General features: G+C 43.6%; 1 protein-coding gene and 1 non-coding gene across 3 annotated transcripts; both read left to right on the top strand.

The window, feature by feature from the left end:
- Positions 1–51,350: 51,350 nt before the first annotated feature.
- Positions 51,351–131,470, top strand: ACSS2 (acyl-CoA synthetase short chain family member 2). 2 transcript variants are annotated; one of them, XM_088480698.1, is made up of 19 exons: positions 51,351–52,604; positions 57,368–57,563; positions 76,109–76,200; positions 77,311–77,414; positions 82,356–82,428; positions 95,010–95,085; positions 100,149–100,263; positions 116,109–116,147; positions 119,000–119,137; positions 119,355–119,525; positions 119,675–119,808; positions 120,274–120,406; positions 120,876–120,932; positions 121,871–121,951; positions 126,586–126,694; positions 127,563–127,631; positions 127,793–127,969; positions 128,111–128,185; positions 129,072–131,470. In XM_088480698.1, exons 1-19 carry the CDS (start codon positions 52,493–52,495, stop codon positions 129,197–129,199), a joined length of 2,079 nt encoding a protein of 692 aa, XP_088336824.1. In that variant the 5' UTR covers positions 51,351–52,492; the 3' UTR covers positions 129,200–131,470. The 2 variants fall into 2 exon arrangements, with proteins under 2 accessions (XP_088336824.1, XP_088336825.1); XM_088480699.1 differs by lacking the exon at positions 116,109–116,147.
- On the top strand, positions 86,327–86,508 carry LOC148514986 (U2 spliceosomal RNA). The gene has a single exon (XR_015879452.1). It is a non-coding gene; the product is annotated as a U2 spliceosomal RNA (small nuclear RNA).
- Positions 131,471–144,179: the final 12,709 nt, after the last annotated feature.

Here is a 144,179-nt window from a genome sequence, read left to right as displayed (position 1 = left end):
CAGGTACATACACGGATCTCCCTGCCGCTGATATTTGTTGCATATACACTACAAGCAGCGCTCTTTCTATACCTTCAGTTGGTAATCTACACTACTGGCTCCAGGCTTGTGCACGGCTGTTCTGATGGTCAAATCCTGCTGCAGGAGCAGCTTCACCAGCGCTCTCCTACATCTAGAGCTGGTGAGTTTATACTGCATAATTATTGTGTATCATCAATACAGCCATTGGATTCACACCTGGATAACAGTGGTACAATGGGATCGGTACTCCTTTATCATCGTACAGGACAAATCAGATTTGCCATGGACCTTCCTCATGAGGCCATGCCCCTTTTTCAGCATGCATCTTATGTGTCTATTTCAAAAATGGGGGCGTCACTGCTCTTTCTGGCACAGGGCACCAAAAAGTCTAGTTATGGCTGTGGGTCTGACATATCTTGGGGGTATGTTTTGGGTCATTAACTTGCTGTAGGATGAATCTTTCACCAACTAGGTGTGGACCAAAGGATATTGCAAGGCACTGCAAAATGCAGTAGTAGCCCTTTCGGTTTAGGTTGCCCATCACACTGTCCAAGTCACGGACTTCCCGTGTTTAAGGATTGTTTAACTATTAAAAGCCCTGAGTGCTGAACCTAAGATTTAATATTTTGATTAATTGGTCCAGGCTTTAGTAGTTCCTTGGCGGTGCTACATGGCCCAGGCAAGCCTTTTTCATTGCTGCAGAACAACGGTTACCTTTTAACCCTTGTTCCCTGACAGAGGTCTCTTCTTTTTATACAGTAGCTCTGAAATGTTCATGATTTTTCAGGTTATGCTAATCTGGTTTTCTTTTTAATCTCTAGAAGTTTACCGCTTACCTTTATACCATTTCAGGTTATTCACTTTACTTGAATTGCTTACATTTCAATAGAATCTGGAAAAATGTGTTCTAAAACTTTTCACTGGCAGTGTACTGTGATGTGTGCAGTAGAACATCATGGTCTCACAATGTGCTGAATGGAATTCTCCCCTTAAGGGGAGACTGAGGACCTTATTCAGAGCCACTCGCTCTGAATGAGGGCATTTTTTTTGCTTGTGCGAGCGGCCAGGAGACCGTTGCAATAATCGCGACCATCGGGCTTGCGACGAGACCCTGGGGTAGGGTCCAGGTGCCGCAAGCCCGAGTGGACTTCCTGCTCTAATAGAGCAGGAAGTCCACTACTGACATCACTAGTGATGTCAGTAACCCCTCCTACAAACGCCAGGCGCTCCTAAGAGAACGCCTGCGTTGGTTCGGCCACCCCCCTTACCAACCCACAAAACGGGGCGAGCTGTCAATCAACATCGTCCGCCGCCCCGTCTTGTTGCGAGCCCCATAGCGAATGAACTTCAAGCGGCTCTGAATCGGGCCCTGAGTTAGTTGGAACGTTCCGTCGGAATCTCAATGCTATATATACTGTAGTGAGCTTTTCTTACAGAGGAGCAAGCAAAAATGAGCAAGGTTGTCTTTCGATAATTACCCCCAGCTTGATCAGACATACAACTTTGGGCTCACTTAAACCTACCTTTTATATGCAGGGCTGTCAAAAGTGCCCAGGTGCCCAGGTCCTGGGGGGATGTGGGCAAATCCTGGGTGGTCACATTTCTTTCTACAAAAAAAAAGTTAAAAAATACTATGTGTGGCGCTTCCACGAGCACTACAGGGGGGTGGCAGAAGTGCTTCAAGGGACACTGAGATCTGCAAAAGGGGCAGTGTGTGGCATAGAGGTGGGTACCTGACTGGTAGCTCACAGTGCATCCTCTCATCTGGGTCTCTTACATGTCGCATAATGATGTGATGTGATACATCCTGGGCCAATCAGGTTCCTGGGGAATGGGCCGAGCTGCCGCAGAGTGAGACAATGAATATCCCTCTCAGCAGCTGACCCGGGTACTCGCCGGGCCCCTCCAACAAGCCCAGGCCAGGGTAAGCAGTACACGCTCTCCTCTCTCTCTTGGCGCCCCAGCTTATATAGATCAAGCCCACACTACATATTGCATTGTTATTAGACCCTGGATGCACCTAGGACCATGGGCGTCAGAAACGGCTCGCCCCCCCCACCCAAAAATAATAAATTTCAAAGGAATAGCAGCCACCGACTGTCAGGGCTGGGCAGCTTTATAGTAATAGGCTGCACAGCCCCTGCACCACATGGAGGAGGAGGTGTAATGTGCAGTCTTTAAGTTAAAACACCGCACATTACACCACCTCCTCTGTGTGGTGTAGGAGGGATTGTGCAGCCTATTACTATAAAGCACATCTTCTGACAGTCCGTGGCCGCCGCTTAGGTAAGATGGAGGGGCGGAGGATGGGAGGGGGCGGTGCCAGAACAATTTTATGTTGCCCCCCCAACAGAAAATCGTTCCAACGCCCCTGCCTAGGACATAAGTCAATTTAGTGATCACTGTTTATTGGTCAGTTCTCGTGCTAACTGAAAACAGAGCTTTTGCAATGTTAACATGTCCAGTCTTCTTTTTATACCTGTTTGACTGGTTTACTCTCTGGAACTTCCCCAAGCTGTTAATAATTTATGCATTCGCAACAAATATGATTTCATACATTTATTTCACCCAATAAAATAAGTCAATTAAACTTGCCAAGGCTTCTGTCTGCTTTGTTTTACTGTCATTTTCTTTAGATAAGCAACTATGGGCCTGATTCAGCATGGATTGCAACTGCGTAATCGCATGCAATGAATCTGCGAAAATATGCTAATGTCTGCCACCGCTCAGCCAACATAGAGACATCCACTACTGCCTTCTCACATTCGTAATACATCGCAGTCAAGTGTACAAATCGGTAACCTCTGAGAACATCGGCCCCTCATGCACTATTCTAGCAGGTCTAACCTTCAGGGCCGGATTATAGGGAGGGCGACAGGGGCGGTCGTCCTGGGTCCCCCATACATAGGGGGCCCAAACAGTGTTATCTGCCCCAATCCCCAAGATGAACTGTTTTTTTTTTTCTTTTTTAATCGGAACCGCCTGCTGCGGCCCGCGTTTAAGCCCCACCCCTGATATTTGGCTCCGCCCCTTCTGCTGCTGGCCAATATGCCTTGTTTCCCTGCCTCTGAACCAGTAAGTAATGTACATACTGTATGTATATGTGTACTGTGTCTATGTGTGTGTGGGTATGTATGTATGTGTGTGTGTATATATATATATATATATATATATATATATATATATATATACACAGTCAGGTCCATAAATATTGGGACATTGACAGAATTTTCAGATTTTGACCTCTATTCACCACCACAATGGTTATGAAATGAAACAAACAAGATGTGCTTTAACTGCAGACTTTCAGATTTCATTTGAGGGTAATTACATCTTTTTAAGGGGCCAAAAGTAATGGGACTATCAACTCAAAAGCTATTTCATGGACAGGTGTGGGCTATTCCCTCGTTATTTCATTATCAATTAAGCAGGTAAAAGGTCTGGAGTTGATTCTAGGTGTGACATTTGCATTTGGAATCAGTTGCTGTCAACTCTCAATATGAGATCCAAAGAGCTGTCACTATCAGTGAAGCAAGCCATCATTAGGCTGAAAAATCAAAACAAACCCATCAGAGAGATAGCAAAAACATTAGGTGTGGCCAAATCAACAATGTTTGGAACATTCTTAAAAAGAAAAAACGCACCAGAGTGCTCAGCAACACCAAAAGACCCGGATGACCACGGGAAACAACTGTGGTGGATGACGAAATAATTATTTCCCTGGTGAAGAAAAACCGCTTCACATCAGTTGGCCAAATCAAGAACACTCTCCAGGAGGTAGATGTATATAAAGTCAACAATCAAGAGAAGACTTCACAAGAGTGAATATAGAGGGTTCACCACAAGATACAAACCATTGGTGAGCCACAAAAACAGGAAGACCAGATTAGAGTTTGCCAAACAACATCTAAAAAAGCCATTACAGTTCTGGAACAACATCCTATGGACAGATGAGACAAAGATCAACTTGTACCAGAGTGATGGGAAGAGAAGAGTACGGAGAAGGAAAGGAACTGCTCATGATCCAAAACATACCACCTCATAAGTGAAGCATGGTGGTGGCAGTGTCATGGCGTGGGCATGTATGGCTGCCAATGGAACTGGTTACCTTGTATTTATTGATGATGTGACTGCTGACAAAAGCAGCAGAATGAATTCTGAAGTGTTTCGGGCAATATTATATGCTCATATTCAGTCAAATGCTTCAGAACTCATTGGACGGTGCTTCACAGTGCAGATGGACAATGACCCGAAGCATACTGCAAAAGCAACCAAAGAGTTTTTTAAGGCTAAAAAGTGGAATGTTATGCAATGGCCAAGTCAATCCCCTGACCTGAATCCGATTGAGCATGCATTTCACTTGATGAAGACAAAACTGAAGGGAAAATGCCCCAAGAACAAGCAGGAACTGAAGACATTTGCAGTAGAGGCCTGGCAGAGCATCACCAGGGATGAAACCCAGCGTCTGGTGATGTCTATGCGTTCCAGACTTTAGGCTGTAATTGCCTGCAAAGGATTTGCAACAAAGTATTAAAAAGTAAAAGTTAGATTTAAGATTGTTTAGTTTGTCCCATTACTTTTGGCCCCTTAAAAAGTGGGAGGCACATATAGAAACTGTGGTAATTCCTACACCGTTCACCTGATTTGGATGTAATTACCCTCAAATTAAATCTGAAAGTCTGCAGTTAAATCACATCTTGTTTGTTTCATTTCAAAGCCATTGTGGTGGTGAATAGAGGCCAAAATATGAAAATTCTGTCAATGTCCCAATATTTATGGACCTGACTGTATGTATGTATGTATGTATATATATATATATATATATATATATATATATAAATGTGTGTCTCTCTCTCTCTCTCTATATATATATATATATATATATATATATTGTATAAATGTGTGTTATATATATAGGCCCCCACACGTTTGTTGCCCAGGGGCCCCCACAGACCTTAATCTGGCCCTGCTAACTATACACAGAAAGTCTTGTTGCACACAGTGAGTACACGAGCTGCTTATGCAATCGCAGTGGCTAATTTATGCACGCCCATGCAACGGCGTTCAAACGGACAGGCACACCTGTGTTTCTCCAACCACTCCCCCGTCACCACCCCCAAATGCTCATGGCCTGTCACTCACTCTGAGATGGATTCCACAGTGCGTCTGTAATTACAGTGCGATCGCAGCGCACGGGCAGTACATATGCATGCACAGTATGCAACAATCGATCGATCTGCGTACACAGTTGCAATTGCGATCCATGCTGAATCAGGCCTTATGATCAGGGCAAACATAAAAATTGAAATTTTATATATACTCTATATATAGAGTCTGGTGATGTCTATGTGTTCCAGACTTCAGGCTGTAATTGCCTGCAAAGGATTTGCAACAAAGTATTAAAAAGTGAAAGATAGATTTAGGATTGTTTAGTTTGTCCCATTACGTTTTGACCCCTTAAAAAGTGGGAGGCACATGTAGAAACCTTTGTAATTCCTACACCGTTCACCTGATTTGGATGTAATTACCCTCAAATTAAATCTGAAAGTCTGCAGGTAAAGCACATCTTGTTTGTTTCATTTCAAAGCCATTGTGGTGGTGAATAGAGGCCAAAATATTAAAATGCTGTCAATGTGATGCTGTCAATGTCCCAATATTTATGCACCTGACTGTATATATATATATATATATAATATACTGTATACAATGCTGTATGTACATGACTATCTAAAGGTATGATAGGGAAATATATATTATGGGCCTGATTCAGCAGTCGGTGATTCACGCAAGTACACTGCTGAATGCAGTCAGGTTATCGGGAATCTGCGAGTGTGCAGAATGAGTCCTTTTAAGACGTACGCAAGCCCGTGAATGCCTCTGCCTGATTGACAGGCAGAGGCATTTAAGGGGCGGTGCGGGGACGTATGCAGTCTGCTGGGCTCGCAAGCCGGCCAGCATGAGTAAGGTCTCATACACCTCCTGCTGCATTTGCATTATTGCAAGGATCGCAGTTGCAAAGCTGCCCGCGTGCAGCTTTGCAATTGCGATCCTTGCTGAATCAGGCCCTATATGTGTTAGTGTTAAATGTTATTTTGTAGTAGATCTGAGTTGGTGTAACCAATACAGTGTGTAATGCTAGGCACATGCCTGAATGATTTCACTCGCGATCCAGCTGACTTTGCAGTTTTAGAGCAATTAATTGATCTTGAGAAAATCCAATTTTGAGTGTACACACAAGTGATTCATTATTCCAATCAAAACGATTATCTGTTGTAAGATCATCACAAATGCATCCCTCCCAACTGTACCGATTTCAGTGAGACAGTTCCACTTTTCGGATGCTGTCACACCTGCGAGCTGCAGTGTCCCACGGCCATTGGCATGGTTGGTAGGAGCAATTCATCACTGAATAGATGCTCCTAAGTGTGGGGAGGAGAGCTGGAGGCAGTCCAGCCACTTGTGGGCATGCCTCCTGAGTGACGAAAACGGGATGTACCGTGAGCCCATGCTGCTCCTCTGAAACCATGCCCACTTTTCGGGCACACCACAGTAGTGCACGCATGGTCCCAAATTGAGAAGTACAGTTGTTGGGAGGCTATGCAAAGGTGATGTTTTTAAATGAACTATCATCAGAAATGTTGAAACATTTGATTGGAAATTCATACACACTACAAAATGCATGATATTGGCTCATTGGTTTGCAGGGGTTGTGTATGATATGTTGAATATGGTCATAATGTCGACGATGACTATGCAAATAGTGATGAAATGTTAGAATATCGACATTGACTGACTGTGACTTCCGGGTCCTGGTGTTCATGTTCTGGGTCAGACCTCCGATCCTCTGGCATTTGGGTGAGTATTTCTCCTCTAACCCTAATCCCTACCCCTAACCCACCCTCTAGTATGTAACCCAACCCCCTCCCCCAACAACCTAACCCTAACCTCCCCCCATGCTGCCTAACTCTAAACCGCCTAACCTTTCCACCCGCAGCCTAACCCTAGTGTTGACATTCAGATAATGTCGACATTCACCTGTCGACATTCTGAGAATATGGACATATTGGCTGGCAACATTTTAACAGTGTTGACATTTTAACAATGTCGAAATCAAAACTGTCAACATTATGAATGCTGGCATTATTATTGTCGACCTTTTGACTACATCCACTTTTGGAAAGAAGTTGTGCAGCAGGTCAGATCCAATAATCCAATCCGACTGGTTTTGGAACGATAATCGTCCCTGAGAGCTGCATACACACTCTAACATTATCAGACTGAGCAGCAGAAAATGGGCTGATTGCCATGATTATTGCATAGTGTGTACCTAGTCTTAGATAGGAACTTCTCAGCCTGTCTTTTGTAATTTATTGGGACTACTTCAGAGTTGGGAGAAAGGGACCTGGTGTCACAGATGATCAGGCCAGGTCCCATTTTTATTTTTTTAATATCCTGCTGAGGCTCTAAATCATTTTGGTCTGGGACAGCTGTGTGGCCCCAGCACTGCTGTGCATCCCCTGGAACCAGCTACCAATCAGCAGCTATCTCCCATACTCTTATCACCCCTCACCTCTGCACTGCACTGGTTTCTATGTGACCATGCCCCCATTTCATTATGCACACTGTGAAGTGTAAATTGTAACACACCTACCACTGAGGTAAGTGCTGCCCATCAATGCCTTCCTCATGCCTGTTTATTTACACCTACCACACTTATGTGGTAATGGAATCATCTCCATGTGGACATCAGTAAAGCAAAGCAGTAAAGTCTGATGACCCCCATGGTGCCTCAAGTGGGGAGTACTGAGGGTCAGGGCCAGATTATGCATGAGACATTACAGGTGGCTGTTTAGAGCCTAGTGGGATTTAGGAGGCCCCCTGCCACCTGTCACCATCATGTACTAAAGCCTGTTTGGTGCTTGTTATTTAAGGCACAATCATAAGCAGAGGAGAGATGGGTGCGGCAGCAAGTGGGGGGAGGTGGGTTTGCGTCAGGAGTGAGCCTCGGGGAGGAGGTGCTACACATACACATGGAACTACAGAGACAGCCTTAGTGTTGTCCCATGAGGCATCAGAGGAGCATGTGCTGAATTCTGATTGGAGGAGCTCAGCACATGCTCCTCTGACACCTAGACCTACTGTAGGGATGTTTGACAATGAGAAAATAATAAATTGCTTTTTACAAGGTGCACTAGAAACCAGGGGCATAACTAGACCTAGGGGGGCCCCATAGCAAAATTTTAATGAGCCCTTCTAGGTTCCCCCCTCCCCCTCTGCATATTTTATTAAGAAAGTTCAGTCATGGTGGAGAAACCCATGTGGCATGGGTGGTGCTGGATGTAACATTTTCTACTGCTGAGATAAACTATGATAGGAAATCTTAAACATTATTGCTTATTGTTGAATAGACCCGTTTTGGTTTTTTTATGGATTAGCCTGCTGTGTAATGGTTTGCTTTAGATTCTGTTGATGAATGATGAGCGGTTTGGTCTCAAAGAAACCCACATGAACCAAATTTAGGGGTATAGAGTAGCAGATGCGTCACTAGAGTTGGTGTCACCTGGTGCTGTAACTCATGGTATCGCCAGGGCCGTAGAAAGCCGGTCTGGGTGAAGGGGGCAGGGCCTATATGCGACAGCCCAGCACATAGCAGAGGGAGAGGTGAGCAGCATCGGACTCGGGCCACCGCCGGGCCCCTCCAGCATCCCGTGCCCATGTAATTAGTACTCGCTCCCCCTTCCCTCTTGGTGCCCCCCCAACTACCAAAAAAAAATAATAATCAAATAATCAAATACAGGGACAAAAGTAGGATTATTATAAGGGGGTTTACACACACATGTATGTCTGTAAGCGAGTGTATATGTATATATATATATATATATATATATATACACACACAGTCAGGTGCATAAATATTGGGACATTGACAGAATTTTCATATTTTGGCCTCTATTCACCACCACAATGGCTTTGATTTGAAACAAACAAGATGTGCTTTAACTGCAGACTTTCAGATTTAATATGAGGGTAATTACATCCAAATTAGGTGAACGGTGTAGGAATTACAACGGTTTCTATATGTGCCTTACACTTTTCAATGGGCCAAAAGTAATGGGACAAACTAAACAATCCTAAAGCTAACTTTCACTTTTTAATACTTTGTTGCAAATCCTTTGCAGGCAATTACAGCCTGAAGTCTGGAACGCATAGACATCACCAGACGCTGAGTTTCATCCCTGGTGATGCTCTGCAAGGTCTCTACTGCAAATGTTTTCAGTTCCTGCTTGTTCTTGGGGCATTTTCCCTTCAGTTTTGTCTTCATCAAGTGAAATGCATGCTCAATTGGATTCAGGTTGGGGGATTGACTTGACCATTGCATAACATTCCACTTTTTAGCCTTAAAAAACTCTTTGGTTGCTTTTGCAGTATGCTTCGGGTCATTGTCCATCTGCACTGTGAAGCGCCGTCCAATGAGTTCTGAAGCATTTGACTGAATATGAGCATATGATATTGCCCGAAACACTTCAGAATTAATTCTGCTGCTTTTGTCAGCAGTCACATCATCAATAAATACAAGGGAACCAGTTCCATTGGCGGCCATACATGCTTACGCCATGACACTACCACCACCATGCCTCACTGATGAGGTGGTATGTTTTGGATCATGAGCAGTTCCTTTCCTTCTCCATACTTCTCTTCCCATCACTCTGGTACAAGGTGATCTTTGTCTCATCTGTCCATAGGATGTTGTTCCAGAACTGTAATCTCTTTTTTAGATGTTGTTTGGCAAACTCTAATCTGGTCTTCCTGTTTTTGAGGCTCACCAATGGTTTACATCTTGTGGTGAACCCTCTATATTCACTCTTGTGCAGTCTTCTCTTGATTGTTGACTTTGACACATATACACCTACCTCCTGGAGAGTGTTCTTGATTTGGCCAACTGTTGTGAAGGGGTTTTTCTTCACCAGGGAAATAATTCTTCTGTCGTCCACCACAGTTGTTTTCCGTGGTCTTTCGGTGTTGCTGAGCTCTCCGGTGCCTTCTTTCTTCTTAAGAATGTTTCCAAACAGTTGATTTGGCCACACCTAATGTTTTTGCTATCTCTCTGATGGGTTTGTTTTGATTTTTCAGCCTAATGATGGCTTGCTTCACTGATAGTGATAGCTCTTAAGACTGTTAAGGGCCAGCCTCTGTGCTTTCGACAGATTATCAAAATGAACGGATTTGTTTTTTAATGTGTTTTTAATTTTATTACTTTAATTTGGGGATTTTTTTCAATAGTTGTTTGTTTTTTCTTTCTGACATTGTCCTTTGGTCATTATAGTGTTTAATTTTTGTTTAATTTTTTCGTGGTATAATACAATTTTGCTGTGGGTCCTAAATCCATCAGAGCCAATATGCTTTGTCCCTGACATGAATTGCTAACGTTTTTCACCAGCTGGAGGGTTAGTTATATGCAGAATTCGTGTGCTGAACTTAGCACAGTCATTACAGTCCGTTTTTGATGAGATCAGCTAGTGTTGCTGATCAGCTGGAGGTTTGTTTACACATGTGACCAGACTAAGACATTTCCTGGTTCAGCTGGTATTGTTTCCCCTGTGGAACGCATGGGCTATACAGGTGACACGCATAGTTGTGGGCGCCATTTTGTTTTTCAAATTTTTTTTTTTTCAACAGTCGTTTTAAGTGTTATGCCTTTAAGATATATGGCTCACACTTTCTCAGGAGCCAATCGCTATGCTATCTATACTTAGTGTTATTTCAGAGTGGTAATCTTTAACCTATATGTGATTTTAGCATTTACCATGAGTTTATTGGTGGGTGGAGCTATAGGACCTGCAGCAGGTATATCAGAGGCAAGGGACAGTGGTTACTCAGTATGCTTTGTGGTGTTGTTCTGTTCACACTGGCTTGGATTGTCCTGATGACGGTCCCTGTGAGGATCGAAACGTCGACAATATGGTGATGTTTTTAAAGATGATTCTATTAAAGATGTGATTTTATCTTCATTTTCTACCTGGTGAGTGCCTTTTTTCTATTTTTGTATTTTTGGATTCTGCTGGATCTCTAAGGAGCACCGCCTATATATATATATATATATATATATATATATATATATATATATATTAGGGGTGTGCACCGGCCACTTTTCGTGTTTTGTGTTTTGGTTTTGGATCTGGATCTTTCTTCGTGTTTTGGATCTGGATTGGTTTTGCCAAAACCACCCTTCCGTGTTTTGGGTTCTGGGTTTTGTGTTTTGGATCTGTATTTTTTTTTAAAAAAAGCATAAAAACAGCTAAAATCACAGAATTTGTAGGTTTTTCTGCTCCTATGCTATTATTAACCTCAATAACCTTAATTTCCACTCATTTCCAGTCTATTCTGAACACCTCACAATAGTGTTTTTATGTCCAAAACGTTGCACCGAGGTAGCTGGATGACTATGCTAAGCGACACGAGTGGGCGGCACAAACACGTGACCCATCTAGGCGTGAAACTGCAGTGGCAGACAGGATGGCAGTTTGAAAAACTAGGCCCCAAACTGTACATAATGCAAAGAAAAAAAAGAGGTGCAAGATGGAATTGTCCTTGGGCCCTCCCACCCACCCTTATGTTGTATAAACAGGACATGCACACTTTAACAAACCAATCATTTCAGCGCCAGGGTCTGCCACACAACTGTGGCTGAAATGATTGGTTCGTTTGGGCCCCCACAAAACAAGCTGGCAATTAATGTGTCCCTGCACAAACTGGCTCTATGGAGGCAAGATGTCATCCTCATCCTCCTCATCCACCGATTCCTCACCCTCTTCAGTGTGTACATCCTCATCCTCACAAAGTATTAACTCGTCCCCACTTGAATCCACCACCACAGGTCCCTCTGTACCTTCTGGAGGCTGGTCTCCCTGGAAGAGCTGATAATTCATTTTGATGAACATCATCTTCTCCACATTCTGTGGAAGCAACCTCCTACGCCTTTCGCTGACAAGGTTCCCGGCTGCACTAAACACTCTTTCGGAGTACACACTGGAGGGGGGGCAACTCAGGTAAAATAGAGCCAGTTTGTACAGGGGCCTCCAAATTGCCTCTTTTTCCTGCCAGTACAGGTATGGACTGTCTGCCATGCCTACTTGGATGCTGTCACCGATGTAATCCTCCACCATTCTGTCAATGGTGACAGTATCATATGCAGTGACAGTAGACATGTCAGAAATTGTTGCCAGGTCCTTCAGTCCGGACCAGATGTCCAAACTTGGTCCTGCCTGCCCTGCATCACCGCCAGCGGGTTGCTTAGGATACCTAAGTTTTTTCCTGGCAGCCCCAGTTGCAGGAGAAAATGAAGAAGGAGCCGTTGACGTGTCACGTTCCGCTTCAGCTGACAGTGTGTTCACCAGCAGGTCTTTGCACCTCTGCAGGCTTGTGTCGGCCGGAAAGAGAGACACCACATAGGCTTTAAACCTAGGATCGAGCACGGTGGCCAAAACGTAGTGGTCTGATTTCAACAGATTGACCACCCTGGAATCCTGGCAAAGCGAATGAAGGGCTTCATCCACAAGTCCCACATGCCGAGCGGAATCGCTCCGTCTTAGCTCCTCCTTCACTTTCTCCAGCTGCTTCTGCAAAAGCCTGATGAGGGGAATGACCTGACTCAAGCTGGCAGTGTCTGAACTGACTTCACGTGTGGCAAGTTCGAAGGGCTGGAGAACCTTGCACAACACGGAAATCATTCTCCACTGCGCTTGAGTCAGGTGCATACCCCCTCCTTTGCCTATGTCATAGGTGGATGTATAGGCTTGTATGGCCTTTTGCTGCTCCTCCATCCTCTGAAGCATATAGAGGGTTGAGTTCCACCGCGTCACAACCTCTTGCTTCAGGTGATGGCGGGGCAGGTTCAAGAGTGTTTGCTGGCGCTCCAGTCTTCGGCACGCAGTCGCTGAATGGCGAAAGTGGCCAGAAATTTTTCGGGCCACCCAAAGCGTCTCCTGCACGCCCCTGTCGCTTTTCAGAAAATTCTGCACCACCAAGTTTATTGTGTGAGCAAAACATGGGACGTGCTGGAATTTGCCCAGATGTAATGCCCGCACAATATTGGTGGCGTTGTCAGATATCACAAATCCCCAGGAGAGTCTAAGTGGGGTAAGCCACTGGGCGATGATTTCCCTCAGTTTCTCTAAGAGGTTGTCGGCGGTGTGCCTCTTACTGAAACCGGTGATACACAGCGTAGCCTGCCTTGTAACGAGCTGGCATTTCTGAGATGCTGCTACTGGTGACGCTGCTGCTGTTGCTGCGTAAGGTGATACATCTACCCAGTGGGCTGTCACAGTCATATAGTCCTTAGTCTGCCCTGTTCCACTTGTCCACATGTCCGTGGTTAAGTGGACATTGTGTACAACGGCATTTTTCAGGACACTGAGGACACTTTTTCTGACGTTTCTGTACAGTCTCGGTATCGCCTGCCTAGTGAAGTGGAATCTAGACGGGATTTGGAACCGGGGACACACTACCTCCATCAATTGTCTAAATCCCACTGCACTAATGGCGGATACCGGACGCACGTCTAACACCAACATAGCAGTCAAGGCCTCAGTTATACGTTTTGCTTCAGGATGACTGCTGTCGTACTTCATCCTCCTCGCTAAGGACTGTTGGAGGGTCAATTGTTTAGTAAAAGTAGTGGTGTTCCTACTTCCTCTCTGGGATGATGAACGACTCCCAGCAGCAGCAACAGCAGCAGCGGCAGCAGTAGGCGTAGCAATGCAGGATCCTCCGGAGGAATCCCGGATAGGAGAGTCAGTCATGCCAGTGACATGGCCTGCAGGACTACTTCCGATCCTAACTAAGGAGGAAATTGACGAGGAGGGAGTTGACGGTGTGGTTTGCAGGCGCTTGGATACAACAGGACAACGGGATTTAGGTGTCCCTGGACTGCTTACGGTCTTAGCCAAAGTTTCTGAACTTGACAGTAACTTTTTATGAACGCGCTGCAGGTGCCGTATAAGGGAGGATGTTCCTAGGTGGTTGACGTCCCTACCCCTACTTATTTCACCTTTACATATGGTACATATGGCAAGACAGTTGTTGTCCGGATTTGGATAGAAATATTGCCAGACCAAAGAGGTGGAATGTTTGGTCTTCTGCCCAGGCATGACCGTGATGGGCTTTTTCATCCCACGGACAACAACTGTCTCCCCCGGAGCCTGATTTAAACAAACCACATCACCATCAGAATCCTCCTCGCCAACTTCCTCCTCAGCGCCAGCTACACCAGTATCCTCATCCTGTTGTACTTCAACAGTGACATCTTCAATTTGCATATCAGCAAGTGGACTGTGGGTGCTCCTTTCAGCACTTGCAGGGGGCGTGCAAATGGTGGAAAGAGCCACCTCTTCCCGTCCAGTGCTGGGAAGGTCAGGCATCGCAACCACCACCACACTTGGACTCTCCTTGGGGATTTGTGATATCTTCTTAGAAAGCACAGTTCTTCGCTGTGCTTTTGCCAGCTTAACTCTTTTGATTTTTTTAGTGGGAGGAGGGCTTCCATCGTCATGTGAAGCTGAACCACTAGTCATGAACATACTAGGGATCGACCTTAGCCGTTCCTTGCCACTCCGTGTCGTAAATGGCATATTGGCAAGTTTACGTTTCTCTTCAGCTGATTTAAATGTCTTTTTCAAGGTCATTTTCCTGAACTTTGCCATTTGGGATTGTATGTGCCCTCTACTATGACATTGGGCATCGGCCTTGGCAGACGACGTTGATGGCATGTTATCGTCTATGTCATGACTAGTGGCAGCAGCTTCAGCACTAGGAGGAAGTGGTTCTTGATCTTTCTCTATTTTATTTTTATCGGAGAAAGTTTGGTCCTCCATTTATGTTATATCGATTTGATATATACGTGCGGCTAAACACAGAAAATATTTTTTTTTTGGGTTTGGACTGGAGTGTACTTTGTGGGTTACAGCACCCTTTAACGGTCAAGCCAGCCGGCCCTTTACTTATGACACAGGCGCACGCTTGGCACTACTTTGTTGATGCACGTGCGGCTACTGCGCACACAATTCACAAACACAGAAAATAATTTTTTTTTGGTTTGGACTGGAGTGTATTTTCGGGGGTTACAGCACCCTTAACGGTCAAGCCAGCCGGCCCTTTACTTATGACACAGGCGCACGCTTGGCACTACTTTGTTGATGCACGTGCGGCTACTGCGCACACAATTCACAAACACAGAAAATAATTTTTTTTTGGTTTGGACTGGAGTGTACTTTCGGGGGTTACAGCACCCTTTAACGGTCAAGCCAGCCGGCCCTTTACTTATGACACAGGCGCACGCTTGGCACTACTTTGTTGATGCACGTGCGGCTACTGCGCACACAATTCACAAACACAGAAAATAATTTTTTTTTTGGTTTGGACTGGAGTGTACTTTCGGGGGTTACAGCACCCTTAACGGTCAAGCCAGCCGGCCCTTTACTTATGACACAGGCGCACGCTTGGCACTACTTTGTTGATGCACGTGCGGCTACTGCGCACACAATTCACAAACACAGAAAATAATTTTTTTTTTGGTTTGGACTGGAGTGTACTTTCGGGGGTTACAGCACCCTTTAACGGTCAAGCCAGCCGGCCCTTTACTTATGACACAGGCGCACGCTTGGCACTACTTTGTTGATGCACGTGCGGCTACTGCGCACACAATTCACAAACACAGAAAATAATTTTTTTTTTGGTTTGGACTGGAGTGTACTTTGGGGGTTACAGCACCCTTTAACGGTCAAGCCAGCCGGCCCTTTACTTATGACACAGGCGCACGCTTGGCACTACTTTGTTGATGCACGTGCGGCTACTGCGCACACAATTCACAAACACAGATAATAATTTTTTTTTTGGTTTGGACTGGAGTGTACTTTCGGGGGTTACAGCACCCTTAACGGTCAAGCCAGCCGGCCCTTTACTTATGACACAGGTGCACGCTTGGCACTACTTTGTTGATGCACGTGCGGCTACTGCGCACACAATTCACAAACACAGAAAATAATTTTTTTTTTGGTTTGGACTGGAGTGTACTTTCGGGGGTTACAGCACCCTTAACGGTCAAGCCAGCCGGCCCTTTACTTATGACACAGGCGCACGCTTGGCACTACTTTGTTGATGCACGTGCGGCTACTGCGCACACAATTCACAAACACAGAAAATAATTTTTTTTTGGTTTGGACTGGAGTGTACTTTCGGGGGTTACAGCACCCTTAACGGTCAAGCCAGCCGGCCCTTTACTTATGACACAGGCGCACGCTTGGCACTACTTTGTTGATGCACGTGCGGCTACTGCGCACACAATTCACAAACACAGAAAATATATTATATTTTTAGCACTTGGGGGGAGCACCCCTGATGGACAGAGCACCCCCTGGACAACACTACAGCACCTCTTTAGGACTGGGACACTGCACAGGACTTTGGAGTGGACACAGCCCCTATGGAGAACTGACTGCACAACACAGTCCAGCCAGCCCCTATGGACTTTGAAGTAGTGGACACAGCCCCTATTAACAACAGCAGCACAGCACAACACAGCCAGCCCCTATGGACTTTGAAGTAGTGGACAACAGCAGCACTACACTACACTACACTACACAGCCCTAACTCCCACCCTCCCTCTTCACTGTCCACAGCCGAGTGAGAAAATGGCGCCGACGTGGGTACCTTATATAGGATCCAAAACCCGCGAGACTCGGAAGGCGGGAAGATGACGTTTTGCCTCGATTTCAGAATCCGAGTCAGGCGGGAAAAGTCGAGCCTGACTCGGATCGGACTCGGATCGGGGGGGCTCGGGGGGGTTCGGATTTCAGAAATCCGAACCCGCTCACCCCTAATATATTTATATATATATATATATATATATGTGACTTATATTTGAAGCTTTGAGTGCGGACTTACGATATTATATATATATATACATACACACATGCATATAGATATACACATATATGCACACATACCTTACACACACACACAAACACATATATATATATATATATACACAGATATATCACTCATATATTACAAACAAACTTACCTTGCAGCAAGTCTGATGAAGACAGGACCTGGAAGGCTGGCACCACCATGTAATTAGGCCCCTCTCCCTCACGACAAAATGCTGTGATTCGTGGGTCAATCGAGAGGGGACGGGGCCACCTGACGTCATTCTAATGGAATCGTGTCATATTGGCTCCACCTCCTTCATATTGACCCGCAAATCGCTGCAATTTGCCAAGAGGGGGGCGGGACTTAAGAACATGGTTCTGCCCTGCACTCCAGTCTGTCAGAGGGGGTTTTGTGGGCGTGTGTATGCAGCTTTTGGTGTCACCCCCTTGGAGGGTGACAGCCGGTGCGACCCGCACCCCACTAGTGATGCCACTGCAGAGTAGCACTGAGTCATGACTCAAATCTATGCACCAAAATCAGACCTTGTCACAAGGCAAAACATCTTTTTTATGGAAATCTCAGATATCACTTGTTTTCAATCACATAATCCAAACCCAACATGAAGCAGAATATACATAATTTTCCCATAATTCTCTGTGCTCTTGGTTTTTTTTACAACATATAAGGGCACTCTGTGGATGCTCGTCTGCTATTTGACACTTGTAGGCAAAGGACCGCTGTCAGTAAATACAGGTGTCCATGGGCTCGCTGCTCTGCAACTCTGACACTTGTGCTGGAGGTAACATCATTTTAAACACCACAATCTGCAGTAATCTTTGTTTCCTCTTCAGAGACAGGACTCCATCCTATACACCAGTCAGTGGGTTGCACCAGCATTCTTTGCTGCATTGTCTCTAGCTACAGTAGAGTATAACCTGTTACCTTGCTAACCAGACCTGTCTTTAAGTTATAATAATTATAATAAACTTGAAGTTGATACTAGTGACTGTGAGAGGCAGGCTTTCTGCTAGTTTCTAATATTTTCCAGCTTGCTGGAAAATAATCTTACTTATATATTGTTTGCACTACTAATAGCTTGCAGTGCAAAGAACCATTGTATTAAATAAAGGTTTGTATTTAACTACTTATTTTTATTTGTTAGTGAACTAAACTTTACCAAAGAAAAAAATACATCAATTTTCAACACTCTTAAAAGCATCTCTAAACAATGATCTTGTTGTTCTTATATTATGTGCAGAGTTATATTACAGTTTACCTAGGAATCTGCATTCATTTGATAATTACAACTAATAATACTTGACTGAAATCCAGACACCTATATATAGCGTATTTATTTTATCAATATGCAAAGGACCATTATTGTCCTAATATATTTATTTGCATTATTTCTGAGCCATTTAGGCATCTGTTCCATAAGGAAACCTTCACTTTGGTTACATATTGCAACTTTTGTTTTGCTCTATATCTAGGTACTGTTCCACTTTGTGTCAATCATACAGAAATCTATTATTACAAAGATATATTTAGAAACATAGTGGATTATTTTTTAAGCATTCTATCAGAATCATGTTAAAGGCCATAATAACCAACCTGATATTTAGATAATTTATGTGTATGTAATTGTCACTATGGACACTTAATAGGAACTGACATATATAGTTGTGAGCTGTGCTTAGCACTGGGTTTTGAAACACAATTTCAAAATTGTTTTCATTTGGATTTTTAACGCATTAGTTACAATATATGTAATAACAGAGGTAATCACTATAATTGATATACAAGCAAAGAAATATTAGTAATACAAAGATTACTTAAATTACAATTGAGTGACATCCTCTCATGGTAGAAGAGTGAGAGGAGGAGAAAAATAAGAGAAGGGAAGAAAAAGAAGGAAAAGGAAAAAAAAAGGGGGGAGCCCACTACCCTCTACATAAACCAAGCTGTATAGAAGGGTCAGATTGACATATTCTGATTTCATACCATAATGCTGCACAAAAACAACTGTGAATTTGTATCTAGGGGTCTGAGCGCCCCTGGCAAGCTAAGGGACAGCACCCCCCCGCTCGCTTGCATTTTCCCCTACCACACAATAGGGCGGGTCGGCTTAAGAATGAACTCTGACTCCTCCCATCTCTACTTATGACTCCTCCTACTTCCAATCCTGACCCCTCCCATTGTATTGTTATTGGTATAGTTTATATTTAATCAATTTTTTTGTCCTCACTTATATGTATAGTTAATTTTTTGTTGTTGAGAAAGATAACTGGCTGCGGTGCCCTCCTAGGATGACGGCCCGTCCAAGTATATGGAGAAGAACAAGGCGGCACTCAGCAGACTTTCAAGGTAAGTAAAAATCCTTTAATCCAACGTTTCGTATATGTATCCCTGAAGACGGTGGTTAACCCCGAAACGTCAGATTAAAGGATTTAGTCTGCTGAGTGCCGCCTTGTTTCCCTCTCCCTCTCCCCTCCCCTGTCTTTTTTCTGTAGCTGGAGGTGGGGCTTGGTTCTATTCTGACAGGACAGCCAGGGGCAAGGGCATGATTTTCAGGGAGGGGGGAGGGGGGGTTGCAAATATATATATATATATATATATATATATATGACATACAAGCATACACACATAACATATTTACAAACACACACTAACACAGCATACATAGACACATATCATACACACGACATACTTACAAACACACACACAGCATACATACATACACAACAAGCTTACAAACACACACACATAACACACACATGACATGCTTACAAACACACACACATAACATACACACATGACATGCTTACAAACACACACAGCATACATACACACATGACATACTTACAAACACACACACAGCATACAAACACACACAGCATACATACACACACATAACATACACACGACATACTTACAAACACACAGCATACAAACACACACCCCACCCAGCCAACACTAACAAGAGACTGACCTGTTAACCTCTCAGTGCTGTGCCGCGCCGAACAGCTCCTCGATCCCTTGCACTGGGAGATAAGTCACCTCATGACGTCTCAAGCCAGTGCTTCACAGTGCACCATGCGGGAGCTGAGGGAGGCAGAGCTCACAGGCTCACAACAGGGCTGTGGATAGATCCCCTTCCGTAGATGTACCTACTGAAGGGGATCTATACACAACCCTCACAGTCACAGCAGTCAGGACAGCCGGGTGCGCCGCTGATATACACCACAGCGGGCACCCAGCAAACAAAAATTGCAGCAGCGGCCGGGTCAGCATTCTCCGCTCAGTGTGGCCACCCTACCTACCTATCCTTTGCAACGGGTGCCCAGCACACCATACCTGTCTGTCCACAGCAGAGCGCATGTATTGCTATGGTGGAACTGCCGGGTGGCGCCACCTGGCGGCCGGCGCTCCTGGCCAGTGCCATCCTGGCCAAAGTATAGATACGCCCCTGGGTCTGAGTGCAACTGCATAATTATATATTTCCATATCTGGGAAATTAATTCCACCTTCTAGTCTATTTCACGGCAACAATTGTAGACTGAGTTGAGGTCTCTTTTTTTTCAAAATAAATTACTTAAAGGCAGCATCAATTTGTTTAATATCTGTTCTGGTAAGAACTACTGGCAGAACCTGCAAGGGGTATAGCAACTGTGGAAAAGTAGTCATTTTGATTTGTTCTATTTAAATAGGACAATTGTTAGTGTTGCCAACCATCCAAGTCCTTAAGAGCTGTATCTATGACATGTTTAACATTAATAGCATATAGATTATAAACATTTTTAGGAAGACAACGCCTTAAAAAGGGAATATCCGTTTCTGCCCATTTCATATTACCTAAATCCAAACTATTCTTATTAAGAGGGGTATTTAAGGCCTTAACAATCTCTATGCTGATGATACTCATATATACATTCCCACGACCTCTCTCCTTCTCTCTTCAATCATATCTCCAACTGTCTCCCTGCTATCTCTTCCTGGATGTCCCAGCGATTTCTTAAACTTAATATGTCTAAGACTGGGCTGATCATTTTAACACCCTCTTATATAACCGCACTTCCCACCATTTCTTTATCAATTGATGGCACAACTATCTCCTCTAGCCCCAAAGTGAGCTGTCTTTGAGTTATCCTGGACTCCTTCCTCTCCTTCAAACCACATATCCGGAATCTCTCGCAGTCTTGTCGTTTCCATCTTAAAAATATTTCCAAGATTAGACCCTTTCTCACCCAGGATGCCCCTAAAACCCTCATACACTTACTGGTCATCTCCAGATTGGACTACTGTAACCTCCTCCTATCTGGCCTCCCCAACTCCCTTCTCTCTCCTCTCCAGTCTGTCCTCAATGCTGCTGCTCGACTCATCTTCCTCTCCAAACACTCTGCATCTGCCTCCCCTCTCCTACAAGCCCTCCACTGGCTCCCCTTTCCTTCCAGAACCAAATTCAAGGTTCTCACACTCACTTACAAAGCCCTCACCCACTCCTCTCCCATTTACATCTCTGACCTCATCTCCCTTCACTCTCCTGTACGCCGTCTTCATTCAACAAATGCACAAAGCCTCTCATGCCAACTGATTACTTCCTCCCACTCCTGCCTCCAAGATTTTGCCCGCGCTGCTCCCCGACCTTTGGAACTCTCTCCCTCTTCCCATCAGACTCTCCACTTCTTTACAATCCTTCAACCAGGCTCTAAAGACCCACTACTTCATCAAAGCCTTCAAGCTCTCATCTTAACTTGCTGCTACATGCTCCTTTCTACCTGTCTACCTGATCTGTGTCACACCTAGGGGCGCTGAGAGCGGGGGGAGCGGGTACAAATTACCCGGGCTTTCTAGAGGGGCCCGGCGGAGGCCCAGGTCCGGTACTGCTCCCCCTGTCTTTCATCACAGCAGCCCAGCACACGCTGCTGTGTGCTGGGCTGCACTGAGAGACTGCTCGCGGCTGCTATGAAGCAGCCACAGCAGTCTCCTATGCCTGTGGGGGGAGCGATCGCACCCCCCACTGGTTATGCGCCGGGTTTGGAGCGCCTCCCTCGCCAGCGCACAGCCCGGTGCTGCAAAACTTTTTTTTTCTCGAAGGGGGTGTGGCCACACCTCCCGCGATTAGGCCCCACCCCCTTTACCTAGGCCCGCCACGGCTCTCGGCGAGCCTGGTCACAAATGTTCGTCTGCCCCTCCCCTTTAGAATGTACGGTCTTACGAGCAGGGCCCTCTACCCTCTTGTGCTTCTCCTTACTTTACTTTCATCTACATCTTACTCCGCACTAGGGCACCTAACACTTGGTTACTTTGCTCTGTTGCTTATCTGGGTGTTATGGTTGCTAATGTAGCAATGTCCTTATCCTGCATGGTATTGTAAGTCGTTGGTCACCTATTTGTTTATGTACTTTGTAAGGTGCTGCAGGACACTTGTGGTGCTATATAAATGATAATAATTTAGAATAGTTTATGATAAAACACGAGATCCTGTAAAAATCATCTAATTTAGAAAGAAGGGGAGATAAACTAAGTTGCTGATTGTCAATAATAATAAGAAGGTCATCGGCAAAAGCTGAGACTTTGACATCTGTAGAACCAAAATAAATACCTGTAAAAATGGACCAGGATTGCAGAACAATAATAAGGGGTCTCAGGCCATATTAAACAACAAAGTGGATGTAACCATAAGTTTAATAAGTTAATTTCTACATGCCAAAGTACCATGCAGTATTTTGTTCATGTTTATTTTTAGAGAATGGCCAACTGGTAGGTCAAACAGTACCTAGGTACCAGTGGTGAGCTCATTTGAGACAGTTAGTAATAGAAGTACCTTATATGGTGTGAGCCAACCCCATGAATGTGGTCAGCAAAAAGAATGGTATATGAAGGGTTGACTGACAAAGGGTGAAAGAAAGGAAATACATCAGAAGGAAGAATGGGGGGTTCGTGTAAGGCATTGGAATGACCTGAACCTGTGCTTAGATGTCTGCAAGTGTGACCATCCATTACCGATATGAAACAGACCTCCCATAAATGAAGATATGAAGGACATGTGTGACCACATATAAGTTGAGCATTGCTGCACCAATAGACTGTATTTCTACCTCTGTTTTGTTCTTTGATAATAAACTGCTGCTTGTTTATATAACCTTATAAATCTGGTTATGGATATCTTTATTCAATTACGTGATATTTCTTCACCGATATCCATATGTTATAAACATCCCACTGGGAACAGGGCACAATGGACATCCTTGTCTATTTTCCTCTAAACATTTGAATAGAGCCACCTAGAAGACCATTTATTAGTAATTTCATATGAGGGGAATTATTGAAATATTTAATGATATAAATATAAGAGGAGCCAAATCCCGCAATTGTAATACTGCATATAAGTGAGGCCACAAGATTTTATCAAATGCCTTTTCAGCGTCTAGGCTTAGTAACATATTAGAAGAATGGATGGAAGAAGAATATAAAGCTTCCACCGCTAGGTGAGCATTACGAATTATATGTCTTCCATGGGTAAACCCAGATCGATGTGGAGATAAAAAAGAAGGGAGTATAGTCTGTAGAGGTGTGGCAAAAATTTTAGACAAAAATTTATTATCTTGATTGAGAAGAGTAATGGGTTTGTAAGAGGTAATAGACTCTGACTCTTTATTAGGTTTCAATAACAAAATTGTATGTGTCATTAAACGTAGGATATTGAAGGGTCCCTTCTTGAATCTGTTTAAAAAAATGTGTGAGAGAAGGGATCAAGTCATCCTTCAATATTTTATAATTCCCATTGAACCCATCAGGGCCTGGTGATTTGTTAAGACGCAAACTATCACTGGCAAACCTAACATCCTCCTCTGTTATATCACTATTAAGAAATTCCCTCTGCTGGGTTGACAAATTGGGCAGATTCGCCTCTCTGAGAAAGGAGTTACACAATACTTGATCTATAGGAGAGTCCATGTAAAGCGATGTAAAATATGAATGAAAAATTAAAGTTATACCAGCAGGTGCAGTGACAGCAGTATTCGTATCAGGATCAAGCAATTTTGTTATGAACTGCTTTTTCTGCTGTAGTTTAATCATATAGGCCAAAACCTTGCCAGACCTGCCACCCCAACGATAATAAGTGTTTTTGGTATAGTCTAGTCCAGAGGTTCCCAAAGTCCGCCATTACAGTCAACATTTTAAGGCTATCCAATGTTGAGCACAGGTGACTTAATTAGTACCTCAGTCAATTTGATTTAACCATCTGGACTCAAGCATGGATATCCTTAAAACCTGAACTGTAATGGCAGACTTTGAGAACCTCTGGTCTAGTCTAAGCTGGGCTTCTTTCAAAAGAAAGGTTTCTAAAATCTGCTTATGATGAAGATAAATGTTCTTGTTATCCACAGTTTAAAATCTAAGGTAGTGACTGTAAGCCTCCTTTAAACAACTTTGAAGAGAATGCAGATCCGCTCTGCGGGTATGATTACGTTTAGCTACAGTATATATCAGATCACATGACCCCTCATCACCACCTTTGAGGCCTCCTAAAAAAGGACTGGGTCATCCCAATGTGCCAGATTATGGTCTACATATTCTCTCCATTTATTCTTCAGATATGTCTGAAAGTCATCATTTTGAGATAGAAACGAAGGGAAGCACCAAAGGTTGGATGTGTACCAAGGATCAGTTTGAGATCAATCAAAAAGTGCAGGCATAGTAAGAAATAATGACAGTCTATCACAGTATTATGGACCCACTGAAACAAGGAGTTGGCTACTAGAAGATAATCAATTCTTGTAAACCCAGGAATTAAACGAGAAGTCCCTACAAGAAGGATTATGCATTTTCCATGGATCAACTATATCATGATGTGAACACACAAAGTCTATTCCATTCATACGGTAGTAGAAGAATTGGCCGAGTGATCTAAACAAGGTTCATGAAGACAATTAAAATCTCCTCCAATTATCAAATTAGGCATATCTTATTTCATCAGACGATTATTTTTTTTTTCTAAAAGGCTAAATTTGTAGCGTTAGGGGCATAAATATTATGGATAGTAAATTTCTTGCCATGAACTGAAAGATGAACCAAGAAAAAACGACCCTCTTTATCTGACTCCACATTATCTATAGTATATTGAAGATGTTTGCTAAATAAAATAGCCACTCCACATTTCTTTTCTCAAAAGAAGCCAAAGCACATTCCTGGATCCATGCACCTTCTTAATGTAGCTTGGGGCCCTGCAACCATTGCGTTTCCTGCAATAAAACTATATCAGGGGCTAATTGCTTAAGATATGACAAGACTCAATGTTTAATTGCAGAATTCAGCCCAGCCACATGCCACAATAAAAATCTATTGGAGGTGGAAGCTACCTGGGAGACTAAATTTGAGAGCTTAGGATGGGCTATCATCCAATTTCAATTCTAGAAAACAAAAAGGGATAAAAAATATCCACTAAATTAATGCCCATCCCATCCCAGCAAGTAAGATAGGCTTCACTGTAACAAAAAGGGACTTTCAACTGCAGTGAGAAAGGAAGAAAGGGCCACAGGCGATCCAGATGGAATAGGAAATGGGATAGGAAAAAGAGATATACAAAAAGAAACAAATACAAGGCATGAACAAGATAAACTGCCCAAAGGCAGTACCAGGCTGTATCAGGAGTGGCCAAAATGGAGTTTTCAAGCCATTTCGATGTTCAGTGCTCTTAGTCGGTTTTGCATTATATACAGATTGTGACAAAGTCCAGTATATGTCAACATGCTTTAGAATGCTAGCTAGTTAGCTATTACAAATGTTTAGTTATGTGTCCAGACATACTTAATCCAAAATAAACATTGTGCTATCTTTAGCTAATCCAAAATACACATCATAAAAATTGTTATCCCAATATCCATAATTGAGGTAACAGTGCCCCCTACTGTCTATTAATATTTATGTATATTTCTAAAAATGACCGTTATACCAGCCTATATAAGCTGTAATTTGTCAGTTAAGAATGAACCTTATTCCTGGAACAACACTGACTGCAGAAGTGATAAGACATCCAGTCTCTAGATGCTGAGAGAAGGGCTTCAGGATTTGCTGATGTGGTTGCGCTATCTACTGAATTAATCAACATACACTTTTATATTCATATTGTTTGTTTTAAGTATCAGTTCTGGGAATCCACCCATCTGGGATCCTTTAGTCTGAACCCACCTGAAACATTTGGCGAGCCAGCCAGGAGATCCCATTTGAACCCCAAAAAAGTGCTATATACTGTATTGTGTAACAACATGTTTAAACGATTATCCAGTAAGAAAAAGAGGGCAAGTTTTCCTTCATGGCTGACTAGATCCGGACCCTGGGCTGACATAATGGAAACTGCCTGTAAATACATGCAACCAATCAGAACTGTAACACCTTTAGAAGATTTAACAAATGTTGATTTAAGTATGTATTCTGAAAATGAGTTGAGCTGCAGCTGCAATTCTAAATCTCGCTGCACAGGCTGTCAGTGAGCTGGTCTCACAGATGCAAGAAATGACAGTAGAGCGAGATTCCTTAAGGGAACAGAATGCTGTACTGAGGACTTGTGTACGGTCCCAAAAACACTGTACCAGTGAATTGCAGCCTCAGTTTGAACAATATGTGGTAAACAGAATGAACCATAAGAAACGGCAAGGTAGAAAAATCAGACATGATGCTGCACAAATACGTACACGGATTACTGCTCAGAATTGGGAACATGTCACAACTCTAGGGAAATCGACCCCCTGTGATGGAACAGGCTCCACTGGCTGGGATACTGGCAGCAGGAACTGAGGAGGTCTAAGATATGTCATCCTCATAGGATGGCACCAGGCTTAGGTAATCGGAACACAGGATAAGTAGATGAAGGCAGACTGTAGTGAAGCAGGGACTAGGAACACGATGATAAAAGTAAAACATGGAACTTTATTCGATCACAAGTTGATAGATTTTATTAGTAGGAAATCCGAACCTCATGCAGAGGAGCATAAGCAAAACTAAGAGCTGTATCTGGAAGGACGAGGAAAGGAGTTCTTGAAGCTTGGTAATAATTGAAGGCTTCACGCTGATAAGCTGGGTTGAGCCCAGGTCACTGATAGTCAGAATCCTTAGAACAAACTACTGAGTAGGACTCATTGAAAAGTAATAAAAGTTCTTGAGTAGAATGCTGAGCAGTGCTCAGTAAACAATGGCTTAGGAGCTTGCTTGAGTGTACTGAGCCGAACTCAGTGTAACATGATAGCAACAGTTCTCCAGATCAAGAACAAAGGTTGATCCAACAGGAGCCAAAAACGGAACTAGCGGAGATGTTGGACAGACCCTGACAGAGTCCAGGAAGGGTTTATATACCCAGTGTCTGTTGCTGGTTGGATAATTACTCACAGCTGACCCTAGAGCAGAGCAGGATTGGCCGATGCGGAATCAGGTGACCAAGCCAAGATGGCTGCGCCCATGGTGTGGAGAAGCCAGGCTGGACACAGTGGAGCAGCATCATACCATGCAGACATCAGGTGAATGGAGTGTGGCCAGTGGGTAGCAATGGGGCTGAGCAATAACCTTCCCATCAGTGCTAGAAAGCTCCATACGGCGGATGCCGCTTACAACTGCGGGGAGGACGGACACGCAGAACAGTAAGCCAGGACTTGGTCAGCCAGAGTGCTACTGTCCAGACCCTCCACTGTGACCCTACAGCCTGGTTCCTGACAGTGACTTGTGACATGCATGTGTTTTGCCTTGTTCTGGTACGCTGGATTGCTACTAAGCAAGCAGTCTACTAAGACAGAAGTGTCTCAAAGGGAACGTGGAGAAGGAGAATTTAATTTGATTATTGAAGAGAATTAACTAAAGGACATTGGGACTTTGGTGGACATTATCCATCCCTGTATGGTACAATATTTATTAGGTTGCTATTTTTGTTCTTTTCCTGGAACTATTTGTATTTTAGTATTGGTGATACTATTTGGAAACTGCTGCTCCTGTCATTGTGCACAATAGGGATCACACTATTGTTGGTTCCTGACAGTACCCCCCATTTTTGGGGTGGCCTCCGGACACCCATTGATCTTCTAAGGAATTTCAAATGGAAGTTTCGCACCAATCTAGGAGCATGAACATCCGACGCCCTTGACCCAGATCTTTCTTCTGGGCCGTACCCTCTCCAGTCGATAAGATACTGCAGGTGCCCTCGATGCCAATGAGAATCCACTATCCTCTCTTCAAACTCAACCCCCATGAGAAGTCTGCACTGGTAGGGTTTTGGGTAACTTGATATGGAAGCAATTGAGTATCAATGGCTTGAGCAAAGAGTCATGAAAGGAGTTTGGAATACGTAGGTTGGGAGGAAGTTGCAATATACAAGCCACAGGATTAATGACTTGTTTGATTCGAAAGGGTCTGATGTCCCGGGGAGCAAATTTCATAGTGGGCAATTTGAGTCTTAAATTCTTTGTAAATAACCAGACACAATCTCCAGGAGAGAACTTGGGCACAGCAGAGCGTTTCCTGTCAGCGAACACTTTATAATTATGTGAAGCTTTTCTTAGAGACTGATGAACTTGTTTCTAAATTTGTGACAAATGTTGAAGAGCAGCATTAGCAGCAGGAACCTCCACTATCGGAGAAGACTGAAATTCTGGACTGCATGGATGCAATTCGTAGTTGGCGAAGAAAGGAATTTCTCATGTAGCTGAGTGGTAGTGGAAGTTGTGAGCAAATTCCGCCCATGGCAAAAGGTCTGCCCAGTTGTCCTGGGATGAGGACAAATAGATTCTGAGAAATATCTCTAAGTCTTGATTGATTCTCTCCCTTTGGCCATTAGACTGAGGATGGTACACAGATGAAAAATGCATTTTTTTCTGCATAGCTGAACAGGGGGCTCTACAAAACCGGGCTACAAATTTAACCCCCCCCCCCAATCAGATACTATCTCTTGAGGAAGTCCATGCATGCAAAAGATCTCTTGTATAAAAATCTGTGCCAGTTTGACAGCCGAAGGTAGTCGTGATAAAAGAAACAAAATGGGCCATTTTGGTGAAACGATCTACTACAACCCAGATAACTGTAAAACCTTTGGACTCAGGAAGAGCTGAAATGAAATCCATCAAAAGATGGGACCAAGATCTGACAGGAATTGACAAAAGATGAAGAAGGCCTGCAAGAGATTGCCATGGAGACTTATGGTGTACAAACTTGGAAGAGGAACATATGAATTCTTGTACATCTTTCTTCATGGAAAGCCACCAGTAACTGCGTTGAAGAAAATAATAAGTCTTACAAACAGAAAAAAAGACAATAGTGTGCCCAGGATAATAACTTGTTCCACGAATCTGATGCGACAAAGGTTTTACCTTGAGGAGGGCTTGGAGATGTAGAAGTAATGGCAAAAGCCAGAGGATTGAGGATTAGGTACTTCTGCATAGACGTTTGTTCATCCTCTTTTGACATTGATCTGGAAAGAGCATCAGCTTTACAATTCAAAAATCCAGGTTGATACTTGAGAACAAACTCGAAACGAGAAAAAAAGAGAGCCCAGCGGGCCTGACAAGGGTTCAAGCAATGAGCGAACTTCAAATACAAAAGATTTTTGTGATCAGTATAAATGGTTATGGGATGTCTTACTCCTTCTAATAAATATCGCCATTCCTCCAGAGCCAGTTTGATGGCTAATAGTTCCTGATCCCCAATGCAATAGTTTTTCTCGGCCTGAGAAAACTTACAGGAAAAGAAACCACAGGACGTGAGTCTCCCATCGGAGGATGTCTGCGACAAGACTGCTCCCACTCCGTGAGCCGATGCATCTACCTCCAGCACGAATGGTTTTTCCAGATCAGGTTGCAATAGAATAGGTGCAGAAGAGAAGGCTTGCTTAAAGGTGTGGAAGGCAGAGAGGGCTTCCGGAGACCAATCAGCAGGATTGGCTCCTTTCCTGGTCATAGCTGAGATGGGTGCCACAATGGTAGAAAATGACTTGATGAATTTTCTGTAATAATTTGAGAAGCCTAGAAAACTTTGGATAGCTTTCAAAGACGTAGGTAGAACCCACTCTTGAATGGCCTTGAATTTTTCAGGATCCATGTGTAATTCAGAGCCAGAGATCACATATCCAAGAAAAGATATAATAGGAACTTCAAAGACACATTTTGATATTTTCCCATAAAGCTGATTAGCACGTAAATGGAGCAAGACTTGTTGGCGAATGCTGTTGAGATCACGTGAAAAAATAAGAATATCATCCAGGTAAACTATGACGTATCGATACAGGATGTCACGGAAAATTTCATTCACAAATTCCTGAAACAGTGCCGGAGCATTACATAGGCCGAAGAGCATCACGAGATTTTCATAATGCCCGTCACGCATATTAAACGCGGTTTTCCACTCATCCCCTTCTCTGATTCTGATTAAATTAAAAAACGCCTCTAAGATCCAGTTTGGTGCAGATGTTTGCTCCTCTAACCCTATCAAAGAGCTCGGTGATAAGAGGCAATGGGTACTTGTTCTTGTAGGTTATATCATTTAAGCCCCGAAAATCTATACAAGGGCGGAGTCCACGGTCTATTTTTCTTTACAAAAAAAAACCCGCACCGGCAGGGGACGAGGATGGTCGAATGAATCCTTTCTGTAGATTTTCTTGTATATATTCATAGACTGAGTTTCATGAATAGAAAGGGGGTAAATGCGACCCCTGGAAGGGACTTTTACAGGTATTAGATCAATTGGGCAGTCCCAAGGACAATGGGGCGGAAGCTGGTCAGTTGCCTGCTCAGAAAAGACATCGGCAAATTCTTGCTATAGTTGAGGAAGTGTATTCAAGGAATGGGTCTTGGTGTCCGCGAGTCGAACCACCTGAGATAAGTAATGTTGTTGACAATAGGTACTCCAAGAAAGAATCTGAGCATTAACCCAATCAATATGGGGATTACATCGATGTAGCCATGGCAATCCCAGGAAAATTTCATGAGTAATAGCTGGAACCACCAAAAACTCTACTTGTTCTTCATGTAAAACTCCGGTCTTCACCTTGAGAGCTTTAGGAACATGAGTGACTGTTCCATTTTCTATTAGAGTTCCATTTACAACAGTGAGGGTAACAGGACGAGGCAAGAGGAATATTGGAACAGCTAGTTGTTGCACTATTGATGAGGAAATAAAATTACCAAATGCACCAGAATCGATTAAAGCGGAGAACTCTCGATACTGTGAGTCAACACCTTCTATAAGAACAGAAATGAGACAATCTTGATTTGGGGAAGATGCGGCAAGAACTCCTAGTCTGACTTCCCCTTTGCAGACTGGGCTCGTCCGTTTCCCAGTTTCAAAGGACATTTATTCAAGAAGTGCTCCAAGGACGCACAATAATAACATTAATTTTGTTGTCTTCTACGCTGTTTTTCCTCCTCCGTCAACTTTGAATGATTAATTTGTTTAGGTTCGTCGCCTACCGACTGGGTGATGCGAGGCTGTGGTTAGAGGATGAGTACTATAACAGTTACTGCGATTCTTCTCAATACCACGTTCACGCATCCAAAGATCAATCTTGATGCTAAGAGAGATTAGATCATCCAAGTTCTCTGGAAAATCCTGTGTGACTAATTCGTCCTTGAGTTTATCCGAGAGGCCATTCCAAAAGGTGGCTTTCAAGGCTTCATTATTCCACTGCAATTCGGCTGCCACAATTTCTAATTGGACAACATATTGTCCTACTGGACCAGAGCCTTGTTTCAACCGTAGAATGTCGACAGAAGCCGCAACCGACCTGCCCGGTTCATCAGATTCTCTTGAAAGACCAGATACATTTTTGATAATTGGAAACCACCGTATCATTCCTCTCCCACAGTGGGCACACCCAGTACAACGCTGAACCAGCCAAGAGAGAGATGATATATGCCAATTAAGCTCTGGGAGATGGGAAAGTCTGTGGGAGAAGTTCAAAGTGGACCTCACATTGATTGAGAAACCCATGACAATTCTTGGGGTTACCGTAAAAATGACTAGGAGTTGGGAGACGTAATTGAGATTCAGAAGACTTTATAAGGCTTGCCACAGTGACCGTGGAAGTCATAATTGCTGGCAATGGAACAACTTGAAGATGATCCAGACGAGTAGAAAGATCCTGCAGACATTGAAGCACTTGAGTCTGAGTATTCTCCTGTGTCTTTAGCTTGGCCGCCAGGTTTTGCAAGACTTGAGCCCCAGAAACCTGATCCTGTTCAGAACTCATCTGGTCTGTGCAAACTGTCATGACTCTAGGGAAATTGACCCCCTGTGATGGAACAGGCTCTGCTGGCTGGGATACTGACAGCAGGAACTGAGGAGGTCTAAGATATGTCATCCTCATAGGATGGCACCAGGCTTAGGTAATCGGAACACAAGATAAGTGGACAAAGGCATACTGTAGTGAAGCAGGGACTAGGAACATGATGATAAAAGTAAAACGCGGAACTTTATTTGATCTCAAGTTGATAGAAGATTTTTAGTAATAACAAGTCCGAACCTGATACAGAGGAGCATAAGCAAAACTAAGAGCTGTATCCGGAAGGACGAGGAAAGGAGTTCTTGAAGCTTGGTATTAACTGAAGGCTTCACGCTGATACGCTGGGTTGAGCCCAGGTCACTGATCGTCAGAATCCTTAGAACAAACTACTGAGTAGGACTCAGTGAAAACTAATAAAAGTTCTTGAGTAGAGTGCTGAGTTGTGCTCAGTAAATAATGGCTTAGGAGCTTGCTTGAGTGTACTGAGCCAAGCTCAGTGTAACACGATAGCAACAGTTCTCCAGGTCAGGAATAAACGTTGATCCAACAGGAGCCAAACACGGAACTATAGAAGACGTTGCACAGACACTAACTGAGAGTCCAGGAAGGGTTTATATACCCAATGTCTGTTGCTGGTTGACAATTACTCACAGCTTACCCCAAAGCAAGATTGGTCAATGTGGAATCAGGTGACCAAGCCAACATGGCTGCGCCCATGGTCTGGAGAAGCCAGTGTGGACACAGTGGAGCAGTGCTGGCTGGAGAGACAGAAGGAGTGCTGGCTGGAGAGACAGAAGGAACTGGCTGAAGCTGGAGAGACAGAAGGGGTGCTGGCTGAAGAGACAGAAGGGGTGCTGGCTGGAGAGACAGAAGGGATGCTGTCTGGAGAGACAGAAGGGGACTGGCTGAAGCTGGAGATACTGTGGGGCTGGAGGAAATTTCTGATGGCATCCCTGGTAAGCAAAACCCATGGCTAATTGAATTCAGGCCTTGCTGAACTGTAAATGTAGTGTAAAAATAAAGCTGCTGTGTACTTGTGGTCCACATGAAAAAGAAGCCAGAATTTCTCCTGTATGCAGAAAAACATACTGTAATTGCACCGCTTCAACATGGTTTCTCCAGAGGCAGAGTTGCTCCTTTTTTTGTTGTTGCTTTGCTCCCAACTCTGAATTATCCCCATTATCTGTCTACCAACATCAATAACTACATTAATTTAAAATAGAAGTATGAAGCTATAGAATTTGAAAAGCACATAGCCAGGGCACTACTACAAATGACTAAAATAAAATCAATACAGAATTCTATTTTTAGGATGGTTTTCATTTTGTTAATGGCTCAAGGTAATAAATACTTTTAGACAACCTTCAACTAAAAGGGAACTGTTTTAATGCAAACAAGAATGAGTAATTCATTACTGCTGGAACAAATTCATTATGTGCCTGTGTCCTTTTCAGTAACAAGATTAGGAGGACAATATAATGTTTTAGCTCAGGGACATTTTTAAGTATTGGGTATATGCACAATATATTAAAGTAAGCCTGTGGTAAAAAAATATATATATATCTACAGTATATTTCTGTAACTTTATTTAACTTCATAACGTTGATTGACAAACAGGCATGATGACAACATAAGCAGATAAGGTACCATTAGGTTTATTTTCTAAGCCTTGGATGAACATAAAGTGAACTGAGATAAAGTACCAACCAATCAGCTCCTGTCATCTCACAAGCTGTGTTTGAAAAATGACAGGAGCTGGTTGGCTGGTACTTTATCTCCATCCAAGGCTTAGTAAATAGACCCCCTATATGGGTCTCAAGTACTGATTTCTTCTATGTAGACCATTTATTTTTATCATTTGTTGTTTTTAAGTTATTTTAAATCTGATTTATATAACCTAATGTATAATGTGTATGATATGTATATATCAAAACATTTAAGAGTTCAATTTCTAATATACAGTATAATATAATTTACAATCTGGAACTTCCCTCTTAAATGTTGTGCTTGCACATAGAATGGTGATACGAAGAGGCAGAATGAAATGGGAAAGGGATTAAATAGAATTGAGAGGAACACCCCCAAAACTTTGAAAGGGCATAGTGCAGAGGTTTTCAAACTCGGTCCGCAAGGCACCCTAACAGCCCAGGTTTTAAGGATATCCATGGTTGAGCACAGTTGACTTAAGTAGTACCTCAGTCAATTTGATTAACCACCTGTACTCAACCATGAACATCTCTAACACATGAACTGTTAAGTTGCATACACACGGTACGATATCTATGAACAATATGAATGATAACTATATAATTCAATGATATATCATTCATATCATTCATTTTTATGCAGTGAATGACCAACGATGTGCGTTCCTGCATGAACGATAACGATATCTATGATTGTCCGTACATGTAGGCCAACTTGCACGATATTGTCAACTTTGGCTGTTCAGAGATGTGGCAGGATGACTTCACTGAACGATATCTTTCAAGTCGTTGATGGTACAAATCGTACCGTGTACATGCAGCTTAAGGGTGCCTTGAGGACCGCGTTTGGGAACCTCTGGTGTAGTATATCCCAACTGAGAGTCTCACGGAGGCAACATAATATAGCCATCTGTTTGTAATAGAGATGCAGACAAAGGTAAAGGTTAACACCATATTTGTTTGGAAATATTAGAATCTACAAATCTGCTTCTGAAAATTGAACAAGTGCATATAATATCCATTTTGTTTTGTACTAGGTGACCTGTTCTCTTTATTATCTTAGTATTCATTTTGAAGTTTAAAATTGTAAGTACTCCCACTCATGTGTGGTTGAGTTTGTACAGTTACTATTGAGATGAGTATTATTCTGCAGGTGTACTGCTGGCATCACCAGGGGTGTGCAGAGTGCATCGGCTGTCACCATCCGAGGGGGGTGACACCAAAATGCTGGCTCCAACTCACTGACCAGGAGCCAGGCGCTGCACTGTGATGTTATTGTGCAGTGCCCGGCTACCAGTCACTGAGGATTAGCTGGCAGTGCTGAAAGACTCTGGGGGCAGCCTAGCATCTCCGAAAGTGATGAAAACCAGGGGGGGGGCGGGCGGGTGCCACAGGCCCATTTTCGGGGCAGGTGTCACCATCCTTGACAACTTTCTTTTTGTTATACTTTAAGTCTTTGTACTCACCATGTATAATGCTTCAGTGAACATTTTATTATGTTGTGATTAAGTACTCAATGAAACAAAATGTAGTATTTTGTAATAGTCTAATTCAGTGGTTCTCTATCCTCAGGACCCCACACAGTTCACGTTTTCTAGGTCACCCAGCAGGTGCACAGGTGTACTCATTACTCACTGACAGGGGTGTATCTAGGGATCCGAGCACCCCTGGTAAGGTAATGGACTGGTGCCCCACTCCCCCCATAATTTCATGAAATGCCCCCAGTAGCGGCCACCCCCCCATAAAGTGCCCCCAGTAGCGGCCACCCTCTATACGGTGCCCCCTAGTAGCCACACTCCCCCCCTGTGCTGTGCCAGAAAAGAAGACACACACACAGAAAAAGAAAAAAAAAGCAACTTACCTGATCCCTGCTCCTGCTGACGTCCGACGCTGTCCACTCCTCCGGGCTCACTCTTGCTCTGCACTATGGGATGGGAGAGACGTCATGACCTCTCTCCCATCACCTGCTGTGGGGGGAGCCGGAAGACGAAGCTCATGAGTGAGCTCCAGCCAGCTCCCTCCGTGGACGCAGCAGCCAATGAGAGTCTGTCTGACTCTCATTGGCTGGCTGCTATAACAAACACACAGCCGCCGCTGATGGCTATGTGTGTTTGTTACTGTGTAGGGCAGACCGGTCTCACTGTGGTCTGCCCTACACTTGTGGGGCCTGGGGGACTAGCAGGGCTAGTTCAAGCCCCTGGGGTAGTCCACCCATTGGCTGCTGATGGCACTGACGGACAGTGACCCCCCTTTGGCCGGCGCCCCTGGCGAGGGCCATCCTGGCCAATGGGTAGATACGCCCCAGCTCACTGACACAGTTTAAAAAATCCACAGGTGGAGATAATTATTTCACTTGTGATTCTGTGAGGAGACCTGGAAAACATGCACTGATTGGGGTCCTGAGGGCCCAGTTTGAGAACCTGTGGTCTAATTGACTTGTATGCAGTAATAGTAGTAAGAGATTTTCAGTTGGCTGTTATAAGGGCTTTTGCCATATTTCAGTTTTGTATAGGCTGGGTTCACATGTAAAGATTTTCTGTCCAACCATCCAACTAGTTGATTGGTTGGAATGAAAATCTGGTAACGTATGGGAGTAACTGATGATCAGCAATTTGCTCCTAAATGCCAGAAAATAGATGAAAATGGTCGTTCAGACAAGTTTGTTAAATGTTTGATCTAAACAATTTGTTCAAACAGTTTTTGTCCATTTTCCGGTGTTTGGGAGCAAATTGCTCATTGTCATTTGCTTTCATACCTTACCAGATTTTAATTCCAATCAAACAACTAGTTGGATGGTTGGACAGAAAATCTTTACGTGTGTACCCAACTTTAAGCTGCATACACACGGTACGATCTTTCAAAGATATCTTTCAAGAGATCTTTGAAAGATATCCTTCAGTGAAGTCATCCTGCCTCATATCTGAACAGATAAAGTTGACAATATCACCCAAGTTGGGCTGCATGTACGGACGATCATAGATATCGTTATCGTTCATGCGGGAACATGCATCGTTGGTCGTTCACTGCATAAAAATTAATGATATGTCATTGAAAGATATTGTTATCATTCATAGATATCGTACCATGTGTATGCACCTTTAGTTAATTTTCTTCCCGGTTCAGGTGTGAATAAATCTTAATTGCCCTCATTAGTAGTGCCCCTTATGCAATGTCCATAGTAGTAGTGCCCCTTATGCAATGCCCACTGTAGCAGTGCCCCTTATGCAATGACCCCAGTAGCGGTGCCCCTTATGCAATGCCCCCTGTAGCAGTGCCCCTTATGCAATGCCCCCTGTAGCAGTGCCCCTGTAGCAGTGCCGCCTGTAGTAGTGCTCCTTATGCAGTGCCCTCAGTAGTTGTGCCCCTTATGCAGTGCCCCCAGTAGTAGTGCCCCTTATGCAGTGCCCCCTGTAATAGTGCCCCTTATGCAGTGCCCCCAGTAGTGCCCCTTATACAGGGCCCCAGTAGTGCCCTTATGCAGTACCCCCTGTAATAGTGCCCCTTATGCAGTGCCCCTTATACAGTGCCCCAGTAGTGCCCTTATACAGTATCCCCAGTAGTGCCCCTTATACAGTGCTCCCAGTAGAAGTGCCCTTACACATAAAACACACAGACAGAACACAAAATTATACTTACCCGAATCTCTGCTCCTGCGTCCACCGCCGTCTGCTCCTCCCATCCTGCTCGGCACTATGGGAGAGATGTCATGACGTATCTCCCTTCACCCACTGTGGGAATCTGGAAGGTGGAGCTCATGAGTAAGCTCAAGACCGGCGCCAGCCCTGGGTGCAGCAGCCAATAAGAGTCTAACTCTAATTGGCTGCCAAAACAAACACACCGCCACCGGGTAGTACACTCACTGTCAGTATTATTATTAAAACACCTGCAGTGTACTTTTCTTCCCCCAGGGGCACGTCTCTCCCCAGATTTAATGCTCATTGGTTGGGAATTACCTGGGCTTCTGTTGGAAGGAGTGCTTTCCTCCGCTACCTCCTCCCACTACCCTGACAAGGTAGGCTGCCTCAGCGGTCACTATGACCAGGCAAAGTCAGTTAGATAGGCCTGACCTCTGATATGAACTACTGTGCATGTGCGGTGTCTCCGCGTGTCTTTACTCCCTGGCATCCCATGGGGACATTAGGACCCAGGATACTTACTGCATACAGAGCCACAAATACTAAACAGCAAGTACACTGTATCACCACCATAAGTGTATCTATTGGAATCACGTCGGCACACTACAATGCCCAACAACACACTAAGCTCCAGGCTTCTATTACTTATATATTCTGCATATGACAGTTGTACGTGGGCTATCCCTGTGTCATGTGCTACTTCTTGTTCTACCTGATTCAATAAATCTAAGAGCTTGTTAAGCTGTAGCTGTACTATGCGTGGACTAACTGCCACTACCAACAACTGCATTACATAATTAACACCACATGTGCCTTGGCCAAAATGCAGTATACCCTGGTTTAACTTTCTGTCTGGAGGACTGCTACTTCAAGTGTGTCCGCTCGCATTTCATATTGATAGCTCCATTAACCCTAACATGTTGTGTTGCCCAGTAACCAATGACCGCTTACTCTGCTAATAGTTTCACCTGGGCCTGTGATAGTTCCTGCATTGCTAGAAACAGAACCTGTTCTTGTTCCTGTTTCTCATTGTTGACTCAGTTTTGTTTTGGATTCTGTTGGTCTCTCTTGTCCTGACCTTGGACAGTTTTTTCACTATGGGGGAAAATTATCAAATTGTGGAGAGCGATAAAGTACCAACTAATCGGCTTCTAAATGTCATTTTTATAACACAATCGGTAAAATGACAGAAGCTGATTGGTTGGTACTTTATATCTCTTCACAATTTAATCAATATCCCCCTATGTCTCTTGTCTGCTGCCAGCCCTGAAATATGTCTCTTGTCTGCTGCCAGCCCTGAAATTTTATTCTACCATTTAAGACTAATTGCTGCCACCCCTGAACCTGGATAATGTATTTATTATAGCCGGACTGATGTATATCTTATATGCCTCCGAAACTACCCTGTCATTATTGGATAGTATCGTAAACAGTTGAGTGCATGCACTGTTCAATTTGTAGGCTTGGCTCATTTGGAGAATGATGAGCAGTTGTGTACAGGTATAGAACAGCTTGGACGTGTCATTACACAATGTTAAACAGCTGATGGCAGACGTGGGTCATCTTGAATGTGATATTACAGGATGGTAAGCATCAGGGTGCAGCGTGGATCAACTGGTATCTGTTGTTACAGGATGGTAACAACAGTGGCTGTGTACTGGTGTGGGTCAGTTAGGTTATGTTATTACAGGATGGTAAGCAGCTAAGTACAGGTGTGGGTAACCTGGGACCTGTGGTTACAGGATGGTAAGCATAAGCAGCTCTGTACAGGTTTTGCCCAGATGGGACCTGTCATTATATAATGGTAAGCAGTTCAGTGTAGGAGTGGGTCAGTTTTCATCTGTCCTTACAGAACTGTAAGCTTGCTCAGCTTGGTCTGCTGGTATGTATTGTACTGTAGCTTAAGATGCATCTCAACTGGAGTAATAAACATAGAGATACTGGAATCAGTGATAAATGCTCCTTCATCCTGTAGTTTAATAAAAGTTTATTAAAATATTTTATTTATTACTTCTCTTTATAAGATTTGATGATTACATTCTTCATCATGTATCTTTTCCCCCTTGTCCTGTATTGTCTTCTTTTCGGAGTTATTTTATCTTAAAATCAGTACTTTGTAATCGATATATTGTAACACTGATCAATGTTTTATTTAACATGTACTACCACTTTTTCTTCAATAAAAATTTATTGAATTAAAAATATATATTTTATGTAAATTACATGTGGTTTGCATCATTTTCAGTTAATAAATCTATATCTTTATTTTGGGAAGGGTACGAATATAATAGCCACATCCTTTGAAATAGTAAAATACAACTAATTGAATCCACCTAGAAAAAGATTAAATAAATCAAGTCGGTTTTTCATAAAATGATGCATAGACATCAGTTTCTACATAATTTTATGTATTCCGGCTATGTAACAACAGCCTAATGCAGGAGATTTCACATAGTTAACTGCAAGATATCCTTAGTACATAATGGGAATAATCATGTAAAAAATGAGTATCCCCACTGTGCTGTAAAATGAAAAAGATTGCGGAACTTCTGCGATTTTTAGCACATATGCCCTTTAATTTGCATGCCTCTAGTCACTGGTAAAACAAAATATGCTATGCCCATTTAGAGTTATCGAAAAACAGGTAAAGAGTGCAAATTTGCACCTATACAACCCGTGTTGCAATGTAAGAAGGACAATAGCATTGTTATTTAATCTATACAGGAAATGACTTCCTGCATTTAAACAAGCCCGAGTACTGTCCTCTGTACTAGGTAAGAGTCTGAGAACTTGAAGGGATCCATGCTGCTCCCGTGAGGACTCCTTACAATTATTTCACCATACAAACAGGGCCGGTGCAAAGTTTCTCAGCACCCTGGGCAAATCTTCTGCCTAATGTCTCCCCCTCCAATACCCATTTTCCAGATCCTCAGGTGAAAGTGTGAAGGTAGTGTCTTAGATGTAAAAAAACACAATGTGCAACATTTGAGGGGACCCCTAGGAGACATATATATATGAGGGTCTCAGGCAGCACTAACCCCCAGGCAGGTTGTAGTGTAGGAGGGACACAGGTAGAAGATATATGTATATATGGATCTGGGAATATATAGGGCTAGTTCTAGACTTTGTGGAGCTCATGACGAAAGCTCCCTTTGCCCCCCCCCAATAAAAACCATGCAAATATCAGAGCACGCTCCTGAAAAGGGTGTGTGGCTTTGTGACAAGCCCCCTGTTCATCACTCTAGGGCGCATGCCCAGCAGTAAGTGGATGCGATGCTGTAGTGTGCTACTACTCCATCTTCTCCCGCCCGCTCCCAGAATGCCATGCGCGATGACGTCATGCCTGGCACCACCGGCATTCTGGGAGGGATTGGGAACAGCAACACAGTTTCTGAATGTGGCACCACCAGAGTTGGTACGTTATGCAACACAGAGCCCATTCACATTATACCACACAATAGTACTCCTTATACACATTATGCCAGATTGTAGTTGTGCCCCTTATAACACAATATACCATGCAGTAATGCACCTTACACATTATGCTACGAAGTAATGCCCCTTACACACTATGCCACACAGTAATGCCTCTTACACATTATGCCACACAGTAATGCCCTTTATAATACATTATGACACACACAATAATGCCCCATACACATTATGTCACACACAGTTATGGCCCTTACACATTAGGCCACACTGTAATGCCCTTTACACATTATGCCACACTATAATGCCCCCTCTGCCCCCCAGCAACTCACCCCCCACCCTACCCCTTCAGCGACTCACCTCCTTTTTTGTCCCTCCAGGCTCAGGCTGCAGACTGCTCCTACAGGCCACTCAAGGTCCCAGAATGCCAGACGCTGCCGCAATGACGTCACTCAGTGTGTCGCCCAGGCATTCTGGAAGACAGTGGGAGGGAACCACTGGGAGGGAGGGAGGCGGTGGTCATCATGGTGCCGCCGGATTGATATCTCAGTTTGCGGCACCACGGTGGGCAAGAGCGGGCACCACAGTCTAATTAGACAGCGCTGCACCCTCAGGCCGCAGTGCCCTAGGCAATAGCCCTGTTTGCCCACCCCTAAAACTGCCACTGAGTATATATAGAGATGGAGGTATATGTGTGTATATACACTATATAGACAAAAGTTATTGGACACCCCCAAGCAAGCAAAAAGCATACCATGCATACCATTGCACACAAGTCCCAAATGGCTACTAATGTGGTGGTTTCGACAAGAACACTTCGTAGGGAGGCCCATGCACTTGCAGTAATATGGAAACAATGCATGTTTTTATCAGGACGACAATACCACTTCAGAGCGACGCTGGACTGGTATACAGACAATTCGGTAACCGGGATGGACTGGCCAGCTCAGAGTCCAGATCTTAACACCATTGAGAACCTCTGGGATGAATTGGAGTGACGGGTGCATTCTAGGCCATCTCAATTTTCTTCAGTGTCATAGTTGGTCACTGTACCTAAGGCGGAATGGCAAAACACATACCGCCTGCTGTTGTTCAGGAACTTGTGGACAGTTTGCCAAGAAGGGTGTCTGTAGTAATCACTGCACGCAGGCCCGGCGACAGGGGGGGGACTAGGGGCATAGCCGTACCGGGCGCCAAGATTCTAGCATAAAACTCAGTGTGTACCACTTCCTGCAAGGAGAAGCATCTCTGCAGAAGACGTAGATGAAAGGTAAGATCTCTCCCTCTCTCCCTCTCTCCCTCTCTCTCCCTCCTGTGTTTAATGAAAACTTGACCCACCCATCCTCCTGCTTTTATATGCAATTATAATTTTTTTACATATATTGTGAGAGGGGAGGAAGGGGTGCTTGCAGCATCTACAGAAGTCGGGAAGGGGCGCTTGCAGCTTCTATAGAGAGAAGGTAGAGGCAGTTGCAGCATCTATAGTGAGAAGGAAGGGACACTTTTACCTTTACCATATCACCCTCTGTTTCTCCCAATTACCCTCTGTTTGTCACCCTTTCCCTGTCATCTAATGGTTCTCCCCATCACCCTATAGGTGCATACACACGGAACGATGGAACTGGGGATGGGGGGCCCATAAAAAAAAGTGTGTACAGGGCCCCATGAGTTCTGTTGCCAGCCCTGACTGCACGTGGTGGATCTATAAAGTACTGACGTCAATAAAATCTCAACAGAACAATGGTGATTCGCTAATGTAGCCACTAAATATTATACTTTATAGTTCCTGAAACGACAGAAAAGAATGATTGAAGATACCACCTATATGGTATTATTAACCTCTATAATAATAATAATAAAAATGTATCGGTACATAAGATAACAGTCACACTTATAAAAAACATATTTATCAAGTATAAATCACATATGAAGCTGTCTAAAACAGACTTTATAAAGTATAATGTGCTTACACGGCTTCCAGGTTCCGGCTCAAGACTCTACTTGCTTACAAACTCAGCCTATTTGATAAAGCCCCCATATTGGAGGGAAATGCATCAGTGAACTGACCTGTCAGTGACCTATTGCATCAGTATTGTTGTTATACTACTGGTGCCTGGATTTGGTGCCATGTAAGCAAATAGAACGAGTGTTGAGCCGGGACCTGGAAGCCGTGTAAGCGCACATGCACGGAGCGGCTGTGATTCAGAACAGCTCTGAGTTCATTCATTGGATTTCTTCCATTTTCCAGCTGCACACGAGAAACACTGACCGGACCCCACAACTGACCAGGAGTGCTCACCGCCAGCATACATTACAGGAGGCATGTCCTTCCCACGGAATCGGTATGTAATGCCGCTTGTTGGGTTGCTTCCTGTCACAATACCGACAGCAGCATCCCGATAGTTGGTATCCCGACAGGGGTCAAGTAAGTATACTTACCCCCCCCAACCCTCCCTTCTTGTAGCCTAACCCTAACCCTCCCAACCCCGCACCCTAACTCTCCCCGTTAGTTCCTGAACCTAAGTCCCCCTCCTTTATGCCTAAACCTAACCCTCCCCCCTTAGCGCTTAAACCTAACCACCCCCAGTGGTGCCTGACCCTAACCCTCCCCCCTAGGGGTGCCTAACCTTAACCCCTCCCAAAAAAACCTAACGGTAATAATAATAAAAATGTATCAGTACATAAGATAACACACAACTGACTAGAAGTGCCCACCGCCAGCGTACATTACAGGAGGCGTGTCCTTCCCATGGAATCGGTATGCAATGCCAGCTATCGGGATGCCTCCTGTCACAATACCGACAGCAGCATCCCGATAGTAGGTATCCCGACAGGGGTCGGGTAAGTATACTTAGCCTCCCCCCCTTCCCACACTGCGGAATTTAAATGGGACTCTGCAACTAGTGTACTGATGTGGTGAGAGACTGTTGTCATAGTGTACATATACACAGACAACGGCATTGCATATATTTAATAACGGATCTTAATTTATAAAAATTTGCTATTGAAAAAGGACTATTCCAGGCATTAAATAATCCAGTTATTCATGATTATTGGAGGCATTATATTCTATGTAGCCTTTTTTTTTTTAGACCACTGCACATGTCATTTATACTTGATAAATGTGCTTTTTATAAGTGTGACTGTCATCTTATGTACCGATACATTTTTATTATTCCAAAGGTTAATAATACCATATAGGTGGTGTCTTGAATCATTCTTTTCTGCCGTTTCAGGAACTATAAAGTATAATACTTAGTGGCTACATTAGTGCATCACCATTGTTCTGATGTGGTTTTTTTTTTATCGGTGGGCTAACACAGGCTCACTGGGTGAGTTGTTGCTACAATTATTTACAACTAGTGATTTATTGATTAGCACCTGGTTTTTTGGTCTCGTAAATAAAATCTTATTGATCTATTTGTCGTCAGTGTACAATTACTTTTAACTACAGAATGTATATATAGTCCTACCAGAGTGGTGTAAGAGACGAAACACGTTGAGGAAGTGGGGACCTCTGTCAGCTGATGCTGTGACTCTTTTAGATAAGCCTGTTTTGAACTCTCAATGTAATTATGCATTTATTTGTGTGTTTCCATTGTAAGTCCTAATAAATTGTGTCTGATAATACACTGAGATAATACACTTCTCTCCTATATACATATTAATGAGCTTGGATCAAGAGCTGGACCTAAAAAATCAAAAAAAGGGAGATACAGAGATTTTAGGGATCATATACTACATGTTTGTCTTCTAGTATACCACGGTACGCATACTAAGTGTTCATGGTGCGTGTATAAAATCAAAAAGCATATTACACTGAGTCGCTTGTTTTTCACCTTTTGTATTGCATATATATATATATATATATATATATATATATATATACATTGTATATTATATTATATATACAGTCAGGTCCATAAATATTGGGACATTGACAGAATTTTCATATTTTGGCCTCTATTCACCACCACAATGGCTTTGAAATGAAACAAACAAGATGTGATTTAACTGCAGACTTTCAGATTTAATTTGAGGGTAATTACATCCAAATCAGGTGAACGGTGTAGGAATTACAACAGTTTCTATATATGCCTCCCACTTTTTAAGGGGCCAAAAGTAATGGGACAAACTAAACAATCCTAAATCTAACTTTCACTTTTTAATACTTTGTTGCAAATCCTTTGCAGGCAATTACAGCCTGAAGTCTGGAACGCATTGACATCACTAGACGCTGGGTTTCATCCCTGGTGATGCTCTGCTAGGCCTCTACTGCAAATGTCTTCAGTTCCTGCTTGTTCTTGGGGCATTTTCCCTTCAGTTTTGTCTTCATCAAGTGAAATGCATGCTCAATCGGATTCAGGTCAGGGGATTGACTTGGCCATTGCATAACATTCCACTTTTTAGCCTTAAAAAACTCTTTGGTTGCTTTTGCAGTATGCTTCGGGTCATTGTCCATCTGCACTGTGAAGCGCCGTCCAATGAGTTCTGAAGCATTTGACTGAATATGAGCATATAATATTGCCCGAAACACTTCAGAATTCATTCTGCTGCTTTTGTCAGCAGCCACATCATCAATAAATACAAGGGAACCAGTTCCATTGGCAGCCATACATGCTCACGCCATGACACGACCACCACCATGCTTCACTGATGAGGTGGTATGTTTTGGATCATGAGCAGTTCCTTTCCTTCTCCGTACTCTTCTCTTCCCATCACTCTGGTACAAGTTGATCTTTGTCTCATCTGTCCAAAGGATGTTGTTTCAGAACTGTAATGGCTTTTATAGATGTTGTTTAATCTCTAATCTGGTCTTCCTATTTTTGTGGCTCACCAATGGTTTGCATCTTGTGGTGAACCCTCTATATTCACTCTTGTGAAGTCTTCTCTTGATTGTTGACTTTGACACATATACATCTACCTCCTGGAGAGTGTTCTTGATTTGGCCAACTGTTAATTCTTCTGTCATCCACCACAGTTGTTTTCCGTGGTCTTCCGGGTCTTTTGGTTTTGCTGAGCTCTCCGGTGTGTACTTTCTTTATAAGAATGTTCCAAACAATTGATTTGGCCACACCTAATGTTTTTGCTATCTCTCTGATGGGTTTGTTTTGATTTTTCAGCCTAATGATGGCTTGCTTCACTGATAGTGACAGTTCTTTGGATCTCATCTTGAGAGTCGCCATCAACTGTTTCCAAATGCAAATGTCACACCTAGAATCAACTCCAGACCTTTTACCTGCTTAATTGATAATGAAATAACGAGGGAATAGCCCACACCTGTCCATAGCTTCTGAGTTGATAGTCCCATTACTTTTGGCCCCTTAAAAAGTGAGAGGCACATATTGAAACCGTTGTAATTCCTACACCGTTCACCCGATTTGGATGTAATTACCCTCAAATTAAATCTGAAAGTCTGCAGTTAAAGCACATCTTGTTTGTTTCATTTCAAAACCATTGTGGTGGTGAATAGAGGCCAAAATCTGAAAATTCTGTCAATGTCCCAATATTTATGGACCTGACTGTATATATATATAAAGAGAAAGAGAGAGCTTTCACCCCGGAGGAAGCAGACACAGGTACCCCCAGGCAGGCTGGCAGCGGGCCCCCTCCTCTGGCACCACAAAGTGAAAGGGAGCTGCTTCGCCCTGCGTCCAGCACAGCAGCACGGAGTTGAGGTGGACTTTGATGGAGCCGCATAGGCTCTATAAGGCAGGTAGGGCGGCAGTCCAGCACCAGGCAGTGGGTGCAGTCCTTCCTGAGGAGACAGCACAGGCGGCAGCTGTCAGCGATCAACCCGGTGTACACTGCCCCTCTGGGATTTCCACAGCTTTCGCTTATATTCTCCCGTTGTACCCTCTCAGCACCTGTGACCCCGCCGGGTCTTTCCAATAAGTATGCAGTGCACCCCCATCTTGGTGCCAGTGGCCCAGGTAGCCTCAGTGGGCTGCCCCCTCAGGTCTCGGGGCCCTTAGGCAGCTATACAAATATATGCAAAGACACTGTGAAGTAACTGAGATACAAAGATGCATGTAGCCAACCATTTCAGCTATATTTACAGGCTTCTTCCATAACTGGATTCTAAATGCCAAATCAATAATGTTTGAGTGACTGGAGCTGTTATGGTAATTGACTTGAGATAGATAATTTTCTAAAACGCTCCGAGGGGAATTTAGCCAGTGGTATATCTTTATAAAGATTGCTGTCAAACATCTTCTGAGGCTAGCTGTAGTTAACTATCTGTGGGTTTGAGGGTAATCCTGCTTTAATGTAAAGCTAATACCTACTCATGGTATGTAGTCATTATGTTGATCTTCAGAATGTCAACGCCAGAATGTTGCCATGGTCTGAATGTTAACATTCAGGATGTTGACAAGGTTGAAACGTTGAGAAGGAACATTCACAATATCGACATGGCCAGATGGTCGACATTGTGAGTGTTGACGGTCACAATATCGACAGTACAGGTTTAGGGTTCAGCTGTGATAAGGGTTAGAGCTCTAACCTAGAAAAACGCTATGTAAACATATACATTGGCGACATGCCATTTAAATGCAAATAAGTCACATTTGGCACATTCAGTAAACATGTCACGATGGGCATTATAATGCTTCGAGGTTTACCAAGACGTTACCTGAGTAGAAACTGCAGCTTAGCAGCAAAGTGTTCCTAAAAAATATTTTCAAATGTTGTATGTCTTTTCACCTAGTCAATAATTAGCCAGCAGCAGGCAATTCATTTTTTATTTGTTCGAAAACATCTCCAGGAGTGCAAATATTTCTTTTCTAAAAAACAGTGGTAGCCTTGTCCTAAACTAACTCGCAGCAAGGCAGGATATAAACAGCATTGCAAAATGCAGAATAATACAAGGATTGCTGAATTTTGAGGAATAATTTTTACACATGAAATGGCTGAAGCCCATAAGTTTTGTGCTACCCAACCTTAATTGCTCCCCCATTGGAACTAAATGTGCATACTCTCTGTACATAGGTCCAGCTCGAGGGGTGTTTGACCAGTGTGGTCGAACAGGGACGCCACTCCATAAAGGGTGCAGTCCTCCCAACCATCCCGATTTCAGCGGGACAGTCCCTTTTTTCAGGCACTCTGGCCGCTGTACCAGAGCCGTAACTAGACTTTTTGGTTCCCTTTGCCAGAGAGAGCATTGGCACCTCCCACCCCTCCATTTTTTAAATAGGGACATAAGATAGTGCACCTGAAAAAGGGCCATGGCCTCATGAGGAGGCAGGCTGTCAGCAGGAGTCCAGAGCGTGGCTGAGTGAGATTGTGATTGTCACTCAGCACGTAGCTTCCACACTCTGCACTGAAGCCACGCCTCCACCAACAGCAGCATAGTTCTCATTGAAACTTGCAAAGAAAATAAAAATGGTTAGTGCACAGTGTGTGGGGGCCCCGGGATGACCGCCCGTTGCCCTGCCTATAATCCGGCCCTGTCCGTACTCTTATTTTGAAAGCTATTTTTATCATCCTTAGATTGCACTTGCATCAGACATATACTAGGTGCAAATGATAAGTCTGGAGACAGACATATTTATGTTGACATTAAACTCTGCATAGCCTGCACACCCTCTCTGAATATTGCCTATGTGAGAACACAACCCAGTTATGCCCTTTCGCTCACAAGCAGCGATGCACCTTCTATAATGTACAGTTCTGCATCGCCTGCAGTTGCCTATGCTTGGTTGCAGGGTATGATGCTGGTTACACACTGGGACGACTGATTGGTCAGCAGACCGACCAGATGTCAGAGCGGCTGATTGGTAAGCTATACACGCTTTATACACACTTACCAATCGGCTGCTCGATATGTCTGGGCTGACATCACAACTGGGTGGGTATTTTCATTTCTACAATAAAAACAGTGCTTTTGTGGAATGAATGACTTTTCACATACACCAGATGGAATAGATTATCAGCATCCATATTTAATATATAATATTCAGAGATTAAAAAGCATTTGCACAACAATAACCCCTTTTCTGGATATCTTGGTTGTAAATCTAATGTGACAGCAGCGAATGGTCTATAGTCCTGTTCTTATAGCAACCTCCAAATATAAGATGGCATGTTCCTTTATGAGTTATGAATGTCAGGAAAAATCCTAATTACCAACCTGCGGAGAAAAGGGTCCTTGGAATTAGTGGAAGAACGCACATATATTCGGATCACTTGGACTCGGTATGGAATGACTGGATGCTCCTGGATATCACAATGATCTCAGTAGTCCACTTGGTTTGGCGGTGGAGAAGTTTGGAGGTCTGGTTCAGTCTTTCATAGATCCGGTGTACTATCCAATGGGTAGGAGGAATTTGGGGTGTAAATACAGCTAACGCGTTTTGCTGTGTCCCCCACATACCGACTCCAAAGGATCCGAATATATGTACATGAAATCCTTCCGCTAATTTCAATACATATTCTATCTGCTGCTTAGTATGATGGGCTCTACTCATGAAATGGCTACCGGAAAATATTACTAAATATATTGCATCATATTGATGCGATATATAGTAATTATTTGTAGCCATTCATTAAAAACTTACCTGTTCAGTGACCTCCTCCGGTAAACAGACCCTCCACGATCCGGGAAACAGCTTGAGGAAACATATCGGGAATCTGATGTGCCTTTCCACTGTGCATTCGCCGACAGTACCTTGTGCTCCAATGTCCACTCACGTGACAGGGGCGGAGCAATGGGAAGTAGCGGGAGCAGTGATGCTCCTCTCCCCCTACAGAGGTAAGCTTCAGCTCATTTCGCCATCCCCAGATGGCAAAATTAAATTAGGAAGCAAAACGGAAAAGGATGTTTCTGTTTTTCTCTGATTCACTCTCCCCATAGCGTTTCTAGCACTAAACAGTGGGACTGCTGGAGAAATCTAAAGGTGCCCACACACATAGCGATGTGTTCCTGATCAGCCGATGTACACGATTTCCCCCTGAACTCTCCCCGGGAGCTCCCCGGCAGTACTGCACACGATTTGGTATGAAAAAGCTGCCAATGTGACACACGATCTATCGTGCCTCCTAACTACTCCAGTGCATCCTGACTTGAGATTGTCAGATCTGCCCTACAGCACGGTAGATCTGAAGGTGCGATGTGCGATCTGCGGGGATGCGCATCGCATCGTGATCGTGAGTGGGGACTCACGATTTCCTCATGATTTTGGCATATTTTACACGATCTGTCGTTCCAATGCATCGGAATCGGCCAGATCGGGTAAAATATCACTATGTGTGTGGGCACCTTTAGACTTCTCCACAGTATACCCCTTCCAGAATACCAGAAAGCAGTGAAAAGCGCTGTTTTCTGAAGTGTTTAGTGAAACATAGCTTTTCACTGCTGTATGAATAGACCCTGTTTCATATGTCATTATTATGAGTGCTATTAGTATAAGTATTTACTTATAGAGGTTTAGGTAGCTTTGGTTTCTAAGGTCAATTACTTACATTAAACCTTATGCTGGGCATACACTATATAATTATCTACGATATCAGTGGATCGCCCAGATAATTGTACTGTGTATGCGGTCGACCGATCTGAAAATATCGATCAGTTGGGCATGCCAGATTATCCAGCATGTCCCCTCGATACGATATTTTGAGTTAAAAGTCGCCCACATCGGGCAGTGTATACAGTCACTGCCATGGCTGACCAACATACACTTTCCATGTTCCTTCACAGGGAAAGAACAGGGAAATGTCTCCTCCCCAGGGGCGCAGCACATATATCGTGGCCCGTACACTATGAAATATCTCACAATGGGCGGGATGCATGACACATCGCACTCGCGATGCATTCCGCCGGTCATCGCATGCATGCCAGTGTTGGTAACGCCGGTATGCATGACAATCACCACAAAGGACCGTGCAGAAGGAAGCGCGCGCACTCGGGGGCTTGGTGCATATGAGATGCATTTTTAGGGTTTGATCGCATTTTTCCCCTTGATGCATCCCCACCCCATGTATACCCATGATATCTGCTGAGTGTCAGGCTGCCAGATAAAATGTCTGTCCCTCTGTCAGGCATTTTATCTGCCAGTGCATGCCCAGTATAACAGATATGACCGTGCTCACTGAAGACTGTACTTTCAAATTGGCTTCAGTCACTCAGTTTATACATGGATTATAAAATGGTTTCAGGTTTTGTGTACAATTTGCTACAAATATACGTTAATCGAATATATTCCCTAGAGCCAGCCACAGCCCTGTATGAAGAAACAGCTTCAAGCTTCTAGCTGTATGCTCCTCCAGACAGCAGGAGGCACCTTGCGGCAGTGTGCTGGGCACAGCCTAGTTCTTCCTGTGTCTTCTTTTTTCATGTATCCTGTAGTCCCTCCCTCGTCTGTAGGGTCAGGCTGTAGTACATGAGGAAGGACTCTGAGTCCTCTCACACCTTCTTTGTACTGCTGCTGCCTGGCACACAACAGGTCTTTCTCAGAGGACACTGTTATCGGATTTCAGCTTCCAAACCTCGCTGCATTTCATTATTCATGTCTTTCTCACCCTCCTGAGGCTCTGGGAAGTGAATGAAACTTAATTTTCGTTTTTTTTCCCGATAGAGTGGATTATTTTTTTATTATTGCCAGTGCTACTGCCTTATACATATGCTTACAACATTTTATACCAGTTGATTTGTTATTCTGCAGCGCATCAAGAGCGGATTCTTCCTTTTCCGTTTGAATGGAAGTTACATTGTTGTAGAGTATTCTGTTAGTCTCCCGGGCAGTACAGTCATTGCTGCGGTGCTGTCTCTGAGATCTACATGTGACTGCTGAGATCTGATTGTTCCCATGTACCCGGGCAGTGGCTCTGTAACAGTCATTGCTGCGGTGCTGTCTCTGAGATCTACATGTGACTGCTGAGATCTGATTGTTCCCATGTACCCGGGCAGTGGCTCTGTAACAGTCATTGCTGCGGTGCTGTCTCTGAGATCTACATGTGACTGCTGAGATCTGATTGTTCCCATGTACCCGGGCAGTGGATCTGTAACAGTCATTGCTGCGGTGCTGTCTCTGAGATCTACAAGTGACTGCTGAGATCTGATTGTTCCCATGTACCCGGGCAGTGGATCTGTAACAGTCATTGCTGCGGTGCTGTCTCTGAGATCTACAAGTGACTGCTGAGATCTGATTGTTCCCATGTACCTTGTTGTATCTCTGCATATTTGCATGTGGCTGTTTATTTCAGACTCCTTAACGATTGTGTGTTGAACTGTATTTTCCAGTCCTGTCGTTGTTCTGCAGTTGTCCAGTTGCTGCTGCATATTTTAGTTTTGTGTAGGGAAACTCAAATATTTGGGGCTAATTTTACTGCTATAAAGCACTTTTTAATGTAATTTGCTATTACAGCACATTATTTTTTATAACATATGTTTGTCTTTCTTAGTCTTGAGTTCATATTACTGGGTGATTTTATAGGTACTGCATAGATCCCTTTTTAGTTGAAACTGTCCATTTTGTGAATTTTTCTTTGGTAGTAGTCACAGCTGTTGTATAGTTGTCATGTCCACAGCTGATGTGTACCCTCCTGCCCCTGAGGTTTGTGCTGCAGCACACATCCCATCTTTTCAGAAATACCAGGAGATGTATCAGAGATCCCTGCGGGAGCCCAGTGGTGAGTTGAGCACAATCTGACAGTAGTATACACACAGAAAACCTGTGAGGTGTTCAATAAACCTTGTAAACCATTTTCAGGCTGATTTTCAAGGGGAGTCGGGGTGGAATATGCATTCCCCCATCCCCAATAAAAATGTTATAGGTAGTTGTTTAAGAGACCTGGTTATTCATATGCAAAAAATGGGCAATGGAAATTGTAGAAGTAGAACAACCTAAATAAACTTCTAGGAGTAAAGTGCACCTGTACTCTATATATAATGTGAAATCAGCCATTTTGTCTGCTGAACCAACAATGATTCATGAGAATGCAGCCTATCAATTCACTAGGAACTAGTGACCTCACTGAAGTGCTTCGATGATGTCACTGGTTCCTAATAAATTGATTGGCTGCCTGCTCTCTGAAGAGTATGAAATGGGGGTTTCTGCATTGTGTGGTCAACAAGTGTTGTTAAAGGGCATGCCTGAAGGTGCACAGGTTAGTTAGCTGAACTCCCTAATAACATATCTTTCAATATGACCTACAATACTGGAAATTGAACAATTTTCTCTAATGTGTCATATTGTTGCATGTAATTATTAGCATGTGAAGAATAAATGAAAAAAACAGGTGCGAAAGAGGGTTATTGACAGATATTCATTTGACGCAAAAATTAGGCACATGAAAACGTATAACTTGTAGTACTTCCATATGTGTCTTTTCCCAGGACAGTACCCTTTTTTCCAACCACAACCTCAAAAACAAACTCAAACTTCTTATTCCTCACAATTTTGAATTCATTATGAACCAAAATTAACCATACAAGTGGGAATAGGTTGCTATAGGTTTTTTACCTTTTTATTTTATTTAGAACATAACAAGAAATAGGTGGAGTTTATGGCTGTGAGTCACATGTCTCGGTTTTTAATTTTAAAGTAATTGGAGCCCTGGACACAAAGTAAAGGTTGTAAATGAGCTGTGCTTTTGGCTTACAACAGGAACATCAGATGCAAACAGCAATAGTAATATATAGAACAGTTGCATGTAAAAACACAATGTACTGGCTAATAAACCCATTATACATGCATGCATTTGTACTTACCTCCTCTGTGCTTAAATCTCTATTACCTTGATATACAGTACTCCTCAACCAATAATTCAGCAAAGAGTGAGAAAGGAAACACGTTGGAATATGATAGTAGAAATTTGTGTGCTGGGTGAAATGGGACATGTTGGAGGTCATATAATTGTCATGTGTTCATAAAGGCAAGCCCTTCAAACCCTATGTGAAGAAACTGCAGTCATTAACCAGCTAATTAGCAAGATGTAAATATGAGCCCTGTTATTGCTCCCTGAGGGCTGTGCCATACAAATGCTATTCTCCATGTGTTTGTGAATGCTTATGTGATGGATATTATTTTCTTCATTGAAAACAGTATGAAAATGAAAGTTATTTTTCAGATACTTACAGTACACAGTGAAAATCTATCGTACATGGCAATATAAGCTACTGTCTGCCTCCTGGCATTTATTTGCTGTTCTTTTTAAATAAAAATATTGCAGGAAATCTCATGTGCCATGGACCTAAGGCCGGGTATACACTACCCGAATACACAGAGCAATTGCACGATTACGTAATTGTGCAATCGTTCAGTAATCGGGCACACATCAGGGATGTAAATGTCAGAAACAACCAGCGATGCGCGCTCCTGCTAGTCGTTTCCGACATCAATCATCACCCGCTAACGACAGATTGACCATATTCGGGGATGATTGATGGTGCCTACACTCAACCTTCAATCGTTCAGTGTAGGCACTGCACCCCTAGGGAAACGACGGTACGATTACGATGTCATAATTGTACCGTCGTGCCGGTATCTACTAGTGGATACATGGTCAATCTGTCGTTATCGGCAGATTGACCAGCATGTTCGAGCGATGATTGATGTCGGAAACGACCAGCGGGAGCGCGCATCGCTGTTCGTTTCCGACATTTACATCCCTGATGTGTGCCCAATTACTGAACGATTGCACAATTACAATGTTGTCATTGTGTAATCGGGTAGTGGATACCCAGCACTTGTAGTTGAGTGTACAAGGCACATTGGCATAATTGCTGTGGGTACATACTCATTGGGCACTATACTCGGTGAGTGGTACATGTGCTTACTGGAGCAAGCTCGTCCAGTCCAGGCATGTAGAAACATTCTGTGACAGAGAGAGCCAATTTTACCCTTTTTTACATTACTCTCCACAGGTTTATATTCCCCCTCTCTGCCCACGTGGGTAGTAACACTGGTAGCTGACCGGTAGTGGTCACGTGGTTGTGATGTCAGAGGTCCTTTCTTAGACTTGGATCTAGCAACAATCTAATGTCTGGCCCTTAGGTGGAATTACACCTTTAATATTAGCTGTGACAGTAATATGTGTACCATCCCTGTATTACTTGTTATATATGAGAAATGGATACAAAACTACTAAAGAGTTCATATACTGTGTAGCAACTAATGTGCTATTTTTCTCAAGGAGTCAGTAATTTATTGATTTTTTGTGTACATAGGGAGGAATAGAATTACAAACAGGCAAGACTGGTATTCATTTTGTATTTCTCAAAAGCTAACAGCAGCCTCCACAGCAGTTGCTATTTCCATTTACAGATTAGAAGACACAAACCCCAATCAATAATGGATAATTCTTCATATTTTATGATGTGTCAGACATCAGGCAGATCTAGCCTGTCACGACAATGAATTGCTCTACACATACCTAGTGCAGTCTTTGAATGAATCATGCATCTTCTCCGTTAATGCAATGCTGAGCCAGACCATTCCTCTAGTCAGTTTCATTTATCTCAGGAGTTGTCTAGATATTGTACTTACAAATTGCTGTGTGTCTAGGAATAAGGAGCCAAGCTTCAACCACAGGATGGTCAGGGAAAATAACTGGGTGATATGTATCATGAGGTGGAACGGTAGACAATATCTGCTGTGAATCAGGATATAATTAATTGGGGTTAATGAAGAGGGTATTGTAGACATTTTATTCTCCTGACTATCTTGTCTTACAATCTATACATAGCTGCCAGAATTGAGTGAACGTTGGCAACTTTAATTCAGTTAATAGTATAAATTCATGGATACTTAGTAATGACACAAAACTACTCTATCCCAGGACATTCCAGTCTATCAAAGACTATTGCAGGCGTCAGCTAAGTTTGTATCGTACTGTAAGTAACAGGCTTTACAATAACTTTGTTTCTGAGACACCCAGTCCTTTTACTGATCAATGGTCTGATTTGGCAAACAATTAGCAATTTCCATAAAATGTGGAAATCTATTAGTTTTCAACATCTGTTTCCTCCTTAACCAAGTAAACTGAGGTTGATCTGAACAGGTAAGGTAATTTTGAATTTTAGCCTAGCTACAAGGTTCAGAGAGAAGTGTGTAGACAGTTTGCCTTTGACCATGAGACTGACCTATTTTATATTGTCAAGAAGCCATTTGTAGATGCTTCTGATTCTGGATATAGTTCCATGGAAATTAGGTGAGTTAGTCTTGTTAAGTGTAGTTGGTTGTTTTCCAGTCCCATTAGGTTGTTTGGATTTTATTGAGATAACCACAGTCACGGCCAGGGTATTTCAGCATGGCGCTAGGCGGGTGTTACCTGTGAGGTCGTTGTGGCACGGGCTGTCTGGTGGCGGAGCTGGTGTCTCGCGGGGGGCTTTGGCTGCGCGCTTTGTTGTGCGGGCCTGTTGTCACTCTGCGCTGGTAAGGCCTGGCGGCGTCTCCGTTCCGTTTGGCATGGGCGCCACCATCTTGCCTTCTGGCCATGTGATGCGGCTGGCCAATCCTGGTGAGTCACATGTTCCCTCCGGCCAGTAACAGCACGGCATGGGGTATTTAGGAAGGGTCAGTGCCTTCCTTCTTTGCCAGTGCAACGTGTATCTCAGCCTAGCTGAGAGGGAGTTCTCTGTGCTTATCCTGTTCCTGTGAATTCGCTGTCTGCCAGTCTGCCTGTCAGCTCCTAGCTTCCACTGGACTACCCCGCCTTCCTCCATCACCCTTGACCATACCTGAGTGCCTGAGCCTGCTGACATCCTACTCATTGCCTTAGTTCACTACCTGCATACCTGGCTATTATTTTCCTGCATCACTACCTGCATACCTGGTTGATTATTTTCAGTTTCACTACCTGCACACCTGGACAACTCTAATTGTTTCTAGTTGGACATTAACCCATTACTCCCACCACAGAACTCTTGTGCACATTTATATATTCCTGGACTTTTATTTACTGCCATATTTTATGTCTTCTCAAGCACTTATTAAAAAACCTAGTTTTTTATTCAAATCCGCTTCTGTGATCGCTCCTGTTACCACCCCGGGTCCACAAACAACCCAGAACTTAACAACCATCTACTAGCTCGCTCTTTTCTTAGTAAAGGTGAGAAGTGTATTCCAGCAAGGGATCTTGGGGAACTGCTTTACAAAAATTGGAAAGTCCTTATGAACATTCACAATGGCCACCAGGTTTTGTGATGAGACTCCGTCATACTGTGTGAGTGACCCTCATTGCTTCTGTTGAAGCATTGACAATACCAGTTCTGAAAACAAGAGAATTTAGGCATTGTTACAAAAATAAAGATTCCCATTCTGTTAATGTGTTTAATGTGCTCTTGATCGGTTTTCTTTTTGTGCAAAAATAAACTGATGAAAACCAGTAAAAAAGTCAAAAGATGTGACTATTACTTTGCATTGTATGTAGCTTTCTAATTTCTTTTACAGAATTCTGGGGTGATATCGCAAATGATTTCTACTGGAGGGTGCCTCCTTCCCAGCCATTTCTGAAATACAATTTTGATGTTACTAAAGGGAAGATCTTCATTAAGTGGATGAAAGGAGCGGTCACCAATATATGCTACAATGTTCTGGACAGAAATATTCTAGAGAAGAAGCTAGGGGACAAAGTGGCATTTTACTGGTAAGTTACAGTTAGTGCTGTCCATGCTACATATGTTACATGTAATGTTTTGTGCAGAATTAGCCCTTAAACAAATGACTGTATACATAACTATCGCTAATTTTCTCTGCTCATTTCACATTAGTATTCTTTACACTTTACACATTCTTTACACATTCTTTACATGATTCGAAAGTGGGGACTCTTCTAATGCGATGTGCCCCTGAGTTTATTTAAACCAGCATTGGGAAATATTTCTTATCCCTGGACATCACAATGATGTTTGTGTGTTCTATGGTGATCATACATAATCACTAGAGAATTATCCTCTCAAGGGTCTTGTTATTTGGAAGACAGGATTTCCCCTGAGTCTGTGCATGCCAGGATAGCAGAGATAAAACACTTTTAATACTTTTTATGCCTGAATGACGTCATCACATTCAGGTGCGGAGGCCTAATCTAGCCCAGCCCATCTGGGTCCAAGAGACAGCAACTGTAATGCTGGGTAAACAATGGGCGATACATTGGCTGTTCAATCGAATGGTCGATATATGGTGTGTACGTTGACCAGTGTATACCAGAGATATGTCTGTGAACGACGTAGTTCAGACATATCGCGTCAGCCTTGTATGCACTTGTTCTGCTTTATGTGCCTTGCATTCTTTATCATTTGTCACTCTATCTGAAGTGGTGACGTTTTGCAAATAAATGATGGCGATTGTGTTTTCATGGCAATCATTTGATATACACCAATGCCTTTCCCTACGGTTCTGACTTAACGTCTGATTTGCAAATATAAGCTGATTAGTAGAATTCTACACTTTTTATTGTGCACACAGCCATTTCATCTGCTAAGTAAACCTATATTCTTGAAGTGCTTTAGAGATGTACTTAGCCTCTAGTGAATTCATTCATAAGCTGCATTATCATTAATATTTTTACAGACGATAAAATGGTACTTCCACTGCGTGTAGCGCACATAGATGCCAAAGAAAAATCTTGGCAATATTTAGTAAAATCCTTTTTCGTATTTCACTAGGAGCTTGCCAAAATAAATTCAGCTATTGTGGCAACTGTGCTACATACAGTAATAACCACCAAAAGTGCAAGCCCCTTTCAGCCTTGAAGATTATTTTGCACAATATACATTAAATAAGATTCTGATTTCAGGGGAATAATGTATTAAACATTTCCACTCCAAAATTTAGCGCTATTCATATGACACCTAAAGAACTTTATTTTTGTAAGTGATGGTGTTTATTATTTGTCTTGTAATCTATCATTTGCTCCATCCACAAGGACCATGAAACGTGCCATGATCCCACACTATACTACAGTAAACTACTAGTTCTCCCATGATTGAAACTGCCCCTTCTGTGCTGGGAAACTACTCTACTTTGTTTGTTGTAGTAATATATAGTAGGACAGTTGTCATTGTTAGAGGCTTGAACCATAACCTTTATATTTAACTCAATACAATATGTACCCTAGAGATTAGATTTCATCTCAACATCGAGAACTCCATGAGGCACTAGATGCAAAGTTTTTGTATGAAATTCTGAGCATTTAGTTGATGGCCATGTAGAAGCCCGGTACACTCTTAGCTGAGAATATGTTATGTGCAGCCTGATTGGAGAAAAACATAGACAGCATTTTGGTAAATCTGTACAGGCCTTGCCTTTTAATATGCTGATATTTCTGGAGCACCATGTACCAGTGCTGTGGGAACATTGTGCCTCAATTTACAGGACACTGTGCAATTGTGTTTGAATACAATCTTAGCTATGATGGAGTAATAGAATTGTTACTAGCATATCACAACATTAACAAATGAATATATTTATTTCCCATTAGAACGTGATAAGACACTGAAGTGTCACTATTTCCCCTGTTAGATTCAGAGGTGTAGCTCTGTACATTCAGCTACATGATTGTTATGACAACCCATGGAACGTGGAGGATGATGTACAGATACCAGCTAAGTCAGGAATAGTGGGACCTCCATCTTCATGAAATAGGGGCCTTTGTTTACAGTATTCAGCCTAAATGATGAGAATGGCACAAAGTTGCCAGTACAGGGCAGAATGAAGTATAAAATAATGACCGTTCTAGCCTAGTGACCTGACATCCATGCTTGCAGAAATAAATGTCCTCAGTTATGCTCATTTCCTTCCCTTATCAAAGTATCAGTCATCTACAGTCCTGGCTAACTTTTAGCTGTAATTGTGCGAACAGTGCTGCCAACATGACTTGACATTAAAATTAGACTATTGACATCACAGTCCTATATTTTTACAACAAACATTAGATGCATTATTCAAGGTCAGTCTTAAAGGGACAGCAACCTATTGCACTTTGCAGCTAGACAGCGAATACTCCACTTGTCATTTTAAGGAACTATAAATAAGGGAAGTGGGGAGTCTAAGGCTATTGAAGCATTTATTGATTAGCCTCCTGGGGGCCACTTAAATGTATCATTTAGTGATTGCAGAATATAGTTTTCTGCACATTTGTCTGTGTAGCGCATACATAGGTGGGTGCTTTTATGAAGTGCCTTGCGGAAAACAGTTTTTGCAACCATTGGTGGTATTTTGTGGTCTGGTGGGAATATCATGCTGGAAAATAACAACATCAATACAAAGTGATTCAGTGTACGTGAGAAGAGATGGCTACATTATCTTAAATTGAGTCTGTGTGTAGAGATGGCTACATTGTCCTAAACTGTGTGTGTGAAAGACGAGATGACTACATTGTGATAGTGATTGTGTATGTGTGTGAAAGACGAGATGACTACATTGTGATAGTGATTGTGTATGTGTGTGAAAGACGAGATGACTACATTGTCGATTCAATTCAGTGCGATGTTGAATAGCGCCGGGAATAAGTGTCCGGAGCTATTTAATTGTTTGTGCTGTTAACCTAGACCAGCGGATTTGTTTTCGTACTGTCCTGAGGTGTGAGCAGAAATTCGACTAAACAAGTACCTCAGCGCAGTTTTCGAGCTTAGTGTGTGCGCGAACAACATCACGGCCGGCACTGAAGTTGGAGAAAGCAAGTTACCGCGACTAAACACTCTGCTTAAGGTGCCATAACTTGCATCTCCCGACTTAAGTGCAGGTCCCGATGGGGACAATTGAATAGCTCCAGAAACTCATTCCTGGCACTGTTCAAATCGCACTGAAAGTGAGTATGTGTGTGAGAAGAGATGGCTACATTGTCTTAAAGTGTGTTTGTGTGTGTGTGAGAAGATATTACAACATTGTCATAAAGTGATTTGTGTGTGTGTGTAAGAAAAGATGACTACATTGTCATAAAGTGATTGTGTGTGTGTGTGTAATGGTGCATACACAAGGCCAGATATGTCAGATGAATGATTGTAAAATCGTTCAAATCGTTGGAAAAATCAGTCAAACGATTTGAATGATTGAACAATTTTTGCCTGTATTAAAATTAATGGAATTGTCCAAATCTGACTGCAAACACATCAGATGTCAGATATCGTTATCTGACAAATGGGAACGCGCATCGTTCATCGTTGCACACATGTCAGATTTCCCTTCAGATATGAACGATTGAACGATTTTTTAAATCATTATTGTTGAAATCTGAAGGAAAATCTGGCCGTTTGTATACACCATAAGAAAAGATGACTACATTGTTATAAAATGAAAATAATTTAAAAAGTGTTACACAGTTTAGTGTTAGCATTGTTGGATAAGTAGTCTATAAACCAGTTTCTATAGGAACAAAACATTAGATATAGTTTAATGACTATTTGGTACTGTTTTATAGTTAAATATATATAATTTAGGTTTAAGTTAGCATGTGCTTAATAGATGGTGCATACTATATTCATATCCACATAGTTACTCATCGAGATATTTTATGCCCACATTCAGCCATGCATCATGGCATTGCTTCTACTAATAACTAGAATTGTATATACATGAAGAGGAAAGGAATCAACTTAATTGTGGGTGCACTCAAAACTCATATAATAAAATATTTCAATTTTTATTAAGTATATTAAAAACTACACGGGCTACTCTACTATGTTGATGCTGTTTATTGCACCAGTGTTCTTATATTTTATTTACACATGATTACTTGTATGCCCTTCAAATAGGGCTTCAAAAGCGAAATATTTAAAATAAATTTTATTAAACAAAATAATAACGTGATAGAAAAAGAAATGTATTACGTGAAAAAAAAAAAAATAGAGGCGAGAAGCTTTCACTAGCCTGATATTTCTATATAAGGAATTTGGCAACAAATGTATCTATCTATAGAACACCTAATGATACTTTTAGTATAAAAGATACAATTGATAATATCAGGTAGTTTGAATACTGCTAGGAGTTCTCACTTAGATATTAATTCAGTTTATGTCATCCAGCTAATTTAGGATTGACATTTTGATTATACCAGTTTGGCAATAAGTGGGAACAAAATAACCTATTTATTAGGGTTAAGTATAGGTATCTAAGATACCATTGATAATATTTAGTAGCCCTTATATTTCCCAGGCTTCTTCATTTTGGAAGAAATTCAGCAGAATAATATTTATATTTAATTGGAGTAATTCTTTTATATTACTTAAGTCTCATGTGACCTTGCAGGGACTTGAACACACATCATGTAATACAATATACTGACAAATAAAGACAGCACACGACCTGTTTTTTAAATCTCTTTATTTTTTCACGTAATACATTTCTTTTTCTATCACGTTATTATTTTGTTTAATAAAATTTATTTTAAATATTTCACTTTTTGAAGCCCTATTTGAAGGGCATACAAGTAATCATGTGTAAATAAAATATAAGAACACTGGTGCAATAAACAGCATCAACATAGTAGAGTAGCCCGTGAAGTTTTTAATATACTTAATAAAAATTGAAATATTTTATTATATGAGTTTTGAGTGCACCCACAATTAACTTGATTCCTTTCCTCTTCATGTATATATAAGTTTAACTATTTTGAATCAATGGGTGGCACCTATCTATATCTATTATGTATGGTCTAATAAAGTAGTAGGACCATATATATAGATATAGAAACACTCTTTATCTATCTATATACCATATTTAACCTGGTGCGGGTTTCCTTTTACAATCTGCAATAATAACTAGAATTGGTCAGGAAGGAACAACATTATTCTTTCACAAAAGAAGTCAATCAAGTGACACCTTGTTGATCATGGTAGAAAACACATGCACCCATCCCTTTGTCCTGATTTCGGTTCAATCGATTGTTGGTTTCCCGGCGACCCGCTGATCATACGTTGACCTCGGCAGGCCCGCTGCCTCTTGCTATGCTTCTGCGCCTCTCCCAGTTCCGAGGGCTGCATTGTCCCGCAGGGGAAAAGTTGTGGATGAACACTCTCTGCATGGTGAATAGATGCCATGCGCATGGCATCTGTTTACAGTCCGAGGAGAGCTTGGGAGCATCTTTGTGAATGCTGTGCATACCCTTAGAGTGATGAAAAAGGAGGGGAAGGGGTAGCGTGTCATAAAGCCACACCCTGTCCCTGAGAAGCCACGTCTCTTTTTCAGACATGTGCTTGCCATGACAGATATGCTCTCTCAGGATCAGAGCCCTGTTGTACCTAAAACCTGGAGTGAACGCTATATTGTTTGCCTACGTTGTGTGTTATTTCTTGTGAACATTATTCATGTTAAGACCCTTTACTCCAAATATAGAAAGTGATTAAAAAAGAAAATATATTACAAATAATAGGTGGGAATTCAATGGCTGGAGATGTGTCATTGATTATCACCATGATGACAGCTACTGGTAATACTGACATGCCATGTTTCCCTGCACACTTACGTGGGATGCGAGGGAGAACTTGCAATGGCAGTGGAAGTGATGTGACATTCCTGAATGACACATCACATGCAGCTCACCCAATTGAATTCCACCCTCAGTGGATACAGCTGAGCAGGCTATATACTTAGCCCTTACCAGCATCTGATGAGGAAAGTAGTGAGGAGAGTTCACACTTTGACACAGTTGTATACACAGTAATGTCTTGTACAAAATGGCAAAGGAGCACAATTGGAAAGGTAGTGCCCTAAATTGGTGTTCCTATATTACCTAATATTGGTGTACTCTTGCCACCAACAACATACACATGATATTCTATGGTTATGCCCAATGTTACATTATGCAACAGTTTTGCAATTTATAGATAACTGCCCCAGAATAATTCACCATTGTTTAAAATGTAGCCACTTTTCTACCACACTTGTGGAGGTATACAAGCCCCCAAAACATATAGACCACCCAAAATGATAGCTAATGACGAATCCCTGGATGACTTCAAAGGGAGAATATGGTTTACTTGGTAAAACCAAATCAAGCAAATAATATACACTTTGTAAGAGAGGCACTGGCTATGCCTGGGACTCATATTAATGATGGAAGACCATTGTATCCCTCTGAGTAAATTGACACTAATAATAAAATAGTGTATAATTGAGCTACTCCAGTGAATAGTCTATATGGTGACAATTATTGTGCCAGCATTCCACTTTTAAAACATTTGTATGAATAGGGCAGTGTGGCCTTTGGTACAATGCAGGCAAACAGCAAAGGTTTGTGTCTACAAGATAAGGTACTGGTTCACTCTCCCCATTGTTTCTGAGAATACATCACTGCTTTACATTATTAGCATAACAATGCATTTTCTAAACCAAAATATTCTCCATGATGCTCCTCAAGAGGACAGAATCATAATGTAACCACATCTTATTTCAAGAAGCTCTGCAGTAAAAATATCTTCGGAAGTCTTCAAATCAATATATGCCAAATAAATACAGTTCCACAATTCTACCCCTAGATAAATACCTTTAGTTGGTCTAGTTATACAGATGGTGTAAGTTCTGATGGGATGGGTACGGGATGGTGAACGTATCCCATTTCGAATAGCCTTGCACTTCTATACAGAGCTGAAACTTAACAATGTAGAAGTGATCCTCTGAAAGCCAAAATGTGCCCGTGGGCCTGATTCATTACGGATCGCTATCGCGATTGCAGCTGCGATTATGCTCGCAGACCCACTGCAAAAATATGCTAATGTTTGCAATCGCAATGCCGTTGCAGCCCAATGTAAAGACACCCACATCCCCTTACATCCATAATACTTTGCAAGTCTGCGAAACCATCGGTAACATCGGGTACCATCGGAGCCTCACGCACAATTACAACAGGTCTGACCTTGCTCAGAATTTGCTAACTTCATCGCACGCAGTGAGAGCTCAAGCTGCGTATGCCATTGCAGTGACTCATTTATGCACGCCCCTGTAATGGCGTTCAAACGCGCTGACACCCCTGCATTTCCCCGACCACCCCCACATCACTACCCCCAAATGCTCACTTCCTGTCAATCACTCTGCGTTGGGTGTGCATGGTCTCTGCGATCGCAGTGCCGTCACAGTGGAGCCCACGCATGCGCAGTACGCAACAATCGGCCGCCTGCATGCGTCATCGCAATAGCGATCCTTGCTGTATCAGGCCCCATTATCTCTAGGCCCTAATATGTGTCCAAGCAGCGACTAAAACATTACTGTGCTATCACCACACACAGCAGAAGCAGCAGGATACAGTTTGGTATTCCTTCAATTCCAGTGTTTGCAAACAATACACTGAAAAATTGTGGCATTAGTGTAGAAATGCGCAGCCATTCACATAATTCTGCCAATTCAGTTTACTTTGCCATCTTAAAATGGTGGCAGACCAATCCCAAAACACAATTTCTAAACATTGTAGTGCTACTTTATATTTAGAAAAATATTGAAATGCAAACTGTGTTGCAGAATGCCCTTAATGATGGAGAAAATGTTGGTGGGCTTATGCTCTGGAACTTTTGTATGAAGCTATGGAATTGTCCCATGAAATCCAAAATGCCGTAATTTCTGGGCCTTGCCATGAGTGCAGCCAGCAAGTAAAGTACATGTATCCATCCCTGTGCATGGGAGCGATCAGGGCCATAACTAGGGGTGTGCGAGTGTTGCTGCCACACAGGGTCCTGGGGTCAGCGGTGTTGCTGCCTCACGGTATCGGGCATGTGGCTTGTAGGGTGCATGAAACCTGCACCCTGCAGCCTATAGCACTTATGCAGAGCTGCCAGGAGCGTTCCTGAAGTCTGAATATTCCTATAATATAATTAAGATAGATTATTGAGCAATTTCAAATGAATAAAATATCCATAGCATGATACCTTAGGGTGTTTACTTTTTAATATCTAATGGTTTTAGTTGTATTTATTGCTTTTCTCTATCTAGGGCCTTTGAAGTTATATAATGTTGTGAGAAAAAGAATTAGACCTGAAATCTAAAATATATATATCTTATTATGTATTACCTGTCCTGTAATAAAAGAAACAAACAATATTTTAGTGAATGAATGCAGTAAGATGAGGTATTCTTAACTTTGTGTGTAAAACAAAATTAAAGTTGTAATTCTTTCATATTGTTGGCCCTTTTTCTTTTAAAACAAACAAACAAAAAACTTATATCAATGTATGCTACCAAATGAAAGTCCTGTCTGCTCTAAAATCAGTCTTCTATACACTTTGACCGGGAACCCTTTATATCTGAGACTACGAAACTGCCGCAGTACACAGATGTGAAGATTTGCCTGGTCACTCAGGGGCCTATTTATCAACGAGTTTTATCATACGCAACAGTTGATAAAATGTTTTGCATATGATAAATGGCGCTCAAGCCAAGCAGCTCCCAAACGTCATTTTTAAACAGTTGACAGTTGGGAGCTGATTGGCTGGAGCACCATTATCATACGCAACAAGTTTATCACTTGTTGCGTATGATAAAACTCATTGATAAACAGGCCCCAAAGGGGTTAAATGTCACAACAATGTGATTAAAAGGAATCGATAGGTGGATATTTACATTCATGTAACTAGTAATTCACATGATTAAGGAAAAACTGTTCCATGTACAGTAGTAACACTAGAATTGTATCCACTGACCGGAGAGAGTAAATGAATCATCCTAATAGGTCCAGCTGTTGCTGCAATTTATCATTTTGTTAAATGCCTTGCTCTATACATTTGGCAGACAGTGACGCCATACTCTTATTTAATAAGCGCAGTCTGCAAGCTTCCATCAGAGGTAATGACATTGTGGAAAGACACAATTCTTTAGAGCTCTGTAACGTATCAGCACAGAATTGTGCGTTGGGAAGGCCAGCAAGACTGCAATGAACATAGCATAGTAAAATGACCTATTTACCTTTAATCTTTTTCTCTCATTCAAATAAATTACACATTACAAATTTCTAATTATGGGCCTCATTTATCAACGAATTTTATCGCTTACAAAGAGTGCTAAAACTTGCGGCATATGATAAATGATGCTCTGGCCAATCAGCTCCTAACTGTCATTTTTCAAACAGATGACAGTTGGGAGCTGATTGGCTGGAGCACCATTTATCAAATGCAGCGAGTTTTAGCACTCTTTGTGAGCGATAAAACTCATTGATAAATGGGACCCTAAGTGTCTGCCCAGCATCTGTTTATTATCACTAGGAGGATTTCTTTACCATGTTTGTCAGAGTATTTAGCAGATTGACAGAACATGCCAGTAGAGGGTCTTCACCCATCAGTTTCTGAACTAACTTGTGTGTGGCTTTGTACTCATTGTTCTACAGAAATAGATTTAGTTCTTATTTAAATAATACATTTCCTACTGGAGTCCTCCTTTTGCTAAATAGTAATACGTTATGTAACCCCTCAGCGTCATAGTGCCCTGGTGTAATTATTGGTGTTACACTGGGCATGTTCAAATGAATTCAACACTCCATTTTGTTACTTATACCCCTTGTTACACCTCACAATCCTGTCGTGTTCTGGCAGAGTAATGACTTTCTGTAGGAACATACTGCTTCTGAGAGTGATGGCCTTCCTTAACAAGTTTTGAATTTGTAACATTAGAATAAAATCATTCAAATGCATTTTTCTTGTGTTATTTAAGTTTCATTCCACCCTTGTATCTCCTGCTTTTATCTATTTATGTATAATTTTCTAACCTGAGATAGAATGCTGTTCTCTTTTATTATCAATCAATGTGGTGCTACAGCCATAGGCAATCAAAACGATATAATTATACGGAGCAGTGTTTATTGACTGTTTATACAATAACTGCAGTATTTACCCATGCAGAAAGCGTGGCCCTGCACATGTCAGTTAGAACAGGAAATTCTGATGCGACCTGTGTGTATGTAATACTTTTGTTGCTAAAAAGAGTAAATGGGTGTTTATGGTGTACAAGTGTACTGTATGAAAGCTCATTTTGAGTGTCTTATTTTTGTTTGACATAATTGGCTACATTGCTGTCACTGTGCCCTGCTTGGTGAATAATGAGACTTTTTGTAAAAGCACAGGCACGGTGCTAGAAATGATCATAAGAAATGTATAAAATTGATAGACAATTTGGATTCCAATTCTTTTAACACTTTGGCCTAGATTTATCAACGAGTGATATTCTTGTGAACACTCATTACTAAACTTAAATGGTACTCCAACCAATCGGCTCCTAGCTGGCATTTTTCAAACACATGACAGTTAGCAGCTGATTGGTTGGAGCACCATTTAAGATTAGTAATGAGTGATAACAGGAATATCATTCATTGATAAATCTGGGCCTTTTGCCAATGACGGCAATTAAGGAGAAGCGCTTTTAATAAACAAATTATTTAAATTTGATCTATTGCCCATATAACAAGTAAATGTGTTCAGATTTCACATTTCTGTACTTAAAAACAGGTAGATTACCTGTGTGTTGAGACTCGGCAATGGGTCCCCATCACACCTCCCCCATAATTCGCTTTTACAGTTTTTCCATTTCTAAGCAAACTCTGGGTCTCATTCAGACCCGCTCGCGAGCGCTGTACGCTCACAAGCGGGTCGATGTTACCCAAATGTGCATGCGCACGACGGAGGCACCTCCGTCGTGCGCATGCGCGAGACCCGGCGAGCGATGGGGAAGCCGTCGCTCGGGGTCTCGCACCAAAGGGGGCGTGCTGTCGATGGTGATTGACAGCACGCCCCCTTTGGTGTGCGTGCCGGGGGCGTGGCATGCCAAGACGGAGGCGTCACCCACAGCTATGCGAGCGGCCAGGAAGCCGCACCATTTTCAGCTAGGACGGCCCTGATTCAGAGCGAGCGCTCTGGTCATAGCGTCCGGCTCTGAATCAGGCCCTCTGTGTGTAGTTTGTATGTTCTTCTTAGGTGGGTTTTCTCAAGGTGCTCTGTTTTCCTCCAACAATCCAAAAACATATTGTTAAGCTAATTGGATTATGACAAATAATTAACCCTATTGTATGTGTTTGTCCATGTGATAGGGAATATAGATTATTATTATTTTTTTTTTTGTTTTGCACTCTGTTTTTATTAGAGGTTTCAAACAAAGAACGTACAGCATACAGAAGCATAACATTATCAACGTGTACATGTCCAAATGTATACAAATTAGAAACCACTTTTATACATTTCAATAAACACATATCTCACAGTATAAAGAAGGTAAAGTAAAAAGAAAAACTATATAATAAGTAACAAAAAATGGGGGGAACAGGGAAGGGTCTTCGTGTTTTAAAAGTAAGTAGTTAGCCAATATAAAGAAGCTGCGGTCTATATTACGGGGTAATAACGGTTGGAAACATATAGTTTTTATATTCCATAGAGTTTTTGTATTCCAACCATGGAAGCCAAGTATTAGTGAAAATAAAAGGACTATTGGTGGAGAGGATTGAAAAGTCCTCCATTGACTTGTAGTAATCGAGTCTTTGGAACCAGTCCCTACATGTGGGCGGGTTACAAGAGTTCCAAAAAATTGGAATGACAGCTCTTGCGGCATTACTCAAATGGCACAGCAAGGACTTTTTGTAGTATCTCAATGAAGACTCAGAGTAATTAATTAGCCAGAATGCTGGATCAGTGGGGACAGGAGCGCCTAAAATTTGTTGTGAAATGGAAATGACCTCCAACCAATATTTAGATAGCTGTAGACAGTCCCACCATATATGTAGTAATGACCCTGGAGCCTTAAGACATCTCCAGCAAGAGCTGGATTTTGTTGGGAACATGGCATGTAATAGGGTAGGGTGTCTATACCATCTCATCAAAATCTTGTATTGCGTTTCCTTGATAATTGAGCAAGTTGAGCTGCAGTGTGCCTTGAGAAATATTGTTTGCCATTCTTGCTCTGTGAGGGTAATGCCTAAATCTAATTCCCATTTTTTAGCCCAAGGAGGTATGATACAGGAAGGGTTGTTAAGGAGTATCTGGTAGATAGCAGAAATTGTGTGGGAGGGATCAGTTGGTGAAATGCAAAGTTTTTCGAAAGCAGTAAGATCTCGACTAGAAACATTCATTCTACCCGCAGAGGACAGGTAATGGCGAACTTGCAGATATTTCCAGAAATCTGAATGAGGTATTGACCGCCTTTCCTGGATATCAAGAAATGCTTTAATACCTGACTTAGTCACCAGCTGGCCAGTCCGAAAAAGGCCTTCCCTCACCCAATTAGGGAATTGATTAAAATCAATACCAGGGGGAAAATCCGGGTTAGCCAAAAAAGAAGTAAGAGGTCCAAAACGTGAAGAAATATAAGGCAGATTTCTTAAAGAATTCCACACCGAAAGGGAAGGAGAAATTGTTGGATGATGGAAATCTAGTTTAGGAATAGAAGGAAGCCAAGGTGTTTTTTCAGGAGGAAATTTCATGAAACAACCTTCAAGGGCAACCCATTGCTTCACCTCTCTATATCTAGCCCACTCAAGAATTCTATTAAGGTGGATAGTGTGATAGTATGCTTTGATATCTGGGAGTTGGAGACCACCCAGTTGTTTTGGTCGAGTTAAAAGAGTACGTTTAATCCTAGGTTGTTTCCTAGACCAAATAAATTGCTGAATTAAGACATTTAGCGAACGTAACCAAGAATCTGGAATCTGAATGGGCAAAGACTGAAAGAGGTAAAGCAATTTAGGAAGCGTATTCATCTTCACCACGCTAATTCTACCCAGCCAAGAAAGTTGTTTCAAATGCCAATGGGAATAGTCCATTCGAATGGAGGAGAGGATAGGAGAAAAATTAATATTGAAGAGATGCGACATGTTTTTAGGAATTTTAACCCCTAGGTAGGTAATATGGGGAGGGTGCCAAGGGAATGGGAAAGCCGACTGCAAACCCGAAACTACAGAAGCATGCGCAGACAGATTTAAGGCCCAAGATTTTGAGAAGTTAATCTTAAAGTTGGACAACTGTCCAAAACGGTCAAACTCATGCATCAAATGAGGCAAAGACGTCACCGGGTGGGAAACAGTAGCCAATAGGTCATCCGCAAAAAGAGCCAGTTTGTGTTCCTGTTCACCTACCATAATCCCAGAAATAACGGGATTGGCGCGTATAGATCCGGCCAGAGCCTCCATGCAAAGGATGAAAATCAATGGCGACAGAGGGCAGCCTTGTCGCGTGCCATTGTGTATGGAAAAAGATCCAGACAGTTCACCATTGACCCTCACCCTCGCCGAGGGACAGGAATAAAGGGCCAAAATTCTATGCAGTGTCACGGGACCCAATCCCATGTGCACCAGCACAGACCTCATAAAAGACCAATTAATTCTATCAAACGCTTTTTCAGCGTCGGTGGAGAGTAGGATAATAGGGATCTTTGATTGAGTAGTAGCAAAGTGTACCAAATTGAGGACTTTTGTGGTATTATCACGTGCCTCCCGTCCCTTAACAAATCCGACTTGGTCAGTATGTATCAGCTGAGGAATGAGGGGGTTTAGCCTGTTAGCTATTAACTTGGCATATAATTTAAGGTCCATATTTAATAATGAAATGGGTCTGTAGCTCGAACACAGGGAGGGGTCCTTACCAGCTTTGGGGATGACTGAGATGTGTGCCTCTAGGAATTGTTTAGAAAATTGCGATTCCACTGAGATATGGTTGAAAGCATTCAACATCATAGGGACTAGTTTATTCTGGAAACTCTTGTAATAACCTATGGTTAAGCCGTCAGGGCCAGGGCACTTTCCCGCAGGTGAAGAAGCTAATGCTAACTCTAGCTCACGCGCAGAGAATGGAACCTCCAAAGCCAGCTTATCTAGACGTGAGATAGTAGGAAAGGAAATGGAAGCCAAATAGTCAAGAACATTTTGTGAAGTAAGAGGATTAGAAGATACAGGATTAGTATTAGGCAGGTTATAAAGAGAAGAATAATATTGTTGGAAGCATTCTGCAAGTTTAGAGGTTTCAACATGAGGCCTTCCCCCACTATCCTTAAGTGTGTGTATGAATCCACATGCTCGCTGGGCTCTCAGCGCTGTAGCCAAAAGTCTTCCTGGCTTATTTCCCCAGTGGTAAAAGCGACTTCTACACTTTTTAACGGACAACTGTATGTTGTTCGAAAGTAATTTGCTAAGAATATTACGAGATTCCACAAGCTTATGATAGTCCTCTTTAGACACAGTTTGTTTATGAGACGCCTCCAGTAACTTAATTTGTTGTAAAAGGGTCGTAATCTGTACAGATTTTTGTTTTTTAATATAGGAGCACAATTGAATAAGCTTACCACGGATAACGCACTTGTGCGCTTCCCATATTGAGATTGGGGAAGTTTCTGGTAAGTCGTTGTGGGTAATATAGTCAGATAGCGCATTATCGATTTCAGCTTTACAGTATGTGTCCTGTAGGAGGGATTCATTTAATCGCCACGTCCATTGTTTAGAGGAAAAATGTGGGAGGATCAATGAGACCGGAGCGTGATCTGACCATGTTATTGGCCCAATGTCAGCTTCAGCGAGCATGTGGAGATGTCTATGGCTGAGGAATAGGTAGTCCAGGCGCGAGTATGTGTTGTGAGGATGGGAATAAAAGGAGTAGTTACGGCCCGTGGGATATAATGTCCTCCAGGAGTCTGCCAATTGATAATTATGAAACAAAGTCCTGACTTTTTTGTACTTAGCGAGAGGATACCTAGGCGCATCATTAGATATATCTAGCGAGGGGTCTAAGGACCAGTTAAGATCTCCTCCCAAAAGAACAATACCCTGAAGTAGGGGATCAACCATATCCATTGCAGACCGGAGAAAGTCATATTGGCCCTTGTTGGGGGCATATATGTTGATGAAAGTAAAGACCTGGTTATATATGTGGCATGTAAGTAAGAGGAGTCTACCCGGAATCAATCTATGTATGTTTACGTCAGAGATGGGGAGTTTGCGTGAGAAAATAATTGCGACGCCTTTCGACTTCCCTTCTGGGTTATTATTATAGTAGGCAGCAGAATAATGTCTATCACACAAAGACTGAGGGCGCGCTGCAATTTTAAAGTGTGTTTCCTGAACCAGTGCTACATCAACTCTATTTACCCATAGAGAGCGCAACATTTGAGAACGCTTTTCTGGAGAATTTAATCCCCGGGCATTGACGGAGGAGATTAAAAGTTTAGTAGGCGGGGACATTATGGATGGCAAAGAAATAACAGCATTCAAAGACCCAAAGGGAAAAAAGGAAAAAACAAATAAAGAAAAAAAAGAAAAAACAACAATGAAAAACAGACATTAACAAGATATGCAAGATAAACAATACTGAAAAACCCGCGACTGAAACCACGGAACAAAAATTATGGTCCGAAGTCTCAGTAGCAATATACATTAAGTGGGTGTGGGGGCACAGGGGGTTGGTGTCAACTTCAACCTCAAAAAGTTAGCAAGGTATAAAAATCTGGATATAAACATCAAGACATATTAAAGCTTAGTGAACATTACATTGTGGGAAAATATAACACTGTCAATGTTAAATATAAAGTAGCTCTCTATAGTGAACACTATCCTAGAAAAGGGAAATGGAAATAAACAATCAGGTAACTTCCGCTTCGGAATGATCTGGGGAAAACCTGTTTCGACGTTGAGGATTCCGAACCGTCTGCCAAGAGGAAGGACGTGATTCAGTTGAGGGCAAGTCCCATTGAGCTAATGGTTCTTTCCAATCAGGGGTTTCAATTTTCGGGAGGCCCAGAGAAGAACAAAAGGATAATAGGTCAGAGGGGTTGTAGAGAGTGTGTGATTTGCCTGAGAGAGTCACCTGCAGGTGGAAGGGGAATCCTCATCTGTACTTTAATTGGCGTTTGCGCAACTCATCAGTCAGTGGGCGTAGAGCTCGGCGCTGTTGCAGAGTGTGCCAAGATAAGTCCTGAAAAATGTGAATAACATCGCCATTAAAATCCACACCATCTAGTTGCCTGACTTTCCGCATTATTTCCTCTTTTTGGGCAAAGTAGTGTAATCGGCAGATTACATCTCTCGGGCGGTCAGATGAGGAGCCCCGCGGCCGCAAAGCTCGATGTACTCGGTCAAATTGTAGCTTGTCGTTTGGGTTATTGCCGAGTATTTCATTGAAAATCTTTGTTAAAGCATCGATTAAGTTTGAGGGGAGGACATCCTCAGGCAAGCCCCTGACGCGTATGTTATTTCTTCGGCCACGATTGTCCAAGTCTTCCATTCTGGTTTTAAGCGAGAGTAGTTCCCTAGATTGTTGGGCAACTATTGTTGTCAACTTAGACAAAGAGGAATCTGTGTGTTCTTGACTATCTTCCAGGGACGTAAGGCGGTCCGACAGTAAAGAAAGATCCTACCTAACAGACGCCAATTCCTGACGAAGAGTGTTTTGGATATCTGACTTTGTTGGTAATGTCTTGACGTATGTCAGAAGTTCCTGTATGTCATTGTTTGACTTCGCAGAGGATTGCGTAGCTGGGGTCTCCATTGACATAGGGCTAGGAGGATTTGATGGATCTGGTGAAGATGCTACTGAGTCAGAGATAGAGTCTTGTTTAGCAGGAGTTGGCAAGAGAAATGGACGTAGGCCAGATTGAGATGGTTCTGTTCTAGGATGAGGAGTCTCTTTCTTATGAGCAGATTTCCCGGTTTTGCCCATGGCATATAGATAGCTGAAAATGTAGGTTAATGATAGGCAGTAAACGTTCGTTTAAATGTTACGATGTCATATGAAAAGCTGAGGCAGTCGATCACCAACCCCCAGAGGCCAGGGGATTATTATATAGCCATTATGGATGTATAAAGCCTTGTTTCATGGTAGTATGTTAGAGACATTCATTGCGGTTAAGAGCCCTTATTACATAAATATCGCTCAAAAGTGTTGTCGACAAAGATGAAAAATATAAATCTAATGCCAAGTGCTGTTATGGCATGTAATAAAAGCTATGACCACCGGGGGGAGCACCAGTATCACTGGGTCAGAGAACACTGTAATGGAGAATAATTACTGAGTCCAGCACAAGTTAAATTCTTAACAGGATAACGGACACCACAGAGGGTTATACAGAGAAAGCAGGACCAGTCATCTCTTCAGAGTGTTCATTAAGGCAGACGATCTCCTGGAGACAACCACCCACCTTTATAGTGAGTAAGGACTGGCAGGGGTGTTATAGGTTTCAGTTGGGGTTGGAGGCTGTATACGTGTAGCCAGGGGGACACATCCGTGCGGCCTGCGGAGCTTTGCAAGACCACCTTAAATGGTCACCAAGGGGGGCGGTGGGGCAGAGCCCAGTATTAGAGCCTCTACGGAGGGGAGAGAGCTGTAGGCTTAAGCTTCACCTCACGGGGCCCAGCAGGAGCCAGCGGCGACGGCAGCCGCGATTAAAGTAGCGCTCCTTCAAGCGGCGTCCAGGGGGCTATAAAACGTAGTGGGAGAGGCACTCACCGGAGGATCCCCACGTGGGAAGGTAGCGGCACACCCGGAAGGTAGCTGGGGTCAGGAGCGGCAACAGTAGCGGAGGCACAACCCGCGGTCCACGGAGGCTCCAAATTCGAGGCCGCTGCTTCAAGGGAAAAGGTAGGCCTCAATCGAGCAGGGGGCTCAAATCGCTCCGAAATTCCGGGCTATGGAGCCAGGGTGGTGTGGGCTCCCACAGGTGTCCGAGCAGTGATGGGTCAGGCGAATAAGACGCAGGCTCTTCTCTATAAAGGACAGACAAGGCAGGAGCTGTATAAAGCCACGTCTGTCCACTCTGCCAGTTAGGCCACACCCCCACCGGGAATATAGATTATAAACTCCCCTGGGGCAGGGAATGATTTGAATGTCAGAAATATTCTCTGCAATATATATAGTGCAATATGTTTGCACTATATAATTTAAATGTTAATAAATAAATAAACATGTAATAATAATAATATAATTATTATTAGTCATATGTAAAAAGTGGCAATTATTTTAACATTCATTTTGAGAAAATGTACTTTGTACTCTACCAAATCATACCATGTAAAATGTAAATCCGTGTGTGGTTGCAACATGAATACTGGGTATGCAGTTAGCACGTCGGCTTTGATTATGTCGAAATCATTGTCAACACCTGCAAAATGTCAACATTGTCATAATGTCAAAATTATGACAATAATAATGACATGTGAGGGAAAGAGCTGCAGGGAGCAAATGACTGCTCTAGGCAGAGCTCCCATGATAAGGATGTGCTTTGCCAGCTACTGTAATGTTATTACTTGTCTTGCAGGGAAGGGAATGAGCCTGAAGAATCTACCTCCATCACATATGCAGAACTCCTGAAGAAGGTGTGTCAGTTTTCCAATGTGCTGCGTGACCAAGGTACACAACTATATTTCATCATGTGACGTCTTTCTATCACTTTATTACATGTATTACATGTATTTATACCTCCCATTACAGAATTGGTTTAATGACATAAGAATCTAAATTATCCCAAACCAGAAGGGTTAAAAGTCTCATACCATATTGGTCCCCCTGAGCCTCACTGCACCAGTATCTGGCACTACCCCCAACAATGTATATTGTTTTGTGAGGTGCAAACTAATTTATCTTCACGATAAACGTTGATCATACAGAAGAAAACAAGTAAGGTGGTATTTAGCTTCGTATTTCACTTTGGGTCATTGCATGAAAAATACAAAGGAGTACCTTCAAAATGACATTACTATTAATTTAAGATGGTTTTTAACATTTATTTATATAGCACCAGCATAGATGGTGTTGCCTATAGAGGCCTGTGGGCTCCTTTTCGTAAAATGTCCCCGGAGATGTATCCGAGGACCACACAAGCACTATAGGACTCCTGGGAAGAGCTTCCACATTGAAAGAGCTGTCCCAGCAGGAAAGTAATCATGCATTACAGCATTAATAAACACAGGTAAGCATGCTATAGGGAGCAGAATGTATCGCAAAGTATATGTGATACTGCCCAGAGAAAAGAGGTGATATAAATTATTTTTTGTTTTAAACAGCACTTTTAAAAGTACACTGATCCTATTTTTTATTTGTCCATTGTGCATTTTAGGATAGCTTTAACAGTAACATAGATTTGCCTAGTTTATAAATGCTGTTTTTAAGTGGATCTTGCAAAACTTATCAAAGCACTAGAGAACCTTTGTTCTGTCCGAATACCATATTCCACTTCTCTCCTTCAAAATTTGACTGTGGGTCAGTACTCCACTAACACCAGGATGGATCTTACATGGACATCTTAGATGGACATACTTGGTAATTTAATAAGTGTAATGTAAGTACAGTAATGTCAGAACATGTAGAGTTATGCACATGCAAACCAGGTGCACAGGTAGATGCTCTAAAATATAACATCTACTTGCCATGATGTTTATTTTTTTTGTTTGGACTCTGTTTTTTATGTTTTATTTAGTGTGTTTTTAAACCACTGATAAAATAAAATTGTTTCTTCTCCAGGTGTCAAAAAGGGAGATCGTGTGTCCATTTATATGCCCATGGTTATAGAACTGGTGGTGGCAATGTTGGCATGCGCACGAATTGGGGCTGTACACTCAATAGTGGTGAGTGGTGTAATTGTTATATATATGAGAATGAGGCAGGAGTATAACATGTAACTGTAATCCGCATAGTAAATATATCGCATTTGAAATAAATACTCAGGTAAATCAGAATAATTTGAAACAAGACTTAAATATCATAACGACATGGTAAAGAACAGGGCCGTAACTAGGGTAGTGCCACCTGTGCCTTGGCACAGGGCACCGCAGGGCAGGGGGCGCTGTTTGGGCCTTTCAAATTTCCTGTTTATTATCATTCTCACTTGTAGCTTCCTCTTCTTTTATCCCTAGCATCTAATGGCCTCCCCTATCTCTTTTCTGGCCCTTCTCCATGAAGCCACGGCCCTTTTATGAGGTGCACTATCTTATGTCCCTATTTAAAAAATGTGGGGGGCGCCAATGCTGGTAAAGAATCACACCACACAGTCACATGCTGAAGTGCATAGGCAAATATAAGATGATGAAGACTTGTTGCAAAATAAAGTTATTGCCCTCATGTGTGCTCTGAAGTAAGCAGTGGCGTAACTAGGGCAGGGCGAGCAGGCTGCGTGCCCTGGGCGCCGTGGGACCGGCGCCGGCCATGGTCTGGCCCGCCCTAGTTAGCCACCAGTGTAGCGCCGACCGCAGTGAGTGCGGTCAGCGCTACACATTTACATAGGACCGGCGCTAGGCTTCCAGCGCCAGTCCTGTGCTGCACACCTGAGCCCATTCCCTCCCACTGAGCGCTTGCCCAATAGCGCCAGGAGGCGGGCTCAGGCTGTGCATAACACACGCATCGCCGCCAGGGCTGGCGGCGATGCGTGTGTTAAACAGCAGCCAATGAGAGTTCCGTCCGGCTCCTGCAGTGGGTAATGGGACAGACGTCATGACATCATGACGTCTCTCCCATTATGCTGAGCGCGCCAGCCCGGGAGGACTGGCGGGCGGCGGTGGCGGGAGAGGTGTCGTGTCTGGGGGGGTGGCTACTACTGGGGGCACCATTATTGGGAGGACCTCTACTGGGGGGGCTATTACTGGGGGCACCATTATTGGGAGGACCTCTACTGGGGGGAGCTATTACAGGGGGGCACTTAATCGGGAGGGGGAACCTCAACTGGGGACCACTACTTGGGGGGGGGAACTACTACTGGGGGCATTATAAAAGGAGCCTACTACTAGGGGCACTGCACTGGGGGGACCACAACTGGGGGCAATAACAGGAAGGACCACTACAGGGACCACTGGATAGGGGGGGGTCACTACTGGGGGACTGCATCAGGGGGACCACTACTGGGGGCACTGCATGGGAGGGGGGGGACTACTGCTGGGGGCACTATATAAGGGGCTTACTGCTAGGGGCACTGCGGGGACCACTACAGGGGGCACTAGGTGGGGGGGATCACTACTGGGTGCCTGCATAAGGGGGACCACTACTGGGAAAACTGCATGGGGGGGACTACTGCTGGGGGCACTATATAAAGGGCACTGCATAGGGGTGGGACTACTACTGGGGGCACTATATAAAGGGCACTGCATAAGGAGATACCACTACTGGGTGCACTGCATTGTGGGGACTGCTACTGGGGGCACTGCATAAGGGGAACACTACATAGGGCACTGCATTTGGGGGGACCACTACTGGGGGCACTGAGTAAGGGGAACTAATTGGGGGCTGTATAAGGGGGACCACTACTGGGGATACTGTATAAGGGGCACTACTATGGGCCTGCATAAGAGGGACCACAACTGCATACTGGGGGTACTGTATAAGGGGCACTACTGGGGTTAAGGTGCATATGGATAGGAATGTTCAGCGTGAAAATAAAGAGGTGTGTCATGTTGACACGCCCCATTTTTAAGTGACCACGCCCATTTTTTTCTGCGCACATATCTGGATGTTGGGGGGGGGGCTCCCTTTTCAAATTTGCCCTGGGCTCCAAATACCCTACTTACGCCACTGGAAGTAAGGCATATTCAATGAACAGATACAGCAGGCTCACTTAACCCATTAGAACAATTAGGATGTGACCAAGGGCTAAACCAGATAAGATGAAGATTACACAAAGAAATGCGGATGACCTTGGTTAATACGTTTTGTGTAAACAAATCACTATTCTGTGACCAGATGATGGGAGACCAAATAAAAGTGACAAGAGGACTCTTCTGCTACCAACATGTGGAAATAAGTCATAGGTATTTTATTACTTAATCAACTGTAACTGGATGTTGGCTAAAATTTAATTAATATTTTTATATTTCTAGAGCTAAAAAGCAAATCAAAATTGTTTTAGCGGATCACATTGCTGCAAGTGAACATTAGACTAGGTTTGTGTGACCATCCACAGCCAGTTTCAGTGATGTAGATATAAACAACTTTGTGATATGTATGTCGTGGCAAAAACACTGGAAAGGTTGTCAAGGGGAGATGTATATAATCCAGATCTTTAGCTTCTGTCTGGTAGACAGAAGCTGATTAGCAGCCTTGATTACCAGACCACCTTTGAGAAGCTGTTAAAGGGTGTGTCAATCTCTGTAGTCAGTCTCTCACTGCCTGGGAAACAGGTCAGAGGCATGTCGGGACACTATAATTACTTAATGTAAGTGTTTTGTGAGTTAGGTCCTTTCCAGAGATTGTTTAAGAGAGGAGAGGACCCGTATGCAGACTACTCCGTGTGGGCCCCCTCCTCTCTGTGGTACAGTGGACTCCGGTGTACAGCGAGGGACTGTGGCATTCCCAAGCCATGTATAACGTAATAATGTTACTGCTGCTGCACACCAGGGTCACTACGGGACCACAACTTTCTATATCAAATTTGCTCATTTAAATATGTTAATGGTCTCAAGACACATTTACTGCACATGCGCGGCGGTCATTTTCCTCTGTGATTTGCACTGCTACGTTTCTCCAAAGAGGTAAGTATTAAATATTGGTGCAGGATGTGTGGTGTGGTCCCCCCTGGACCCGGGAGCCCATGTGCACCATACACCCTGCGCACATTATAGATTCGCCAATGGTCCCTCCACTCTAAGATATGGAATAATTTTGTTTAGTTAGAGATGGACTTTCATGTTTTATTATTTTTGTGCTGCAATTAAAACTAGCTGCAGATACTTGTACCAAGGCTCTGGATTGGTGTACTACTACTTGTCTGCTGCATGACAATTGCAACAGTGTACCCCAGAAGACTGCACTCTTAAGGTGCCCATACACGGTGTGATAAATCAGCCGATCCGATGGATTGGTGCGATTTGGCTGCTCTATCATACCGTGTATGGGCATGATATCGGATAGTGCGCGCACCCGTGGGGTCGTACATCGCACCCCCAGAACTTACTGCAGGTTCAGTCGATCAGGGGATGCGATGTGCGATCCCATGCAGCGCTATGCGGGTGGGGGAGCCAGCATATAGGACGGTCGGCCACTCGATCGCACCGTGTGTGGGGACCGCCCGATATGTCAGACATTGGATCTCCCGTCGCATCGCATAGTGCATATCGTTTCGTGTATGGCCAGCTTTACCCTGATCTTGCCACACCATACACACTGCAAGAAAGTACTTACTTTGGATCATTCTATAAACAAACATATTGGAAGTAAAACCATGTTCAGACATTAGAATACAATAAGAAAAAGCACCCTGCTATGATATACGTAGGTGTAGTTGCTAAAAAAAAGTAAACCTCTAGAACTGTTACACAGCATGTTCATGGATAATTTTACCTTTTGCCTGTTCAGCTGTGCAAGTTCCTTGTTTAAGTTTATACAGTGTTCAAACCATGTAAAGACATGTAAAAATGATCTTATATGAAGTATTGCAATATTGCCTATGCAGGTGTAAGGCTGCAGACATATTTACTGGTGAGCTATTGGAGGTCATTTACGAAGTGTCAGTTTGTAAAACCCAACACTTCTGTTCATTTTTATGCCCTATATTTAAAAGGGCAGTGCTTTTGCTAGCAAGACACAACTAGTCAGCCCAAGCCGGAGATCCCTAGGGAGGTGGGGAGACCCCCCATAAAGAGGTCCCTTTTCTCCAAGGCACCCTAGGCCAAGGCTGATAGCCCAGGGCTTTCTCTGGCACCCCTGGGCAGTTGGTGCTGAGTTGATAGTGTAAAAATAGTTAAAATAATATTGTCCTTTAAAGGAGAACTAGAGGTCCCAGCAAGACTCTCCCGTATGCTGGTACTTGGTGAACAACAAGTACCAGCATGTGGGACATTAAGGGCCCGCTGGTACCTTTTAGTTCACTTGCAAAAGAAATATTTAAAAAAAGACCAGACTCACACACCGATGATGGCAATATTTTATTATACATACACTCACTCACTCAAACTACATACTTACCTTGCCCCTAGCACCAGTCTGCCCCTTCTCCAGTGGAATCCAGATCGGTACCTGTAAAAAAAAATAAAAAATAAAAACATACTCCCATTCAATTATTAAAAATGTCCTGGTGAAGTAAATGAGAATCGTCTTGGGGTTTTTCTCCAATGATCACTATATAATGAAAAGAGCCGTTGTTGACTCACCGCGGTCCAGTCAAGAATGAGTTTTTGTATGAAGTTGCTGTGTGAGTGCTTCCAAACAAAAACTACACATTTTGTGGGTACCCTTTTGTAAACCTCCCCTAGCGTATTTATTTGTGAAAATTTATTTATACCCCACTTATGATCATTTTATTTTAGAAATATGTAAGGAAAAAATAAGTCATTAAGGGGTCTATTTACTAAGCAGTGTTAGGAGACAGAGTGAAAAGTGATAAGGTGCCAGCCAATCAGATCCCAACTGCCATCTCACAGGCTGTGTTTGAGAAATGACAGTTGGGAGCTGATTGGTTGGCACCTTATCACAGACTTATCACTTTTCACTCCATCTCCTAACACTGCTTATTAATAAGACCCCTTAATGAGCTGCATAATTCTTGTATTTTCCTTTCATTGAAGCTAACGCATTTCTTATGTCAGTTTGCAGGGTTTTCTGCAGAGTCTCTGTGTGAGCGGATATTGGACTCTCACTGCTCCCTCCTAATCACAGCAGGTAAGTTGAGTTATTAAATACTGATGTTTATTATAAGAGATCCAACTTCATAGATGTATTGTGACTATATTTATAAAAGCAGTTTGCGAATGTAATTTTTTGCCATACCTGCAACACAGTTTGGTGAGAAGACGTGCAGGGCTTATCACTAGTACCATTATGAGTCATTTGATGCAGAACAAGAACAACAATCTATTTAGGGAAGATTTATAAAACTGTCAGAGTAAGTCTAATGTAGAGGAAGTTTGCGCATTCATGTTCTAAATGGTTGTTCTGTGCTCTTTCAGGGCATTTGCTGCTTCAGTGGACTGTTATGGGACAGAGATTGGGGCTTACTATTTCCTATATCAAGATAATGATTTGTTCACACTAACTTTGGGGAAAAGACATAATGGTGGAAAAAGACACTTGTCCAGTGCCTCTTTAGCTAAAATGTTCAGATTAATGATTAAGGTATTGATTCAGAGTTGGGAGTGAAGGCAGCTTTATAAGGGAGATGACACTTAGCCAGTAAAAACAGCACACTTGTGGTATAAGAGCTTACAGTATTTCTCTTTCATCCACTAGGAGACACTGGAGGTGCTTACGCTGGGGGTATAGAGGCGTGGATAACTGGAGCTGGCACTCTAAATAATTCAGAAGTGTGAAGCTCCTCCCCCTCTATCCCCCATCAGCCATGGAGCTGGTCACTACATGCTGTGCTCCAGCTATACATTTGATTTTATTTTCTTTAGGTTATTTATTTTTAATACATCTTTTACACTTATTCGGTATCCTTCGCCACCTCTCTAAAGGTGGGGTCCGGGTACCTGATCTTTAGCGATCAGGAAGGAGTGCACAGTGCTTATGCTAAAAGCAACTGACAGCTCCTTACCGCCAAAACAGCACATCTCTCAGCAAGAAGATCTGCTGTGGCACAATAGTGTCACTGGAGGAGAGTGCTGACAAGCTGCCGAGAGAGACCTCCAGGGGAGCGCAGTGAGTATGTACCTGCGCACACCCGGCTCCCACCCCCGCTGCCCAGCGCTTTTACAATGAGGCTGTGTTACACATAGCGCTCAGTGCTGCTCCCTACCACAACCCTCAGCTACCGTGGTCAGTGCGAACGGGGCTGAAATAGAGTAATGGCAGAAGCCATGTTGGGAGCACGAGGCTTTGAAAAAGGGGGCGGAGCTACAACAGCGTGGGCTATCTCTCTCTCTCTCTCTCTCTCTCTCTCTCTCTCTCTCTCTCTCTCTCTCTCTCTCTCTCTCTCTCTCTCTGTTATAAGCGGCACAGAGCTGTAACATACAGTGTGTCTGCCGGGTTATTTAATGCCTGCATCTCTCCCTTGGAGCTAACCCAGGGAGGAGCAGTGCGGGCTCTCTATCTGTTCTAAGAGGCACAGAGCTGTTACAAACAGCGTGTCTGCCGGTGTAATGATTTAATGCCTGCATCTCTCCCTTGGAGCTGAACCAGGGAGGAACAGCATGCACTCTCTCTCTGATCTAAGAGCTGTCACAAACAGCGTGTCTGCCGGAGTTATTTATTGCCTGCATCTCTCCCTTATAGGTAGGGTGCAGTTGATTATACAGACATCTCCTGCTTCCAGCAACAGAGCGTATAGTGAGCAGGGGGATCTAATCTGTGAACCTCCCCTGTTCCCAACATTAGCCTTCTGTTTTATCCACGATGTTACTATCTGTATGTGTGAACAGTGGGCCTGATTCAGAGCCGGACGCTATTTGCGCTCGCTCGTTCAGAAAAAGGGGCCGGATATTTAAATTGAGCACTCTTTGCGGTCTGTTGACGCCTCTATGTCTGAGCGAGCGAACAAAACATGCGCTCGCTATTTTGTAAAGACGCCCCCTGGACGCTCGCATCCTACGTCATCTACGCTATTTATTAGATTAATCGAGTACATCGAAAGGTGTCTGAACTGCTCGCAGTGCTTGTGGTTGGATTTTCCTACCGCAATCATGCGAACAGTTCAGGCTAAGAAACAACCAAGTGACGTGGTCAATGACGCTGCTTTGTTAATTATGCACACCCTTAAAACACCCGTTTTGACCGTTTGGCACGCCTGCGTTCAGCACTCCCCGTTTTCAAGCACCTTCCCCTGTTACCACCCACAAACGCCTCATCCTGTCACTCAAATTAGCAGGCACTGTCTGTTTTGCGAGCGCTCGATTTCCGACCGCAATGACTGGTTGGCGCATGCGCATTATGACCCATACGCATGCGCAGTTGTGCGAACATCGCTCCGAGCGAATGAGCGGCCGCTTGCGAGCGGCTCTGAATCAGGCCCAGTGTGTGTATAAATGAGGCAGACTTAAAGCTTCACAGTAGATGTTTGTTTGTTCTAAATGTACTAACAAACTAAGTCTGGCTCCTCATTAAGCTCAAGTGAGAGAAACCTACTGAAAATTTTTTTAAAATTATATTGCTGCCTCACAGTGCTGGGGTCGTGGGTGCGGTTCCCGACCATGGCTGTATCAGTGTGGAGTTTGTATGTTCTCCCCACTTTAGTAATAGACCCTATCGCAGCTATCTCTGCCTCACCTACTCCTGCATGGGCCGCTGACATGGTAGGAGTTATGGCGGGCTTATCGTCAGAGTTGGCTAAGGCTCATAGGTCTCAACCTCCCTGGATAGCAGGGTTAACAAATCTCTACACTGGTACTGGTTATAGGTGCCGCTGCTACTATACCTTCCACTTCCTACCAGAAACCTATTGAAAAACAGTAGTCGGACGAGGAACTCCTCACATATGAGGATACGAAAGGTGAATTGGAGGAACTTTTGGATGGTACTGCACCTTAAGACTTACAATCCACCTCTACGGTGGTGGAACCCTTGATTCTGGCGGTTAGGCAGCTCCTTAATCCACCTTATACATTTGAAAACCGACCAAAGTGGTCGGCTGTTTTTCTTTTTTTTTTTTTCTTTTTCGTTCGTGGCCTAAAAACGGACGGATAGGAGGCGTCGTTGCCCATCCGGCTATTTCCATCACCCATGTTGGAAAAGTGGGAAACACTGCCTCATGTTTAGGCGTCTGTTTCTCGTCTTTTTAAGAAAGCTACACTTCCTGTTCCGGGACTACGTTACTTAAGGGCCTTCCTGATTGTAAGTTGGAGACAACTCTACAATCTATTTATACTGCAGCGGGAGCTCAATTTTTAGCGCCTGGGTTAACAAAGCTGCAACTTTCTGGGCAGATGATTATAGTCCAGAGGGGGAGGAGCTCTGAGTTACGTCTACTGGCAGAATACATCAGAGAGTCTGCAGTGTTCCTGGGTGAGGCTTCCAGGGAGATCAATCAGATCAGTACTCGCATATCCGCTTCTGCTATTTCTGCCCGCAGAGCTGTCTGGTTCTCCCAAGAGAACTTACACTGGACCCTCATTTCATTCCTTTCATGCGCCACTGCCCTTTCGTGGTAAAGCCAAGTTGCTCCCACGCAAGCAAGGGGTGACAGAGGTAGAGATTGCCCACATACAGCTGCATGGTGACAGGAATAGAATCTAGCTGAGAAACAGGTGGCATGACGATCTTCCGTCCCACTTTGGATCTCCTGCAGGGAGAGCTCGCTAACAGACATTCATACAGGGCCAGGATTTTGCGGGACGGTATCCAGTCTCTACAAAGTTAGACGGGGCTAGTTCCGGTTCCAGTGTATCAACGAGGTGGGTGGTTTTACTCAAACCTCTTTGTGGTGCCCCAGTCGGATGAATCAGACAGGCCCATCTTAACCCTGAGATCCTTAAATGTATCTGACGATGTATCGTTTCAATATGGAGTCACTTCAGTCTGTCATTGCGAGCTTGGAACCAGAGGAGTTCCTAATTTCCTTGGATGTTTGCTTATTTCCATGTCCCCATTTGGGAACCGCACTTCCTGCATTTTACAACCTTGCAAGATCGCTTCTCGCCCTTTTGGCTAAGATCAAAGGTAGTATCTGTTTTTATCAGTTTAATATCTCATACGGCCCCTGTCTGGGTGCCATATATTAAATGGATTGTTTGAACAGGAAGATGGAAGAAGAGCTTGCTCTATGCATTAACCTGGTTTTGGAATACTTCCAAGACCGGTGCACACTTTGGTCGTCAGGAGTGAACATAATTCCTTATTTGGACGACCTGTTAATCAAGGTTCCATCGGAATCTCTTCTCTTACACTTCTCTGTCATATTAGACTTTAATACTAACGGTTGGATAATCAATTTCAAGAAATCCAATCTCAGTCCGGCCAAAGACTCCAGTTTATGGGGATGATCCGGTATACGGTATTACACAGGATTTTCCTTCCGGATGACAAAGCTCGGGATATCCGGCTGCTGGTTCAGCTAGTCCTTAGACTGAAGAGGGTGTCCTTGCTTCTTTGTCTGCGTCTCTTGTGGAAGATGGTAGCTGCTTTCAAGACACGACGATTCCACTTCCGAGTGTTCCAACCAGACCTGCTATCACAGGGGTCAGGATCTCACCTGAATCTACATCGACTAATCCGTTTGGCTCAGGCCACCAGGGTAGCTCCCCTCTGGTAGGTACAATCCCATTCGGAATTTTGGAATTGGATAATAGTGACAATGGACGCCAGTCTCCAAGAATGGAAGCAGTGGTCCTCAACTATCATTTCAGGGTCAATGGTCCACACAAGAAAGACAGTGGCCCATAAATGGGTTAGAACTCAGAGTAATTTACAGTGCTCTGTTAGAAGCAGCACAGTTGCTAAGGCCTATTCCGGTAAGAGTTAAGTCAGAAACGCGACGGCCGTCACTTACATCAACCGCCAGTGAGAAACTTAAGTCGCATAGCCATGTGGGAAGTCTCTCAGATTCCCCGGCGGGCCGTGAGTCAGTCAGTTATTCTGTAGGCAGAATAGCCAGGATAGCCATCCTAGAGCATGGAAGCTTCACCCAGACGTGTTCCATGCATTAGTACATCAATGAGATCGTTCTCAAGTGGACTTCATGGCGTCTAGTTTGAATCATCAGCTCCCAGAATACATGTCAAGTACTAGGGACCCGCAGGCGAAGGCTGTCGACACACTCACAGTTCCTTCGAACTACGACATTTACCTGTTTTCTCCGATCCCTCTAATTCTACATCTAAATAGAAAGAAACTCAAGTTGGCCTTAGACTTTCTTGGGGCTACAAACTGGCCTCGGAGAAGTTGGTTCTCGGATCTTCGGTCCCTCCTAGCAGATGTTCCCGTGACCTCTTCCTTTACGCCTGGGTGTTCTGCTTCAGGGTCTTTTTCATACACCCCAGATTAGCGCAATTGCGTTTACGAGGTGGTTCTTGAAACTGATATCAAGACACGGAGGCATCCCAGACTCGGTTATCCTGTATAGGCTTCACGACAGGAACCTGGTTTTGGCTGCACATTATCATCGTACCTGGCGTTCTTCTATAACCGGGTGTATAGGTCAAGACCTTCCATCTAGGACTTACGGTTTTCCTGTTTTTCTCCAAACCAGATTAGAGTCGGGCCTGCGCTTTGGGATTTTTAAAGGTGCAGGTTTTTTCTGCTTGTTCCATTTTCCTTCAGCGCAAGTTGGCCCCCATACCTGTCGTGCTGACGTTCTTCAGGAAGTTTCGAGTGTGCAGCCACCTTTTTTGTACCACTTACAGCTCCCGGGACTTAAATTTGGTTCTTTTATATCTTCAGTTTTCCATCTTGGAACCTATTTAGAAGGTTGGTATTAGTATTTTTCTGGGAAGACTGTTCTCCTCCTGGCTTTGGCTCGCAGAGTTTCGGAATTGGAGGCTCTGTCCTATAAGCCGCCTTACCTTGTGTTTTCATGTTGATGGGGTGGAACTCAGGACAGTAGCCGCTTTCTTTCCTAAGTCGGTGTCGGCTTTCCACATAAACCAGCCTATTGTGGTGCCTTTTTTGATAGAGGACTCGGGTGTTTCCTCTACTCTTGATGTGGTTTGAGCTTGCCGCATCTATGTTGCTCGGATGGCGTCCTCCGCTAGTCCGAGTCGCTTTTTGTCCTCTGTGATGCTGTTCAGAGGGGTTGACAAGCATCCAAACAGACATTGGCTCGTTGGATCAGACTGACTATCCGTCAGGCTTATGATCGTCATCATCCTGTGTCCATTCGACTCTTTCCACATGTTCTGTGGGTGTGTCGTGGGCGCCTGGGAGGTGTGCCTCCACTTACAATTGTGCTATACGGACACTTGGTTATCAGTTCACCCTTACTAACGTTTTACCGGTTGATACAATTGCAGCTTCTGCATCAAGTTTTGGCCGCATTGTTCTGCAGGTTCCTCAGAGCGCTCCCGTCCGTGGGGTAAACTTTGGGACGTCCCCAGCGTAAGCACTTCCAGTGTCCCCTAGTGGATGAAAGAGAAAATGGGATTTTGGTAATTACCGGTAAATACTTTTCTCTGATTCCACAGTGGACACTGGACGCCCACCTCAGCACTCTTTGCCTGCCAGTTCAGTTAGTTTCAGATGTTGTTGTGTGATCTTCTCTCCTTTTCACTCCTGTTGTTCTCCATCTCCTCTCGGTCTTCATTTTCTAAACTTAGGGCTGATGGGGGATAGTGGGGAGGAGCTTCACACTTCTGAATTATTTAAAGTGCCAGCTCCAGTTATCCACGCCTCTATACCCCCAGCGTAAGCACCTCCAGTGTCCCCTGTGGAATCAGAGAAAAGGGTAAGTACCAAAATCCAATTTTAAAACACATATTAATTGAAATAAAAAAGTGCATGAAGAAAACCAGTATAAAACATAATATTTTTTTATTACCAGTTATTTATATAGCGCACACATATTCCGCAGCGCTTTACAGAGCATATTTGGCTATTCACATCAGTCCCTGCCTCAGTGGCGCTTACAATCTATATTCTCTACCACATGCTGACACACACTAGGGTTATTTTTGTTGGGTGCCAAATAACCTACCACTATATCAATCAATATAAGAAACTATATACAACAGTGTATTTATAATCAGCTCTGATGAGGAATATATAATATGTACTGTACAGTGGGTCTGATTCAGAGTTGTACGCTATGCCAATGTTTTCGCAGTTGAGCGATAATCTGTGCATGCATCTAGGTTGCACAGTGCATGCGTCAAAGTATATTACCGTAGTAACTCACAGCTACTATTTACTCACAGTATGATTGACAGTCAGGGAGCATTTAGGGGAGGTAATGGATAGTTATTTGCAAAGAAAGCTGGCCTGTCTGTGACCACGATCACATATACAAGGATTATGGCTCCAGTTTCTAAATTCCATGTCCATTCCACAGGACCATAGACTCACTCAGGACTGCAACAATCGAATGATCTGCAACAAATGCTGCATCTTTGTACGCACATGCTGCAACATTTAACGCAGATACTTGGATTTGCAAAGCCACAGGTGGGCGTCTAGATACATCTCCCCACGGTTGCAACATTTGTATGTTTTCGCATAACAGCCTATTAAGAAACGCTACTGAGTTATTGTGTCTGCAATATTTGTTGATACTAGTAGATTACTCAAAAATTAAATACAGATCTTAACCGATAGACTGTTTCACATGAAGCCACTATGAAATTAGTTTGTTGTGATCCAAACTTGCTATCAAGGCAGAATGCAAATAAACATGGTCCCGTGTTCAGAAAAGAGTATTTCCAAAATAACTGCGGTTAGAGGAATTTGTATGAGATATTCCTAGCTAAAGATGAAGGCCTTGTTTAATATGTTAAATTGCCGGCTAAAGCAGGCAATAGATTATTGCCATTTAAATAAAGGAGGAATATGGCATAATAACCCGCTTAATCCCTGTCGCTGAGGAGGATGAGTGGGGCTTGTCATCTGCATATATCTTAAAACCGTCCCATTCGTCATTTGCAGGACAGAACCCAGGGTACTTTCTCCCCACCGGCACTAATCACCGTTGGAGAGCCCAATGCTTCCCCCAGGGTGAGGGGGGAAGGCCGGATCCGTGATGTTGGTGCCTACTGCCAGAGAATGGGGGGATGGACTTTAGTCCCTCTATTTCTCCCACCCTGGCACCTAGAAATGGGGGTACCCTTGTTTGAAAGAGTGGAGTCCCCATTTCCAAACTATGGGCCTGATTCAGACCCACTCGCGAGCGGCTGTCCGCTCGCAAGTGGGTCGCTGTTCTGGACTGAGCATGCGCACGACGGAGGGAGCTCCGTCGTACGCATGCGCCAGACGCGACGAGCGAAGGAAAGTCCTTCGCTCGTTGTGTCTGATCAAAGGGGGCGTGCTGTCGATGTTGATTGACAGCACGCCCCCTTTGGTAGGCGTGCCGGGGGCGTGCCTCCCTGACGGGGGCGTTCCCACGGGAACGCCTCCCGTCAGAAGCCGGCCCACTGACATCACTAGTCATGTCAGTGGGAGTGATTTTGGCTCTGATAGAGCCAAAATCACTCCGGAGCTTGCGGTTGAAAACCTCAACCGCAGGCTCCGGCTCGCAGTTTCGATGGTCGCGATGATCACGACCATCGCGGCCATCAAAATGCACGCTCGTATAGCCTGTGGGTGGTGACCCACAGCTATACGAGCGTCCAGGAGGACGCTCCATTTTCATGGAGGCCGGCCCTCATTCAGAGCGTGCGCTCTGCTCAGAGCGTACGGCTCTGAATGAGGGCCTATGTACCCACATAGACATAATTACCTAGTGATCCCCAGGCAAAATCCCCTGAGCTACAGAAAAATCTAGGGATGTGAAAATTTCCCCCCAATCTGCAATCCATGAAATCAGGAGCACCTATTTTAGAAGTGATAGGTGATCACAAGACAAAGGGGGACCAATGATCATCAGACGGGTTGGGCACGGAATGCCGGTACTCGGGATTCTGGCTGTCAGAATCTTGACGCCGGCATCCCGACAGGGTTAGGATATCGACACTTTTCAGTTGGTATCTTAATCCTTCCCCTGTCCCTACCCTAACCCTCCCTCCCCGATGCCTGAATCTAAACTCCCCCCACAGTGCCTAAACCTAACCTCCCCCTCCCTGCGCCCTAAACCTAACACTTCCCCTAGTGCCTAACCCTAATGCTAACCCTCCCCTTAACCCTGCCACTTACCTTTGGAATTCCGGCGGTCGGTATGCCGGCGCCTGGATTCTGCAAGGTGTCGGGAATCCGGCGCAAGCATTCTGAGCGCCAAAGGGCCCGCGGTCAGGATCAAGAAAGCAGAATTTTTATTTGTCAAACCTACACATAAAATCCTACTTTTTACCATTTTTGAAAGGTGGATTATTGGCAAAACAAGAGCCACAAAGTATTTCTTTGTGCTGCTTATGAGACTTAAAAAAACATGTTTGCTTTAGGTTCCCTTTCTTGAAATATTTAATTTAAAAAAAAAAAATTTTTATTTTTTTGCCATTTGGGTTAATAAAATTTGACATGTTAGAATGAGTAAAGAGACTATGCATACTTTCTGAGGTGTCATTTGTGTGGGTACTAAAAACATCAGTGATATTTAGTTGGAATGTGACGAGCGCTAACGACAGAAAAAGGCCTCAGCACAAGGGTGAGAAAACCCACAGCAGAGAAGAAGTTAATGCTATATCACATACATCCTCACCAAAGTCTAGAAGCAGCGCTGTCTGGAAATGATGAATTAAGGAGAAGTAGGTAGTCTTGTGCTTACCCTCACTCATACTCCCATCTGATCACCACTTAGCAGGGGTGTTTTAAGAGAGGAGGGGGCCCGTGTGCAGCCTCCGTTTGGGCCCCCTCCTCTCTGTCACCGCACTAAGCGCTGTAGATTCTGGCTTCATGACAGAATCTACTGTGCATGCACTGGTCTCTGGGAAAATGGCGCCCGCACCTATTTTCCCAGGGACATTTTTTTTCTGCGCATGTGCAGGTCACTGGGAAAAAGGCCACCGCCATTTTCCCAGTGAGCTTTTCATGCTCTGCAGCGCCAGTTCGGCGCTGTGGGAGCAGCACATCGGAGTCTGCGGAGAGGTAAGTATATTTTTAACTATGGGTGCAGGGTGTGCTGTGCCAGTTAGGTGTGATCTGGCTAGTGCAGTGGCTTATAAGACTCATGTCCTGTAAGTAGCTGCAGTACATATAAGGGGAGAAGATCCCTGTTTGGCGCGCTGCTAGGAGGTGGTAATCAAAGCGAAGCAGATTCCTCAGTTAGATATCTTTACAATTAGACAAACAACAGGGAACATGGTGAATGTCTCTCTGTGAATTCATTTCCTAAAAAAGGAGCAAATTTCCCTCAGAGCAAACTAAGGGCGGTATTCAATTAGTTTTGCACCCACGATAAAGTTCCGCCTGCCGGACTTTTCGCCTACATCGTGTCTTTTGGCTGCAGGAAACTTATCGTGCGCGTCCCCGCTATTCGCTGTATTCAATTCCAAAAGACATGAAAACGGCGATACGTGAAGTCAGAACTGGCATAAAGTGGTGTCAGAATCGGGGAAATCAGTCTGAATCCCCCAAAAAGATGCACTAATATTGGGGATCAATGTAGTAGTGCCCGATTAGTCCTTATAAAACTGTTTGTGGTACTTAAGTCAGTACAATTGCCTCTGATTAGCGTCTTTGTACAAGTGGTGAAGAATGGCATAAAGCAGTATTTTCTGGAGAAAATAAGTAGTCCTGGCAAATTTGGGGTACCTAAAAATGGGTGCAAGCATCTTTTAATGTCTCTAAAGTGAAGTTTTAATAAAAGGGAATTCCTCCGTCATAAAAGCACCTGCAATCCCAAAAACACTTGGCCCCTTCTTAGAGCATCCCCAGAACCCTATTTCGCTAGTTTTTGAATTTGTCCCCCCACTTTGAGCTTTTTCACCCCTAAAATGAAAGTACTTTTTTGGGGTGTCCTTAATTTTTTTTTCCTGGAGTTTTTTTGATACAGGTGTCCTTTGGAGGGCTGTTCCAAGGGTTCTGAGAGGTTTCCCCACCTTTGCACCCCAAAATAAAAATGTTGAACTTCTTTTCTCCTGCTATTCAGAGATGAATCTTTTTCGCCTGTTACATTGCATCGACTTTCCGCGTACGCGAAAAGTATTTGCAATTGAATACGGAGATAAGTTTCCAACAGGTGAAAAGTCGCAATCTGCGATACTTTTTCGCGGATCTCTGCTTTTTGCCTCTAATTGAATACGGCCCTAAGTTGTTTTTGTATGCATAGTGAATACTGGCTGCTTTTGCATGTAACCCACAAAAACTGGGCAGCTTTATTTTTACACTGCAATTTAGATTTACGTTAGGACACACCCCTCCTAACTCTTTTTCTCTGCATATTTTAAATCTGTTCCTCCTGCAGTGTAGCATGGCTTTGCCAAAGTGCAAATTTGCTCCTTTGTTTATTTCTTGCTCCCAACTCTGAATCATCACTTTATTCAGCTTGTCCTCAGAGCTATTGATCTTCTCCCAGGAACACAGGTGCTCCAACTATAAGATATGTAAGCTGTGCATCTGTGAGTTGATACCAGAACATGCATAATCATACCCCTTTTACACCAAAATCCCCGGGTCTGACCCGGGATTTGGAACACGTTTCCAACCCGGATCAGACCCGGGGCAAACCCCTTTTACACTGCGGCGCCGACCCGGGCTATGCCCGAGTCGGCACCGTTCACACCTGGCCCGGGTCAGAACTGACCCGGCTGCCCGGCGACGGTGAGCAGTGCTTTTCCCCTCCCTCCCCCCTCCGCGACCTACTTACCTTATCCTGCAGTGGTCCGGAGGCAGGGAGAGCGGGTGGGGTGCGCTGCTTCGTGCCGCTCGGCCAGGCGCTGCTTGCAGTGGCTGCTTGGAGATGATGTCGGCCAATCAGGCGGCATGTGGCGCGACCCGGGTCATCGTGAGCCGGGCCGCGCCGTTTACATTGCAGGGTGACACGGGAATAACCCGTGCTCAACCCTGCAATGGAGCAGGGTCGGATCCCCGGGTCACTGGACCCGGGTTGATCCGTTCACACCGACGAAATTCCCGGGATTATGCGCGTTCACGTGCATCACCCCGGGATATTTCAGTCGGTGTAAAAGGGGTAGAGAGTTGTTTAAAAACTCTGCTTTGAGGGAGAGTGGTGTAACTTAGGAGAAACCGTGTTTCCCATTGAATATAATGTGCCACTTGGGCTTCAGAAAGTTACTTATTTTTCAGTTTGATACAAAAATAGACATTTTTATAGGTACTAGTATACATTAATCAGCCATAACATTAAACCACCTGCTTAATATTGTGTAAGTCCCCCTCATGTCCCCAAAACAACTCTGACCTGTTGAGGCATGGACTCCACAAGGCCTCTGACGGTGTCCTGTAGGATCTGAGACTGGCACCAAGATGTTAGCAGCAGATCCTTTAAGTCCTGTAAGTTTTGAGGTGGGACCTCCATAGCTCAGACTTATTTTTCCAGCACATCCCACAGATGCTCAATTGGTTTTCATGTTATGGCTGATGGGTGTATATTATTCAGACATCATATGGGCTTGCTCTGAGAACGCCTAATATTTTTGCTCCCAGTACCCTTGCCTATGCATAGCATTTTTCATCATAACGAGATTGCCCTAAGCATTTTTAATGATTTTACAGGCTTCTCTTTTTTTTTAACTCCTATGTTCCTTTATTAAAACAGCCCTGTCTTTCTACAGATGGCTTTTTCCGTGGGGACAAATTGATTAACCTGAAGCTGATTGCAGATGAGGCACTGAAGAAGTGTGAAGAAAAGTAAGTGAAGCAGTTAATATAAAGCACCTTCCTCTTCAGCTCATCTTGTAGACACATGCTGTGTCCTGTACCGCACTAATGTCCCTGGTGTATTAAGTGAGAACCTGGTCTACCTTGAAAAATATATTTATTCCAAATAAAATCAATAATGATCTGAGAGTTCACGACTACATAAAAGTTTGAGACTGAGCAGGATACATTTTTGGGCCTGATTCCGAGTCGGATGGAACTCTGCGTGCGGATACGTTTTTGAATACAGTGCATGTGCAGATGCTAATGTACACAGTTTTGCTTATATTGGTCAGAACTTGGGGGTATCTGTCTTTCTATGAGATCTAGCACGGACTGGCTGGTGACCATGCAATTACACGGAACTGCCCTGACATGAGGGAGTATCAGGATTGTTGTGGGGGTGTACCTAAAGCTCCATGTGCTTCTGAGTAGTGTGTACGGGAAAGGGAAACCTGTTTCTGATGTCTTTTGCACCTAGCATGAGGCCCGTGCAAGTGCCGATACTAATAATGATGGTTGGGTGGCACGACTTTCCGCTTGCAGACCTAGGGCCCCCGCATAAGGTGAATGGAGTCTCACATTACCAAGATGTAGCATTGGCATATCCAGTTGACCCTCCTTTGGCAGCAAGAACTTCAAATAAATGTTTCCTGTAGATGCAGAATGCATGTATATAATTACCTTTCATTCTAATGCTGTCAGAGTTTTTACACAAATCATGTACAGGGTCATTCCGTGAAATATAGGACACAATACATGAAAATGAAATTGTATCACAGCAGATGCCAAGGCATTTTCAACTTCTTCTTTCTACTGATGAACTTATTGTAACTGTCACATTGACTTCAGATGATGTAGTGAACGTAGGTGACTGGTTCTATGTTGAATATGATGGAAAGTTACCCAGGTAAGATCAAGAACATCAGAGATAGTGAATACTTAGTGAGCACAATGGAGCAAGCTGGCAGCAAATGGAAATTGCCATTATCACCAGATTAAATATTTTATACATCATCACAGTTAAACAGGCCTACATTGATTGATTAATTCACGTGGATTCTACAGGTTTGAGTAATTTGTATCAGAGCCCTTTGACTGGGTACAGAAATGTAACGTGAGTCACATTCATATGTAACATGAGTCATAGGTCAACATTTATAGTATAGTTTGGTTAACATTTAGTTTTGTTGATTGTGTGTCAATCATTAGTGTCTTATTGGTGTATAGTCAATCATATTGTAAAAATAATTAGGAGAGCAGGTTTAAATAAATATATAAGTCCCCTCAGTTCCTATGTCCATTCTGTTGTAACTAGGGGTGTGCACCGGACACTTTTCGTGTTTTGGTTTTGGATCTGGATCTTTCTTCGTGTTTTGGATCTGGATTGGTTTTGCCAAAACCACCCTTCCGTGTTTTGGGTTCTGGGTTTTGTGTTTTGGATCTGGATTTTTTCTTAAAAAATAAAAAAAAAACGCTAAAATCACATAAATGGGCCTTTTTTTGTTCCTACGCTATTAATAACCCCAATAACATTAATTTCCACTCATTTCCACTCTATTCTGAACACCTCACACCTCACAATATTGTTTTTAGGCCAAAAGGTTGTACCGAGGAAGCTGGATGACTATGCTAAGCGACACAAGGGGGCGGCACAAACACGTGGCCCATCTAGGAGTGGCACTGCAGTGGCAGACAGGAAGCCAATCAGCGTTATGGTGCCCATTTGCATGTAGCACGAACCCGGGAGATCCGTGCTACATGCATCTGTGTGATTGGCACAGAGCAATGACAGGTCCGTGAGACCCGTCTGTGCTGCTGTGGTAAAAAAAAAAAAAAAAACCTGTGTAAAAAAAGAAAAAAATGGCGTGCACCCCCCCAAAAAAGAGCAACCAGCCCCGGGCATTAGTAACCCAGTGCTGGGTGTGCTTAAATACAGGGGACAAACGACGTAGGGGTCCCCTGTACTTAAGCACAACCAGCACCGGGCTAGTCAGAACCAGCGCTGGTTGCCAAAATACGGGGGACAAACGACGTAGGGGTCCCCTGTATTCTGCGCAACCAGCTCTGGGCTCTGATCCGGTCCTGGTTCTGGAAATATAGGGGACAAAAAATGAGTAGGGTTCCCCTGTATGTTCCAGAACCAGCACTGGACTTTTTCTAGCGGGGGGCTGATGCCACAGCCAGGGGAGCCCTTTCACCGGGCCCCCCAGCCGCAGCATCAACCCTGACCGCTAGTCAGCCCAGGCCGGGGATCCCTGGAGAGCTGGGGACCCCCCCAATAAAGGGGTCACCCTCTCCAGGGCACCCCAGGCCCAGGCTGATAGCCCGGGGCTATCCCCGCCACCCCTGGTGGCGGTGGGTGGCGGGTTGATTGTGTGGTGTGGTGTAAATAAAGAATATCAAACATTGTCTTTACAAGTAGAACTGCAAGTCCCAGCTAGCCTGCCCCGCATGCTGGTACTTGGAGAACCACAAGTACCAGCATGCAGGGCATTAAGGGCCCACTAGTACCTGTAGTTCACCTGTAAAAAAAATGTTTAAAAAAACACAGGACACACACACCGTGACAGTATAAGTTTATTAAACATACATACACACACACACACACACATGTACACATACTCACCTATGTAACCTGTAGCATCGGTCCACTTGTCCGGTAAAGTATCCCTAGGGGACCTGTGAAAAAAAACATACTCACCATCTCCTATGCGAGGTTCTGTCCTCTTCGTTCCAAAGTAGGCATCCCCGGACTTGGCAAAAAAAAAAAACGAAAACGCGATCCACGAACTTAGTACCGTTCTATAGAACTTAGTACCGTTCTATAGAACGGTACTTCCCGAATGAGAGCTTAGCGGCGGGGTATCACCATGGAAACCCCGCTGCTAAGCGTTCATTGGCTGAGAGAGGTCATCTCCCGTCTCTCAGCCAATGAACGGCTCCCTCCATTGTAGTCAATGGTGGGAACCGCAGGGTAAACTTTAATAACCTTGCGGCTCCCAGCATTGACTACAATGGAGGGAGCCGTTCATTGGCTGAGAGAGACGGGAGATGGCCTCTCTCAGCCAATGAACGCTTAGCAGCGGGGTTTCCATGGTGATACCCCGCCGCTAAGCTCTCATTCGGGAAGTACCGTTCTATAGAACGGTACTAAGTTCGTGGATCGCGTTTTCGTTTTTTTTTTTTTGCCAAGTCCGGGGATGCCTACTTTGGAACGAAGAGGACAGAACCTCGCATAGGAGATGGTGAGTATGTTTTTTTTCACAGGTCCCCTAGGGATACTTTACCGGACAAGTGGACCGATGCTACAGGTTACATAGGTGAGTATGTGTACATGTGTGTGTGTGTGTGTATGTTTAATAAACTTATACTGTCACGGTGTGTGTGTCCTGTGTTTTTTTTAAACATTTTTTTACAGGTGAACTACAGGTACTAGTGGGCCCTTAATGCCCTGCATGCTGGTACTTGTGGTTCTCCAAGTACCAGCATGCGGGGCAAGCTTGCTGGGACTTGCAGTTCTACTTGTAAAGACAATGTTTGATATTCTTTATTTACACCACACCACACAATCAACCCGCCACCCACCGCCACCAGGGGTGGCGGGGATAGCCCCGGGCTATCAGCCTGGGCCTGGGGTGCCCTGGAGAGGGTGACCCCTTTATTGGGGGGGTCCCCAGCTCTCCAGGGATCCCCGGCCTGGGCTGACTAGCGGTCAGGGCTGATGCTGCGGCTGGGGGGCCCGGTGAAAGGGCTCCCCTGGCTGTGGCATCAGCCCCCCGCTAGAAAAAGTCCAGTGCTGGTTCTGGAACATACAGGGGAACCCTACTCATTTTTTTCCCCTGTATTTCCAGAACCAGGACCGGATCAGAGCCCAGAGCTGGTTGCGCAGAATACGGGGGACCCCTACGTCGTTTGTCCCCCGTATTTTGGCAACCAGCTCTGGTTCTGACTAGCCCGGTGCTGGTTGTGTTTAAGTACAGGGGACCCCTATGTCGTTTGTCCCCTGTATTTAAGCACACCCAGCACTGGGTCACTAATGCCCGGGGCTGGTTGCTCTTTTTTTTGGGGGGGGGGCACGCCATTTTTTTCTCTTTTTACACAGGTTTTTTTTTTTTTATTTACCACAGCAGCACAGACGGGTCTCACGGACCCGTTAGTGCTCTGTGTCAATGACACAGATGCAAGTAGCACGGATCTCCTGGTCCGTGCGTGCATCTGTGTCATTGAAATACACAGCAGCACAGACGGGTCTCACTGACCCATCTGTGCTCTGTGTCACTGTCAATCACACAGATGCATGTAGCACGGATCTCACGAGTCCGTGCTACATGCAAATGAGCACCATAATGCTGATTGGCTGAGAGCCGTGACAGACGGCTCTGTCAGCCAATCAGCACTTTGCCCATTAAAGGCAAAGGCATTTTTTTTTAAATGGCCGCTCGAGGCAAAACCTCGAGATCCGACAGCAGATCTCGAGGTTTTGCCTCGGGAGAGGGATCCGGGGCAGACAGGGAGATCCGAGCTTGGGCTCGGATCGCCCCGGATCCCCGAAGTTCGGGTGGGTTCGGTTCTCAGGGAACCGAACCCGCTCATCCCTAGTTGTAACACAAGTCACGCATATAACTACGAAGAGTGTACATTTTTTTTCTGCTTAAAAGCATTAATTACCTACCCCATATATATTTTGTCATATTTTTAAAATGTTGAATTTCAGCTTCATTATTGTGTGTGGTGCATTTAAACTTCTAAAAATGAACATGACATTTTTTTTAACCAGCCCCGCATTATTCATTTTTATATATATATATATATATATATATATATATATATATATATATATATATATATATATATAAAATCTAAATTTGGATGTTCGTGTAATCACCCTCTGTCTAACTTTTTTATCTGAGTTTGAGGGTGCTCTTAGTCCTATTTGTTATATTTAGCATTAAAATATAATCTTTAACAATAATATTTATAAATTAATTATAGCAATAACAATAGATATCGTATTATGCCTATATACATTAATGACTGATGCATCTTTCTAGAAATTACCCCCTGAAAAAGTGCATTGTGCTAAAGCATTTGGGGAGAGAGGAAGTTATCTGTGATGGAACAAGCAGAGCATCACCTCCAAGCAAGAGACTCTGCCCAAGTGTGCAGGTAAGGTTTAACCATGGAGACCAAGCCAGTATTTCAACAGGTTCTGTGAAAATGATCTGATTGGTCCAGAACTGTTAACATACTTGACTTAAGCTAGGTACACACCATACAATGGTGCGACGCTATGTAACGATAAATCGCACGCGTGCTGTGCACACTGCATGATCCCGGCCTACAGATACACGTGCTACATGTAATTGCACTGCATCGTTCATTGGGGAAGCATTCGGGAAGCCGACGGACGGAATCCCGACCGTCGGCTTCCCGACTGTCTAATCTCAACAAGGGTTAAATGACAGGTGTCGAAATCCCATTTCACCTATGCCGGGAGCCCGACACCCGGCTTACCGATCAAAGGTAAGCCGGGCGCGGACAGCCATGGGGGGGGGGGGTTAGGTTTAGGGTTCCCAGGGGGGACTTAGGGTTAGGCACCCCCCGGGAGTTTAGGGTTAGTCTAGGGGAAGGGAGGATTAGGGTCAGGCACCCCCGGGGGGAGGTTAGGGTTAGGCAACCCCGGGGGACTTAGGTTTAGGCGGCGGAGAAGGGGGGATTAGGGTTAGGCACTTGGGATGGAGGTTAGGGTTAGGCACCCCTAAAGGAGGGTTAGGGGGTAGAATGGGGTAAGAAAGACTTGCCTTGGGACGATTGGGATTTTCACTGCTGCCGGGATGCCGCTGTCGGGTCAATCATACTGAATCCGTTCATTGCATCGTCCCATCTGCTGTGCAGACCATGATGCAATGAACGAGTAATCAGGTGTACACACTATATGATGTGTGCGATATATCGTTCCGAACAGTGTCGGAACTATATATCGTATGATACAACGTATTCTGTGTACCCAGCTTTTGGCAAGCCCTGTGGTGTACCTTGCATAAATAAGATCAGGTGCATGGTCTGTATGAGACAAGCCTGAAGAATGGCCAGAACGGATACTGATGGAGCATGACATTGGTAGGCCTAATGCTTTGCCTGACTGAAGCAGGTGTGATGCAAGGAAGCATATGGTTTAATTTAATAACATTGTAAAAGTAGGATCACTAACCTCTGTCTGCAACAGGAGTTTTAATGACATTGGTCAGTCCCTAAAAAATTCAACAACGTTCTCATTATGTCTCTCTTTGCCTTGTATACGTGGTTTACAGGAGATCCAAATAGTTGACCCTTCCCTTACTTAATATTTACAGTTTCCAGCAGAAATTCAGAAACAGAATATTGTTGAAATGTAATCTAATTCCTAAATTCCACAGTAGCAGGTGCAATCTCCTCTTCTGGTTTGTGGTTCTGGTGGTGGTCTCTGTTTCTTAGCTATAAACACATGGCCGTAGCGAGGGTGATGCGGCCAGTGCCATTGGCCCCAGGCGCAATTTCCTAGGGGTGGCAGGGACGCTGCCTGCCTCCTTGACCATAATGGCTCTGTCAGCCTGAGCCTGCGATGTATAGTGTGCGGGCGGCGTGCCCATTTGTGCTCAGTACCTGAATGGCTCCATAGAAGTGACTATGTCAGACAATTGGTGATGAGATGTCAGGATGTCTCATCCCTAAGTACACGAGTGAGGAGCGCAGATAAAAAAAGAGCGCTGCCAGCCGCTCCAACCAGCAGTCAACAATAGAATGCTATAATTATCGAAGTGCCCACTTACCAGTATTGTGGTACAGTACCCTCGTCAGCAGCTTTATCTTTGATTTTGTCTGTCATGTATTTCTCCTTCATCCACTAGGAGACTCTGGAGTTCAAGACAGTGGAGTATAGACAGTGGTAGAGCAGAGCCTGGCACTTTAAATAATTTAGAAGTGTGACTGGCTCCTCCCCCTCTATGCCCCATCAGCCCCAGTTTTTAGAATGTGCCCGAGAGAGCCGGTCGCACATCAGCCTGTCTCCAGCCTTTCTCTTCTTATGTTTTAGTGTTTTTATTAACAAGCACTGAGGACAGGCAGGCTGCTTACTGTGGCAGTCTGCCTGCTACTTGGGAGCCGCCGGGAAAGGGCACCGCCACGGCTACTGCAGCCTGTGTCCAGTGACCCTGAGGAGGGAGCACAAACATGGAGTCATCGGATCCTGCGAGGACCCGCCACTGCTGACACCGGCATGTGTCCGGGATCCTCGCCGCCCCCTCAGCCCAGCATCCCGGCCGCGGGGGTGGAGCTTATCACCGTTGCGTCCCGCATATCTAGCAGCGCCATTTGTAGTCGGGCTCTCCCTCTTCTGCCATTTAAGGGGGCCCGTCGCAGCTGACACTGGCTGGGTCCGGGTCCTCCTCCCTACACTCATGGGGTAGGCGCGCTGAACGCCCGCCATTAGCGGGAGCTGTTGGGAGAGACCCACCACAGCTTATAAAGGTCAGTGTCCGGGTTGCTGATTAAGGGGAGTGGTGCGATGGCAGCGCTAAGAATCCCCGTTGCACTGCGCCCAACCTGTACTCCTGCTATGCATTGTCCATGCGTGGACACCTGCCATTTCCTCCATGACAGGTGGAAAAATCAGCGCTACAGGGCTGTGCCCACCATAACATGCGGGCTAGATAATATGCAGCTGAGACACCAGCCACCGCCAGAACAGACTGGCTGGACATAGAACAGCGTTTTTTGCCATCGTATCTCTACAAGCACTGCCTTGGCTATTAAGCTCTCCTCACGGGAGGAGACGCCGCATCCCGTAGCTCCTAGCTGTGCTGAGTAGGCATCCCTAGTCTATAATAACAGGCTAATAGCCTTTAAGTACCAGTGCAAGGCTCGGATCCCACCACGGCCCTTGATGTGTGGAGTTTGTATGTTCTCCCTGTGCTGGCAGCACTGCCTTAGCTATTAGCTACTCTCCTCATCTAAATCTCAGGAGGAGACGCCGCGTCCAGTAACTCCTGGCTGGGCTGAGCAGGCTTCCCTGTTAGATACTCTATAGCATAGAACAAATAGCCTTACGTTATACCAATGCAGTGCTGTACGACGTCACGCTGCTGCCACAGCAGCACATCAGTGCTCCCTTGAGTTAGTCCCTCTCCTGTCTTGCAAGATGTTGGTTAATGCGTGGCTTTGCGTCAGGAGCCTTGAATGCTCCCAGTATTCCCGGCACTGACCGGACCTTCCGCACTTTTAAAAGGGGCTAGCAGCGCTGTGCTGACTGGTGTGTAGCAGCGCGCATACACAGCGTGGTATATCATTAACATCACCTGATAAGGCGAGTACACCAGTAACAGAAGGGTCCTAAGATCGAATCCAGTCTGGGACAGCACGCTGCTAAAATATCCTGCCCCTACGCTATAGCAGAATAACGGCCACACGCGGCACATGAGCAGTCTTTATATGTATATTGTATTTTATACTAACCCTGCTGTATAACATATACATGCTGGAGTGAATTTTGTCCTTGGGCTCAGTTCCTTCCATGGCTTTAATTATTGCTCATGTTCTAATTTTAAATGTTTTCGCCAACTACAAAATTTGTATGTAGGTACGCTTATCCATATGTGGATATTGCTTCTTATCCTTACCATAAGAGCAGTAGTAGGATTTGTTCTTATCAGCTATGTCTAATAAAAGCAGTATAGCTCAGTGCACTTCCTGCACCACACATGTATATAAAGATATGTGCTTTCACCCTCCTGGGCTTATAGTTCGGTTCTCGTCATTCTTTATCTACGGCACCCGTTCGGGGAACCTATTATTATTTACAATGGTGCACTTGGTACCAAACTTATTAGACACAATCACGCTGTGAGTGTTTCAGCACAAAAGGTAAGGGATGCCTGTTCTTGATGACAGGGGTTTAGTGCTAGGTACAGTGGATAGCTGGTGCTAGCGGTAGGGGAACTAGCCCATCCCCCCTTTTGAACTATAACACCGCATTAGGCGGTTCTGAAAGGGGCCAGTTGTTCAGCTGATGCATCACGACTAGAAGCGATTTGCTGACGAGACACAGGACCTCATTCAGAGTCTGTCGTAAGCGGCCGCTCGGTGGTACCCAGCGATGTTCGGAAAACAGCGCATGCGTAAGTTTCGCAATGCGCGTGCGCAAACTAGCTGTTGCGATCAGAAATTTTTCTCTCCTTCAATTTGGCCAGGTCGTTAGTTTGAGTGACAGGATGAGGCGTTTGTGGGTGGTAACAGGGGAAGGTGCTTGTGAACGGGGGAGTAGAGATCCGAACGCAGGCGTGCCTGACTATGCAAACAGCGTTTTATGGGAGTGCATAATTAACTAAGTAGTGTCATGTCACATGTGACATGGGAGGTTTTTACACTGACTTGATCGTAGTGCTTAAAAGAGGGTATGGTCAACTTTAAGCTCTATGACCAGCTCCGATGGTTCCCGATGGTCTCGATTAATCCTTATATGCCCGGAGATGACGTGTATTGCGAACAAGAAGGGGGCGTGTTTTTAGTCTTACGGCCGCATCCTCCCCTCGCTCGTCCAGCTAACGATCCCATCTTAACGACGCGACTTGCGAGCGCTTCATTTGCATATCAGGCCCCTTTTCCCTTACGACCGTGCGGCCGCAACGACCGACTCTGAATGAGGTCCACAGTCCTGCCAATTGCAGCGCCGCTTGGTTTTACCCCGTCAGGCTCCCCTTCGTTCGATAACAAGGGCGCCTAGCTTAATCTAAGGCCTGATATCTTAGCCTGTTAAGTATCATAGCCTCATGGTGTACTAGCTCCACTGTTCTGGTGCTGCTGCCAGAACTTATGGTTATAGCATACCCTACAACCAGGGTTAGCACATTTTTGCGTCCCATCCCCAGGCTTATGCCTCACATTGGCTCACCTTACAGAGGGACAGTACTCTTCCCATGCATATGTGGCAGCACATATACTACATTTATAGGGTGGTCTTAAACCTTTCCCACCAGCTTTCTGTGCTTACCTTAGAAGGTATGTATATGTGCATCTATTATATCTCATGTGTTCCCTTTGGCAGCACATACAGGAAGAGGTTAGTGACGCACAGCTGGTGTGGTTGTTGGCGTTGCTGCTTCACAGCGCTGAGGTTTTCCTTTTGATCCCCACTTCAATAAACGGGTTCATCTGGCGCTATTGATAGAAGGAGGCTGCGATTGGAGGCTGGACTCTCCTGAGGCGGTAGTGGGTACAATGACTCCGCTTTACACTCTCTCTCCCTGGGGATTGGGTTGTGTGCGTGTGTGTATATGTGTATATGTGCATATGTGTGTATATGTATATGTGTGTGTATATATATATATATATACGTATGTGTATATATGTATGTGTGTATATATATTATTTATTTATTTTATTACCAGTTATTTATATAGCGCACACATATTCCGCAGCGCTTTACAGAGAATAGTTGGCCTTTCACATCAGTCCCTGCCCCAGTGGAGCTTACAATCTATGTTCCCTATCACATGCTCACACACATACACACTAGGGTTAATTTGTGTTGGGAGCCAATTAACCTACCAGTATATTTTTGGAGTGATATATATATATATATATATATATAACGCCTATACTTCTACAATCATTAGGTTTACCTATTATTCCACGCATAGGAAGCCACTTGGGATTACCAGAAGCTGTAGGCTATATCCATACATATTAATATTATATGGTGGCTCTATAAAAGAGTCATGTGCTGCAGCTTACATAGTGATAGTCACAATTCCCTAAGGCTTTGCTTCCAGTATGGACCCTAATCATATCCTGGGGCTTTCCTGTATGTTCCCTATATATATATATGGACTGATACTAAAACTTATGGAGTTTTCATCTATATTGGACAAGCGTGGAACTGTAAGATTGTATTTTTTTCCCATTCCTTGTATGAATACTTGGGATGACAAACGCATTCTATGTCTAAGTACAGGTACCCTTAAGTGCAGGTACCCTTCTCAGTATCGATTCCGTTACTCCATATTATTGTCGCATATCTCAATAAATTTAGTCTCTAAGGGGCCCTTATGTACAATTCATATCATGAAGGCCTAGGGCCACCCGCTGATATAGGCAGGGTCAGGCCTGGGTTGTATTAGATAGACCGTTTTAGGGGTATATGTATAATCTAACACGGCCATACAGATACACATCGCTTATGGAACAGACTCAAGTATAGAGTCCTGTTCTATGACCTTGTCTCCACTAACATTTTGCTAGTTTCCTCATTATTTTATACTGCACATCTCCACAGACGGCTGTCCGTGCTGTAGAGCATTGGTCTTAGCACACTGAAGCTACTCTCTATTCCTAACGTGGCGGGTTGCTGTGTGATGAGAAAGGTCAGGGACATTCTACATAGCGACCAGAGGGCTTCTGGTCGCTCACAGGTAAGAGCTTACCTCACTAATGCCTAGGAAGATGCTCCTATTTCATACAACTTGATATGAACCCTTGCTGCTGTCCTAGCAGCCATCCACTCTTTTAATTAGTTGGCTCTACACTTTAGCGTTTTCCGGGTGGTGGGTGCATAGTTACAACATTGGATTAGTGACACTATTCTACTAGAATCTGTTGGGGTTATGACCAAAGCGCACCTATGGGCTAGTGCTCATCTTTACATAGAAGTGTAACAGTCACTATGTTCCACGCTGGGGGCCTGATTGGGTTTCCTGTTCAATATCTGTTGATATTTGATCACACTGACAGGTACCTGACTGATATCTTCATGGTTGTCCTAGTGCTCTAGCCTTGCTGATGGGATGCTTCCCTATATTGGTAGCTCTCCCTGGTTGACTGTTGCATTCATGCTCTTTTACTGCTAGGGTTCGGGCCAGCAGTTGGTACTGACTAGGCACTTCCATCATGTTGGAAGTTGTTTTCTTTTTAGCGGCAGCGTTTCAGTTGCTGTTTTATCCCTGTTTTCAGAATGGGATGTACTGCTGTCTGACCCTCTGAAGGGTCTTGTAGTCTCGATCCTCTCTATTTTGCCTAGGGCTCATGCCCAGTGGGATCTCCACTCATTGGAGACTTCTATGTCCTAACCCTTCCGCTGGTTAACAACTTTGTTGTAGTTGGACCTCAAGGATGGTTCAGTGCGACCGTTCGGCCTAGTCTTTTGACTCCCTGCATACTCTGTTAGGAGTCTGTGGACATGATTAGCTCTGTATATTGATATTGTTATACTTCTGTATATACGATTATGTACAGCTGTGCTGGGATTCTGCTGTCTGCACCTGTTGCAGCCTCCTGTTTAGCCTCTAGTACGTTTTCTCGAGTTTGTTCTCATTTACGGCCCTTCTATGGATTCTTGTTGGGGTTCTCTGCTACCAACGGTCCTGTTTGGTCTATTTTCAGTTGAGATTACTGGTTCTGACGTTTCTCAACTGTCTTTGTTCTCTCGCCAGCCGTTCTGTTCCTTTTGACTTAACCTGTATGTTGTGGAAGTTTCTGTGACTGTTTAGCGAGGAGTGGTGTTTGTCTCCTGTGCTCTACGACACTTAATCCTCAGCTTCCGCTGGGCCTATGGTTCTTGGCGGTCCCTGTTTCGGTTTGGCCGAGGAGTCAGCAAGTTCTCCGCGCTTCCCACCCAGGAGGTTGGCTTTGGGACGTCCCCACTGTCTTGAACTCCAGTGTCCCCTAGTGGATGAAGGAGAAAACAGGATTTTGGTACTTACCGATAAATCCCTTTCTCCGATCCCACAGGGGACACTGGACGCCCGCACAGCGCTGCGTACCTGCTGTTTTGTTTGGTTCCTTCTATAGTTGTGTGACTGCATGGGTTCCCTGCAATGGGTTCCTTTGTTCTCTTTCAGTTGGTCTTGTTCCGTTCTGTGGTCTTCTCCTTTTCCTAATTTTTCTGTTGTCCTCCGTCTCCTCTCGGGCTTAGTTCTTAAACTGGGGCTGATGGGGCATAGAGGGGGAGGAGCCAGTCACACTTCTAAATTATTTAAAGTACCAGGCTCTGCTCTACCACCGTCTATACCCCACTGTCTTGAACTCTAGTGTCCCCTGTGGAATCGGAGAAAGGGATTTATCTGTAAGTACCAAAATCCTGTTTTTTCTGTGTGTGTTATTTGTGTTGGATTATATTCATATTGAACATTTTAAATAAAAACTATATATTTTATGTATATATATATATATATATATATTTATTATACACAGTACATATCGTATGGGTGGGGCTTTTAACAAGATTAGGGAGCTACCTCTTAGACTGTAGGGTCTTTTGGTGTTGACTTCAGATAAGCATATTTATTCTATTTTAATATACAAGTGGTTTTTGTGGCCAAATAACTGTTCTGTGTGCAAAACTGAGTTTTCATTTTGTCATCTTTTGTGAGATTTTGGAAGGAGGAATTGAGTACCTGAGAAGTTCCATTGCTCAGTTAAGCTGTTTATTTAAAATGATTTGGTATGAGGCATAGTCACTGTTGCTGTTTCAGTGCATTCACAGTGGTGTTTTTTGCCATCAGTTCCCTCCAGATGCCCACTATGTGCCATCAGTCCCCTTCACATTCCCTCAATAAGAAGGCCACCTTGAATAATAACACTTGGGCCCAAATGTAATAGGGTGAGAGTTAAAAAAATGGGAGAGTATAGCAGTAAACTCTCACTGCCGCAGGCATAGGAGACCATGGTTACACACAGAAAGTGCAGCTGCCATAGGGTTGGTGCAAATTTTCAATGGTGCGACTAATGATGGTGTAAGGACGCACCGATTTGGTATTGCAGCGTGCACGGATGCTAAAAGTGGACGTCTCAGACCTTGTACATTCGGCCGAACAGAAGAGGTTTGTAGCGGCATTTGCATAAACTTGCAGATGGGTGACGCCCATAGACACTGGTGCTCGCTTGGTTACATGCAACTCACAATCTTCCCCAGAGTGTTTATCCTTCTACACACTCCCGTATTGAAATTCATCTTGAAAGAAGAAATAGCACACAGTGGCATGCCTACCTCTTGTGACACCCGGTGCGGTTAGGGGTGGACGGACTTGTAGTACGCGTAGTGAAGCCGTGCGCCGGCAAAAGAGGGTGTGGTCTCACAGGGACCAGTGTGTTTGCAGTGCCAGCTCCCTCATTGTGTCAGGAGCTGGGTGCTGCACGTAATGCTTCCACCCCCCCTTGTGACGCCACTGATAACACATCACCCAATCAGTATCGGTGTAGTAGTCAGGCAGCTCATTTATTTGTCACCACATCATGAAGAGAAGAACGGTAAGTCTCAGACTCTCATGTAGATACATATATTGTTAATAAATCATTTTTATGAATTGGTAGCAAAACTATATTTCTTCAGGGTCCATAGGGTCCACAGAATCTACCTTGGGGTATGTAGTGGAACGATCCATTTCACCAAACAGCTCTAGCTTTGTTGCTCCCAGCATGCATCGGTCCTTCTTCCTATATCCCCCAGCCACAGGTATTCGTTTTTTTTGTTTGGTACATGGCAAGTATCCAGACGCACCTGTTATAACAGCGGGACTGCTTAGGCAGTCCCAGGCTTTTTTATTTTAAGATTTACTGAGTTTATCAATGCCAGGCGCCGGTAAAGACGCAGGTACTGTGACTCCTACTACCTCCGAAAACATCAGTACCGCTATATGCCCTGAGGTTCTCGGCGGGCCTCAGCGTGGCTTAGCTAGGGCCTGTGCTGAAGTCCGGACTGCAGGTCTGGCACGGGGATGACCGGTAAGTGCACGGCAGTCCTAGCATCCAGTGTAGGAGACGCATCGGTGCAGCTGTGGGTGAAGGCCTCGTGTGACGTATCCTCACTAAGGCGGCCGGGTCCTTATCGTCTGTCGCCGGGGATGGGTAGTAGACGCACTAGTAAGCATCTACTACTATGAGGCCAGCGTACCTGTTCCATCAAAATCGCAGCTATGAGGATATAGGGCGCTCCCCCCAAACCAGATGCAACTTCCGGGGCGGAGTTCAGCTTCTAGTGTGCTATATTTGACCACCTCGTGGTGAGATGCTCGCAGATCGCGTTTGTGTGTGTGTGTACTGCTGTAGCTGTTGGTCTCAGAGGGTGGTCGATCTCCCTGTATACCTCTCTCTGGGCCTGGTATATAGAACTCTATATCCTACCATTACCCCTCTGGGGCTGGCTAGTTGATTCAGAATACCATTTGCAATAGCAATTGTGCGTATTTATGCATTGTATGTGACTTTAATGCTACCTGCCGTATTGTACTGCCTTTTTGTTTCAAACTGTTAGTTGTACCTGTCACTGTGTTTTCCTCATCCCTCTGAAAGGTGTGGGGGGGTTTCATTGATAGGGAAGGGAGTCGCATTGCATTTACGCTGTACACCTTATACCATTTATACATTCGTCATATCTAAAAGTGTAGGTGAGAAGGATGATATGCCAGTACTCAGGGCTGTTTCTAGGGTCTGAGGGTCCCAGTGCGAATAGTCAAAATGCCCCCCCAAAGAAGCAGTAATATTGGGTAGAGGGCGTGGCCTCATAGTGATGGAGTGTGGTCTCAAAAGACCACAGAACGTCAGCCGCTGTGACTGCTGAGCCCAGGGGTGGCTAACCAGTCAGAGGCAAAGAGCCCAAAAATATCTGTGGTTAAAGAAAAAGAGCTGACAGCATGCACGCGCCGGAGGCCTAGCTGTCACAAGGACACGTCGCATTTTTGTGTGCACACCTTTGGTATGACATTTGCAGGAGCATGACCTTGTGTCACACCCATGTTTTTAGTCACGCTGGAGGCGAGCCCAGCACATTGAAAATACAAGCCAGATCCACATAAAAGACACTGAAACAAGCCAGATCTACATAAAATACACTGAAACAAGCCACTTCAGGATGCCAAGACATTTTCAATGTCTTCTTTCTACTGATGAACTTAATGTAACTGTCACAGTGACTTCAGATGATGTAGTGAACGTAGGTGACTGGCTATATGTTGAATATGATGGAAAGAGAGATAGTGAATACTTAGTGAGCACAATGGAGCAAGCTGGCAGCAAATGGATATGGCCATCATCACCAGATGAAATATTTTATACATCTTCACAGTTAAACAGGCCTACATTGATTAATTCACGTGGATTCTACAGATTTGAGTAATTTGTATCAGAGCCTTTTGACTGGGGACAGAAATGTAACGTGAGTCACATTCATATGTAACATTCGTCACCCGCGCAGTGCATCCCTGGGAACGCTTGCCTCTGAAGCTTTCGGATTCTTCTTTAGCCTCCAGTCACTTCAGAGGCCAGCGTTCCACAGCAGGGGTTCGGAGGCGGAGTGCCCCGTGCGATTGCACAGGTCGTCCGCCCCTAGAAACGACCCTGCCAGTACTCAGATCATGTGTATCTTGTTTGGCAGGCCTATCTGAGCAGGATGTTAACCTGGATGGTTTGTGTAGCCTCTGTTGTAAATAGCTACCTGTTCAAGCCAGTACATCTAGAGCTCAAGCGCTATAACCACCCGGGTGGTATCAGGTTTTGTCGCACTTGGTGGACAAAGTCGCAGAAGTGCAGGCTCCGGCTTCGGTATTTCCCCATGCTATGGGGTATTCACAGCAGTTGCATCCATCTATGTATTTGCCCCTATGAATTCTTGTTGGGTTAATTCTAATGCTCACTCTAGTCAGAGTGCGACGCCATCTATAGCTCCTCAGCAGCCATGTAGACAAGTGGCGGCAAAGCAGTCTCTGGTGGATGTCCCCTCTCTGGTAAGAGCGGCTAGATCTGACCTCAGTATAGAGGAAGAGGAGGCCCCACCGACAACCAAAGTGGTCTTTAGGTGTCAAAAGGTGGCTAAGGACTATTATCTTCAGTCTGAACAGCTGACGAATCTTATGTCTGAGGCATGGAGTACTCCTGGGAAGCATTTGCATGCTACAAGGAATATAACCTCTCGGTAGCCCTTTGCACTTGGGGAGTGTAACAAATGGCAAGTTACCCCAACGATAGACGCTCATGTCCCAAGGTTGATTAGGAGCGCTACGTTACCCATTCCAGCAGCATCCTCTTTAAAAGAGGTTACAGATATGAAACTTGACAATCATTTGAAATCAATGTTTTCATTATCTTGAGCTATTACCAGACCAGCTATGGCTGTAGCCTGGTTAGCGAAAGCTATGGAAGAATGGACGACAGCTCTGGAGGGTACTATACCTGATGCTACCAGAGAACAGCAGTCTTTTCTCTATCAGATGCGAGAAGCACTGTGTACATAGGGGAAGCAGTCATTGACGCAGGTATTTTGGATTCTAGGGTCTCGGCCACTTCGGTTGCAGCCCAAAGATCCCTTTTCACTAAAAACCAGGAAGGCGGATTCACGATCCAAGAAGGCTCTTGAATCTTTGCCTTTTTGCAGGGAAGGTACTGTTTGGACCGGAGCTGGATGAAATAATGACTTCTCTGGCAACACCGAAGTTGGCTGAATTGCCATCCGCGACTACCCCTAAATTTAGGCAGGCGGCAGCTCGGTCCTTTCGCCCACAGAGTAGACGGAGTCATACCCGCAGGACACGTCAGCCCAAGAAATTCTGGTCATACAAACGTCCTGCTTCCAACCAGATAGTAAGTCTACTGTCTGATGGTGCGGGCCTGCCTCTGGGGGTCTCAGGGTTGGAGGCCGACTCTACAAGTTCTCCCAGGCCTGGTATCGGACAACTACAGATGCCTGGGTTCAAGAGCTGGTTTCTCAAGGTTATGCCATCACATTCCTGAGGCATCCCCCTCAGAGGCTTGTGGATACAAACTTTCCTTTACACCAGGTCAGGGCTTCGGCCTACCGGGAGTCTATTGGGGCCTTCCTGAAGTCAGGAGTCATAGCCCCCGTCCCTATGACGCAATAGGGAAAGGGTTATTATTCAAATTTTAGTTTTGATTCAAAAACCAAATGGGTCACATCGCCCTATCCTGAATCTGAAGTCTCTCAGCAGGTTCATCCATGTGCCAAAATTCCGTATAGGAAACCCTACAATTATGTTGGCGATGGAGCCTGGGGATTTCATGTGCATCCTGGATATCCAGGGAGACCATCTGCATGTGCCGATTGCTCGATCCCACCAAAGATTTTTGAGATTGGCGGTAGATCAGCAACATTACCAATTTCAGACTCTACCCTTCGGGCTGGCCACAACTCCTCGGGTATTTACCAAGATAATGGCAGTCATATTTGGACGACCTCCTGATATTGGCACAATCTCAGGAGATGTTACAATGTCATCTCCAGATGAACATTGTCTGCATACAAGAGCACAGCTGGATAATAATTTGGAAAAAGTCCTCTCTTTCTCCAACCCAGCAGATGGGCACTGCTGGACTCTCAGACAAAATTGTGGCACTACAATCTCAGGTGCGCAGTCTTCTCTGCAAGCAAAGAGTGTCGGTACACTTGGCAATGCAGGTGCTGGACACCATGGTATCCACATTCGACATGGTGGCTTATGCCCAGTTCCACCCCAGGTCCCTGCAGAATTGGATCCTGGCGTATTGGGATGGACAGTATCATCGGATAAAATCCCAGATGATTCCCATCTCACCAGAGGTTCTTCTCTCCCTTGCCTGGTGGCTGGAGAGAACTCATTTAAACAAGGGTCGTCCATTATGGGTACCGGATTGGGTACGTCTCACCACAGACGCAAGTCTGCGAGGATGGGGAGCGGTCACAGGTCACCACACCTTCCAAGGAAAGTGGTCGATACAGGAAAATATATTGGAGCTTCGTGCAGTGCACAGAGCGCTCATAGTGGCGCAGGACCTCCTACATGGCAGGCCTGTCCAGGTTCAGTCCAACAACGCGACAGCAGTGGCCTACATCAATCATCAAGGAGGCACACGAAGTCTGGCAGCCATGAGGGAAGTGGCAGAAATTCTGCGGTGGGCAGAATGCCATCTTCCAGCAATCTTGGCAATATTCATCCCAGGTGTTTTCAACTGGGAAGCAGACTTTCTAAGTAGCCATGACATACACGTTGGAGAATGGGCTGCTCTTTTGGAGGTCTTTCAAATCCTGGTGGACAAGTGGGGATTACCACACGTGGACCTCATGGGCCTCACATCACAATCACAAACTCCCCAGGTACGGGTCCAGAACGAGGGACCCCTCAGCCACCTTCGTGGACGCTGTGGCGGTGAGATGTGATTTCAGGTTTCCCCCAATCTCCCTCCTCCCAAGGGTCATCAGAAAGTTCAAGCAGGAAGGCAGCAGGATAATACGAATAGCCCCTGCCTGGCCCAGGAGGCATTGGTTCTATGACCTGACTTGTCTATCCATAGACAGTCCACTTCCACTGCCTCTACGGTCGGATCTGCTAGTGCAGGGTCCCTGCCTATATCAGAATTTACCTCGGCTGGCTTTGACGGCATGGCTGTTGAGTCTGCCATCCACAAGATCAAGGGTTTTCCGCCTCAGTGATTCAGACGATTCTGAGGGCAAGGAAGCCTGCTTCTGCCCGCATCTATCACAGAATTTGGCTTTCATTTATTCTTTGGTGTGCTCACAGAAAATACGACTCTAAGATTTTCAAGGTTGCAAGAATACTTGCTTTTGTTCAGGCAGGATTAGACTTAGGTCTTCGCCTGGCTACCTTGAGAGGTCATATTTCTGCTTTATCAGTTTTGTTTCAATACAAAATTGACCCTCTGCCGAATGTTAGAACATTCTTGCAGGGGGTTCTCCGGCTACAACCTCCATTTGTCCCACCGGTGGCTCCGTAGGATTTGACTTTGGTTCTCAGGGCATTGTGGACGGCATCCTTTGAACCTTTGGATACAATGGTCTTTAGATGGTTGACAGCGAAGGTACTTTTTCTCCTCGCTATCACCTCGGTTCATAGAGTTTCTGATTTGGCAGCCTTGTCATGTCGCTCTCCATATTTGATTTTCCATCAAAATAGAGCTGTCCTCCGTACTAAGACGGGTTACCTCCCGAAGGTGGTTTCCCGTTTCCATATGAATGAGAAAATTGTAGTTCCTTCCTTTCAGTCTTCCTTGGATGTGGTTCGAGCCCTTAGTATTTACGTGGATCATACCAGCTCCATCAGGAAATCAGATTCACTGTTTGTGTTATATAGGTTTCACAAATTAGGCTGGCCAGCAAACAGAGTTTGGCTCACTGGCTGCGTATGACTATTTCTCAGGTCTATACAGAGGCTGGTCTCCCTGTCCCAAACTAGGTGACAGCACATTCTGCTCGGTCTGTGGGACCATCGTGGGCGGTTAGACATAGCGCTTCGGCTGAACAGCTATGCAAGGCAGCCACTTGGTCTTTCGTCAATACTTTTAATAAATTCTATGCATTTGATACTATTTCCTCCCAGGATGCTTCCTTTGGGCGACGGATTCTCCTCTCTGCGCAGGAGCGTCCCCACCCTTAAGGGAACTGCTTTAGAGTGTCTCCAAGGTAGATTCTGTGGACCATATGGACCCTGAAGAAGAAAATCAGAGTTATGGTATAACAAACCTTAGATAACTCCTTTTCTTCAAGGTCCATAGGGTCCACAGGGCACCCTCCCTGTCGCACCTGGCCTCAGTTGGGATCTTTTCTTTTGTTTTTTTCTTATCAGGGATTCTTTCTTCGTATGTGGAGTGTGTCTTGTGTGTGATGTACTTCCTTTTCCACTTTCCGTATCTTGCCGTTAGGCTTGTTAACAAACTGAATGCCTGTGGCTGGGGGTGGGGTATACTGTATAGGGAGGAGGACCGATGCAAGCTGGGAGCAACAAAGCTAGAGCTGTTTGGTGAAATGGATCGTTCCATTACATACCCCAAGGTAGATTGTGTGGACCCTATGGACCTTGATGAAAAGGAATTATCTAAGGTATGTTATACCATAACTCTGATTTTTGGTCCCAGGTCAGGAACTTTTGGAGAAGGAGATATGGGGGGCGCCAGTGCGCTCTCTTGCCCAGGGCGCGAAAATGTCTAGTTACGGCTCTGTATAAAGCTACTGAATAATGTTTGTGTATCTGGGTTTTTAACAGGGAAACAAGCAGCAGAAAGCAAAGCGAGATCATCCCCAGGTATTTCACCTGTATCGGCAGACATCTGTGTGTGTTAATCATTTCCAGCTGTCTCACTAACACAACAGTTGTCTGTCTTTCTGTCTGTCTATGTCACTGGGTGTGTCATTATCAGGCACTGTCTCATGTCGATCCAATGCTACATGTTAATTTGGATCAGCCAAGTCTTGTTTAGTGAGGCATACCTGCCCCCAGGATAAACTCTAATATGTTACGGAAAACTACATATGTGTTCTTGCAGTCTAGTATACAAGGGTGTAACTATAGCCATAGCAATACAATGGCCCTATCCCAGGGGAAAAAATACAAATGGCTTTATAATGAATTTAACCAGGCAGTTATTATTTGGAAACTAAAGATAAAATGATTGTGTGTGTGTATATATATATATATATATATATATATATTTGTATATACAATGTATCAGATTGCTCTATTGCAATACATATTCTTCCCTGTTGGATACAAGCTGGGTATGAGTAGACATGGTGGTGGGTCTGACTTTATAATGGTACATTCTGTAGTGGAACCTCATCACAATATATCTTCTGGGCTCAGACACTTCCAGTTACTTGCATGGTATTGTAGGAGACAAATACACTTCTGGTTCCCATCCCATTAGTATTTGGATTGGTCTGCGGTTGAGATAGTGTGATTCCCATGAAGAGTATTGGTCTGCGACTAAAAGTTCTCCAGATAGCTTAATGCTACAGAGGAGGAGGAACATCGGCACACATCTGTAAATGTAACAAACACTGGGCAAGATTTACAAATAAATATGCTTCAATTTAATTTCACAGAAATTATTTTAATTATTTTAATACTCATCCTACATTTACTAGAGAGTACACATTACTGGGTGTTGCATATTGAAATTAGAATGGCAAATAATTAGCTATTCTGGTTATGCTGTGCAAATAACTTGTTTTAATACGCAGTTGTAATTTATAGAAGTATGGGATCTATTACCCAGAAAGCTTGGGACTAGAGTATTTCCATGCATAAAATATACTAAAATGTTACCCGTCTATTATATAGGCTTATCAATGAATTATTAAACTATTATTACGGACCCAGCTCCTATGCTTACCACGGAGGTCCCATCTGGCTCGCGGGTGCGTGCCCAAGCTTCCACTGGGTGTGCATTGTGGGGATGGGACAGACCTCCTACAATTATTAGATAGATGTGTCTTTTTGCATATCCTGTAAGGATTCTGTCAGTCTTCCTCTTTTGAAATCACTGCAGTCAGCCTCTAGCTGATTACATGATTGTAACTGTCACCAGCATTAACACTTCTGTGTTTTCTATACATATCTCACTATTTGAGGAGTATGTAGCATATTGTGCGAGTTGGTTACAAATTTATCATCACAAAATATTGATACTTATAAGTAATAACAGCAGACCGAAAGGTATAATTAAAAAAGATTTACTTAACTTTAATTACCAGGTACCCTGTAGGTAAGCTGTGTGAATGGATTGATTACAGGATCCAGATGGTCACAATGCCAACTAGCGGCATCCTGACGGTCAAAATCCATACGGATTTTGGTAAATATTCTAACCCCAAGCCTAACCCTAACCCTCTCGCAGCCTAACCCTAGCCCTCCAGCAGCCTAACCCTACCCTTCCCGCAGCCTAACCCTGTTGCAGCCTAACCCTAACCCTCCAGCAGCCTAACCCTAACCTTCCCGCAGCCTATCCCTCCCGCAGCCTAACCCTAACCTCTTCCGCAGTCTAACCCTAACCCTCCCACATCCTAACCCTAATTGTCCCCTACCGCAGCCTATCCCTAACCCTCCCATATTCTAACCCTAACCCTCCCTCAGACTAACCCTAACCGTCCCCTACCGCAGCCTATCCCTAACCCTCCCACATCCTAACCCTCCCTCGGACTAATCCTGACCCTAACCGTCCCCTACCGCAGCCTATCCCTAACCCTCCCCCTAGTGCCTAACTCTAATGCTCACCGTCAGATTCTGTCGGGATTGTGACCATCGGGATGACGCCGTCGGTATTGTGGACAGCCGGGATCCTGACTACAAATCGTGTGAAATCTCGTACATGAAATCCCAGTTCAACCACAAGAAGATGCACTACTTGCACTATGCTGTAGTATTATACTATAGAATATTTAATCTGTTTGTACTACTGCTCTGTATGATGCTGCTGAACATTAGGCTTCTTATAAATAAAATATGATGATGAGGGCAGTGTCCATCACCAATGAAAAAGCAGCAATTGCAGTTGGCAGTAATGTTGAGCTAATGGTGGTATGTACTGTTGGAATGAAGTGATACAGTGAAAGGTGGAGACATGAACTAGTCCTAGTGGCAACCAGAATGTCGTTCATATTTCTCTTATATGAACTGCCGCCTTCTGCTGCTTCTGGAGAAGGCATTTGCACAAGGGTACACCTTTGGTTATATGTCAGCTCAGAGTAGCTGTCTGGCCTGGCATTTGTTGTTAAGTATATTGCTGCTGAATTGCAAGGACACATGTTCTCTATATTTGGTGGCAGCTGGTGGGGTGACACTCCCCGGCAGCGCTATGTGACTGGCCACTGCCTTCACAAATATTACCTGCTTTTTTTTATGATTGTGTGACGATGACTATGTGGGGTGGTAGGGCACCGAGTTGATCTAAAGCACAGGCATCTGTAACTGCGTTTCTTATGCAAATACTTTTTGTCTAGATAAGCCATTGTCATTATTAATAATGCTATTGTTAGATTTTAGAAAGCGTTTCAGAAAACAAGTTATATGTGAAGTCCTGCCATGAACAACAAGGAGTAGAGCTTTTATCATCTGCTGGAATATACTGTACTACTTTTAACTGTATCTCCCTACAGACCAAGTGGAACCCATCTGTGGACTTATGGTGGCATGACCTAACAAAGGATGCCAGTACAGAGTGTGAGCCAGAGTGGTGTGATGCAGAAGATGCGCTGTTTATTCTTTACACTAGTGGCTCTACTGGCAAGCCCAAGGTGAATGCAGTGTGACATGGCAAATTGTATGCACTCGTGTAGAGTAGTCTTGTCAGTTACTATTCTCATCAAAGGAGTAGTTCGGTTAGGTTTGTTTGGATTTATTGATGCTACAAGTAGTGTTCTCACTTTAAAATTGGTGTAACTAATGCCAAGGTGGTTAAAATTAGCTATAATGTTAGATTATTGTCTGATGCCCACACATTTGTATTTATAGGGCGTAGTTCACACGGTGGGAGGTTATATGATCTTCACTGCCACTACATTCAAATACGTGTTTGATTACCATCATGATGATATATACTGGTGCACTGCTGACATTGGATGGATCACCGGACACTCCTACCTCGTCTATGGACCACTAGCCAATGGGGCTACCAGCGTATTAGTAAGTTATCTTGCAAGAGTCTTATCTTAAATAAGGTGTCAGGGTCACTTTGGAGAAATGATTGCCCTTTGTTTCTGAATCTGTTGTTTCTTTCTGATCTGTACCATCTGTTAGCTCTGCTCTCTTCACCATAACCATTCTATTTGCAGTTTGAAGGTCTCCCAATATATCCAGACATCTCCCGGATGTGGCAAATCATTGATAAATACAGTGTGAGCAAATTGTACACTGCACCAACTGCGATCCGCTTGCTGATGAAATATGGAGATGAACCAGTGAGAAGGTATCCACCAAATTCCAATCAGCCTTCACTGCTGTTCTCTTTAAGCCCATGGTTGGCAGATGTTGGTTTGGCTCAAAGTAAAGTGTGATAATTCAGAGAAGTTTTATTATTAAAATATGTGTACCTATACTGCTCAGACATTACTATAGCATATTTTACTATGAGGCACAAAAAAATAACAATTTGTAAAATTTACTAGCACAGTTCATAGCCCATTTATGTAACATATTATGCTACCCTCAATAACTAGCATATGACTATCCATAACTGTTGTCCCTAAACAATCAACATTCTTGGCACAATTGCACTTACTAGCACACTGGTAGTACAGTCTTTGATTCCAATCATTGCAACATATCTTTGTGGCTGGTATTTGTCTGTACCTATACTATTGAGCCTTCATAATTGAATGACACAAGTGTTCTTACAATTGCAATTTATATTCAAATGTGTGTATCCTGACAGGTATACTAGACAATCTTTGAAGATTTTAGGAACAGTTGGAGAACCAATTAATCCTGAAGCCTGGCTTTGGTATTACAATGTTGTGGGAGAGAAAAGATGTCCAATCGTGGATACATTTTGGCAAACTGAAACGGTAAGAAACTGATGGATGGGATAGGCAGGTTAGGTGATGCACAACTGGCAGGAGTGGGTACTGGCTGATGCACGCCAGGCTGGAGAGAGGACTGGCTGATGCACGCCTGGCTGGAGAGAGGACTGGCTGATGCACGCCTGGCTGGAGAGAGGACTGGCTCAGGCACGCCTGGCTGGAGAGAGGACTGGCTCAGGCACGCCTGGCTGGAGAGAGGACTGGCTGATGCACGCCTGGCTGGAGAGAGGACTGGCTGATGCACGCCTGGCTGGAGAGAGGACTGGCTGATGCACGCCTGGCTGGAGAGAGGACTGGCTGATGCACACCTGGCCAGGCAGAGAGGACTGGCTGATGCACGCCTGGCAGGAGTGAGGACTGTCTGATGCACTCTAGGAAGGACTGCAGAATATATTGCAAGCAAAAGAGATAATTATTTGCACAGTCTTCATACTTTTCTGTGTTTTATTTACAGGGTGGTCATGTATTAACGCCACTTCCAGGTGCAACAGCCACCAAACCCGGCTCAGCTGTAAGTCTATAGGTACTACTTTTGCATAGAGCTGATCATGCTGGAAGGGATGTTTACTTGTTAAACTCGTTTTTACTTATCATTTTAAACAAGTTGCTAATCTTGGGCTTTTATTGCTCAGGATAAAAAGAAATGCACAATAACAATGTTCTTGATAGTTAGAGGGAAATATTTGGGATTGTTATACTATTAATTGTGCTATTAAACTTGAGTCACCCATTTTACTGAATATTTATGTTTTGATGGGGTTATTAAAATATGTAAAAAGTAGATTTTATGAACTTCTTTGTAACAGTTCATTAGAGAGGAAGTTTATCTCAACCATTTAAGAAATGTAAACTACAATTCCCAAATATTTAAAGCTCTCAATTCACAATTGTGTATTAAGTAAGTTTAGGGACATTGTAATCCTTGGAGAGAATGTTATACTTGAACCAGTTATTGGGACTATTGAAGTTGTAACCAAAGACTTCTAGACCATAAACTTCCGGAGCAAGCATTCATTTATAACTTAAATTGACTATTAATGGAGAGGCATAAAGTGAATGTGACTTGCTTATCAGAATGTGCAGTAGGAAAATTGTGGCCACTGGTCATATGACCCACAACCAGTCACATGACTGTCTTGGGCTGCAGGCTTTCTGCTGTTAATGTAAGAGCACTATGTAACCCCAAGTAGTAATTTTTTTTTATCACTTTTTTTTTTTTTATTAGAGCCCTTTAATAAATTATTTAACAAGATGTTGGTTTCTGATTAAGGGTATATGCAGATAAAAATATTATATTGCAAGTTTGTATTCTATGAGGAACATTTATAGTTACAATAGAGATCTACTAAATGGCAATGAAAACAGGACATGATGAGTTCAATATTGTCATTTTCCATATTTAGACCCTTTATACCTATCCAATTTTTGCAATTTTTCTTTATTTTTAAGACTTTTCCATTTTTTGGAGTAGTTCCTGCAATCTTAAACGAATCTGGAGAGGAGCTTGAGGGAGAAGCTGAAGGCTATCTGGTGAGTAAAAATTGTATGACCCAAATGATGCTGTCTTATGTATCTATCTAATGTGTATATGGTGGTGTATGCACGTTAATATGTTCTGCTTATACACTGCCTACTGCTCCCATGCATCATGAGTCTCTTAACTATTTGCTTGCCTGGTCCCCTTTCCTGCCTCTATTATACACATATATCAGGCATGCCATACACATAGATCAGACATGCCAAGGAGAGATCTTGGTTGTGATGGATCGATGGGTTTACTCTGATGGAGAGGAAAGGTGTATTGTGTGGCCAGAGCAGGTCCTTACCTTGGTGAATGGGCACGGGTTAATTGTGCAGTGTCAGGGCATGGATAACAGACAAAACCAAGAGGCAGTCTTCTATTATAGCTATTTATTCATATACTTGCTATGCTGCAAACATGTTTACAATTATTGTGAATAATTGGATGTAATTTAATTTACAAATAACTAATAGGAGCTTGGTCATTAAGGTGCCCAAAAAAGGCTGCTGGTAAATAATGCACCAAGCAACTACATTGTGTAATCACTTAATTTTTGTTAAATAGTCCCAATTCTGGAGAAGCTATCCACCTGTTTTATTATGGGCTCAGTTCCATGGATTGCATGTAACTACGATCAGCCATAGGAGTTTAAACATAGAGAAAAGAGGAAGACTTCTATGTCTCCACTTTGTTACAAGTTACCATCAAATGTGCCCCAGCTCAGTGTATTGGCTGACACCAGATGTGCCCTAGCTCAGTGTATTGGCTGCCACTAGATGTGCCCAAAACTCAGTGTATTGGCTGTCACCAGATGTGCCCTAGCTCAGTGTATTGGCTGTCACCAGATGTGCCTCAGCTCAGTGTATTGGCTGCCACCAGATGTGCCCTAGCTCAGTGTATTGGCTGCCACCAGATGTGCCCTAGCTCAGTGTATTGGCTGTCACCAGATGTGCCCTAGCTCAGTGTATTGGCTGTCACCAGATGTGCCCTAGCTCAGTGTATTGGCTGCCACCAGATGGGCCCCAGCTCAGTGTATTGGCTGTCACCAGATGTGCCCCAGCTCAGTGTATAGGTTGCCACTAGCTATACTCCAGATGATGATTGGTGTACCTTTAATACACAAGTGCTCCATATGGCATTTAGCTGCATATTTGTTCACTGATCATATGGTGGAATCTAAACTGCATAGTTAAAAGCACAGAGGTCCTCGTACATATGTATTGATTTTGTATATGTGTATGTTGGATTGTGCCCCAACTATTCTTATATGCATTTTTTTGTGTATACATCGATGTTAGTACTATGCTATATTTCAAATTGCTGCATTAAAAACATATGCTCAACATTGTATGCACAGTTTGTTATTGTAGAAATGTCTGTGGCTTACCCTAAAAGGGGTGGGATGGTTTTACACTGGTATTGGGCATGTTACTAATTACCATATAGCTCAAATAGCTAATACCATTATGGCAGTACACTAGATAGCATTGCTACCTCGTATTACATCCCGGACACTATATGTGTGGAGTTGTTATGTGCTTGACATATTTACATGAGTCCCCTCAACTTAGACTGTACTCTACACTTGGGCCGGGACTGATTAAATATGTGTAAAGTGTTGTCTAATAGGTTACAATGTATGGGCTGTATATATTTTGTTTGTGTACATACCCATTTGCTCTATCGGTAATTGCTTATTTGTGTGTGGAGTAGATGGTAGAGTTATACCAATATAGATTCCATGTTTGCATTCAGGGAATGGACCAGGTGTAACAAAACACTTTTACCAGATTTTGCACCCTTGCAGTATTTTTCTGAATGCCCAAAGCCCCAGGAATGAGTTCCTCTTTCTTCCTCGTGAATTGAGGTGGGAGGCGGATATCATATGGGAGATGTTTTGGACCCTGAGAAAATTAAGCCATGAGTTCTGTTTGAGCCCACAGCAATGAAAACACAAACAAACTCCTGTATTGGTGATACCTGGCCTCAACTACAGTATGTTTCAAGCAATCTTTCTGTCTGTGTTCATGATGGCACCCTGTCCCATATTTGGTAGATTTTCCCAGAAATGGTACAATACTGGCAAGAAATCACAACCTTATTCAGTCTATCTCAGAGTTCTGTGGTACCTGGCCAGGTTGGACAGAATATTATGAGGCCAATCACCCTTTTGTGTCAACATATACTGTAAATAAAGCGCCATAACTGATCATCTCTTTCCTTCCGCTCCATATTAACATACCCGCCCGCTTCTCCTTGCTGGTTCCTCTATGGACACCCAGGGCCTGATTCTGAATTGCACAAAAGTCCAAAAGCGGATCTTACCGACGTTTTTTTTTAGCAAACTTTGCATGCAGTCAACAGGACGGCAGTCTTCCAGGTAAGAAAGTTCAACACCAGGTCCATTGGTTCAGAAGGAAGTTGCTGTAAGGCATTCAGTAACAGGTTGAGAATCCACAGAGCTATAGGGGGAGGTGAATGAAGACTGCATACACATTACTCACTGTAAGAAGGTCTGCACTTTAGTTTAAAGTTGTTTCCTCTAAAACAGGGATGGGGAATGATTAGGCCCCAGAATCATTTGGTCTGGCCCTCTGAGCTTTTTTCTGCTAGCCTCATCTGGCCAGCAGGGTGCCTAAAATGGCACCCTGCAGCCAGAATCTATGCAGCAGTGCCGCCTGGAACGTCTTTAGGATGCTTCAGACGGTCACACTGCTGCTTACGGCTCCCCAGAGCATCCTGAGAATACTCCGGGCATTGCTGTAATCACCTGCGATTGTGGCCCCGCCCCTGTGACACATCACACGGAGGGGCGTGGCCTGCACCAGCCCGTGAATAATGTCTATATATATATATATATATATATATATACAGTCAGGTCCATAAATATTGGGACATTGACAGAATTTTCAGATTTAGGCCTCTATTCACCACCACAATGGTTTTTAAATTAAACAAACAAGATGTGCTTTAACTGCAGACTTTCAGATTTAATTTGAGGGTAATTACATCCAAATCGGGTGAACGGTGTAGGAATTACAACAGTTTCAATATGTACCTCCCACTTTTTAAGGGGCCAAAAGTAATGGGACTATCAACTCAAAAGCTATTTCATGGACAGGTGTTGGCTATTCCCTCATTATTTCATTATCAATTAAGCAGGTAAAAGGTCTGGAGTTGATTCTAGGTGTGGAATCATTTGGAATCAGTTGCTGTCAACTCTCAATATGAGATCCAAAGAGCTGTCACTATCAGTGAAGCAAGCCATCATTAGGCTGAAAAATCAAAACAAACCCATCAGAGAGATAGCAAAAACATTAGGTGTGGCCAAATCAACTGTTTGGAACATTCTTAAAAAGAAAGAACGCACCGGAGAGCTCAGCAACACCAAAAGACCCGGAAGACCACGGAAAACAACTGTGGTGGATGACAGAAGAATTATTTCCCTGGTGAAGAAAAACCCCTTCACAACAGTTGGCCAAATCAAGAACACTCTCCAGGAGGTAGATGTATATGTGTTAAAGGCAACAATCAAGAGAAGACTTCACAAGAGTGAATATAGAGGGTTCACCACAAGATGCAAACCATTGGTGAGCCACAAAAACAGGAAGACCAGATTAGAGTTTGCCAAACAACATCTAAAAAAGCCTTTACAGTTATGGAACAACATCCTATTGACAGATGAGACAAAGATCAACTTGCACCAGAGTGATGGGAAGAGAAGAGAAGGAAAGGAACTGCTCATGATCCAAAACATACCACCTCATCAGTGAAGCATGGTGGTGGTAGTGTTATGGCGTGGGCATGTATGGCTGCCAATGGAACTGGTTCCCTTGTATTTATTGATGATGTGACTGCTGACAAAAGCAGCAGAATGAATTCTGAAGTGTTTCGGGCAATATTATATGCTCATATTCAGTCAAATGCTTCAGAACTCATTGGACAGCGCTTCACAGTGCAGATGGACAATGACCCGAAGCATACTGCAAAAGCAACCAAAGAGTTTTGTAAGGCTAAAAAGTGGAATGTTATGCAATGGCCAAGTCAATCACCTGACCTGAATCCGATTGAGCATGCATTTCACTTGATGAAGACAAAACTAAAGGGAAAATGCCCCAAGAACAAGCAGGAACTGAAGACATTTGCAGTAGAGGCCTGGCAGAGCATCAACAGGGATGAAACCCAGCATCTGGTGATGTCTATGCATTCCAGACTTCAGGCTGTAATTGTCTGCAAAGGATTTGCAACAAAATATTAAAAAGTGAAAGTTAGATTTAGGATTGTTTAGTTTGTCCCATTACTTTTGGCCCCTTAAAAAGTGGGAGGCACATATAGAAACCATTGTAATTCCTACACCGTTCACCTGATTTGGATGTAATTACCCTCAAATTAAATCTGAAAGTCTGCAGTTAAATCACATCTTGTTTGTTTCATTTCAAAGCCATTGTATCTAGTGACCCCCAAAAGGATGTTAGAATATATTCTGTAAAGCTATTCTTGATGAACAGTACAAAGATTCCTCATGTACAAAATATCACAAGTGACTTTACCACTGGAGCATCTGGATAAGGTTTAATTTTGTCATGGTCAAGGAAACATTGGTTATTTTTATTGTCTAAAATTACACTTGTGTCTTTTAAAGGTATTTAAACAACCCTGGCCTGCACTCATGCGCACAGTATATGGGAACCATGAAAGGTTTGAGACCACCTACTTTAAGAAGTTCCCTGGATATTATGTGACAGGAGATGGTAAGTTATATTCCTGTTCCACACACCCATCCAAGGCATTTATTTGTATGATTAGCCCTTACGTTGTTTTTCTATAATTTACATTGAGTTCCAATGGCTATATACAATACATAAAAACACTTTTGCTAAGAATGGTGACTTGACATGTTAGGGCCTTTAACTTCCTGAGCAGGTTATGGTGGAAGATATGTAATGGAGTTCTTCTTTACCAACTGTTCTGCCCTCAGTCATTCAATTGTACATTCTCCCATAGAAAGCTGGGTGATGAGTTAATAAGTAACAAAATGTACCAAAAAAAATCTAACTGGACTTATTGTTTATGACATTGTGATTTATACCAAAGATACATCATGCATGCAAACTACAATCCTTCATCATGCTCTACCAACATTATGACTTCTATATTCACAGCACAGATAATAATCTGGGCCTAATTTGATTGTAGATGAACAGTACACTTGTCCATGCTGTTATAGGAGCTTGACCCCTAAATAAATTGAAAAGAGTTTTGATGTATAATGGCTTCAACATTAGAATAGAAATACAGTGATTTATTTTATTAGTTTTTGGTTCTGAAATTCTCTTTGTGTAGGCGCTGTAATAGTGGGCAGTTTGTTTATTTCCTAGCACGCTAGTTATATGAATTAATGTGTTTGTTATTACTTATTACATATGAGTCTGTCCACTGCAACATTATATTTGCTTTTGCCTCCAAAATAATGTAGTGAGTGGTGAATAACCCACCTTGAAGCCTTTTATCCTCTCTTCTATTTTATAAGGGGTGAACCATGAACATACAAGTGAGATCTGTTACCTGTGTGGAAGTTACGTTAGTAGCTTCATGTTTCTCCAATTATCTTATTTTCAGGCTGTAAAAGAGACAAAGATGGATACTACTGGATTACTGGTCGAATTGATGACATGCTAAATGTTTCAGGTAAGTTACCGTTCTGTTATGAGTATCCGTTTCCCTTTTCAGATGAAAATATGAAAACTTTTATGTACTACAATTAATGACTTGATGACTGCTCAGGTCTGTGCTGTTTATTAATGTGTGCTACTCCTCAGTGACTCTGCTCTCCTTCACGCAACCTCTAGGCCACTTGCTGAGCACAGCAGAAGTTGAGTCAGCACTTGTTGAACACTCTTCTGTAGCAGAGGCTGCTGCAGTCAGCCATCCGCACCCAGTGAAAGGGGAATGTCTGTATTGCTTTGTCACACTGCGGGATGGACATGAGTTCACCAAAACACTGACCGATCAACTGAAGAAACTAGGTAACACTCATTGGATGCTTGCTGCCTTTGTTATTGTATTATATATTAATGCATATCGGTATGATAGGTCTTTTTCTGCAGTATATTTTATATCTCCATTTCCACTCTATGTAAACTAATTATTCAACCATATGTTTACAGTTAGAGAAAAAATTGGACCAATTGCCACTCCAGATTATATCCAGAATGCCCCAGGCTTGCCAAAGACACGCTCAGGTAACAATTGCTATTATTTATGACTATTGTAAATATTAAATCTAACAATATTATTGTGGAAGGACTTTAGCTTCTCTGAAGGTGCTACAGATGTTGGCCGTACATACTGCGATTATCCCTGGTGAAGATGTAGCAGTGAATGTTGACCAATATTCATTATCCTGTGGCAATGGATCACATTATTATTGTGGATGCTGATAGGGACAGTCAGAAGTTGATCACGGTTTGTCTGCGCATAGTTATATTTTGCCCGCCCTGACTGCTCTAATGTCAGCCCGAAGTAATCCGATCACTTGTCCCAATACTTGGATTTTCCCAATTTGGCTGCCAAAATGAGTGACTAAATTGAACAGTGTTTCAACAGTACAATTGTGTGACCAGTTTGTGGGGGAGATGTAGCAAACAGTTGAGAGAGATGTCGATGTACGAAGCCTTGAAGAGAGAGAAGTTTGATGGAGATAAATTACCAAACAGTCAGCTCCTGTCATTTTTCAAACAGTCTGAAAAATGACAGGAGCTGATTGGTTGGTACTTTATCTCCATCCACTTTATCTCCAAGGCTTAGCACATAGACTCCAAAGTGGTGAAGTTCCCCATAACAACCAATCAGCTTCTGTCATTTTATAGACTGTGCTTGATAAATGATGGTTACAAGCTGATTGGTTGCCATGGGCAACTTCTCCATTTTATCTCTCTCAAAGGTTTGTTACAACTCCCCTTTATTCTGCTAATAGTAACAAATGCCGTGTACAAAAATATGACTGAACATTTGGAAAATGGTGGTGGCACTTAAAGTGGCTTCCTATACTAATATGTTTCTTTGGATTCTGGTTGATTAATTAGTGATAATACACTTTTATATTCTTTTTTTTCACCATCTCTACAGGTAAAATCATGAGACGAGTATTAAGAAAAATTGCCAAAAACGATAGAGAACTAGGAGACATTTCAACACTTGCAGATACGACAGTCATACATCAGCTATTTGATAACCGGTGTCAGACTGTTCTCTAGCACATAAATCTGAAACCGCAGACGTCTGACGAACAGGAATCTAATGTTCACTGTGAATCCAAGGGATAGAAACAAAGCCAGATTATGCAGCCATATAATCCTTTGCTGGTGATAATAAGGGTTACTGTATATATATATATTGTGTGGATTGTGTCTTTGTTGTGACTTTTATTACACTGAGTAAACAGTGTTGTGGTTTCTGTGACCTAATCTACAGCATGAGATTGTGGTGCTGGACTAGGAAAACTGGCAAAGTACTTAATCAGGATAACTTGTCATTCAACGATGCACAGAGAAAAACTGTATAATTAAACAAAATGAGCAAAAATCATGGACACAAACAAAAAACATTGTCATTTTAACTAATACCCAGTGCTTTCACCGCTAATTATTATGATGAAATCTATATGAAGTTACAGGCTTTATTTAGGGGTTATTCATGGGGGTCAATCCAATTAGCCACAAAGGCTGTAAGTTGCCGTTGCCACGGCGTTACAATCCCGGCAACGGCACCTCATCTCGCACCCCTCTCTCAGCCCGAATTCTCTCAATTTTGCTTGCAGCCCTAAGGGTCTGTGAGCAATTTTGAGCGAGTTTGGGCTGCCGAAAAGTGCGACTGTTGCCACAATGACTCTCACTCGCAAGTACATCGCGGCTAATTAAATTGACCCCATAGACAGATAATTAAAGTGTGTACCATGTTCAAACTACTTGACAAATATGGAAGAATCAAAGATCCCTATGAAAAACGCCATTGCCCGTTCAAACGTAACTGCTAGAACGTGAATGTGGTAAAAAAAAATTATGTCTCCAACGTCTCTTCATTTGTTCCTCTTTATATATTTCCCCTTTTCTTTCAAAATGAAGGCCACATATATGTTACAAATATGCGCACAAGGTCAGAATAATGCTAACAAAAAGAAAGTTGTTGGACAGCCATGCTCATGGGTATATATCAGTGGTCATTTTTGTAGCAAGAGCCGTTCTCGTCAATTCTCCATTCTATGTTCTGCAAAGCAAATAGCAGCTTTGTATACAATATGACACCGCACAAGTTTATTTTATGAAACGTTTTTGTGGATGTGACCCCTGTTGCAGAACCTTGTAATATAGTGAAGGTTAAAAGGATAGTGATGGGTTCAAGTTTGTTCAAGTAAACGTTTATGTATGTATTTTCTGAACGTTATAAATCATCACAAAACATTTTTTATCCTAACCAATAATTTCTTTGTATCATTTATCCCATCTGAAAGATACAAATTGAAGAAATATGGAAGTGGGCATTTCCTCCTCTCCTGGTCGAAAAGGAGGGTATTTAAAGTAGCGTATAGTTTAGCAGCCATGGACCTGATTCAGAGCTGTACGCTTTAGCATTATTGCTGCATCTTTGGACACAGCAGCGATGCTAAAATATGCGAATACCTCAAGAGGTGTCTCTTGCATATAGACGCCTCCTGCTGGCTTCTGTGATCCGCTGCTGCGTCCGAGGACACGACCACTGGATCACTTGTGTGAATATCTGCCACCTGAGTTGTACCATTGGGTTTGCGTCCAACTCTGAATCAGGCCCCATATCATTGTGGAAAGCTACATGGAATTTTAACCAGGTGTTGACTGGTACATTTTTAACCGTATGTACTGTACATCTATTGATTTGTGATTATGGTTGCATTATTATTTTTAGAAAGAAAGAAATGTTTAAATGCAGAGTCTATTAAGGCAAAGTTATTTTTGTATGGTCTAGTAGTGGATGGCATTATATCTTCAATTTAACAAAAATAGGAGTGATACTTGTGAGGGCTTCATTAAGGTATGAATGTAAATAACATTACATTTATGTAAATACCAATTGTGCAGAGCTTTTTTATTTTTACATCATGTCCTATACTTCATACCATGCACTATGATGGTGTGCATCCTGAGAGCTAGGGGATGAGTTAGTTAATATTGATTGATGGTTTGCTGGTGGTGTCACAGGCTAAGAGGAAGCTGTAATCTGAGAGTTTTTGGCTTCCTGATAGTTTTCAGGGTTACACCGCCTGTAGGAGACGCATCCAGCTGCTTAATATTATTAACCAGCTCAGCGTACACTTCCCAGGGATCGGTATCAGGGCAAGCTCTATCAGCTTATCACTTCAACTGTCTATGCCATTTAACAGAAATGTTTTCCATTTTCCTATGTGTAATTCTATTGTCATGATTAATTTGATTTTGTAACCAACCAATGCAAATAGTAATATTTTAATAAAGCAGAATAAAATGTTAATTGTATGAATACCCATGTTGTATGTTCAGTCATGCTTTGATCTGTCCTGATTATTAATGCAACTGACTTCCTAAAAATGTTTAGTTTTAAGGGGCCTATCCATTAGCAGATATTTTTCTGAAAGACAAAAGATATCTGTCATGTACATGACAGATTTTGGCAAAAGATGAACAATATCGCATGACATCATTCAGGGAGTGGATTTTTTTCTCTGCAGCGCTCTGTAGCTGCTGCTAATATCTTTCGTCGTTCCTCGTTTACCGCATATAAACTGCCAGATATTAGAAATATCTGGCAGCGATATGCGATAATTGACCAACATGTTGGAGAGATGAAAGATTCACTTTATCGGCCGCGGGACTGCACATCTGTCATCGTTCAGGGCCTATCCATAGCAGAAGAATTGATCGACTGAACGATATATTGTTCAGTCGATCAATTCAATTTATCTGCCAATGGATAGGCCCCTTTAGTCTAACCACTTAATAACCAGGTATATTTTGTAGTTTTGGTACTGGACCTGTTAACATTGTTGTTATATGCTGTTAAACTTCTTTTTATGTTCGTGTGTCTCAGTGAATTTTATACTTTTCTTTTTTTATTTGTGGCAGGATATTTAGGAGTATTTGTAAGGTTACAAAGACTAAATTAGACCAAAATAATAAAATTTACACTTTTGTATTCTACTCATATTTATCTGTAAAATGATCATGAGTGCCCTATTTGTTAATTTCACTAACTTGTTAATGCATTATTGAAATGAACAATATTATATTCTTGTATGCTACACATCTTCTTATAATGATGGAGACATGGCTGGCATTGGGACTCATCCTTAGCACTGAATAAGTTCAAAGGGGAGAAACTGGAGCGCTGTACAATTCTGGAGGGATGGGAGTGGGAGCTAAAAATGTCTTATCTCCCCATCATGACACACCAGAGTCTGAGGGGCACACTCATTTGAATGTGGTAGTCCTGGCTAGCGAACAGTGTGAGCATCAGGAAGTAACACTACAGAAATCATTAAGAACTCCAGGAACAGGAGAGCATATCTTCTATCATGTCTTTAATAAACTTTTAGGTGTCCAGCACTGCAGAAATACTAGAAGGGATGGGAGGAGGTATTAAGAGGGTACCTTCGCACTTAGGAGTACCATTGTTTGAAAAAGGGATTCCCTTCTTTCAAATGTTGTACCACCCTTAGTAGTGTTTATCTGATGATCACCAGAATATAAAACTGTACATTACAGAAAGCATTAACAAATCCAAAGATTTTTTTTTTTTTCTACCACCTACAGATGCACCCAAGCTCATTGTGGCTGATTGCGCCACAAACGTGCACGTATGGCGGGTCCCCGATCGCGGGAGTGCATCTACATTCAGTCCTATGGAGACGCAAATGCGCGTTTCCCATTCATTCACATGGAGACGCAAATGCGCGTCTCCGATTGCGGGAGTCAGTCTCGCGCTACAGGCAAGGATGTAGCCATGGCTAGCATATCTGTATTGCTTCCTGTGAACTTCAGTACTTCCTAACAAAGCACCTAAGGATAGAACTAGGAGCACAGTGAAAAGCAGAAATCAGCATTTGCTAATGAAAACAACAATCCTAACAATAACAAGGTAAGTATTGAAAACCCCCCCCCCCCCCCAATAAAAAAAAAAACACAACCAAACAAGAGTAAGTGTAAAAGAGGGTTGTTCCGTATCCCCCATAGGCTTTACCCATTTTCTCATTCATTCTACTGGGAGCAATGGTGACATACCATATGTCCATAAGGAATGGTATGTTCCAAAGTTGTAGCTCTGCACCTTACACTAAAAACTGGTATCTTTGAACACACGTGTATTTAATCTATTACATTTTCCCCCCAACTATTGTGCGCTCTGGCATGTTTATCAGGAGCTTAGACAACTCTGGAGTCCAAAGACCCTGTAACTGGGACTGATGAGAGCCAGCCCTAGCCTCAAATGTTGGCGTCTGTTGACCCTACTGTCCAGTCCCAGAAGAAGAGCGAGTGACCCTGTTGTGGTTGTTACCCCTCAGCCACTAGTGGAATGATAGACGCACCCTTGGAAACAGTATGAAGAATTGGGTGGTCAGATGCTGATAACACTTGTACTATTTCTAAATCATATTGATCTAGAACAGCGGGCCTCCAGTTGTTGTGGAACTGCACATCCCAGCATGCTCTACCACAGTTTTAGCATGCCCTAATAGCAAATCAGTGGAAGGGCATGATAGGCTGTATAGTTCCACAAAAGCTGCATGTTGAATACCCCTGATCTAGAATATTCTAATAAGGTAACTGTGCAAATTGCCCCACCCAGAGGTGAACTCCATCTTTCCAAGGATTTTCATGCAAAGGAGAACAGGCACCTGTTTTGTTCTTTGGTAAGAACACCCTCTGCTGATAATTGTAGTCCAGCAAGATCATCCCCTGGGAAGGGGTCAAGTTATATTACTTGAAATTGGAATCTCATGTATCTATTCTCAATGTCTGGGCTGTCTCCTGCAAATGAGCCCACAACAAAGCCAATGAGTGTGCCTTGATCAGCAGATCTTCCAGGTTCAGGATGACTATCCCATCTGAAGCTGGGTAATTGTCATCACTACCATGTTTATTGTAAACATCCTCAATGTGGCCAGGGAGAAGGACAGGGTCTAAAACAAAGTGATGGGAATGAATGGCAAATCTATAAAGGCACTGATGGAACATGCAAATATGTGTCCTTGATTCCCACAGGGTGGGAAGCCTGCCCGTCTTGCTGCAGAGGGCTTGTGAACCCAGAAATCCCACAGAAACAGCTGCTTCCTTTGGTTTAGATAGCGTTACCCACCACAACGAAGCCGCATTTCTCCCTTCTGATGCATCCCGCCGATAAAGAGATCAGTGCCTCCTAACGGGGCATGGTGTGGACGGAGCGGCACTTGTGGCTCCACCCACACCAACCCCAGGTATGGAGGCACTAATCTCTTTATGTGCTTCAGGCTCAGCTCATCAGCAGGTGACCAAAAAACGTGTAGTAAAGTTCCCACGTGACCACATTCACGCCAACATAGATTAGATGTAGATGGCTGGATTTCATGCATAAAAGCTGGGGTTAAATATATTCTGTGAAGAAGTTTATAAAAATGTTCACTATGGGAAATACATTTAGATAATTGGAAACAAATTTGAAATATTTTATGCCATTGAATCATGGAGATGGAGCAGGAGAGATAATTTTTTCAACTAGGGGAATATAATTGGAGTCTGAGGCTGTACTAGTAGAGAATACCACCAAGTAATATTACCTTTACTCCCTGTTTTAAAAAGTTTCTCACGTAAATACTTAGGGAGCGGCAAGACCCTGTTAGAGCTCTGTATATTGCAAATGGTCCAGTGTCGCACTTGGAGGTATTTGTAGAAGTCTCTATATGTAATAGAATATTGTGATTGAAGTTGAGTATAAGAGGCCAAAGACTCCTATCATATCTCTTCCTATCTACAGGTAACTGAAGTTGACTGTGACTGCAAAGTATTTCACCTCCTGTGCCTCCTTTATTAATTATAATCATAGGTAACTAGCTTATTCTTTACTGAATCCTTATGCTATAGTTTCTAATGCCTTACGATTTGAAATAGTTAAATTGTATTAAGGATTCTCAGTCTATTGACTAAACTGAATGCTTGATTTATTTGTAGCCTTAGATGTATGGTATGTGGTCATTGTTGACTTAAGCCATTTTTATTGCTAGCTTTCTCTGGCTGGCCAATTGGGGGTTTTCATTAATTAGTGTCCACACTTGCTTGCATCCCTGTTTAAGTGTCAGTAGTTTGGCTGGTATAGCCTTGGCTGGGTGCAGCTTTTCTAAGTGCAGTGTTTTAAGTGCATAACTAGCGTTAGACCTGTGCTAAACCGAGGAGAAACAGAAGGAGAAAAGGTCCATCAATCAACAAACCTCAACAATCGAAAGACTCAGACTATAACTGCACTCCCTGTACAATAACGGCAAGAACACTTCTATTGCTATTAATAATGCTGGCCTTCTGATTCTCGCTTACAATTCAATGCTTATCGTACTTTTTCCCATGTCAGTTTACATCTGTCTACTTTGAAACACTGTCCTTTATCTCAGCTCTCTTGCCTAGCCTCACATCCTCTAGCTACTTACAATCTGCAATATTTTTCCAAATCTGCACACATTAGAACCCCACTTTTAATACTCCCTATAACAGTCTTGTTAATCTGCGTACATATTGATACACTGTTTTTTGATACATCACTGTTTTTTTCACTTGCATTCCGACAAATCTCTTGCACTCATATCTCATTTACATTTCCAAATTTCATTCCTCTTTTTTACTTATAAACACCATGACAAGGTTTTCGTCAACTCCCTCCTTCACTCAGTCTCTACCTAATCCTCTATTCTGCCCCCTGCTTCCACCTTTATCCTTTCCCCCTTATCTCTTCCACCTCCTCCTCCCCTCCTCTGTCTGCCTACTCTTCACTCCTCACCCATTACTCCACTTTCTTCCTGTTCTACCCCCCCTCTGTCCTACTACCCCACCACCAAACCCTCCTCCTACACTCCTCTCCCTGTCACTTCACCCCACTGCCATCCACATCTCCCTCCCTGCCCACCTCCTATAGGTTTCCTTTCTAGCTCAGGTGCCCGCACCCTCACTAAACTCACTTCATATCGGTCCCCCAAATTAAGCTTACCTCCACGTTACAGCAACCCGGATAATCTTATTCACATCTCCCCCACAAATTCTATCTCTCTATCCTGTGCCCTCTGGAATGCCAGGTCAGTCTGTAATAAACTGGTCCCCACCCATGACCTTTTTATCTCCAACTCTCTGAATCTCCTAGCCATCACTGAAACTTGGATCTCACCCTCTGACACCACTTCTCCTGCTGCTCTATCCACTGGGGGCCTCGCCTTCTCCCACACCCCCCGGCCTGGGGGTCGCCATGGTGGTGGTATTGGGGTCCTTCTATCCACCAGTTACTCCTACCAGCTAATACCCTCTGAACCATCCCTTACATTCCCCACATTTGAGGTTCATGCTATACGCCTCTTCCAACCAGTAAACCTCAGAGTAGCTGTCATTTACCGTCCCCCTGGCTCTCCCTCCAAATTCCTTGACAACTTCGCTTCCTGGCTCCCTCACTTTCTCTCCTCAGATCTTCCCTCCATTATCCTAGGTGATTTTAATATTCCTATTGACATTCCCACAGAATCCTCTGCAGCTAAACTCCTTACCCTCACCTCTTCATTTGGTCTCACCCAATGGACCTCCTCACCCTCCCATGTGAGTGGGCACTCACTAGACCTGGTCTTTACGCACCGTTGTGATATTTCTGATTACTCCAATTGCCCATTCCCCCTCTCTGACCATCACCTTCTCTCTTTTAACCTATCCCTCTCTCCTTCCCCTCCTTTAACTCCTAAGGCTACCATTACTAAGCGTAATATTGAGGCTATTGACTGTTGCTTTTTCCTCCCTGCTGGACTCTCTTCTCTCCCCTATCATTTCTCTCTCCTGTCCTGAACAAGCTACTTCCCTGTACAATTCCTCCCTTACTTCTGCTCTTGATTCTGTTGCTCCAGCAATAACTACTCACCCTGGCAGATCCACACCACAACCCTGGCATTCCAAATGCACCAGATACCTACAAAAGTGTTCAAGAATTGCAGAGCGTCAGTGGAGAAAGTCACGCTCTAAGGCTGACTTCCTCCATTTCAAATTTATTCTCTCTTCCTACAGTGCTGCCCTGTCTCTCTCCAAACAAACATATTTCAAGAACCTCATCTCCTCCCAGTCCTCAAACCCCCGGCGTCTCTTTGCCACTTTCAACTCCCTACTCTGCCCTTCCCCTCCTTACCTTCCCTCGACTTTGCCACCTACTTTACATCTAAAATTGACTCCATACGTGAGGACATCATATCCCATCAGACCCTCAGCACTCCTCCCCCTCCTTGCCCTTACCACCCCTCCCCTTCTGTCTCACCAACTCTGACATACTTCTCCCCTGCTTCTGGAGAGGAAGTCATGGCCCTCATCCGGTTCTCCCCTCCTTCCACCTCCCCTCTTGACCCTATCCCTTCCCGTCTCCTCTCCCACCTGTCTCCTTCTGCCTGTTCCCATCTGGCTCACCTCCTTAATCTCTCCCTATCATCTGGCACTGTCCCTTCTGCATTCAAACATGCTCTTGTCTCCCCCATTCTTAAAAAACCTACCCTTGATCCTAACATACTTTCCAACTATCGACCCATCTCTCTTCTCCCTTTTGCTTCCAAACTCCTTGAGCGTATTGTCTACAACCGCCTTACCACCTTTCTTTCCTCCCACTCCCTCCTTGACTCATTTCAATCTGGCTTCCGATCTCTCCACTCAACTGAAACTGCCCTCACGAAAGTCAGCAACGACCTCCTTGCTGCCAAATCCAAGGGCCACTACTCTCTGCTCATTCTCCTTGACCTCTCTGCTGCATTTGACACTGTCGACCACCCTCTCCTCCTGCAAATCCTTTACTCTCTCGGTCTACGTGACACTGCCCTCTCCTGGCTTTCCTCCTACCTCTCTGATCGTTCCTTCGCTGTGTCCTCTCATGACTCCTCTTCCCCTCCACTTCCACTAACAGTAGGAGTTCCCCAAGGTTCTGTTCTTGGACCTCTCCTTTTCTCCCTATATACATCCTCTTTAGGTGAACTCATTAACTCCTTTGACCTCCAATATCATCTGTATGCAGATGATACTCAAATTTACCTTTCCACCCCTGAGCTCCTTACCCGTATCTCCAACTGTCTCTCTGCTGTCTCTTCATGGATGTCCCAGCGCTTTCTTAAACTTAACATGGCTAAGACTGAGCTGATCATCTTCCCACCCTCTTCCACTACATCACTTTCCACAATTTCATTATCTATTGATGGCACAACTATTTCCTCTAGCCCCAAAGTGCGCTGTCTTGGAGTTATCCTAGACTCCTCCCTCTCCTTTAAACCGCACATTCAGCACCTCTCGCAGTCCTGCCGTTTTCACCTAAAAAATATCTCCAGGATTAGACCCTTCCTCACCCAGGATGCCACTAAAACCCTCATCCACTCACTGGTCATATCCAGATTGGACTACTGTAACCTCCTAGCTGGCCTCCCAGTCTCTCACCTCTCTCCACTACAATCTGTTCTCAATGCTGCTGCTCGGCTCATCTTCCTCTCCAGACGTTCTACATCTGCTTCCCCTCTCCTTCAAGCCCTACACTGGCTCCCCTTCCCCTTCAGATGCCAATTTAAGGTTCTTACATTCGCCTACAAAGCCCTCACCAAATCCTCTCCCGCATACATTTCTGACCTTCTCTCCCTTCACACTCCCGCCCGCCCACTTCGCTCAACTAATGCATGCCGCCTCTCTTGCCAACTGATTACTTCCTCCCACTCCCGCATCCGAGATTTTGCCCGTGCTGCTCCCTGCCTTTGGAATGCTCTCCCTCTCCCCATCAGACTCTCCACCTCTCTACAAATCTTCAAACGGGCTCTCAAGACCCACTACTTCATCAAGGCCTTCCAGCACTCATGCTCTTTCCTTCCTATCTTCCCCTTCTGTGTCATGCCTGTCTGTCTGCCCCTCCCCTTAGAATGTAAGTTCTTACGAGCAGGGACCTCTTCCCTCATGTGCTTCTCTTTACATTTTCTTCTACTCTCTACTCCCCAAAGGGCACCTAACACGTGACTGCCAACTCCCGGCAGCTTATTGTGAGTGCCTTAATCACTATTTCAGCAATGTATATAAGTTGTGTCCTTGTCCTGCACTGTAATGTACTGTAAGTTACTTTTTTTCTTGTTCACCTATTAGTTCTATGTACTATGTAAGGCGCTGCGGAACACTTGTGGTGCCATATAAATAAAGGATAATAATAATATCATGTAACGAGAGCATTCCATGGACTGCCCACGATTGAAGTGATAGATCTCGGATCAACCGTTCTATGCTCTTCAGAGATAGTTCAGTTGTTGGAAGGGTCACATCCTTTGCTAAAGACACATTCTAACCAGGCTTTATGGGGATGCTTGCTCCACAACTGATTGGTAAGTCGGGGGTAGCTTAATAGTAGGTGGCAGTAATAGTATATCTGGTAATGGGAGTGGATTGACCTGGCTCCGTTCAAGTAATACCCACGTTTTGGGATTAGTCATTACGGACCACTCACCTAACTGTGACAGAAGACTCGCTAATTGGTAATAATGTAGATCTGGAAAAGATAGCCCACCTTCAGACTTTGGGAGAGACATTGTTCATCTGGCTAGCCTATGTTTCTTGCCTTTCCAGACATATTTATAAAAAATGGTATAGAACTTGTTTAAAAGATATTTAGGGACTAGAATGGGGATTGTTCTGAATAGGTATAGTATTTTGGGTAGAATTACCATTTTTAGAGCCGCTATACGTCCCATCCATGAGACCGCTTGCAGCATCCAGTCCGACAGCATGAGCAAAATTTTACTCAATAGAGGTAGGTAATTACATGGAATCAAAGACATAATTTTAGGGGTAATTTGGATTCCAAGATATTTAAGGCCCCTATCCTGCCATGAGTACGAGTAAGTATCACTGAGGGAATGAAAAAGTCCTGGGGAAAAATTGATAGGGAGAGCTTCAGTTTTAGAGCAGTTTAGTTTATAGTATGACACCTTGGAGTATTCCTCCAAAACTCCATGCAGATGCAGATGGGGAAGGGAGGAGGTGGGATCAGAAATAAATAGAAGGACATCGTCCGCGAATAGGCATATTTTACGAATTTCCCCATAAAGTTCGGGACCCTGGATGGAAAGTTTGGATAGAATAGTTTCCGCCAATGGCTCAATTGCCAAAGCAAACACTAGCGGAGACGGGGCAGCCTTGGCGTGTGCCATTGGTTATTGGAAATGTAGGGGAGAGGAGACCATTAATAAAAACTCTGGCAGAAGGGTTGGCGTACATTGCAGAAATGGAGGTCAGGGCTCTGCCAGTTATTCCAAATTTGCCTAGTGTAGCTTGCAAATATCCCCAGTGGAGCCTATCAAATGCTTTTTCTGCGTCCAAAGATAACAAAAGGAAAGGGCCTTCTCTAGCAGAACCGGCATCAATAATATTGATAACCCTCCTTGTATTGTCGGGGGATTGTCTTCCTTGTACAAAGCCAACTAGGTCCTGATGTATTAGGGAGGGGAGTAAAGGGTTTAGTCTATTAGCGATGAGTTTGGCATATATTTTAATGTCTGTATTTAGTAAGGCTATTGGGCGGTAGTTAGCCAACATGGTGGGGTTCTTACCAAGCTTAGGGAAGGCCACAATCCTGGCTTCTAGCATTTCTTTGGGAAAAGCTCCAGATTCTGAAGCTTCATTAAAAACCTGGGCCAAGAGAGGGGCTAGGGAATCCTGAAAGCATTTCTAAAATCTATTTATGTAACCATCCGGGCCTGGGGCCTTGTTGGATGGGAGAGCGTTAATGACTGCTACTATCTCCTCTGCTGACCAAGGACGACTAAAAGATTGCAAAGCTTCTGTGTTCAGAGAGGGTAGGTGAATATCTTCTAGGAATTTGACGACATCAGCCGCAGTCGGCTGTGGAGTTGCTGAATCATCTGCCAAGCTATATAATTGAGAGTAGTACTTAGCAAATGCGTTAGCAATTTCCATAGGATCTGTAACTTTAATTCCATGTAAATTAGTAATTGTATTAACCCACTCTTTAGCCACTTTCCCTCTGAGTTTTCTAGCTAGCATTCTACCCGCCCTATCTCCTGCACATAGAATTTTGCTTCAATTTAAATATAGATTTATGTATTTCTTTTAGAGTCATCACATTCCATTCCTCCCTGACTTTAAGGCGAGCCATAAAGTTTTTATTAGATGGGGATGATTTATGTCTAGATTCTAAGTCAGCCATTTGTGTTTCCAATTCTTTTCGTCTCTGTAACGCACTTTTACAAAGTAGAGCTGCTGTCTGGACAGCTGTTTTGCGAACCACCGCTTTTAAAGCACACCGTACAGTGAACACAGATGTATCCCCTACTGGATTAGTTTCAAGGTATAAAGATAGGGATTGAGAGAGGGATTGTTTCGCATCCTGGTCACTAAGAAGATAGTCACCCATTCTCCATGGATTGGGTGGAGTTCTATTCGAAGAGATATGCCATTGTAAACTAAGTGCAGAATGATCAGACCATATCAATGGCAGGATAGAGGCTCCTTTAATCTGTTGGAGGGTCCATTTGTCTGATAAAGCTAAATCGATCCGAGAGTATGAGAGGTGGACCTGGGAAAAAAGTGTAATCTCTTGTTGAAGGATTTTTGGCTCTCCAAATGTCGTAGAGATTATATTCACATAGAATGCGTCAGACTGCCTGATAATTGTCATGGGGGGCGGGGTCGAGTACCATATTAAAGTTTCCCAAGATGAGAGGCATGCCCTTGCAATGGGCACAGAACACATTACAAAAACGTCTAGTGAAGCTAACCTGTTTCGTATTAGGGGGTATACCGTGGCTAGAGTCACTTGGGTGTCTTCTAATTTACCAATAGGAATGAGGCAGCGACCTTCCTGATCCATCACTTGTTTGTCTAAGGTAAATTTGCATGCTGCAGCTAGAAGTATAGCCACTCCTGCTTTCTTACTGGGGCCATTTGATGTGTAGCAATGTGGGAACTTGTGGTTGGTAAATTGAGTAGGGGCGGAGTGAGAAAAATGTGTCTCTTGTACAGCTACAATATGAGCACTAACATTAGAAAAATAACGTAGCCCTAATTTCCTTTTGTTAGGGGAGTTTAGACCCTTTGCATTTATCGATACTACTTTAACCATTGTAGATCAATAAAAAGGGGGTGATAGTTGGTGGTAAACAGTTGCTTTAGTCATGAAAGCCAACCTAGTCTGTATGTGAGGGGAAGGGATATTTAAAAAAAAAAAAGAAAAAAAGTTGAACGTTAGTAGTACAACTACTATCAAGAAAAGTGGATACAACAAGAGAGAGTAGAAATAGACCCATAGTGGGGCTATTTGGGACCACCTCCTAAGGTAGCACATTGGGTTACGTGGAGACATTGAGAATAGAGCAAAAACATACTCCATTCCACATTTAATTGAAAGCATATAATAACCAAACCCAAGTAAACATAATCAGTATTTTGCCACTTCCCAGGGAGAAACTATAGTTCTGCACTCCAGACAGGCAAGATAGTATCTCAACATAAGAGAAAAAAAAAGAGGAAAATCTAGAGATTTCACCACCAGGTAAATATCTATGCCCTGGGATAGCATACCTAATAATTATATAATTATGGAAATATACGCATTATCATTAGAAAACTATTGTGAGCAAACAAAATTCAATAGCTATGAGCTCTAGCAGACTTAGTGTAATTTAAGCTAAAAGTAGTTCAAATGAGGTAACATCAACCCTTTAAACATTTTGTAGGAAGAAAATTGTGAAATTAATTTCACACAAGAAATTTATAAACAGTAGAACTGGTATTCTTAGCTGTAAAGACGGTTTTGATGGGGTATTATAGTAAGGGCTTAATAGGAACTTGCAGACAGTCAATCAAGCCCACATCTGAACATAGTGCTTCATGAAGAGGAACTTCCCGCAGTGGCCCACTCCCTGTCCACGCGGGGACTACCAGGAATTTTTGCAGAAATGTCCTCCAGATTCCATGAATGAGGAGTTGAACTCCATTTGCTGGATTAGAAACTACTGAAGTAGAACCATTTCTTCTAATTAGCAATTTAGTTTGGTATCCCCAGCGATATTGGATATTAGCCTTCTGTAAGGCCCTCGTGATCAGCAGGAAGGATCTACGTAGAGCTAAAGTAGATGTGGAGAGGTCTCCATAAATCTGAAGTTCCCCCAGTATTTGGGAGGTAGCTTCTGAGGATCTAGCTGCACGGAGTATAGAGTCCTTGATGTAGTAGTAGTGAAGGCGCATCAAAGTGTCACGCGGGGCACCTGCCGGGCATTCTTTGCTTTTGGTAAGCGGTGTATACGATCCAATTGAGAGACTGACTCTGGAATGCCACGGATCTTGATATTATTGCGCCTTGACCAATCCTCCAGGTCTCCCACCTTGCTCTGAAGAGCCACCACTTCCGCCTGTATGTCCTCATGAAGGTTTATAAGATTATTATGGGATTGAACCACCTCTTCAAGTTTATTTTCAAGGTGATCAGTACAGTAACCCAAGTCGTCTACCGATTGTTGGCACGTCTGGAGTACTAATTTGAACTCAGCAGAAATGTCAATTTTTGAATGAGGCCAAAAGGCGCTTCATGGTGCCTACTGTCAGTGGGGCATCATCACTGGAATCATCGGTTGGAGAATGAGTAGATGTTCAGGAACTCTGTGTTGAAGCGGGGGAGTCGAGTCTCTTATTTCCTGTGCTCATCCCAGTCTGGCATTTAGCAGACTCAACAGGTGGAGTGTGCTTAAAGAAACTGATTGGAGCACCGCTGCCGGGGTTTTCTGACGTTTGGGTGGCATGGTTAAGAACCAATAGTTGCTCAACTCAGTGCCCTGGACTGTCAGACTGCTGTTGAGTATAAGGCAGAGCCAACACACTGATGTTATTTATAAGGAGGTGATGCTGATAGGGTCCTCACCACTTAAGTGTCTACAATGTTTGCATGCAAAGGAGTGAATAGAGGGAGGTATGAGGTAGTTCTATGCCATATAATTCATCTCAG

The sequence above is a fragment of the Taudactylus pleione genome, unplaced genomic scaffold, assembly GCF_031769625.1.
Source record: "Taudactylus pleione unplaced genomic scaffold, aTauple2 ptg000256l, whole genome shotgun sequence".
Classification (NCBI taxonomy): Eukaryota; Metazoa; Chordata; class Amphibia; order Anura; family Myobatrachidae; genus Taudactylus; species Taudactylus pleione.
The sequence above is the reverse complement of the archived record's forward strand: the minus strand, read 5'-3'. Positions and strand labels throughout refer to the sequence as shown.

Coding starts and splice junctions, on each gene's coding strand:
- ACSS2 (XM_088480698.1), top strand. CDS start 52,493: ATGTCCACAGCTGATGTGTACCCTCCTGCCCCTGAGGTTTGTGCTGCA. Junction 119,138..119,354: donor GCTCTACTGGCAAGCCCAAG/GTGAATGCAGTG, acceptor TTGTATTTATAG/GGCGTAGTTCACACGGTGGG. Junction 126,695..127,562: donor ATATTATGTGACAGGAGATG/GTAAGTTATATT, acceptor TCTTATTTTCAG/GCTGTAAAAGAGACAAAGAT.